Source organism: Poecilia reticulata, chromosome 14, assembly GCF_904066995.2.
Source record: "Poecilia reticulata chromosome 14, P_reticulata-male-v2, whole genome shotgun sequence".
Taxonomy (NCBI): domain Eukaryota; kingdom Metazoa; phylum Chordata; class Actinopteri; order Cyprinodontiformes; family Poeciliidae; genus Poecilia; species Poecilia reticulata.
In genome coordinates this window covers 657662-797500 of record NC_088843.1, presented here as the reverse complement: position 1 = coordinate 797500, position 139839 = coordinate 657662, and the positions used below count along the sequence as shown (strand labels likewise).

General features: G+C 42.0%; 9 protein-coding genes across 17 annotated transcripts in view; 8 read left to right on the top strand and 1 right to left on the bottom strand.

Annotated features, from left to right (window-relative positions):
• The window catches only part of jade2 (jade family PHD finger 2), a 141287-nt gene extending 124327 nt beyond the window's left edge, over positions 1-16960 (top strand). For both annotated transcript variants that reach the window (XM_008401940.3, XM_081615561.1), the window contains exons 11-14: positions 305-422; positions 7343-7474; positions 10923-11068; positions 12820-16960. In XM_008401940.3, the coding sequence (XP_008400162.1) occupies positions 305-422; positions 7343-7474; positions 10923-11068; positions 12820-13521 (1098 nt within the window). In that variant the 3' untranslated portion in view covers positions 13522-16960. The remainder of the gene's footprint in view (positions 1-304; positions 423-7342; positions 7475-10922; positions 11069-12819) is intronic.
• Positions 16961-28749: 11789 nt separating this feature from the next.
• On the bottom strand, positions 28750-42524 carry sar1b (secretion associated, Ras related GTPase 1B). The gene is made up of 7 exons (XM_008401941.3): positions 42333-42524; positions 39167-39242; positions 35601-35720; positions 35446-35511; positions 33410-33513; positions 32848-32979; positions 28750-30110 (listed from the first exon to the last, which is right to left on the bottom strand). The coding sequence occupies exons 2-7, from the start codon at positions 39222-39224 to the stop codon at positions 29994-29996; spliced, it is 597 nt and encodes a 198-aa protein (XP_008400163.1). The 5' UTR covers positions 39225-39242; positions 42333-42524; the 3' UTR covers positions 28750-29993.
• Positions 42525-45166: 2642 nt separating this feature from the next.
• sec24a (SEC24 homolog A, COPII coat complex component) lies at positions 45167-70001 on the top strand. 5 transcript variants are annotated; one of them, XM_081615557.1, is made up of 24 exons: positions 45167-45543; positions 49440-49937; positions 52908-53057; positions 53742-53819; positions 54846-54908; positions 56815-56966; positions 57908-58098; positions 58175-58277; positions 58874-58997; positions 59102-59211; positions 61439-61551; positions 61624-61742; positions 61826-61881; positions 62164-62370; positions 62752-62875; positions 62955-63113; positions 63719-63892; positions 63979-64089; positions 65073-65248; positions 65952-66089; positions 66163-66267; positions 66341-66433; positions 67797-67900; positions 68871-70001. In XM_081615557.1, the coding sequence occupies exons 1-24, from the start codon at positions 45483-45485 to the stop codon at positions 68983-68985; spliced, it is 3324 nt and encodes a 1107-aa protein (XP_081471683.1). In that variant the 5' UTR covers positions 45167-45482; the 3' UTR covers positions 68986-70001. The 5 variants fall into 5 exon arrangements, with proteins under 5 accessions (XP_081471683.1, XP_081471682.1, XP_081471685.1 ...); XM_081615556.1 differs by having other exon boundaries at positions 58871-58997; XM_081615559.1 differs by lacking the exon at positions 53742-53819 and having other exon boundaries at positions 45168-45543; positions 54849-54908; positions 58871-58997.
• A 1564-nt stretch (positions 70002-71565) lies between these two features.
• LOC145554775 (coxsackievirus and adenovirus receptor-like) lies at positions 71566-87545 on the top strand. 2 transcript variants are annotated; one of them, XM_081615125.1, is made up of 3 exons: positions 71566-71716; positions 72632-72991; positions 73125-74725. In XM_081615125.1, the coding sequence occupies exons 1-3, from the start codon at positions 71656-71658 to the stop codon at positions 73262-73264; spliced, it is 561 nt and encodes a 186-aa protein (XP_081471251.1). In that variant the 5' UTR covers positions 71566-71655; the 3' UTR covers positions 73265-74725. The 2 variants fall into 2 exon arrangements, 1 of the variants encoding a protein (XP_081471251.1); XR_014090766.1 differs by lacking the exon at positions 71566-71716 and adding an exon at positions 87064-87545 and having other exon boundaries at positions 72401-72991; positions 73125-73736.
• Positions 74885-79605, top strand: camlg (calcium modulating ligand). Its single transcript, XM_008401943.3, has 4 exons — positions 74885-75203; positions 76014-76462; positions 76770-76835; positions 77276-79605. The coding sequence occupies exons 1-4, from the start codon at positions 75062-75064 to the stop codon at positions 77465-77467; spliced, it is 849 nt and encodes a 282-aa protein (XP_008400165.1). The 5' UTR covers positions 74885-75061; the 3' UTR covers positions 77468-79605.
• On the top strand, positions 81293-97368 carry ddx46 (DEAD (Asp-Glu-Ala-Asp) box polypeptide 46). Of its 2 annotated transcripts, none has more exons than XM_008401945.3 (23): positions 81293-81447; positions 81627-81794; positions 82346-82468; positions 83232-83325; positions 83421-83589; positions 84820-85070; positions 85140-85250; positions 85765-85930; positions 86601-86721; positions 87518-87693; positions 87778-87899; positions 88899-88977; positions 89715-89797; positions 90969-91133; positions 92018-92180; positions 92273-92466; positions 93732-93869; positions 93951-94100; positions 94174-94401; positions 94932-95150; positions 95720-95864; positions 96988-97061; positions 97148-97368. In XM_008401945.3, exons 1-23 carry the CDS (start codon positions 81431-81433, stop codon positions 97193-97195), a joined length of 3204 nt encoding a protein of 1067 aa, XP_008400167.1. In that variant the 5' UTR covers positions 81293-81430; the 3' UTR covers positions 97196-97368. The 2 variants fall into 2 exon arrangements, with proteins under 2 accessions (XP_008400167.1, XP_008400166.1); XM_008401944.3 differs by having other exon boundaries at positions 83232-83337.
• Positions 97369-98487: 1119 nt separating this feature from the next.
• On the top strand, positions 98488-103870 carry c14h5orf24 (chromosome 14 C5orf24 homolog). The gene is made up of 2 exons (XM_008401947.3): positions 98488-98972; positions 101469-103870. The coding sequence occupies exon 2, from the start codon at positions 101474-101476 to the stop codon at positions 102125-102127; it is 654 nt and encodes a 217-aa protein (XP_008400169.1). The 5' UTR covers positions 98488-98972; positions 101469-101473; the 3' UTR covers positions 102128-103870.
• A 3123-nt stretch (positions 103871-106993) lies between these two features.
• Positions 106994-112102, top strand: txndc15 (thioredoxin domain containing 15). The gene is made up of 6 exons (XM_008401946.3): positions 106994-107206; positions 107839-108146; positions 108238-108381; positions 109054-109217; positions 110077-110207; positions 111383-112102. The coding sequence occupies exons 1-6, from the start codon at positions 107110-107112 to the stop codon at positions 111577-111579; spliced, it is 1041 nt and encodes a 346-aa protein (XP_008400168.1). The 5' UTR covers positions 106994-107109; the 3' UTR covers positions 111580-112102.
• Positions 112103-112661: 559 nt separating this feature from the next.
• Positions 112662-126485, top strand: LOC103459992 (pterin-4-alpha-carbinolamine dehydratase 2). 2 transcript variants are annotated; one of them, XM_008401948.3, is made up of 4 exons: positions 112662-112849; positions 114489-114620; positions 123589-123669; positions 126282-126485. In XM_008401948.3, exons 1-4 carry the CDS (start codon positions 112748-112750, stop codon positions 126375-126377), a joined length of 411 nt encoding a protein of 136 aa, XP_008400170.1. In that variant the 5' UTR covers positions 112662-112747; the 3' UTR covers positions 126378-126485. The 2 variants fall into 2 exon arrangements, with proteins under 2 accessions (XP_008400170.1, XP_081471252.1); XM_081615126.1 differs by lacking the exon at positions 112662-112849 and adding an exon at positions 113843-114008.
• Positions 126486-139839: the final 13354 nt, after the last annotated feature.

The window sequence follows — 139839 nt, the reverse complement described above, 5'->3', positions numbered from 1 at the left end:
GCATCAAGTCGACTTCTGGATAAAAATCACTGGATGTTTTGCTTTAAAATGAAAATAAAAACCTGATTAGTAAGAAACTTTGTGTCATTTATAGTTTAATTTGCTTGAATCTTGTCAGTGAAAATTCACCTGCAGCTGTTCAGTTTGTAATAAAAAAACAATAAAATTTCACACATGCAGTTATAAGCTGGTTGCTTTTGTTGAATACCAACTTATTGTTTTCACAACATTGTCTTAAAATGTGTTGTTATAGATGAGCTGTGGTGGTAGGAAAAGGGTGACTGTGCCTTTAAATGTGCTCCAGGTGCGTAACCTGTGCTACATGGTGACCCGGCGGGAGAAGATGAAGCTGACGCTCTGCGACCTGCAGGAGAAAATCTTCCACCTGCAGATCCAGCTGCTGGAGGAGGAAACGGCTGCAGGTAGGAGCCGGAGCAGCACCATCATCTACACGTGTCGCTTCCTCCTGATGATGAAGTGTTTGCACAACCGAGTGAAGGGAACAAAGTGCGGCCCGGGGCCGTTTGTGGCCCCTGGATGGATTCTGTGTGGCCTCCTTTTGTTTTTATGTTGGAAGGTTTTTAACTTTCTCTTGAACTAAAATACAACAGATTGTTTTCATCTCGTATAAACCACCAGCCGCTACATTTGGCTAAAAACAGCAAAGTTCGTCTTTTCATTACTGGGAATAAATTAAAAACACTTTATAGACTTAAAATACAGGGAAATAGCAGAGGCGAGCCGATCGATCGGCCACCGATCATAATCAGCCGTTTTCCGTTAAAAGTGTACGATTGGTGATCGATCAGCGTCGCTTGTTGCCAATCACATTTATCCCCCTTCTCAGCCTGCAGCTGCTGCGTTTCCTTCTCGCTGCGCAGCAACAAGCCCAGTAGTGAGGAACTTTAGTGAACCGAGACGTTTGCGAGTGGAGAACGACCTGAGGGTGAAGCGCGACACGACGCACCATCAGATCTAATATAACATTTAAAAACAAACGATTGATTTGGCTGCATCAGTGCAGCAGCTAAAGATCCGGATCCATCAGCAGGTGAAGCAGCTACTCACCGGATCAGCATCACGGTCGGAAAGCTAAACAATGATTCAAGTCTTGGAGCTGCGGAGTGAGACGCTGGTTCTGGTTCTGGTGTCGGTCCGTCGCTACTGGTGGTAACATGTCCCAGACGGAGGCGCTCACAGCGAGCAGCAGCTTGGAGCTGCAGCAGGAACTGAAACAGATTTTACACGTCTACATCAGGTCTATATCAGGTCTATATCAGGTCTACATGATGGGTGATCGGCCTCATGGGCAATCGGTATCGGCAGCAGAAACTCTGATCAGTGCGTCCCTAGAAAATAATGAACCTAAAAATGTGAAGTGACTGTAAACTTTCATTAAAACGTAAAATATTACATGTTTCATTTGCTGTTTGGCAGCTAAAGAGAAAAACTCTCCGTCATATTTTGAGTTTTAATTTTGGCCCCTGGATTCATTTTGGCACAAAGCAGGAAACGGATATTAAATACAGTCAATGTGTAAAAAATCTGATTGGGAGACTGAAGTTCACCGCCTGCAGTGATGCATCTATAGTCGACATCGATCGATTATAGATGCTGATGAAAGAAACGTGAGTCACGAGACTGAAAATGATAAGAAACGGAAAATAAAAGTAGTTTTGCTGCTTTGGGATCAAAATAATTAACGCTTTAAAACCCAATCGATCCCAGATATTAAAACAGATCCATCTATATTTGCCCGTCTGGCCCAGTGAGCAGCAGCTGGAAGTTTTAGACTTAATAATTACAATAATGACGTTTGAGTGCTTGTGGTGAGAGCAGGATGGATCCGATGAAACGCTCCGTCTCTGGACGGTGCAGAGAAACCCGCCGGCTTCTGAACGGGTCGCTGAAATTCACCGCAAAGCCGAGCAGCGACACGAAACACGTTCCATCTTATTTGCATTATTAGCTACTGCGCCTGCTGAATGACGGCTGTTGGGCGATGTGGAGCCTCTTCGGCTGGACGGGGTCGCGACCCGCCGCCGACATGGGCCGAAGCTCGTTGCCATGGTAACCCCACGAAACGGTGAACTTTCGTCCGCGGCGCTCTTCATCCTCCAGGAGGGCGGCGCACATCTACACGCTCAATTAAATCAAATGCAAACACTTTGTGTTGCTCAGTAGCTCACTCCCAGAGGCACACACACACACACACACACACACACACACACACACACACACACACACACACACACACACACACACACACACTTCCAGAGCTGCTGACTCAGCAGATTGCTGCCATCAGGTAGCAGGAGCTGCTGGCACTAAACAGCCGCATCTATTCACACTGCCACAGGAGTTAGATTAGAGCCAATAGCTGGTGTGTGTGTGTGTGTGTGTGTGTGTGTGTGTGTGTGTGTGTGTGCGTGTGTGTGTGCGTGTGTGTGCGTGCGTGTGTGTGTGTGTGTGTTGTGATAAAGAGCAGCAGAGTGAAGGATGAGCTTGTCTGCTAGAATGATTTGTCGTGTAACTCACCATCTTTCCCCTCCTGTTTTCTTCTCTCCATCCTCTAATTATTTTTCTCCTCCATCTGTTGCTGTGATTTTCTCTCATTTGCAGATTCCTCCTCGTATTTATTTTCCTACGTGTCGTTATTTTAAGACGGTTCTTTAGCTGGTTTGTTCTTTCACACCAACCGATAGATGCATCAGTAACAAACCAGAAATAAAACCGTAACTAATATTTTAGTAGAACAAATGTTTCCACCAATCGGAGCAGGATGGGAATCTGAAAGATGAGCAGGTTTGGTTGGATCTACGCCGATAAAAAATATACAAAACTTACATGTTTTACAGTAAATTATCAGTTCTGCCCAGTCTGAGCAGTTTTAGGGTCTCTGTCGCTTTAAATCCAAACAAGCTGCTGCTGGCCACGCCCCCAACGCAGCGTTTACACTCACATGTTAAAATGGCTGCAAACGGATGCACAATTAACCGTACATCTTTGAAAAGAATTAGTGGAGCCTCCTGCACAGCCAACCAACATGCAGCAAGTGGTTTCTGGATGATGAGTCAACAACTAAACTCTTGTCGTGTCCAGCAGCCATTGTACATCAGCAGCATGAAGCTGCTCGCTAACCATGACTAGCATTGGTTTTAGCTGTTAAGTTGTCAACATAACAACTTTTACATATCAGGCGAACATCTGAAATGTTCGCCTGATATGTAAAAGAAAAATAGACGCAGTGCTTTGATGCTAATGGTCAACTCTGCGACAGCTAGAGACGCTAAAGAAAAAATAGCAAGAGAGGAAAGTAGCTCAGCTATGCTAGCTTGACTATGACAATCTTAACTTGTAGATGTTCTGTGGAATTCTGTTTCGGTTCCGTTAAAAATAAAATAAAATAAAACACCAACTCTGACAGGCCATCAGTAGAGCAGGGCTTTAAAGTAGCTAATCTACCAGCGCTGTGTTAGATTAGCTAATAGCAGTGGTAGCTAATGCTTAATATTTTTATTATTCACTGCACTAGCCTAATAATCCTTACAGCTCCAGGTTTCATTTAGCTAGTGGTTCTATTTCAGCAGCGTTGGACACGCGTGAAACCTCCAGACGTAAACAACAAGATGCAACATGTTTATAAAATCAGTTTCCGAGTGGATCTCTTGTTTCCACATCTGCCTAAATCAGACCAGTTGACCTTTGACCTCCTGCGTGTCTCTCACGCTGCCCCGTCCATCATCCACACTCGGCCAGGCTGCCTCACGTCGGCTCTGAACGGTTAGCATGTCGCTAAAGGCTAACGGCTGGGCAGAGAAAAGTCCCTGCAGCTTACAAATACCAATCAATGAGCTGAATACTTCAGTGTTTCAAAGCTTTCAAATAGTTAAAAAAATTATTTACCTTTGTGTATGTGGAGAATCAAGATGCAAATAAGCAATTTAATTTCTTTTTTAAACAAGAAAAGAAACATTTTATTGCCTAAACTGCGATAACATTGTTTAGTGAACAGTTGTAGCTAAAAATCCTTCAAACATCAACATGTGAAAAACTTCACATCAATACAATGTGGAGCTGATCTGTTATGTAATTAACCAATTATTAACTGGACAGCAAAAGGTGCTGAATAGGAATTATTTCATTTCTTAACACAATTTGAACCAAAAAAGCTAAAAGTGTCATTTCAGAAGTTCTGGTCAAACAGATTTACAGACGATCATGAAAATGTTTACATCTTGTCCAGTTTGCCTGATTTTCTACTCTGTATTTGAGTCTCTACTCCAGCTGATTAATTACTAAATTAGTTGACGATTATTTCATAGATCGATTAATCACGATTAATCGTTTCGGAGCAGTTGCTCATTGAAGCACAGGATGTTTTCGACTCAGTGTGTTCCTGTTAAATCTGTGCAGACGCAGATGGAGGCGTTATTGTTATGCAGAAAGCGCTCCACATTTATATTCCAGCTCAGAGCCGCCGGTGACAAGCTGACAGCGGTTCGTATCGGCCTCTGATCCGCTTTCAGCAAGTGGGAAAGTACGAGTTTTAAAAATACGGCGAAGAGGAGGATGGCGAGGGCAAGGAAGGTAATGAGGAAGAAAAGAGACTGTGGAGGGAAAAGTAATGAAGTTCAGGCAGGAAGGAGGAAAACAACTTTCAGTGCACTAATGAGCTCAGGTAAGAAATGCGCCACAAAAAGAGAAAATTAATCACACACTTCAGAGAGACGAACCCCCCGGTGCCGTTTCCACCTCTAAACAAGAGAAGGAAGGACGATGCTGCAGAGGCGAGAGAAAGGAAAGAGAATCAGAAAAGCTTTTTTAATGGAGATGCGCTGGAGGCGTTTACTGCTGATGCTTGGATTTGTGCAGAGATTACAACCTGCAGGGAAACTTTCCACACGCTGCAGCGGCGCCTCCAGCTGCCCTTGAAAAGCCCAAAATGAGTTTTCCTCCTTTTCTAAAAGAACAAGATCAGATTAGGAAGAGCAGAGGAACATGTTGGAGATCGGGAGATTGGGCTCTTTTTAACAAAAACCTGCTTCCTGGCAGATTCCCAGGAGTTAAAACTCTGGGAGGTTTTCCAGATTATTTCATGTTTTTGCTGAACCAGGAGAGATTTGGTGGATGTGCCTGCAGCGATTCCCAATCATTTAGTAAAACTAAAACACAGAGAGTTCAGAGAGTCCCTGAAGCAGCAGCAGGATTTACACTCTCCAGTATTTAACAGTAACTTTCCTCCATCTTCACAGAAAAAACCCACAAACTTCAGTTTGATACGTTTTGCACATGAGTCGATGTTTATGGAGGTTTGGATGCTGAGACTCGTCTAAACCTCCACTGACAATAAAACCAGTTACATTTAAAAAGCTGCTGTGCTTAAAAACATTTTATATATCTATTATGAAATCCGTGGCATTGCAGCGTGTCGCTGTTTTTATCTGTAGTGACCGGGTCGAACGGCGGCGCCATCTTGTGATGTAATCAGGGTAAGTCAAACCCTGATTGAGTCAGAAGTGGAGGAAGCAAAAGGAAGCTGAGGAAAAAACTTGTGTACAGAAAGTGTTACATGGCATACAGTTTAAATATGTCCGTATAAAATCCGCTGCGTGCTCCGATTAGATTTCTGTCCGTTGGAAAATGTTTGACTTCTCTCAGGCGCTCAGGTTGATCCTGGAGGCAGAACCGGTGAACCGGCCGCCGCGGCCAGGAAGCGAGAGAATCATGGCGGCGGCGGCGGCGCTCTGTGGGCGAGGCTCAGCAGAGGGCGACGCTTCCACACCGTTTCCCTCCTGGCTGCAAACGTCCTCATGCGTTTCTGCTCAACGACTCCGATTCCTCTCTCAATAATACAAACGCTGTAGATTGCAAAAATATACATTTTATGATTGAAAGGAAACGATTCCGTCCCTTTTTTTTGCTAATTATTCATTTAATTTTCTGGAGCAAATGAACTTTACAGTTGGCTGCACAGAACCAACATGAAGAACTCGACACAGTGAGGAACCTGCAACAAGCGTTTCATCGGGTTTTACAGTCGGAGCCGCGATGAGGCAGAACATCGTTTATCAGCTTCAGCTGAAACTCTGGGTTTGCAGATAGAAGATTCAGTTAGAAATTTCTATTAATTTTGCTAAAATTCACAACTTATGTGCATGAATTTAACACCGTTTAATGTGTTAAACACGACTCTTCACTGTTTAACACATTAAGAAACGTTTTAACTGACTAAATAAAACTCAGCCTTCTCTAGGATGTTATTACATGGCACACAGGCCAGAAACAGGCCTGAAGTGTTGCAAATCCTTTCATCTCCATGGAAACCAATCCCCCAGTCCACTCCTCCAGACTAGCGGCAGCAGCAGTCAGCAGACACCTGCAGAGCTAATCATACGAGCTGCTCCTCACTGAAACGCTCCAATAACGGCATAATGGAGGAGCTGCTGTAAAAGAACAGGAGCTTCTTAAAGAGACGGCGCGTGTATTTGATATAAAGCATTTTTATGAAGTAAAGTTACTTGATTGTTCTGTGAAATGTCACATGGAAAACAGATAAAACTTCAACATTAACATTTTTAAATTGTATATATATAAATGAGGGATTAATTCTCCCTGCTTATTGTTTTTGTCCTAATTAAAGAGTTTAAATATTGTAATAAAGGGGTGTCCAAACTTTTGCATCGAGGCCCAAAACCCCCAAGCAGAAAGGAATCAGGGCCAAAGTTTTATTTTTATTCATGTAAAAATGCACAAATTCTTCACCTGCACATGTAATATTATATATTTATCTTAATATTTACAGATATTTAACTTTTCATTCAACATTTTTAAGCTATAAAATGTTTTTATTTAAATCCCAGCAATGAAAGTAAAACATTTTTTACATTTGCTGTATTTAGACAAATGTAATGGATGGTTGTGGCATGACTAATAAACAGTAATGATAATAATAATATCATTATTCATAATTAATAATGAAAACTCAAGAACAATCCGGTGTGTTTGTAACTTTTTAGGATATTTTCTGTGGCAAATTTAAATCTTCTTAAATGGAAAATGTTAAATGTTGGATGGATAAATTTGTGCCACAAATGAATAATAACTAAACTATTTTCATAATGTTGGTGCAGAATGAGTATTTTTGGGCCGACGGCTCAGATGCGTCGCTTCTCCCAGATGTAAATGCGGCTGACGAATCAAACCAGATTCTGATGAGTGTGCAGCTTCACTTCAACCTGGAATGAATGATTTGGTTCCCCAAGCTGCTACTTTAAATCTACCTTAAACTGAGCAGATCAGCTAAATCCCTAACCTGAGCCCGTCTTCTGTCTCCCTGCAGAGAAAACCCAGAAGGCAGAAAAGAGGAAGCAGAATGGAGTGAAGGATAAAAGGAAAGAGAGAAGGAAGCATGGCACCGGCAAGAAAAAGGAGAGGTGGAAGTCTGAGAACGGCTCCCTGCTTAAAGAGCTCGGTATGGGTGGTTTAGTTTTTACTAGTTTATTATTTCTGCTTGATTTAAATATTTCTACACATTTTAACGTGGAGCAAAAACTCACAGCCGAGTGAGATCATTCAAAGTTACTTTACAGATACTTTACAGATACTTTACAGTTACTTTACATATACTTTACAGTTACTTTACAGACACGTTAGTTACTTTACAGTTACTTTACAGATACTTTACAGAGACCCGGTGGGAAACACGAGTTAAGATGATGGTCAAACTGACGCAGAGAAAATTATTTGTCAAAATGAGCCGATTTTAGGTTGGATTCACATCAACCCGACTCCGGTCCGTTTTTCCATAAACTCCGGTTCATTTGGTTTGGTGTGAACGCTAACCGACCTCTGACCTTTGACCCTCGGTCTGGGTTCAGTTGAAGTGAACTCTGGTTGGTTTGAATGTGAACTCCCAGCGGACCGGAGACCGCTCCAAAAGCAGGAAGTGAACCACAGCGCAGGGCATTCTGGGTAAATCCAACCAAAGCTAACGTGCTAGCCTAGCGCTAGCAGCAGAAATGGCTCCTGGTCTTTAGCCTAAAGAGAAATCCTCCAGCCGCTAAAATCCTCCATCTTGTTTCCATCTGGTGAAGAAGGAAGTTGCTCTCAGTGTCTTCAGAGGTTTTTGTGTCGTTTCCTTCAGTGGTTCTTGGTGCAGCGCCCCCACAGGCCAGGAGGGGAACAGGTTGGTTGGACTCAGAGCAGCTGGAGGTGGAGCAGATGTTCTGGTTCCAGTAGAACCGGGTCGACTGGACTGAAGGAGGGAAACCATCTTTAATAACTATAAATACTATAAATTGAGATCTGCACTAAATGTTGAATCACAACTGCCTGAGGTTTCATGCATTCAGACTCTGCTTGCTGATAATATATTTTCATTGCCACACTTTATATAGATTCACCAAGATCTACACACTTCCTGTAATACAAGGCTACAAGCTTTAAAGTAGAGCATTATGTACATCAGATGAATGAGCCAACAGGTGTTAGTCGGGTCAGAGACGAGCTGATTGGCTGCCGTCAGTAAATCAGCAGGTATTTTAAATCGGCGCCACCTGAATGAGATGATTAATGATGGAGCTTCTGTAGGTTTTGTAGCTCAACTGTTGGAGTTGTTGACACTTTCCTCTGGAAACTTTACACGATGCTGAAGCACCTGAGAGAGAAACTGAAGGTCAAGGTGCACAATAGGAACCAAGGCTGGATTTAAAACAGGAAGTTTGTTGTCACTGCTGGTGGTGGAAAATGTCTGGATGGTTTTTCTCCTCCATGTTTGTGTTTACGTCAGTAACCTGTGATAACTAGCAGCCTGGTCTGGTTGTGCTTCATCAGTCGCCCCTGTCCGCCTGGCTCTGTTATGAAACCCCATCTTTCTGTTTGTTTTGCTTCTTGTTCTTCCACCTGACCGCAAAGGGGAGAAGAACTGCAACGTGACCCAGCATGCATGTTCGGATACGGTCACAGAAATTGCGTTTCCATGACAAATAAGTCTGTGTTTGTGTTTAGTTTGCTGCTGTTGTCCGACTCCGCCGTCAATTATCAGGGTTATATATATAGTGTGCTGCTCTGAGCGCCGTCTCTGTTTGTCTGCATGCCGTATGTGTTCACTGTCTCAGAGTGTGTGTGTGTGTGTGTGTGTGTGTGTGTGTGTGTGTGTGTGTGTGTGTGTGTGTGTGTGTGTGTGTGTGTGTGTGTGTGTGTGTGTGTGTGTGTGTGTGTGTGTGTGTGTGTGTGTGAAGCCATCTGTTCCCCGTCGGGTCTGGTCCTGCCTCTTCCTCTGTGTTTTCAGAGATGAAGATCCACCTTTACTCTCTTTCAAGTAGCATAGCTAGTAGTTATTAGCTCCAGGTAAACATCAATAAATCTAATTCTTGATTATACTGTAAAACAAAAACAATGTTAACGGAGTTTAAAGCTTTCAGCTTGTTTGCTTCCTCTAAATACATGTTTCTCATGTGATGTCACACTTCTGGTCTTAAAGGGCCAGCATTGTGTTTTCCAGGACGTTTTATTGCATAATCCAGTAACTGATATCTTCGTCAAATAGGACTTTAAAACACGTTTTACTCCCTGATTCCTGGTTGAAATTGGGCGTCTGTCTCTTTAAAAGCTCCTCTCTTCACGCTCTGACGTTTCACCAGAGCTGCTCTGAGCAGCAGCTGCTTGCTAATTGCTGCTGGCTAGTCTGGAGGAGCTGAGTGGGGGAGGAGCCCTGAAGGCGGGGCTAGGTCCACCCAGGTGTTTCACGGCTGAATGGTTGCCATGGAGATTAAAGGACCACTCAAACATGGGAAATAAATCAAAGCAACATTCCAGGGAAAAACATTCTAACATGATGCAAAGCTAAAAAAACAGAAGTCAGTTTTACTCTGGCTTCTTTAAATGTGATTTTCTGAAACCTGCAGATACTTTGAGAAGTGACGAAATGACATGAATATCTTATTTAGAGTGAAACGTGTCTCTGTGGTTTCCAACCGAGCCGTAACCGTAGCGACCTTCCACCGTGTCGGTGTTTCTGCTCCTCCTTCCTCCCTCTGATCGGCTCTGCTGCCGTTCGTCTCCTCACACCTCTTCCCCGTCTCGTTTTCTCCTTCGTCACCTATTCCCTCCCTCAGAGCTCTCCTGATTCCTGCAGAGGCATGCTGCGTCATGGAAACAGCCGCTGTGTGTGTGTGTGTGTGTGTGTGTGTGTGTGTGTGTGTGTGTGTGTGTGTGTGTGTGTGTGTGTGTGTGTGGGGTAGCTGGTGTTGAACGCACCCTAACAGCACCTCCTGCTGTCCTGTTGTCGGATTATTGCAGGCGGTTCAGGATTTGCAGGAGATTTTTCCTCTGAATCCTTCAGGTATTCTGGGAGCTGCAGGTTTACTGAACTATTAAAATAATAGAGCAACTAAAGCTGCTTTAATGCTTTTAATGATGCAGCGTCATTTATAAATCACTAGCATTCATCCACCCATCCATCCATTTTCCTGCACCCTTGTCCCTTAATGGGGTCGGGAGGGTTGCTGGTGCCCATCTCCAGCTAACGTCTCAGGCGAGAGGCGGGGTCACCTGGACAGGTCACCTGGACAGGTCACCAGTCTGTCGCAGGGCAACACAGAGACACACAGAGACACACAACCATGCACACACTCTCTCACACCTAGGGAGAATTTAGACAGACCAATTAACCTGACAGTCATGTTTCTGGACTGTGGGAGGAAACCGGAGTACCTGGAGAAAACCCACCATGCACAGGGAGAACATGGAGACTCCATGCAGAAAGACCGGGAATCGAACCCAGAACCTTCTGGCTGCAAGGCAGCAGCTCTACCCACTGCGCCACTGTGCAGCCTTAAATCACTAGCATTGATTTTTAATAAATTGTCAGCTCATAATCAGGTTTATTTCATTCTGCTGTGATGTTTTTCTCTCCTCAGGTCTGTCCAAGTCGTTCCCGTTAGAAAGCTCTCTGTTCGACAGCTGGCTGGCCAAGTCGGTCCAGATCACGGCCGACGACATGCTGAGCCAGTGGGCTCTGGGCGGCCAGCACGGCCACCAGCGCAGCAGCCTGCTGTCCGACCAGGTACGGCTGGGAAACGTCCCCACAAAGGTTGTTCTGTTGATCCGGGGGAGCAGGAGGGGCCCACAGATCACTTATAAAAACCATTTCAATTAAATGTCATTTCACTTACTGATTTATTCTGTAATGTTTACAGTCTGTTGAGTGTGAAATCATCAGTGATTAGTGATAATCCAGTGTCACTGTGTTTGCACTGTAAAACAGAATCCCGGGGAAGTTTCATGATTTAGACTGAAATGAAGCCACAAAGGGTCAGAAAACAGGACGAACAAAAATGGTTTGAATTGTCAAGTTTATGACTGAAGTCGATATATAATATAAACATATTCAATGTGGTGAGATTTGGGCCGTTCTGCACTGCAAAAACACAAAATCTTACCCAGTAATTTTGGTCTATTTTCCAGAGCAAAAATCTCAGTAAACTTGAAATAAAACAAAACTTACAGGTAAGATTCAAGCAATAAATGGGAGTTTGTCTTATTATTGATGCCAAGGTTCCAGTTTCACTGGTGGATTATTTCACTCAAGACGTTTTTCTCCTGTTATCAGTGGAATAATCTGCCGATTGAACTTTTTTATCAATATTCAGGAATTATTCACTTAAAACAAGATTATATTTGTTGCTTGAATATTATTTCTCAGTTGGTTTAGTCGTATTTCAAGTGTATTTGCTCGAGACTAAACAAAAACTACTTGGTGAGATTTTGTGTTTTTGCAGTGTTTGCTGGAAACTGTCAGACCTGGCAACCCAGCTGGCAACCAGAAGATCCTTCTGATAATCGATCAGTTTTTCTGGAGCTAAATGTGATGCAGCGATTCCCTCTGTTGGCCCAGTTAAAGTTCGTCTTCCTCTTCCTCCTCCCCCTCCTCCTCCTCCCTCCTCCTCTCCTTCCTCCTCTTCCTCCTCTCCTTCCTCCTCCTCCTCCTCCCCCTGCTCTTCCTCCTCCCCCTCCTCCTCCTCCTCCTCCTCCTCTTCCTCCTCCTCCTGGTCTTCCTCCTCCTCTTCCTCCTCCTCCTCCTGGTCATCCTCCCCCTCCCCCTCCTCCTCCTCCTGGTCTTCCTCTTCCTCCTCCTCCTCCCCCTCCTCCTCCTCTCCTTCCTCCTCCTCCTCCCCCTGCTCTTCCTCCTCCTCCTCTCCTTCCTCCTCCTCCTCCCCCTGCTCTTCCTCCTCCTCTCCTTCCTCCTCTCCTTCCTCCTCTTCCTCCTCTCCTTCCTCCTCCTCCTCCCCCTGCTCTTCCTCCTCCCCCTCCTCCTCCTCCTCTTCCTCCTCCTCCTGGTCTTCCTCCCCTCCTCCTCCTCCTCCTCCTCCTCCCGATGCTCTTCCTCCTCCTCCTCCCTCCTCCTCTCCTTCCTCCTCCTCCTCCCCCTGCTCTTCCTCCTCCTCTCCTTCCTCCTCTTCCTCCTCTCCTTCCTCCTCCTCCTCCCCCTGCTCTTCCTCCTCCCCCTCCTCCTCCTCCTCTTCCTCCTCCTCCTGGTCTTCCTCCCCCTCCTCCTCCTCCTCCTCCTCCTCCCGATGCTCTTCCTCCTCCTCCTCCCTCCTCCTCTCCTTCCTCCTCCTCCTCCCCCTGCTCTTCCTCCTCCTCTCCTTCCTCCTCTTCCTCCTCTCCTTCCTCTTCCTCCTCCCCCTGCTCTTCCTCCTCCTCCTCCTCCTCCTCTTCCTCCTCCTCCTGCTCTTCCTCCTCCCCCTCCTCCTCCTCCTCCTCCTCCTCTTCCTCCTCCTCCTCCTCCCCCTCCTCCTCTTCCTCCTCCTCCAGCTGATGCAGGGTGAGGAAAGCCTCCTGAACCTCATGATGGAGAACTCTATGCAGTCGGCGTGGAAAACGCCTCAGCTGGGCCGGAAACCCAGAGGAAGCACCAAGCCTCGTTCTCGAGGCCCGAGCGGCGCCGGCGCCCAGCGGGTGTTCGGGTCGGCCGCGTCCGGCAGCCCGTCCACAGCCAAGGGCTTCTGGGAAAAATCCAGCCACGCTGGCCGCCGAGGGGAGAAGTCCAGAGGCCCGTCCAAGGCGGGTCACCACCACCAGACCAGGAGCGGCGACCCGAACGGCGACCCGCCGCCGCAGCCGCCCATCTCCAAGATGGATTCCTGCCACATCTCGGAGGAGCGCGGCCGCTGGGACAGCGTCCGCATGGCGTCCGGTTTCATGGCGAGCGCTTCCCCTCCGCCGGCCTCCAGTCCGGGAGCCGCAGTGCCTGACGCCGGCGCCGTCCTGCGGGGGTCGCGGCCCCGCCCGGCCCGGCAGGGTAAAGCGAGGTCAAGGGTCGGGGAACTGGACTCCATGGACCTGCCGCTCACAGGGAAAGCCGCGTCGTTGCTGGACGCCGCCGCCGAGACTGATGGGTACTTCTCCGATGGAGAGAGCGATTTGGAAACGCGGTCCGGCGGACGAAAGCTTCGGCTGCCACAGCTGCATCCTGCCAACGACGACCTACTGAGGAGGAGCGTCCTGGCGTCCTAAACAAAGTAACGGCGGCTGAGCAGCCTTGTCAAACCAAACCCGTGGTGTGGAGCGGCGTCCAGCTCTGACTCCGCCTGGTTCTCTGAATGTAGCTGTATGCCGACCGTACAGGGAAGCTTCTCCACTGGACCGCCGTTCGATCCTCACACTATGGGAAGCTCAACATTCGTCTTTTGTATATTTCTAACTCATCTGGTTGTGGCCTGGTGTCTGAGGTCTGGTCAGACTTGGGAACAAACACTTGGGGGCATTACTCTTCTTCTGGTTCCAGGGTTTGCTTTAAGGTCCGAGCTGCATCCCACCAGTTCTCCTCAAAATATTCAGACCCTTTCATAGCAGAGCTGGCATGAATATGTGCAGAGGGCGGCACAGGACGGCATGTTCTCAGCCTTGAAAAGCACAATATCCGGTCAGTCGAGCCGCCGTGGAAGCACTGGAGAGGAAAACCGAAGCTCATTCAGGGCTGGGCTCGATTTCAGACGCTGAGTTTCTCGTTTTATCGCCTCTCATCCCTTCAAAGCAGAAATATCACAGACTGACCCCAAATATTACAGACTGACCCCAACCCGCCGCTGTGTCAGACACACACACACATTCACTCATCCTCGTATCAACCAGGGGTGTCCAAAGTGCGGCCTGGGGGCCATTTGTGGCCCCGACTGTGATTCAAGAACGGCATAAATGTGGCCATTTAATACTTTTTGTAATTTTTATCATCTTATGTTACAAGTTCGGCTTGTTTTGAATGAAAAACAGACTTTGGTACACTCATCCATTACATTTGGCTAAATAAAGCAAAAGTTATAAAAGAAAATGTTTTACTTTTGTTAAAGCAAAACATTTTATAGGTTTATAAAATGGAAAATAAGTTCAAAAAGTTAAATAACTTTTACGTTTGCCCTAGTATCCACATAAAAATAATTCACATTGATACATTTAGCATTTTTAATTGTGGGGGGAAACTTATATTTTGGCCCCTGAATATTTTCTGCTTGGGGATTTTGGCCCCTCGGTGCAGAAAGTTTGGACACCCCTGGAATTAATCCAATCTTTCTCCATTGCTGTCAAATTCTTCCTAAATCAATTCTGCCCCCTAAATCTTGACAAAAATATCATCAGAGAAACGTTGTGCCTTGCGTCACTTCCTGTGGCCCCACAAAACAATCAGTGAGTGAATCAATCAGCCTCTCAGTCCAAATTTGTAACAATCAAAGCGAAACAAAATCCCGACAGATTGGTTGCCATGTAGCCGCTGGGTGTCTTCACCACAATGATTGAATAGTGCCTGAAAGAGAAAACGTGCAGCGTTTGCCATTTTTCTAACTAATGCGTCTGCAGCAAAGCAGAGCCACAGAGCTGCCTACGGTTACGAGCCGCCCCTGAACGCATCGCGGCCACAGAGCTGCCTACGGTTACGAGCCGCCCCTGAACGCATCGCGGCCACAGAGCTGCCTACGGTTACGAGCCGCCCCTGAACGCATCGCGGCCGCAGAGCTGCCTACGGTTACGAGCCGCCCCTGAACGCATCGCGGCCGCAGAGCTGCCTACGGTTACGAGCCGCCCCTGAACGCATCGCGGCCGCAGAGCTGCCTACGGTTACGAGCCGCCCCTGAACGCATCGCGGCCGCAGAGCTGCCTACGGTTACGAGCCGCCCCTGAACGCATCGCGGCCGCAGAGAGCCTTTCAAAACAAGAGCTTGGCCAAGTTGCACCAGGTTCCAGCTTTCAGGAGTCCTGCATCACGTCTGCTGCTCATGTTTGATCTGCTGGGATTAAAACAGCTTTTCTCCGTCAGGTTTCAGTCCGTTGGGTTTATAACTCCAAAGCCACCAAAGAAAATGTACATTTTATTGTGAATGAGAGTTTATTTGACCTTTATTTGATCAGTGGAATCACAGATCATTTCTGCAGCGCCGTGACGAGCAGCTCAAGCTGCTGATTTCTGTTCAGTCTTCCTGGTGGAAGCAGTTATTTCAGTTCTCTGTGTTTATCTGAGACAAAGTTTATAGTAACTATAAAACACAGAAAATACTCAAGAAGCTTAAAACACAGACCTCACCCAAACTTTGAGAGTCTAGAAATATATTTAAAACTAGTTTAAAAAACTAAAACAATCAAACTTTGTAGCATAGTGGAAACCAAAACCAATTGGGAAGAGATAAAATCCAATAGCCCTGCCGCCTCCAGTAACACCTAAAGCTGCAGATTATAACAGTTTAAACATTAAATATACTTTAATATTTACAGCAGAAACCTTTAATATCTACATTCATCCTTATTTCCGTTCGGCAGCCAATCAGAACCGAGGAAGTCGAGAGGTGAACGTCAGCCAATAGCGTCACAACAATTATTTTTTATGCTTTATTAAAACTATTTCACAAACATTTCAATGATTCAGAAGATAAATTACAGAGGATCCCAAACTTTTCAGGGAGTTTTCTGCAAATAATTTTCAGAAACTTCACCGATGTGTAGAGAATAAAACAGTGTAAGCTTCCTAAGCTGCTATTGGCTGGTGTTTACGAAGCAGCCAATCAGGAACGCTGTTCATGCTCATTGGTGCTGAAGGTCTTGGCTTCCACTGCGCGTATATTTGGTGGTTGAACCATTAAAATCTTCATTACTAGAGGAAATGTCCAGGATTTTAGCTAATTGTTCTGGTTCCAGTCGATTCCGACTCATTTAAGTCGTCGTAGATGAAAAACATCAGAATAAATCGGTCAGTTCAGGTCATTATGTGCATCTATGCAGTTTGCCGTGTTGTTTTTTGGTCCTTCAGCGGATTGTGACACCAGCGCGGCGTTCTGATCAAACCGGACTTGACCAAGCTCCTGCAGCCAACGGCTCGACTGCATGACCCGTAAACCGCCACAGATCCAGCACCGGCACTCCTGAGCTCCCAAACCCGGCTGCTGCGCCTCGTTTTACTGCAGATTCTCACATCTGACCCCACAGTCGGATTTTATACTCAAGAAGCAGTTTGTGGTATTCTCAGGGGTTAAAGACAAACTTTTAAAAATAATTAATACAAGATAAAAAACAAAAAAGACATGTAAAATTATATATAACACACACATATATCTATGAGGTGTGTTTAGGCAGTTTGTTTGGCAGTTTGATTTCCAACACCACTACTGCTGAGCAAGTGTCCTCTGTCAGCGTGAGCTTCAGGTCAGCGGCTCTGATTTCACAGGTCATCATCAGGATGAACACAAACCAATCAGATCGATTGATTAGAGCGAGCTGCCTGACACTCAGCCTTCAACCTCTGTCCATCCTGCTCTGGTTTGGCTCACTTTACTTTCTGCAGACTCTGACTGGTGTTTAGGAACGACCATGCCAAAGAGCAGGCCTGTGTATCAAGGCAGCATATTTACATCTGTCCACACACACACGCCCTCACACACACACACACACACACACTCACTCACACACACACTCCGTCTCTGGACTGCAACGTGAGTTTGATGAGGTGTTGGGAGGTTTTGGTCCGTAACACAGATTCCAACACCAAGCTGGTCTAACAGGGTTTCAAAGCAGCAGATGAATAGTTTTCTATGGTTCTGACCTCCTCAGAGCGACGCAGCGTTTATGACGAGCGATGGCACCGTGTCCGTTTCGCTCTTCAGGGGATTCACACGGCTGTGCTCTATTCTGACCACGTGTCTTTACTCAGAGTTTCTGAATTCGTGCCGCGGCCTGGAGGAAGTCGGGCTTCTGCTACGTCAGGAGTGACGATGCTCATTGCAGCGTCGCCCAGACGTGTTGATGTATTCAGAGCAGCCTGATGTCGTAGACGGGGGTTTTAGACGAGGCCTGCACGGCCTCCACATGTAGTAGCAGACGCTGAGGCTGCACAGCACAAACACAAGAAATCAGCAGGTATTTTAACCCTTTGCTGTGCAGCCTCAGCAACCAAACCTGGTTTATTGTTCTGTATTTACAGTGTGGCTTCAACGCCCTCTCCTTCCGCTTCATAGATGCTGTAGACTTTCACTAGCGTTCAGCGTCAGCGTGTGGTATGCTGGTGCGGCCGCTGGCCCACAACTCACAACAGAAACACGTTTCCTGCATCTCTTGGTTCTGTGAAATTTTGATCCATTAGAAGAAGAATCGGTAAAGCAAACGAGTATTTGGGATAAATCCGTATGATGATGTGCCTGTCACTTTAAATCTGAGTCGATTTATCACTTAAATCCAAAAGCCGACTCAATATTATGCTGTTGTATTTTAGACTCTGCAATTTCAATATTTGACACGTTTATGTAGCAACGATTTGTGAAGTGAGTAAAAACATCAGGCGTGCCAAATAAATACTGCAATATGGACGAGAGCCGCAACTGATGATTATTTTAATAATTAATTTTTCAATTAGGCACATTGTACAGATTAAATGCTAATGCAATATTAGAAACGCATTAAAAGAAGCAATTCAATTCCTTTTTGTTAAAGAAGTAAAGCTGTTGGCTTCTCTACACAAACGGCTTCGCTTTAGTGAATCTGAACCCAGTGAAGCTAAAACCTTCACAGTCTTAAATGCTAAAAGTTTATATTTTACACAGTTTTGTCTTAATTACATCTCTGACTGTTAACTGGAGTATAGAGACTCAAAAATAAAAGAAATTTACTGAGGGAACCAGTAATGATGACCAAATGAGTTAATTATTATCCCAATTCATCAGATTCGTCTCTTCAGCCCTTATTTTTCACCCTCTAATGCTGATAAAAATACAAAGTGCTGTCTGTAAACCGCGTGACGGCAGGTCAGGACAAAACATGGACTCTGGGGGACGATGGGCGGAAGGTCGGCGCCTGTTGCTGCAGGTTGTGGAAACTTTTCCTGCCGTTTGGTTTCTGCTGCAAACCTGGAGAAGAGACGCCGTCTGTCCACCGGTTGGTTTCTAACAAACCAAACCCGGACAGGTAACTCCTCCATGTGGCCACACCTGCATACCGCCGGACGCTTACGCAATATTCAGTTACAATAATGTATTATACTGTTCAACTAATAGCTACGTTTTCATATTCAGTGTTTTTAAAAAGCCTTTGCAGACGGTTTTTTTTTTTGGTTGGTAATGCTTAGTTGTATCAAACTAGAAAGCTTGATTATCTGCTTCCACTGGTTTTACTGGCGTTTTGTTTTCCTTCCCAGTTAAAGTTAAAAGTTTGAAATGAACCCAGAGCAGCTGTGCAGGTCAGAGCTTCGTCCTGAAACAGCAGCTGTGCAGGTCAGACCTTCGTCCTGAAACAGCTGCCAACGTGATGGAAAATGGTTTTTATTATAGATGCAACTCAATACTCTCATCTTCTTTAACTGCCTTTTCTTAAATGTGATGCATTTAAAGGTTGGGCAGCTTCACACATTTCTGTTATGAACTGAAGGAAGATTTATTCGCAAAGCACGAAAAGTGGAAAATTACTCAATAAAATTAAAATGGACCAGATTTTATGCTATTGGTGATATTTAACCTTTATTTCAGCAGGAACTGTTTCATTTTCCTACTGAAATTAAAGCTTCAGTGTTGATTTTTCTCCCTTTAGAAGGAGAAAAAAAGTAAATACCACAAAGTTGACATTTATTGTTTGGAAATAATTTAACCATTAAGCTCAGCAGCTGCCTTATTTTACATAAATATTACTTAATGGAGAATTAATTTGTAGTAAAGCTGCACCAAAAAAAAAACAATAGAGGTTGTTTTTAAATCCCACAGAAAAGTGAATTACCAAGAATATCTCCGTTTATGAATCAAAGTATATACAGCTAACATTTTTATTTTATTTAAATCTGATTTATTGATCTTCATTCAGCAGAAATGACTCTGAGCCTAAAGGACCAACTGCTGGGCCTCTGACTCCACCGCTGAGTTTTATTTAAAGTGTCGGTTTTTTCCACCATCTTTAAACTATTTCCTGTCCATTGCAGCTGTTTTACTCTAAAGCTCTGATCTGCACAGCCAGAGCACCTTACTGCATCATTTCCCTCCCCGTCACCAGCAAACCAGCCCAAACTCCCAGCCCTCCATCCTGGTTTGTTCACTTTCCTTTAGAAACATATTTTACTCACAAAAAGCCAGAATAAATGTGAACATCAGTAGCTTTAAGGACAAATGCTGACAGTGGCAGGCGGGTTTAAGGAGGTGAAACGTTGGCGCTCCGCTCTGCGTCGTTCTCACTCAGACATGGAGGAACTGAAGCCAGAGAAACAGAACAAGCTGTTCTGTTTCTGCAGCCTTTCCACGGTCAGGTTAGCACACGGCTAACAAACAACAACACGCACTTCTTAAGCTTTCTCTGCTCTCACTGATGATGCTCCTCGTTTGCAAAGTGCAGCAATCAAATCGAGCCAAGGCATCAGGAAACAAGCATTTCATGACTCGCTGATCACCAGAGGGATGTCAAGCTCACTTTTATTTCTGGCCGTAGTGAGATTATAAATGTCCAGTTCTGGTGAAATGCATAATTTAACAAACCTCTAAATTATGAGTAAACGGCCACCTCTGCGCTCGACGCGTGCTCCTTCAACACCGAGCATCATTTTACATCGGTGTCATTCGGTGGTTCACATGAAAACTACGGAAGATGATTATGGCCACTGGGAAAAAATTATTTGGGTGAACTCATACCCATTTGGTAAACTCTGTTTGAGCATGTTGGGTTTCCGTACAACAGACGGAGAGTTTAATGCACCCAGTGCTTAATACTGAATGTAGGGAGGCGAACATGAGCAGAGCCTTCAGGTGTAAATGCATTTCATATAAAAAACAGTGTTTGTAATGCCAGTAAGCTCCTTCATTGATATTTCATCCTTCAGGGTTGTTTTAATCTATGTCCTTAACATCTGGAGCAGTTTATTCTCCCAGTTTTAGGCTGAAAACTTCAATCTTTTCTGCTCCCATCACTAAAGTACAAAGTCGATGCATTAAGTGCGACTCATGACGATCATTTTATTTACTGTACCAACATTAAAACTGAAATTGACCATGGAGCTCAGGGGAGAGTCCATTTTGTCTCCTGGCGTTTTGCATGAAAGGCAAAACCTGGACCGGACTTCCGACGCGTTGCTGCCCGTATCTTTACTTCCAGAGCTCAGCCTGATTTCATCTCCTGGCAGTGCAGAACAGACTCTGACTCGTTAATCACAGAAACACTCGCTCTCCTCTCCTTGACCTATAAATTAACTTTTCTCCCTCAGGTTTAAAACTTGACAGTTTTGCTGAATTTTTGCCTTGTAAAATTCTTTATTTTCTAATGAAGCGTTCATGGGGTTGTTGGTACAAACTCCAGTTGCTGAAGTCAGATTTGATCTGAAAAGCTGGCGGTTTGAATCCCAGGCGTTCAGTGAAGCAGGATCGTGGCCTTCTCGCCTCCTGCTGTCGTATTTGTCCTCATGAAGGTGTTCATGTTTTCCTCTGGCGTCCATTCCTCCTCCACTCCGCTTCGGTTCTTCGATACAATAATATGAATGTTGCAGGAGTTAATCCTTCTGTATTCTTTGTTTCAAAGAATGTTGTGCCATTTGTGAATAGCAGAGAGAACTATTGAACATATATGAGAAAGAAGAGCTATTTTAAATTATTTTTTGGCTTTTTTTGCTATATTTATTTTGTTGTATTAGAATCTTATTTGTAGGAGGGAAACAAAAAAAATCTAAAACTGTATTTTTCATTAGTGCAAAAAAACCTATTTTCTTCCTTTTTGTACAATTTCAATGTTTTAAGCGAGACTTTAAAAAGCAATATGATGATGATGATGATGATGATGACGATGATGATGATGATGACGATGATGATGACGATGATGATGATGATGACGATGATGATGACGATGTTTCCTGTAACTGCATGCTGTTTGTGTTGCCTTAATAATGGCTGCATCCACCATGTCCAACCCTTCTGCTGTCCTTTCCTCACAAATCAACCTCCAAAAGGACTTCTGGTCCCATCTGATCCGGTCCCATGTGATCCGGTCCCATCTGATCTGGTCCGGTCCCATCTGGTCCGGTCCCATCTGATCTGGTCCGGTCCCATCTGATCCGGTCCAGTCTCATCTGGTCCGGTCCCATTTGGTCCGGTCCCATCTGGTCCGGTCCCATCTGGTCCAGTCCCATCTGATCCGGTCCCATCTGACCCAGTCCCATCTGATCCGGTCCCATCTGATCCAGTCCGGTCCCATCTGATCCGGTCCGGTCCCATCTGACCCGGTCCAGTCCAGTGCAGTCAATAAAGCAGTGCTTTCTGTGTACGTAAACCTCTCTGCCTCTTTTCCTCACACACTCGTTCAACATCGATTATGTTCTTTATCGTCTTTATCATCTTTTCTCTGCAGCTCTGGTAAAAACTAATGCACCAAATTTTATGTTCTGATTTTATTTGTATTGATTTTTGGGGCAGGAAAGTTTCGCACCATTCAGTTCTCATGAAGTTAAACGTGTCCAGATTAACAAACTGTAAATACTGAAGTCTGCTGACTAGAGACGCAGAAACCATTTAAATCTGAACTGATTGTTGGATGTAAAGTAGAAATGATTTTAAATATTATGCTTTTCCACAGTTCAGCTCTTTAGTTATTTTCTCCTGAGACAATCAGGCTGAAGTTACTGTCAGCTTATGATCCTGAGTCTGCAGGTGAAAAGTTCAATCACGACTGAAGTGGCATCGAACCAAAAACAGGAAAATCTCCATTTAAAGTGTCTAAAATGAAAATGTGCAAAACTAACAGACATTAAACAGGAACGACAAACTTCCTTTGTCCTTCAATGAAAAACTTCTGCTGCTGAAACAAGGAATCCAGTGAAGTTTCATCCCCCAGCAGGTCGACCATCATTTACCTCATTAATCTGCAGCTGCGATGAAAGTCCAACAGTTTGTCTGTCTGGGTGAAACGGGCTGAAAGTTACTGAGCAGCACTGCAGTATTTTACTTCACTCATAAAACTTTCACTTCAAACGTTGTTTACCAGATTCAGTTTTCTGGATTTTTATTTTCCATCCAATAATTCATGAAACAGCAACAATGAAGTTGACTTGATCCTCTGCAGGATCTTTTTCTGGATCTACTGCATTTCAAACTCTAGTAGATTTTCTTACATCTGAATCATTTATTTTGTTTCAGATTAAACTCTGGATCTCATCCTGTTTGGTTTTGGGTAAAAGTCACTGAACATGTTTTCCTGCTCACTATAAAACCAGACTGGTGCAACAAAATCTGACTTTAACTTATTTAACTAAAATTCATCAAAAGTTGATGCAGCATTTTTTTATTTTTTTTAGTATTTTTACCCCAAAAACATTTGGATGCCTTTTAATCAGGCAAATGTCCAAAATCCTTTTTCATTTTGGGGGATGCAGTGATTTACACTCATCCTTACAAAATGTCTGAATACTTTTATTGTTGCATGATAGGTTTATTGTTGAACAGGTAAAATTCAAATTGTTCCGACTTGAAAGTTTTGGTGCATTTAACAAAAAGTTATGACACCATTTTTTCCCCAAACCATCAGATCATAGGAATCCAGTTCCTAAAATCCAGTTCCGTCATTCAGCAAATGTAAAAAATGTCTGAGGGAAACTCAGTGGCGCAACTACACATTATTCAGGTGGATGCGAAAACATAGATCGCCCCCCCCTCTTCCCCCCTCCGAGGTAAGGAGCGAACCCCCCCCCCCCACCCCCTCCTCCTCCTCCGAGGCGAGGGTACGTGAAGGGTAAAACTCGCTACATTTACCTCGTTATGTGCGCGATGTGAAGGAGCGTAAGGCGCTGAAGTGTCCGGGAAAACCTCATCGGCGCGCCGCCCCCTCCAGACGGGGTTTTGGCGCCCCCTCCAGACGGGGTTTTTGGCGCCCCCTCCAGACGGGGTTTTTGGCGCCCCCCTCTGGTGCTGCGCCCCTATGCGCTGCATGCCCTGCACACCCACTTTTTGCGCCACTGGGGAAACTTCCCAAGCAGAACTTTTAATTCTAGAGGCGTTTTGACTGAATACAACAGGCTGGAAGCAGCCAGGAGTTAAAATGAGAAGCAAAGTAATTTAGGACGTTCAGGGCAAGTAGATGAATATTAAATACCGACTGAAGGCGATCTGATCTGCAGCACCATGAAATCCAGCTGCCAACACTTCATGCAAGCAGCTCACTGCTCTTCATCGATCCCTCAACAAACTGTCGACTAATGAGCTTCCAGCACGGAGCCGCTCAATGGCGCCTTTTCCGAATGTGTCGCATCGGGGAGGAAACCGTTGGCCAACTCCTGTCTTCTCGATCAGGACGGCAAGAACTGGCAGACCGGACTGACCAACGTGAGCCAACAGCAGCCTGAAGTCACACGAGAGGAAAAACTGAGGAGGAGGAGCTGAAGCTCCACCTTCAGCTTCTAGAGACGGATCCAGTAGAACCGTTAATCCACCGGATTAATCCCTTAATCCACGGCGAGGACGTGACTGTCAACAGGAGGAAGATTAATTACTACCTGTGCAATCAATAAATATATTGATTTCATTGTTCCATTTAATTAAAAATAGTTTATACTGAGTAGTATTACTGTGTTTAATGGATAAAAACAGATTTCTGACTCAGATTTAAGCCAAAATTGTCTATTTTCTTAGAAATTGGACTTAAAATTAGATTTTCCATCAATTCTGAGGTTAAAATCAAAATTGTAAGGAACAAAAATGCATTTCTAAAGTGTAAAGCAGTATAGCATACATTATATAAACCTTTTGTTTTCAGTGTATTTGCATAATTTATTGACAATCCCTGTAGTAAAATTAAACAAAAACGATGCAGGTTTCAATTTAAACAAAAACTTAAAAGCCCTCAAGTTTACAGTGATTAAAGAGACGAAGGTTAACCAGAGGAATGAAGGCAGTGATGCGCAGCGCGGATCTGATTTCCGTCTGCAGGAGAACCTGATTCAGGCCAAATCCTCCTCATCCTCATCACAGACCAAATATTTCCTGTTCTGCTCATGAAGCTGCTGTTCTGCTTCAGAGGAGCGTTTGTTCTCCAAGCTGCAGCTGATCGGGTTTCATCTTTCTGAAAGCACAAAGTTATCTGAGCAATTAAGAATTCAGACAAAACCTAAATACAGAAAAGCCCCTTTGATGCCAGTTCAGGGTTTTTATATATAAAAAATCTAATCTGCACCATCGGCGTAACATTTATCTGCTTTATTATTATAAACGACGAGTATGAATGAAAATACTGTAACTAGTTACATCTATTTACTTGGGTAACTTTTGAAAATATGTACTTTTAGCAGCATGTTTACTATGCTGTACTTTTTACTTGAGTACTTTTATTTTGAAGTATTTTTACTCGTTAAATTTCTGGATTTTCTTCACTGAATGAAAACAAACATGTTTTAACCAGAAACTCGGACACAAACCTGCAGTTTCTGTTAGTTTAACTGATTTGAAACCATTTTATTTTGGCTTGATTTTCTTATTGACATTGTTAAAAATGTCCACTTAACTTTTGGGTCCATCTGATGTCATTTTTAAATCTTAAATGATTGATCATTTGATCAGTTACTTGCGTTGACTTTTTACTGTTGAAGTAATTCTACTCTTCAGTATTTTTCTTTGTTTTCAGGTTTTGGGGGCGAAATTAAATCTGATGCTGTAACTGTGCGGATTTCCACTGAGCTGCTTTATCCAGCAGAGGGCGCTCAAGGGCTCGTTTCATGTAGGCCAGATCTCTAAAATATAAAAGTGCAAAGTTGAGCACATTTATGGATGTTATGATGCGTTTGAACTTTAACCTTTTAGTTTGTAGGACTGGAGAGACATTCAAGAGTCAACTACTCTTGAAACGATGCATTTAGTAGCTTAAGGTAATAACTATCCACTCAAAGCTATTCACAAGTTTATCGTTTTTAAAAAAAACTAAACCCAAGAAGGAAAAAATATAAGATATTACATAAAATGTAGCACTTCCTGCTCAGGGGAGGTTTTACCTGAATTATCAGGAAGGATTTTATCCATTTTGAGTCACCATTAATTTTATTATAATAAAAAAATAACCATAAAATATAAATAGTCCAGACCAAATGAGCATCAGCCTTATTTGAGGATTTACGTCATCTCCATCAAACATGATAAACGTTTTGTGTGTTTTGAGCACCACCTAGTGGCAGCGTTGAGCACTGCTCATGCCAACAGCATTACACAACACCCCGTTATGTAATCAGTTGAAACCAGCTCGTTTCAGCGCTCAGGTTAGAAATAAAACACATGCAACATCAAAAATTAACCAGGATACAATTCTTTCTTCTAAACGTGATTATTAAAGTAGCGATATTTTAACATGTTTTCATCGATTTCAGAGTTTTAAATCCAAGTTTTCCAATAGAGCAACAGAAATACCAGTCCAATCAGATCATCTTTTTCCTTCATTAGTGATTTAATATTTGGAGAATTCAAATCACAAAGCGAAAGAGGATGAGTCCCGACACATGGCGCTGCTGAACCGGCCTTCAGGGCCCGCTGCGTGTTTGGGTTTCAAAATGTTCACTTATAACAAGTCGGAGGAGCACAAGCAGAAACAACAGCAACAGGAAGCTGAAGCGACGCCGCAGTCGCTGCAAAACCCTCAGCCTGTTCAAAGCGCTATGAAGCTGGCGAATAAAAAAATCACCATTTAAAATAAACCAAGATCAGCCTGGTGGGGGGCAAATAAAGCCTGGCCCACCAGGCTGGTGAAACACTGGAGAAAACCTGACTTCTGTTCTAAGCAGGAACAGTTTCTGTACTTCTACATTTCTCTGGGCTGCTCTTGGTCCGTTTCCCTGCCGGACCGGGTCAACCAGAGGCATCTCTGGGACACCCAAACCCCTCCACCACGATGAGGAGGCAGCCCCCGGAGGGGAAATGAACCAGGAACAGGTTAACTGATCTGGGAGAGGCCTGCAGGTGGCGCTAGAGGAAGACCTGACGGTAGCAACTGGTGGAAAACGGCTCAGATTCATTTTAATAAGAATTTAAATGTTTTATTACATTTGGGGTCAAACGGGACAATGAGCAATAAAACAATGCAAAGATACTTTGATCAAAGGGAAATTAAATGCATAACTAGTCTATATGGAAGATCATATTGGAATGAACTTAACTTTGTTTCTCTCTCCAGCAGCTCCACCTGATCCGGCTTCTGATTGGCTGGTTCCTTCCTGGAGGAGGAGGGCACCAGCTGGCATGATGCTGCCATCACCTGACCGGTCTCCCTCTCCTGCTGTCAACTCTTCACTCCATGACTGTAGAAGGTTCTCCTGACCAGCTGACCTGTCGTCTCTCTGCTCCAGTCGGTTGTTTCAGATGGCTGCTGGTTCTGGTTCTGCTGGAGGTTTCTTCCTGTTACAGGAGAGTTCTTCCTCTCCACTGTGGCTATATGCATGCTCCGCATGAGGGATTGATGTAAAGACGACACAAGCGAGTGGCTGTGGCCCCCTGCTGGTCAGGAGGACTGAAGTCTGCTGGGTCAGGTGATGGCAGCATCATGCCAGCTGGTGCCCTCCTCCTCCAGGAAGGAACCAGCCAATCAGAAGCCGGATCAGGTGGAGCTCCAATGGAGAAAACAGCAAATAATGTCGAACAGAGAGTGATCAGCCTGATTGTAAATCCCTTTAATATCCATAATCGATTTGCTGCATGGGGGCTGCACAGTGGTGCAGTTGGTAGAGCTGTTGCCTTGCAGCAAGAAGGTTCTGGGTTCGATTCCCGGTCTTTCTGCATGGAGTCTCCATGTTCTCCCTGTGCATGGTGGGTTTTCTCCAGGTACTCCGGTTTCCTCCCACAGTCCAAAAACATGACTGTCAGGTTAATTGGTCTCTCCAAATTGCCCCTAGGTGTGAGTGTGTGTGTGTGTGCATGGTTGTGTGTCTCTGTGTTGCCCTGCGACAGACTGGCGACCTGTCCAGGTGACCCCGCCTCTCGCCCGGAACGTTAGCTGGAGATGGGCACCAGCACCTCCCGACCCCACTGAGGGACAAGGGTGCAAGAAAATGGATGGATGGATTTGCTGCATGTTCTAGATGAGCTTCTGTCCAGAACAGCTGATCCAAATGACTGCATGAACATCAGGTGCTGCAGAAACCAGTTCATCACCCAGAGATACAATCCAGGTGTTTCAGAAGGGAAACACCTGAAACATGCAGGACAGGGAGGAGAAACTCTGTTTTAGTAAGAACATTTATCTCTAATGCCGTTTTAGATTAGTTTATATAACTTAAACTGTTACTCCAGTTCACATTTACTTATGAAGTAATTGTGTAAATGTGTCACTGACTTATTAAAACTCTCCTCTCTATTCATCCTGTCAGAACAACGAGGTCCAGTCAGACGTTTTCAGTTTGATTTGTTGTTTTCTAAGAAAGCAACAAGACATGAAGTGACAACAGTCCAGCCAAATCATCTTTATTCTTCATTTTACATTTAGAGAATTCAAATCACAGGTTTTGTGTCTGGATAGTAAATTTATTCATTTCTAACGATGGACAAGCTTAGACCAAATTCTGCAAGCTGTTGCTTTATAGGACAGAGGCTCACATTTCGTCACCCGACTGGCAGGAATGTTCATCTTTACTTTTATATTTTTTCTATGGTGGAATGAAGATGCAAGGAATTTAAAATATATTTTAAAACAGAAACAAGATGCAAAGTTTGAACTTATTGCTACTTTTCCAAACAGGCTGAAATGTGGAATGGACACAGATACAGACGTTTAATGTTCATTCACTTCTTTACAGACCTCACTGGTCCCACAGAGGCGTCAGCTTTTGAATTTGAGCTAAAAAAGAAATTAATTTTTTTTTATTCCCACTAACATTTATTCTGTTTTTGTCTTTTTGGTCATTATTAAATATTTCATAAAACAAAATTGAACAAACTTTAGTTATTTGTGAGTCACGTTTCCAAAACCTTGCTCATGCCACAGCCTGTTTAATAGATCTGAGCCCAGACTTTGACTAGGCCATTCCAGAACCCTCCTGATTTCAGACATAAATTATATGCATCAGGTTCTGTTAAATATTAAAAGTTGTGGAAAAAAGCACAACTTGCATCCTTTATTACACATTTTAATCATTGTTGCCAGATTGTTTCCATTAATTTTGGAAATATTTTGGATTTTCTTTAGTAAACACAGGATAAAAATAATATTTTCCTCCACATTTGTGTTGACAATTCATGTAAATATTTACATTTTGCTCCTGAAAAGCACAAATAAAATTAGATTGATTGATCCGATTATTCATTGCAAACATTTATTACATTTTTTAATGATGCAAACAACAGCAGGTCCCATTCATGTTGGAACATCTCATTACTTATTCATGAGGGACGAAAGAGACACACAGGGACAGATTAAAGTATATTATGCACATTTCCATTGTTTCCTTAAAAAAACATGACAATCATCTCTAGTTGGTAATTTTGGCATCGTCGTCCCTCGTACAGAGTTAATAATAGCTCTTAAAAATAATCAAAAGAACAAGGCATGCATAATAGTTCCTGTTAATGTTTCAAAGGATCCCACTCAGAAATAGAAAATCCATGTACGATGTTTGTGTACATTTCATGTGTTTATATTTAACATGGTCCCTTTGCTGGAGGTGTTCTGGGCTACCTGTCTACCTGTCTGTCTACCTGTCTGTCTGTCTACCTGTCTGTCTACCTGTCTCATCCTGCCAAACGTCTCACTTGCTTCTAATATTGCCTAATTTCAACCAGCGTCTCTTTAATCCTCCCTCGTCTCTTTATGGCGTGTTACGGATTCCTTTAAACATCCATCGTTGCGTCAGCTGAACATTGTGATATCTACATAATTTTATCAAAGAGTTATTATAGCCAGTATCATATTCTATTTTAAAACGAAAACCAGAGCGAAGTCGGCTCCGTTTTAAAAAGGGAGGCGGCTCAGAGGCTGGACAGAGAGAGAGATGTGGATCTAACGTGTGATGCACTAAACGCTCCATTCAGACACACGGGGAAACAGCCAAATGTGTGATGCTGAGGGCCATTTTTAGATTTACTCCAACCATGTCAAAGAAAACACTGATTAAATACAACGTGGAATGAATTTACCTGTTAGAAAAGTGTCCTGCTGTGTGGCCGTCTGAGTTTGGGGGAAGGAAGAAGTTTATTCAGCAACAGAATCAAACAGATTTAAACTTCAGAGTGTCGGAAGAGGAGGACAGCAAACGACAGACATGGTGTAGAAAAGATTCAACCATTTCAACGTGACGCCCTGCCTCGAGGACAACATGACATAAAAATAAAGATGATGATGAAAGTGAGTGTGAACCAAATGTTCGACCAATAAAAGTCTATTGGGGTCGAGTCGTACTGGTTTCTCTGGAGGCGAAGGCAGACTTGATTAACCGAACGGGGCTGAGAGGATGATGATGATGATGATGGCGGCGGAGGCGTCTGGAACGGCTGGTTTTGGCGCCCCCTAGCGACGGTGTAGTGGGAGGCGGGGCCGGTTTAGTCGATGTACTGGGACAGCCAGCGGAAGCCCTCGCCGTAGCCCTGCCTCTTCAGCACGCTGCACATGAAGACCTCCAGCGGTCTCGTGTTCAGCTCCTTCATGGGAACGTTGCCCTGGAGACCAGACAGGTCCAAACATTCAGGTTCTATCCGACTGATCGGCGCCGAGCAGGAGCCGACGGAGAGGTAGGAGTCGATCACTAATCTATTCTGACAAATCCACTGACCACCTGAGCCGTTTTTATACATTAGAAATAACCACTTTAATAAAATACTCGTTTATTTAGTTTTAATAAAGGTGCACAGATTTATCAGAGCCGATTTCCTTCACTTCAGATCGGCTGATAATCGATGTGAAGCCGATGTTTTCCACCTCAGCAAAGGTCAGAGGTCAGAGGGCAGAGGTCAGACCGTCCCACCGGCAGACCGTCCCACCGGCAGACCGTCCCACCGGGAGACCGTCCCACCGGCAGACCGTCCCACCGGCAGACCGTCCCACCGACAGACTGTCCCACCGGGAGACTGTCTCACCGGCAGACCGTCCCACCGGGAGACCGTCCCACCGACAGACCGTCCCACCGGCAGACCGTCCCACCGGGAGACCGTCCCACCGGCAGACCGTCCCACCGGCAGACCGTCCCACCGGGAGACCGTCCCACCGGCAGACCGTCCCACCGGCAGACCGTCCCACCGGAAGACCGTCCCACCGACAGACTGTCTCACCGGCAGACCGTCCCACCGGGAGACCGTCCCACCGGGAGACCGTCCCACCGACAGACTGTCCCACCGGGAGACTGTCTCACCGGCAGACCGTCCCACCGGGAGACCGTCCCACCGACAGACCGTCCCACCGGGAGACCGTCCCACCGGCAGACCGTCCCACCGGCAGACCGTCCCACCGGGAGACTGTCTCACCGGCAGACCGTCCCACCGGGAGACCGTCCCACCGACAGACTGTCCCACCGGGAGACTGTCTCACCGGCAGACCGTCCCACCGGGAGACCGTCCCACCGACAGACTGTCTCACCGGCAGACCGTCCCACCGGCAGACTGTCCCACCGGGAGACTGTCTCACCGGCAGACCGTCCCACCGGGAGACCGTCCCACCGACAGACCGTCTCACCGGCAGACCGTCCCACCGGCAGACTGTCCCACCGGGAGACTGTCTCACCGGGAGACCGTCCCACCGGCAGACCGTCCCACCGGGAGACCGTCCCACCGACAGACTGTCCCACCGGGAGACCGTCCCACCGACAGACTGTCCCACCGGGAGACTGTCTCACCGGCAGACCGTCCCACCGGGAGACCGTCCCACCGGCAGACCGTCCCACCGGCAGACCGTCCCACCGGGAGACCGTCCCACCGACAGACTGTCCCACCGGGAGACTGTCTCACCGGCAGACCGTCCCACCGGGAGACCGTCCCACCGACAGACCGTCCCACCGGCAGACCGTCCCACCGGCAGACCGTCCCACCGGCAGACCGTCCCACCGGCAGACCGTCCCACCGACAGACCGTCCCACCGGGAGACCGTCCCACCGACAGACCGTCCCACCGGGAGACCGTCCCACCGGCAGACCGTCCCACCGGCAGACCGTCCCACCGGCAGACCGTCCCACCGGCAGACTGTCCCACCGGGAGACTGTCTCACCGGCAGACCGTCCCACCGGGAGACCGTCCCACCGGCAGACCGTCCCACCGGCAGACCGTCCCACCGGGAGACCGTCCCACCGGCAGACCGTCCCACCGGGAGACCGTCCCACCGACAGACTGTCCCACCGGGAGACCGTCTCACCGGCAGACCGTCCCACCGGGAGACCGTCCCACCGACAGACCGTCTCACCGGCAGACCGTCCCACCGGCAGACTGTCCCACCGGGAGACTGTCTCACCGGCAGACCGTCCCACCGGGAGACCGTCCCACCGACAGACTGTCTCACCGGCAGACCGTCCCACCGGCAGACTGTCCCACCGGGAGACTGTCTCACCGGCAGACCGTCCCACCGGCAGACCGTCCCACCGGCAGACCGTCCCACCGGGAGACTGTCTCACCGGCAGACCGTCCCACCGGGAGACCGTCCCACCGACAGACTGTCCCACCGGCAGACCGTCCCACCGGGAGACCGTCCCACCGGCAGACTGTCCCACCGGGAGACTGTCTCACCGGCAGACCGTCCCACCGGCAGACTGTCCCACCGGGAGACCGTCTCACCGGCAGACCGTCCCACCGGCAGACCGTCCCACCGGGAGACCGTCTCACCGGCAGACCGTCCCACCGGGAGACCGTCTCACCGGCAGACCGTCCCACCGGCAGACCGTCCCACCGGGAGACCGTCTCACCGGCAGACCGGCCCACTGTAATTTATTAAAATACTGTTTTATTTTCCCTTTTCTCTGTATTGTAAACTGAACACAAACTGATCTTTGCAGTTTCAGAGTTAATTTGTCCTCATAAACATTAAACATTTTAAACCTGAACTGTCAGTTTTCTTATTTCTCTGCTAAAAAGCTGCAGACGTCTGTTAATAAATTATTTTATTTTGGACAGAAGTTGTTTATGTTTCATATGAATATATCTGTAAACAGCTGATTGGCTGTTATTTCCTGATAATCAGCTGGATTAGAGGCTGAACAACAAATGGAGTCACATGGAAAATTTAAATGTCATGTGGATTTTTCTATTCTCATATTTCCATATTTGAAAAACCTGAATCCAAATTCTGTTTTCAAAAACATAACAAAATGAGGGATGATGATGATGATCCTCTTTTATTCCCGTCAGTCTGTGAGTTATCTCAGCTTTTTATTTGTTTCTCCAACCATGAGCCAGACGTTTCGCTCCGTTTCCTCACCTTGCCTGTCGTCTGTCCGTATAATCCAAAACATTCGCGCAGCTTCTCCTCGCTCACGGCTTCAGGCCTGTCGATTTTGTTGCCCAGGATTAAGATAGGCACATTTCCGATGGTCTCGTCTGTCATCAACGCCTAGAAAGGTGGATAAAAAAAGAGCTTTAATTATAGATCATCACTGAAACGGTGAATGTGAGATTAAATCCCAATCCCAGCAAAAAGCATCCTGATCTGTAGAAATCCAACAATGTTTTTATTTTTGTAAATATGTTGTTAAAGTATTTTATACTCATATTATCTAAATTCTGTCCCAGCTGTTAACAAAATAATTCAAAGAAAAACCACAGAAAGCTCCTAGGTTTGATGATGAATAAACCTCCTCGCCTGGCAAAGAGCTCAGAAACGGCAGAAAGCTGAAAGTTTTCATCCCAGATTAACTTTCTATCTGTGCTGGAGAAAGACTTTGAGTCACATGTGCGGAAATTGTCCCAAGCCGAAACCTGAAATATATGATTTCAGGTTTCTGTCACAAACTCTTCCTTCACTAGAAGCAGCCGACACTCACATCAAGTTCTGCTTTAGATTCACTCATTCTCTGAAGGTCTGCACAATCCACGATGAAGACGATCCCGTTAATGGCAGGGAGGTAGGTTTTCCACACTCTCCGGGCTGCAGAGGCAAAAAACAACCAACTCGTCAGGTAAACTGAAGGTGAAAATAAAGAAAATCTCCATCTTTTTATAGAGCTGCTGCATGTTATAGTTTACAAAATGGAAATTCTGATCATGGGCTCAACGCCGGAGGGTAAAAGGACGATTCTTTTCTACCCATAGCAGCGCAGCAGCAACGGGAAAATAACGCAGAATAACTGCTGAAGAATATCTCACAGCCACTGTTGTTCTTGCTACACAGACGCGTTGTCATAGCAACAGACAAGCCCACCGCTACATGAGGGTTCAACACTAAAAAACTCTCAAACTTTTTCACACACACAGAGCAGAACATTCAGTCGGTTACAGTTTTATGTTTTCAGGCTCGATGTTTGTTTAGTGAGTATTAATAATGAACGCTGCGGTAGATTAGCTACCGCTGCTATTAGCTGAGCTAACACAGTGGTGGTAGATTAGCTACCGCTGCCATTAGCTGAGCTAACACAGTGGTGGTAGATTAGCTACCGCTGCCATTAGCTGAGCTAACACAGTGGTGGTAGATTAGCTACCGCTGCCATTAGCTGAGCTAACACAGTGGTGGTAGATTAGCTACCGCTGCTATTAGCTGAGCTAAAACAGTGGTGGTAGATTAGCTACCGCTGCTATTAGCTGAGCTAAAACAGTGGTGGTAGATTAGCTACCGCTGCTATTAGCTGAGCTAAAACAGTGGTGGTAGATTAGCTACCGCTGCTTTTAGCTCAGCTAAAACAGTGGTGGTAGATTAGCTACCGCTGCCATTAGCTCAGCTAAAACAGTGGTGGTAGATTAGCTACCGCTGCTATTAGCTGAGCTAACACAGTGGTGGTAGATTAGCTACCGCTGCCATTAGCTGAGCTAACACAGTGGTGGTAGATTAGCTACCGCTGCCATTAGCTGAGCTAACACAGTGGTGGTAGATTAGCTACCGCTGCCATTAGCTGAGCTAACACAGTGGTGGTAGATTAGCTACCGCTGCCATTAGCTGAGCTAACACAGTGGTGGTAGATTAGCTACCGCTGCCATTAGCTGAGCTAACACAGTGGTGGTAGATTAGCTACCGCTGCTATTAGCTGAGCTAAAACAGTGGTGGTAGATTAGCTACCGCTGCTATTAGCTGAGCTAAAACAGTGGTGGTAGATTAGCTACCGCTGCTATTAGCTGAGCTAAAACAGTGGTGGTAGATTAGCTACCGCTGCTTTTAGCTCAGCTAAAACAGTGGTGGTAGATTAGCTACCGCTGCCATTAGCTCAGCTAAAACAGTGGTGGTAGATTAGCTACCGCTGCTATTAGCTGAGCTAAAACAGTGGTGGTAGATTAGCTACCGCTGCTATTAGCTGAGCTAACACGGTGGTGGTAGATTAGCTACCGCTGCTATTAGCTGAGCTAAAACAGTGGTGGCAGATTAGCTACCTCTGCGATTAGCTCAGCTAAAACAGTGGTGGTAGATTAGCTACCGTTGCTATTAGCTGAGCTAACACAGCAGTGGAAGATTAGCTAATTTAAACACCTGGTCCACTGATTTTAACTGAACCAAAAAACAGAATTCTGCAGCACATCTACATGTTAATTCTGTTATAGTCAAGCTAGCATAACTACCTAACTAACTAAGCTACTTCCATCTGATTCACTATTTTCCCTGATTGAAACAGTTTCCTGACCTTGTTATCTAGTTGCCGTTAGTAGCAAAGCACTCCGTCCATTTTTCTTTTATATATCTGACATACATGTAAGATTTAGCGCGTTATGCTGACAATTTGACAGCTAAAACCCATGCTAGTCATCGTTAGCGAGCAGATTTTCGCCCTGCAGCAGGAAGCTGCACACGGGATCTTGTGCATATGAAGTCATGCTGCAACAGGTCTGTGTGTGTATATATATATATATATATTAATTAAAAAAATGAATTACACACCTTGTGCGTGGCCTCCAAGGTCAAAGGTGGTGAATGTCATGCCAGCAATCGTCAGCTCCTCTGATGCTGGGTAAAGAAACCAAAATCCCAGATTTACAAACTGCTGCATTATGTTTCTAAATGATTAAATGTGCTAGATTATGGAAACAACTCACTTGGGTGTAAAGTTGGCACATGCTGTCCCAGTCTGTCATCTTTGAGCATGTGCAGTAGCGTCGTTTTGCCAGCATTGTCCAGGCCAAGAAATACTAACTTGCCCGATTTCTTGTACAGTCCTAAAATTAGAAACAAACTTAGATTTCCAAGGCGTCACAAATCTTAATACTAATCCAGATTCTAAGATGCTTTTTACATCTTGAAATCTCAAAGGGCTACAAAGGCCCAAAAAGAAAACAAGCAATTACAATGGATCAAAATACATGAATAAAAGTAGTTAAAATAAGCATCTAAGAAAATGAACAGGACATTTTGGTAATTTAGATTAAATATTTCTGCTGCATGCTACAAAAAAGGACAAAGTTTCTGTTCTTTGTTGCTTTTGTCTGAATTGTTTAAAGAACTAAAAGCAAACTCAACAACATCAGATCAAGTTCTTTATTATCTGTTATGTAACTATGGAAACAAATACGCTACAAATAAAACAGAAGCTGAATAAAAGCCATTTTAAAAGCCAGCAGGTCCAGCAGCAGGCCTGCTGTCTGACTGCTGAATGAGCTGATATTCTCAGAACGAGAACCTGGAAAAGGGCAAAGTGAAGCTTTCTGCTGTCCTGCACCACAAAGAAACATGCCAACGAGTTTGTTGCTTCACATGAAGTTTATGAAACTCTGCTCTGCTCCTGGACTTGATGTGAGAAAAGCAACATTCCTCCAAACTGGGCTGAATGAACGGATGAAAGGCGCAGACTGAAGCCAGTCCTCACTCAGCTGAGTCAGCACAGCAAAACGCGGAGGGTTTATAAGATCTGTGGCTGAGTCAGCGCCGCTGAACGTCATGGTTCCTCACAGCGCTGTGAGCAACCTGTCAAACTGGGAGAACTGGAACAGTCGCTGCGTGTCGCTCTGACTGAAACTGGAGCAGCGCACTGGGGAGCAGACCTACTGGTACACTGAGGAGACCTGGCGCTAGCGCCAATCTAGAGTCTAGTCCAAACCTAAAGCAGATGGGGGCGGGACCTGTGTTGCAAAGTCATATTTCCTTTGTTTGCTTCAAGAGATTAAGATTAGGAAGAGGATTAGGGCCACTGGAGAAATATAATCTGACTTTGGTCTCAGAATTTATCAAGATTAAAGTCAGAAGTTCAAAGAGGAAGTCAGAACTCGAAAGAAAAAAAACTAAAAAGGTCTGAATTCAGAGGAAAGAAACAATCAGAATTCAAAAGAAAAGTCAGAAATTTGAGCCCCAAATAAAAAAAAACTCAGAATTTGGAGGGAAAACATCAGAATTCTGAGATAAAATATATAAATCATATGTTTTGTCGTTTTCCAGTGGCTCTAATCCAGCGGTTCTTAACCTTTTCTGAGGTACCGAACCCCCAGTTGCATATGCGCATCATTCACCGAACCCTTCTTCTTATTCCAGCCGTATACCAGACTATAGAATCTGGTAAAAACTGTGAGCTTTGCTGAAGTAATTAAAGACACAAGTTCAAATCCCTGCTGAGTGGAGCTCCTTCAATCATGGCTCCTCCACAGCTCTGATTGGCTAAGCAATGTAACGTGATCCTCTGATTGGCTCAGCAATGTAATGTGATCCTCTGATTGGCTCAGCAATGTAACGTGATCCTCTGATTGGCTCAGCAATGTAATGTGATCCTCTGATTGGCTCAGCAATGTAACGTGATCCTCTGATTGGCTCAGCAATGTAACGTGACCCTCTGATTGGCTCAGCAATGTAACGTGACCCTCTGATTGGCTCAGCAATGTAACGTGATCCTCTGATTGGCTCAGCAATGTAACGTGACCCTCTGATTGGCTCAGCAATGTAACGTGATCCTCTGATTGGCTAAGCAATGTAACGTGATCCTCTGATTGGCTCAGCAATGTAACGTGATCCTCTGATTGGCTAAGCAATGTAACGTGACCCTCTGATTGGCTCAGCAATGTAACGTGATCCTCTGATTGGCTCAGCAATGTAACGTGACCCTCTGATTGGCTCAGCAATGTAATGTGATCCTCTGATTGGCTCAGCAATGTAACGTGATCCTCTGATTGGCTCAGCAATGTAACGTGACCCTCTGATTGGCTCAGCAATGTAACGTGACCCTCTGATTGGCTCAGCAATGTAACGTGATCCTCTGATTGGCTCAGCAATGTAACGTGACCCTCTGATTGGCTCAGCAATGTAACGTGATCCTCTGATTGGCTAAGCAATGTAACGTGACCCTCTGATTGGCTCAGCAATGTAACGTGATCCTCTGATTGGCTAAGCAATGTAACGTGATCCTCTGATTGGCTAAGCAATGTAACGTGATCCTCTGATTGGCTAAGCAATGTAACCTGATCCTCTGATTGGCTCAGCAATGTAACTTGATCCTCTGATTGGCTCAGCAATGTAACGTGATCCTCTGATTGGCTCAGCAATGTAACCTGATCCTCTGATTGGCTCAGCAATGTAACTTGATCCTCTGATTGGCTCAGCAATGTAACGTGATCCTCTGATTGGCTCAGCAATGTAACTTGATCCTCTGATTGGCTCAGCAATGTAACGTGATCCTCTGATTGGCTCAGCAATGTAACCTGATCCTCTGATTGGCTAAGCAATGTAACCTGATCCTCTGATTGGCTCAGCAATGTAACTTGATCCTCTGATTGGCTCAGCAATGTAACGTGATCCTCTGATTGGCTAAGCAATGTAACCTGATCCTCTGATTGGCTCAGCAATGTAACGTGATCCTCTGATTGGCTCAGCAATGTAACGTGATCCTCTGATTGGCTAAGCAATGTAACGTGATCCTCTGATTGGCTAAGCAATGTAACGTGATCCTCTGATTGGCTAAGCAATGTAACGTGATCCTCTGATTGGCTCAGCAATGTAACGTGATCCTCTGATTGGCTAAGCAATGTAACGTGATCCTCTGATTGGCTAAGCAATGTAACGTGATCCTCTGATTGGCTCAGCAATGTAACGTGATCCTCTGATTGGCTAAGCAATGTAACGTGATCCTCTGCAGCAAGTGATGGCAAAGCGGGGCGTCATCACGACTTTACACACGTGTGTCTTTACCGCCTGCAGAGGCTCCGCCGAACCCCTGGGGTTCGATCGAACTTCCTGGTTGACATTCTCTGTTCGACGTCAAAACATGGAAAAATCTCAGGACTCCCAGGAACAAACAGGCCACTGAATATTTAAACATCAAACTGAATCAGATCAGTTGTCATTTCTGAAGCTGATTTAGTTACAGAAGCAAAACTTGCAATAATGTTGGTAGTTTTTAAGCCGAAGAAATGAGTTGTTGTAAATATTTAACCAAACATTATTTTTTTCTGCCAGGGGGAAAAAAATGATATAAATTCAGCATTTTCTGAAAAGGTTTTGACAAACAAACATCTTTCATTTCTAATTCTCTTTAGCTGCATTAAATGTACATTAGCATATTAATTATTAGCATAGCATCTCTGACTGCAGGCTGTTTGCAGAATTGGTCTCAGCAGCGACTCTGAAGTGGAAACAAGCAGCAGCTTCACCATGTTCTGTAATTAAAGATGTGATAAAATCTCACCTAAAAACTGTAGTACGCTATTGAAACCGCTATAAATCCAATCGAACAGGAATGACATATCCGGAGCTGTTGAACTCTGCAAGACAAAACGAAAGAAAGGAGGAGAAGAAGAAGAAGACATTAATGGAGAAACAAGTATAAGGAAACAAAATGTTTCGTCTGTGGGAATCTAGTGGCTTCGGTTAAAACCGAACGCTAAATAAATACAGGAACGTTTCAGCACTTCAGCTGTTCTGGTGACAAAAGATGCAAACAGAGAAAATGTAGATTTTACAATTAAAATTAAACTGATGGAAAAGCAAAGACAGACATAAGTAAACCTTTAATTTAATAACATTTAATTATAATAATTGTATTTTTTGGAGACAAATCACAAGAAAGAAAGTTTTTTTTCTTTAATAAAAATGTATTGCAGAACAACGAAGCGTTTCTTCACCTCGTGATGAACTTTAGTTAGAACCAGAGCAACAATGTGGAAAACCTGCAAACTAAAGTTTATACATCACTACAAGTGTAAAGTCAAGAGCTCATTATGATTCATTTATAGTTTATTATCAGCTTATCCTACTTTTACAACCATGTAGCTCATTTTGTCTGTGGTTAAATACCAGAGGAGGCAGAAACTCGAGTAAAAGCAGAAATACTTCAACGTAATTTTACCCAAGTCTAAGCAAAAAGCAGCCAATCAGGAAATTACTCAAGACTAAAAAGAGTATTTGGTAAAAAGTTCATTCAAGGACTGAGTAACTGATCAAATTATCAACCATTTAATATTTAAAAATTCAGGGTTTCCCCAGAAAACCTGCTGGCGGCGGGAAACGTAAAAATACTACATGTTACAGAAAACGATACTTAAACCCACAACGTGTCTTAAAAGCAACAAATCAAACAATACAGTTAAAATGAAAATCAAGTATTTGCACTTTGTTTAATCCAAATTAAGCCAGGGGCCCCATCGGGCCCCATCGGGCCCCCAGGGGCCAGAAATGATGATGATATTTTAACACAGATACATAAATGCAACATTTATTTACTGAGACGATCGATGCTGCTGGATTTGATTCAATGGTTTCAGCAGATTGTTTAACATTTTAATTTAATTTTAAGGAGCTGGCAAGTTGTAAAAGTTCAAAGAACAATATTTATAGTTTGTAAAGCCTGGCGGGCTGCCAGGCTTAGAAAGCTCTGGAGGAAACCCTGAAATGACGACATCAGACGGACCAAAACATTCAGTTACGTGGAAATTTTGGTATTTTAAGGATCAAATTTACAATAAAACATACAAGAAAAAAAAATAAAATGTTTGTAAATCAGTTTGATTCAATGAAAAACTTGTGAAACTTTAAGAGAAGCTGCAGGTTTGAGTCTGTCTGGTGGATTTTTGGTTAAAACAAGTTGGTTTTTCATTCAGTGGGAAGAAAATGCAAATATTTTACTCAAGTAAGAGAAGAGATACTTCATAATAAACTTACTCAAGTAAAAGTAGTAAAAAAAGTCTTAAAAATACATTTTTAAAACATCAAGTAAATCCCATAAGTCAGAATGAGTTATAAAATTAAAAGTTTCCTCGTTAAGGATTGCTCACTGCCATCATCATCATCATCCTCAGTGGCCGATCCTGAAGCATACAGTGAGCCAGCGCTGACCTCCGGCCTTCATTACGCAACGTTCAAACAACTCCAGGGTTAAAGTATAAGGTAGATAAAGGTCAAGATCAGACAAATACAAAAAAAAAAACCAGTAAATGACAGAGCAGCTGATGTCAGACATGGTCTGATGCGCCAGAGAGGGAAACCAACTGAAGCTGAGACATTTCTTAAAGAACCAAACCTGAATGAAAGTCTGGAGTTTAGAGCATCGGACTGAAGAATGTAAATTTAATCTGCTACACAGACGTTTTATCTACATGCTGCTTACGTTTCTACCCGAGAGCCACCGCCCTGAGGCTCCCCCTATTCTGCTACCATCTTCTGTGAACTTTCATAAAGTCAAACTGTTCACCAATATAAACAACAATCTGATAAATGAGATTAATATTCTGGAGTTGCACCTCATTAATTCCCCATTTCAGTCAGTAAATTAAAATAAATGAAATGGGAAATCCATACTGGAAAGATAATGGGTTCAAGTCGTCTGACCTTTTGACCCCGGTCATTACAGCTGAGGTTACACATGCCATTTCTTTATGGAAAGGATAAAGATACAACAGTTTTCATTGCAGCCTAAATGTTATTACAGCAAACCAAACAAATGTCAAAAACCTTGATTAGGTTCAGAAAAACAGGAGTTAGGATGCAACTCCTGTGACGTCACTATCACCAGTGAATACAAATACATTTTCACAGTTTAGGTTTCCAAATTAAACAGCTTTTAACGGACTCGGTGTTTGTTTACCATTATAACAAACCATGGAGGCCAGAGTAATGTCAACAATGTTCTCTTATTACAAATATTTCACGATGCCATCCTACCAAAACGAATAAAACTTTTAAAAGTGTGTTTGTATTGCAGCGTCTGTCGCTCCTACATGTAATGGGCATGCAGTAAAGTTATATTTCTGCCCCAACTTTACACAGCAATGTTACCGTTAGCTGGGTCTGTTTAAACACATGCAACAGTCTCTCCTAACAAAACAATAAGAACCACCAGCCACTCTGGGATGGTGTGAAACCTACTTTGGGCTGCCGCACTTCTAAAGGTTTCATAACATTACAATGAGAACAAGCGACATTTTAGGTTACGTCAGATGAGACCTATGTCTTATGAAAAAAAAGCACTTGATTAATTTCAAATGATGGATAACAAATATTTTAGATCAACATCGGTTAACGACCTGAGAACAAGCTACGTGTCATATTCAGCAGGCGACGTCGCTTCGAGTCGCTACTAGCGGCGCTAGCTAATTAGCAGTTAGCTACACAAATAGTTATCTGATCGCCTAAACGCAGCGGGATTTGGAGTAACAATTGTGTTTCTCAATATAATATTACTAAATACTGTTGTTACGCCAAGAATAATACATGTGTAGTTAATATCAAGTTTAAAAAAGCTCAGTCGAAGCAAAGAAAAAGAATGCTAATGTAGCATCGTTAGCTACCGGGGAAACAAGCTAAAAAGCCGACCGCTCACCTCCGTTTTGGTTGTGAAATATGATCAAAACACTTACCGGTTGTTTAGATGTAGAATTATTTAAAGAGTGCCTACGCTCTAACAGTCATGTAAATTAATCTGTCGGTCAAGGGGAACGGGGAGAGCGGCTGCCAGGTCTTCCTCAGCCCTTTCGTATTTTGTTACTGAGCCACGACACTGCAATGGCTGTCCTGCTACTCCCCAGCCGCTTCCTGCTGGTGTCTCACCGACAGCCTTCCGGCAGGAGAGCTGAAGTAAACCAACACCCGAACGTTCCGTTATTCTCAATTCCACAAATTTACACCTAATGCAACAATTCAGTTTAGTTTAGTTTATAATAGAAAGCAGTACAGTATTATTAAATAAAAAGTTAAGCTTGTATTTAAACAAGAAGTTTAAATACAAGCTTAAAAAGCTTAATAAATATCTATGGTGGCAAACATCTGTACAATTTTAATGATTTTATAGTCACTACATTGAAATAAAGAAAACAAAGAAAGGAACAAGAAAATATATATTTTTTAAATAAACTAATTAGAATAATTAAAATAAATATAAAATAAAGGAAATAAAAGAAAACAAACAAATAAAAAATCTAAATAATAACAACTAAATAAAACAACTTGAATTAATAAGATAAATAAATAAAAACAAATACAAGAAATATTTTTATTTAAACAGATTTTAAAAATACAGGTTTGGAAAATAAAAATACCTTAGTCTGCTATTCATATGAAGTGAGGACTAAATCAAAATTTTGGTGAAACAGTGAGAAGTGTGCAGAAAAACAAACCAAATATTTCTGAGAATGAAGTGGATAAAAAATGAGAACTTATTAATTGGAAGCAATATTTCTGTTTTAATAATTAACATTATCACTTCTGGAGATTACCACAAAAGAGGAACAGTCTAACATCACAGGTGAGAAAATATCTTTAGTGTAGAAATGGCTTATAATTGTTTTAATTTCTTTAGAATAATAACAAAATTATGAAAATACAGCTTCTTGCTCTAATTCTTTCGTCTCATATTTTACTTTTGCTGTCAAAAAGGGAAAAATAATTGAGTGGTATTTTAATAGATTAATACAATATCATATGTGTTACTGAACAAAGCAAGAAACTAAAACAATAGAAAATAATTTTTAAGTTGTTGAATTGTCTTTTACCAAGTCTTATTTTTTAAAGTTACCAATGCGAAATGAATACATATTGTTGTAGTGATACTTTGATTAGGGAAATTCAAAATAGGTTCAATAATTTTGACGTTTGCTGCTGACTGAAATGGATTTAATTAAGTTTCTTTATTCTTCTCCAAACTCAATAATAACAAAACAAAGACTTGATGTTCCCACAACCCCTTGAGAAATATTTGCATTGAGGTGGCCCTCCACTTGATTTTAATAAAAATATCTGTTGTTTCAGTTTGATAATCCTGGTTATGTTTTTCACTGTTTCCCTGGTTTTCCGCCCATTACAAACTTTGCCTCTTCAAGAATCACTCGTGCAACAGGAGGAATTTCTCATTTTCCCTTTATTTGTCCAGCAAATAAGGCAGATCCAACACATTGTTTGCCACATTGTTAGCAGGACAGAACATGCACAGACAGCAATGCCTTTCTCTTTTGTTGTGGTGTTTTTACTCTGTTGTATTTAATTTCTCGTCTGACCTGTTTTTGTTGTTCTTCAAATGTATTTTTTAATAGATATTATGCAGTCAATGCAACCTTTTGCACTGTATCTACATGTCTGTTGAAAAGTCTTTAATTTACTTTATTTAATAATAGTTTATAATTAATTGAAAAATAACAATTATATTATGATATTATTTTATTTGTTACATTTGGTTAATTGCTATTGTTATTTTGTAAAGATAATTTTTTGCTCTTAAACGTGTATGAAATGCATCACTTCTTGAAAAAAACTTTAAATAAAGGTTCCATAAACATTCTCTTTTCAAAAACAGTGTTTTCAGTCAGAGGCCTCTTCAGATGCACTGCAACACAGACAGCTACAGGAGAGCTTTCCTGCCCACAGTCATCGACTTACATCCATCCATCCATTGTCTGTACACCGTTGTCCCTTGTCGGATCGGGAGGGGTGCTGGTGCCTCTCTAGCCAACATTTCGGGCGAGGGGGGTCACCTGGGTCACCAGTCTGTCACAGGGCAACACAGAGACAGACAGGACAAACAACCATCCACACACACACAAGGAGAATTTAGCGAGACCAATTAACCTAACAGCCACTGTGGGATTAAGCCGGAGTACCTGGAGAGAACCTCCCTGCAAACTCAAAGACCCCGGGCCGGGAGTCGAACCCAGGACCTTCTTGCTGCAGGGCAACAGTCACTGCACAGCCCCATCAAGTTACAATAACATTTAATATAACTTTGGAAGTAATAAAGTATGTTTTAATTGAATTTAAATTACATTAAATATGAAAATATTGTATATTCTACAGGTTGCCATTTGTAGGTTGGATTATAATTTATTGTTTTCCACTGTATATATGTACTATGAGATCAAAGCCAGCTCCAAAACAGTGCAAACATTGTAAGAAATATATACAGCATAAACATAAATATGGTGATATTTACAGTATTGAATCAGTTAAATGTATGTATTCAGGCATACACATATGACCACCATATAGTTGGTGCATGTGAGAGTTCAGAGTGTTTTTGGGAATAAACTGTTTTTGAGTCTTTATATATGAGGGTTATGAAGCTGGTCTGAGATTTTGGATGGGAAAATGTTTTGATATATTAAAATCTCAGTCCGTTTTGTTTCTGGTACTCTGAAAAAATCCTGTGCACAGGAGGAAATGCCACGTGTACATACTGCGCATGCCCAACCATTTTTTACGTTGATCCTGTGCTGGGTGATCCCAACTTCCGGTGAAAGGGGAGAAGATTTACTCTGAGCAGGCCCGTCGTTGACCAACCTGTGGGTTGTCGAACCGGGTCTTGGGGTACTAATCATGGTTTAGTGATAGTGAACGACCGCCCAATCAACACCTTTAAAGTAAACAGAAGATTTCCGCCTCGGACTTTGCTCTTTGCTGTGAGCTTTCACCGTCAGAGCCACAGGTTTGAGCGTTTACCCCGCGACGGTCAGAGCTAGCCAGCTAGCTTTCAAAGCAGCCACCCGAGAACCTCTAAATTAGATTCTGGTGTCTGTTTCGACATGTCAACCGCCGGGTTCAACTCCCAGAACGGGACTGGGACGGGACAGACGTACACGAACGGTGAGTGACTTTTTAACGTGTGTGAAGGCGGTTCGTTTCGATGTAGCATGTGAGCTAACGCTGTTAGCTGGAGTCAGGAGAGGTTACCCGTTAGCTGGCTTTACTTGGAGAGGTAGTAGCGTAAGCATGGTCTGTCAGGTTAACCCATGGTTAATCTCGATCCGTTGTCTAATTTAAGACGACAGGAATAGTTTCTGAAGCGTGAACTGAAGTAACAATTGGTTTTATTATTTAGATTACAGCATTATGAAGGTAGTGCAGAGGTTTCAGACTCGATGCGTGTCAAATGACCAGTTAATTTTAAACCTCATTAAACTTAATGTGTTGAGGAAAGGAAGTCATTATTCAGTGAAATGTTGTATGTTTAAAAACATTAAGATTCATTTTCAGGACGCTCAGAAAGTGACTGGTTTTGACTGTAGATGAGCTCACCAGCCAGACTGAAGCTATCCAGAAACACCCAGCTCGTCTTGTCCTCTTTTCTCCAGGGAGTTTTCATCAGAGTAATTTGTCAGACTGCCATGCTCCCCTCTACGTTTATTGGCTGGGTCTTTGTTGTGCAATAACGGAATATAGAGCCAAACAGAAGCAACTTGTGTTCTGCCTTTCTCTGTACATGTGGCACTTTGGGGATGATCCACATGGTTTCTTCCAGCCTGAGACATCATCTGCTGTGCGGATTAGTTTCACATTTTAATCCCTTTGAAATCAGAAAAAATCAACCTAGACACACTTGGTTATTGCTGATGTAAGCATTCTGCAGCTTTTATTATTGATGCATGTAAGTAACTTCTCCTTTACTGCTCACTTTATGCATCTCCAGTTTATCGTTCTCATTAAATTCTCATTAATCTTTATATATCGCTTTGAGTTTGACACCTGCCGTCTGTTACAGGCGTCTTAAAGATGTACAGGATGAGATCCTGTCGGTATCATCAGCCGCTGTATGCTGGTTTCACAACATCACAGGCTTTATTCAAAACGTTTCAATCAAAATTTGCATTGCAATTAAATAGAAAAGCTAGATTTATTCCCACAGCCACTGAGTATTACAGCACTTTAACAGTTTGATGCACAAAAATACAGGACAAAATAAAAGTTAGCAGTGGTTTGAGTGATGAGTAATTTTCAGTCATGATACATAAGTATTTATTGAAATGAGCTCCTTTAGCCATTTGTAGCTTTAAACCAGCATAACCTCAAGAGTAAATCCTGGCACTTAATGTTTTCACCACTGGAAAACTTTCCAGACGGTTTGATAGCCAGCTGATCAGCAGTGCGCAGCGACAAGTGGTCATTTTAAACTCCATACAGTCTGAGTGAAATCTACCTTCTTCTTTTTTTGCTGGACAATAAAGAAGTTGCAATGTGTTGTTGTTTTCCATTAATATAACGGTAATGGCATATTAACGCTCATTCTCAAATATCAATAAACTTTAAATTATAACGAACGTTTAACTCTGGAACTGAAGGACATTTTAAATATCCAAAATAAATAAACAAAACAAATAAAATGGATAATTAAAAAGGACCAGACTTTATAATCCAGTTTTTAGTAGAAAGAAAACAATAAATCATGCAAATTGAAATTATTGAGATCATTTTAATTTCTCAGGTGATTAGTTATTGATATTGCAACAGGCCTAAATGCACCTGGTGTATTTATTCCATTTCTCTCCGGTCAGATTTTACGTAATTTTAAAACAGAACTTTGTCAATCAGGACAGAAAAAGAGAGAAATGTATTGTTGGGGAATCCTTCTGTTAAATCAGAAATTAATCAAAGTTTCTTCCTGTGACTCATTTTTCCAGATTTTATTTCCAACACTTTTTATTCGTGACATAATTGAGCGTCTGCTGCCGAAAGAACTGTGACGATAAGAACGAGAAACTTGAGGTGATTCCTGACTGTGATTAGTTTTCATAATATTTATTATATTTAAATATTATTTTAAAACCCGTACTGCCTATCAGTGACGGTCTTGCAGTCAAGCTTTTCAGTAATATCTTCTCTACAGTTTACCTTTGTAAATCCATACTGCGGTTTGATTTGTGTACATTTCTGGAGGCATTGTTCTGATGATCTGATCTGATTGCCAATATCGGAGTCCTGGATGAGAAAAACGTTTTAACCTGAAGATTTGGTTCATAAATGTCCTGCAAAGATGCAGAGAAATAAGAAACTGAATATTGTCCTTTTTTGTGTAATTGCTCTTTACTTTTCTCTTGCATGTGTTGAGAGAGACTTGGAGAACGGTATCGAACTCCTTTTCAGTTACGTTATAAATTATTACTGTAATAATTTTTAATGTTTGTCATCTCGTTGAAAATGCTTTAGATCAGTGTTTTTCAACCTTTTTTGAGTCAAGGTACGTTATTTTAATTGAAAAAATCTCGAGGCACACCACCAACCAAAAATGTAAACAAAGATACTCTGTAGACGCCTGTATTACATATATAGTCATTCTTATCAAAGTCTTTTGAATAGGGGGGTTGAGGGGAGATGGAAGCTGCTCTCGGTTTTCCATTAGGACCCAGCAGAGGGCGGCGTCCTAATAAATCTGCTGTAAGGACGCAGCACTCCGTCTCCAAAGCCAAACCATGGTTTCGTTCACACCGAGCTTAAATGCAGCGGCTCCATTTCCCTCCTGTAGTGCCAGATCGACAGCCTTCAACTTAAAAGCTGCATGATATGAGTTTGAAAACATTTATCCGTCGTGCCTGCTGCTAGCATGTGGTTGTTCTAAATGAAAATTAGCACGTTCTTCTTTTGATTTACAATTTTGACTTCTAAAGATTCACTTCCTGCTAGAGAGCCCCCTGGTGGTTGAAGAAAAATCCACAGAAAAGCCACAGCGGGCTACAATCCGCATGGTTCAAAGCTTAGGAAAAAAGTAGCAGCTTATAGTCCGGAAAATACGGTACCGTAGTGAAATTGAATAATTTCCACGGCACACCTGACGATCACTCACGGCACACTAGTGTGCCGCGGAACAGTGGTTGAAAAACACAGCTTTAGATAATCCATCTGATGAGGTTTTACATCCTGTGTTTATGAAACTGAGGGGAAAATGTCCAATAATGCTGATTCAGTAAAATAGTTTGATTGGCTGTAAAGCATCACCGTGGCTGGTTTCAGATCCTGCTCAATTAAATCCCAGTAAGGAGATTGGAGCTTTGGCTGCAGCTCAGCGGTCAGTTGATGCATTTTTGAGCGATTCTTGTATTGAATTTAACCTCTTTGGAAGTGTTTGGAGTTGATGTGACCGGACTGCAGCATCTAAAACACAACTTTACTCTGAGAGCTGAAACTTTAAGACGACAGTAAAGTACGAGACCAAACGTAGAGGGGCCGATATTTTCTTCCTCAGCAAAGGTCTAAAAATCGTCTGCTGCAGATGACAGCAGCCGGTCCAGGTCAGGTCCAAACCACTTAACAGATGTTGCCAACTCGGCATCTTTATTGCTATATTTAGTAGGAATTCACTGATTGCAGTTTTCTGTTCTATCCCGTTACCGATTTTTATTTTATTTATTTTTTTAAAACTGACCAGCTAATTTCGATTTTGGCTGATATAATTTTTTTCTGTCTGAAATGTTGCTAAATGTAGCAAGGAAGTTGCTGAGTTGATATTTATTAACTGCAAACATTTGGACCTGAGCTGAGCCGGTCCGTCAGTCAAACCTCTCACTGCAGAGCAGAAAAGATCAGCCGATCTCCGAAAAGTATGGAAATCAGCGCCGATATTTTGTTGCACAACTGATATTGAACAACATTGCAGACAAAGAATTGGTATCAGCCAAACTGTGATTCAGCCGGTCAGGCTCGTTGAAGATCGGTAAACTGCAGTTGGTGCCTTCCTAACAGTCTTTATTTATTTCTCTCCTGATCTGCAGGTCCGTCACAGAATCCCGTTGCTCTGCAGCAGCCGCCGGGGGTCGGCTACGGCGTGAACCACCAGCCGGCCTACAACCCCATGCAGGCCAAAGTGTTGGGCCCCCCAGGCCCCACCGTGTACCCGTCTGGGCCGTACCAGCCGGTTCCGCCCGGCCCGCAGCTCGGCTCCTACCCTCCGGCGCCAGCCCAGCCTCTGCTGCCCCGACCGCAGATCGGCATTCTCCCGTCCCACACCCCCCCTCAGTCCGCCAGCCCCGGCCCAGGGCCCCGGTCGGCTCAGGCCACGCCCCCAGCTCAGGCCACGCCCCCTCCTCCTGCTGTCACCTCCACCAGCTACTACACCGGCCCGCCAGCGTGGCAGTACTCTGCTCCCCGGGGCCCCGCGCCCAATCATGTGAATCCAGCTGCTGCTGCGCCGCCCCTCATATCCCACAGCTCCGCCCAGCCGCCGGGTCCAGGAGCCCCGCCCACCTCCATACACGGATACACTCAGCCAGGTAGGAGCATGCTGGGTTCCTACCACTGGGTCCCTACCGCTGGGTTCCTACCGCTGGGTCCCTACCGCTGGGTTCCTACCACTGGGTCCCTACCGCTGGGTTCCTACTGCTGGGTTCCTTCCGCTGGGTTCCTACCGCTGGGTTCCTACCGCTGGGTCCCTACCGCTGGGTTCCTACCGCTGGGTCCCTACCGCTGGGTTCCTACTGCTGGGTTCCTACTGCTGGGTCCCTACCACTGGGTTCCTAACGCTGAGTTCCGACCACTGGGTTCCTTCCGCTGGGTTCCTACCACTGGGTTCCTACTGCCCAGGTTCCTTCGGCTGGGTCCCTACCGCTGGGTTCCTACCACTGGGTCCCTACCGCTGGGTTCCTACTGCTGGGTTCCTTCCGCTGGGTCCCTACCACTGGGTTCCTAACGCTGAGTTCCGACCACTGGGTTCCTTCCGCTGGGTTCCTACCACTGGGTCCCTACCACTGGGTTCCTACTGCTGGGTTCCTACCGCTGGGTCCCTACCACTGGGTTCCTAACGCTGAGTTCCGACCACTGGGTTCCTTCCGCTGGGTTCCTACCGCTGGGTCCCTACCGCTGGGTTCCTAACGCTGAGTTCCGACCGCTGGGTTCCTTCCGCTGGGTTCCTTCCGCTGGGTCCCTACCACTGGGTCCCTACCGCTGGGTTCCTTCCGCTGGGTTCCTACCGCTGGGTTCCTTCCGCTGGGTCCCTACCACTGGGTCCCTACCACTGGGTTCCTAACGCTGGGTTCCTACCGCTGGGTTCCTACCGCTGGGTTCCGACCGCTGGGTTCCTTCCGCTGGGTTCCGACCGCTGGGTTCCTAACGCTGAGTTCCTACCGCTGGGTCCCTACCGCTGGGTTCCTAACGCTGGGTTCCTAACGCTGGGTTCCGACCGCTGGGTTCCTACCACCAACTATTCTCCTTGCAGTTTAATTCCAGGCATATTTGCTCTGGGCTGGTGAAACAAAGTCCAGCTGACACAGTTTAGCCTGAAGTGATGAATTTTCCTCTCCGGTTTCTATAAAACCAAACCAGTTAGCTTAAACTGCTAATTCAGGCTCCATCACTGCCAGTTCCTGCCAACACAAAGTCCAACACAAAGTTCTGTAATATCTGCACTAGAGGAGATTGGGCTGATTTGTTAGACACTTTTATATTTGTGACCAGAAGTGATGAAGCTACAGATGGACACAAACCAGCTGCTTAAATGTTGTACGGCTGAAATGATTAAAAGTGTTGATCATGATTAATCGATTATTGAAAGAATCAACTAATTTAGTAATTGATTAATCAGACCCAAAAAGGCCATTTGCTGAATTAACAAGACACTTAGAGCTGTAATTAATTAAACTGTATGGCATAATAATAATAATAATCAACGATCAATAAACCTTAATTTATAATGAACATTTAAAAGTGGATCTGGAAGACTCTTTAAATATCCAAAATAAATTAAACAATAAATTATGAAGTCTTTGTAAATAAAATTATTCTTAAAAAAAGATTAGTTGAGACCAAAACACCAAAGTGAAAACGTTCATCATCCAGTTTTTAACAGAAAGAGGGGAAAAAGCAATAAGTCCTGTTCATGGAAATCTGTTTTATAATTAACTGACTTATTGCGACAGGCTTATTAAAGCGAATAGTTTTATCTTCCCCTGCTTCTCAGTGTTTTATAATAATGTTTAGTTTTCAGCGCTGATCGACTCACAACCTGAGAACAAAAACTGTAATTGCTCTGATCGTCTGACATGAGCTGCAGATACTCGTATCTGCAACCTGATACGTTGGAGCTGGACGTTGACCTCTGCTCCAACACCGAACATGTTGGCCCTCCCATCTCTCACACACACACACACACACACACACACACACACACACACACACGTTCAGTCTATCTCTGGACAAAGTCCAGATCAAACTGATCAGAATTAAAATCACATATTTTTAAAAAAGGCATGTTTTATTTTCAGCTTCTGCTTCACATATTTGTGATGAAAATAGGAAACAAAAGCCACAAACGAAGTCTGCTGAGTGTGTTGTGATTATTAGCTGCTGAAGCCCATGAATCCACCGGAGGATGCAGAAAGCTGTTCCATCATCTGAGAAGTTATTGGTTCTTGTGTTAATAATCCGTCAGTATTTAGTTTTTTAGTTCGATGTCACCAAACCGTCACTCTGGGCCAGCATTAGATTATAAAGTTAGTAAAATTATTCTGGCGTCTTGGTGTTTACACAAGTTGATTTATGACGTAAGCTTATTGAAAATTGAAACTTCTTTTATACTCCAATAATAAGAATAATAATGAGTTATGTATTTTGTTTAATCTTTAACATTTTCGACAAACCGTCGTTTTGAAAGATGCTGAAGACATTTAACACAAAGTACCAGGTAGTTTGTGGTGTAAACATTATTTATTATTATTATTTTACAAAAGTCCTAACTGGCAGTTTTGCCTGTTTTTCCCTTTCTGAGTCTGATGATTAATATATTTTATTTATCATTTTGAATGTTTTTTATTTAAAAAAAGAGATTAGTTGAGACCAATTATTTATTTAAAATGTTTTGCAGTTCCGGAGTTAAATATTTTTAGAAATTAAAGTTAATTGATCCCAGAGACACTGTGCTTGAATTATTCTGGTATAATTCGCCTAAAATAGATTCAAAACAACAATGTTATTGTTTAAAGCAATAATATTTCAAAATTTATCATGACGGGTTGCATATTAAAGTTATAAACTCTTACTTTGATTTATAAACTTCAACAAACATAAAATAAAAATCTAAACTATAGTATTTTTTACTCATGTTTTAATAAGCTTGTGGGTGACAGTAACTTTTTCCCCTCTAAATAAATAAATAAGTTATCTTATTTTAAAAAATGTAATAGTTTATTTTCTCTATGGGGAAAATGTCAGATGATCAGAAACGGTTATTAATGTCTAATTCTTTCCAGGCACCGCCCCTCCACCAATGATCCCCCTGCCTCCCCACACATACCAGCCCAACAGGCCCGCCTACGGTCCTCCACCAACCATGAAGCCCACAGCGCCCCCTGCTGGGCCCCCAGGCACCACCGGCACACCTCCGCCTCCCAAAGCTGATGGTGGGTTTAGATCTGCTCCGTTCCAGTCCCACTGGTTGCTCATAAAGTTTTTACTTGTTAAAAATTCTATGTTTACTTGAGTAACTTTTTGGAAGAAAAAAATATCGCACTGTACTTTTTATTTTACCTAAATTTTATTTTGAAGTATTTCTGCTCGCTCTTGAGTGAAATTTCAGGATTTTCTTCCCACAAACATGTTTTAACCAGACTCAGACCTGCAGTTTCTGTTAGTCGGACATAAATCCAGAACTCAAAAACTGAAATGCTCTTCCTCCAGGCTGACGCAGTTTAAGGTTTTTGGCGAGAAAAGTCTCAGGATTTCAGTCTGTTTGAGGTCACAGCTGTGACTAGAAAGTTCTGATTTAAATGGCACACTTTGAAAGTATAATTTTCTTTTTGCATCACAAATATGTACAGACTTGAGTTGGTCTGTCTTCAAAGTTCACATGTGTCGTGACGAAACGTAAAAAGTGTGTGAATAGGTCCGGAGCCGTGTCCGTTGGGTAATATGGGTTGTGTTGGGAGCAGAGTAGACAGCAGCGCTCATGTTGATCACATCTGGATCCGGTGTTTGGTTTCGTGAAGCAGGTCCAGTTTGTCTCTGATTATAAATCGACGGCTCCTTCTGTCCTGACCTTGTCCGTCCCTCTTTCTGTTCCCCCTCCTCATCCTTATCGAGGCCAGCTCAGTGCTGGGGGGCTGCCAGCAGCGCCCGGCCCCCCGCTGAGCCCGACACCCAGGAAGGAGATGTTGAATGTCCAGGTGTGGCCAGGTCATGAGTGTTGCTGTGTTTGCTGTTCTGTGCTGTTTGGATCCTCCAGTCGTCTTCCATCCTGTCTTCTGGTGGTCAAACTTCAGCCGATTCACTTTGTTTTATTACCAGAATGTCTTTAAATGAGCCCCAAAGTTTCTGTCACCTTTAGTTCCCATAGTTGTTGTCTTTATTGTTTATTTGTTTAGGGCTGCAACGGTTATTTTAGTCATCGATTATTCTGTATTTTAAAAATTGGCTCATTTTGCAGATTTCTTATACAGTATAAGAAATGCAAATATAACAATTAAATTCCTTTTTTAAATCAGAAAATAAACATTTCATTGCCTGAAATTAGGCCTGTCCCGGACGGTAACATTTCCCTGAAGTTATGATAAATGATGATATTGTTGTTTTGAAACCATTTTCAAGTAACATAATTGTAATTATGTTGTCGATCTTTGAGAGCAGATTCTCAAAGATCGATGAACTTTAAATTCTAGTGAGCATTTAACACTGAAACATTTTAAATATCCAACATAAATAAATAAAACACAAACGACAAATAAACTGCACTTAAAAATGTTTAGTTGAGGCCAAAACACCAGACTGGAAACTTTTAACATCCAGTTTTTATTAGAAAAAGAAAAGTGATAAATCATGCAGATGGAAATTATTGAGCTTGTTTTAATTTGTCATATGATTAATTGATTGATTATTGCTTATTGTGACAGGCCTTTTAAAATGCAATCACAGAATCTGAACCAGATCAAACTAAAAATGCTGATGTTTTTATCTTTAATTCAAAATATACATGTTTTTGTACGGTTTTGGATTTATTATTGCTCTGAATGATTTTTTCTTTCTTTCTTTTTTAGTCTGCGTTCTCCAGTTAATGATTAATCGATTAATAAATTAGTTGCTGATTATTTCACTAATCGATTAATCGTTGCAGCCTGAGTCCATCTGCAGCTTTTATCGCCTCTGAAACATTCAGGTGTCTAACAGGTGAAAACCCGTCTGCCGTTTTGTTCCAGGAGACGTGGCAGGAAACGGCCCACAGGCACCAAACAGCTACAACCACGTTGACAACAGAATGGGTACGGCTTCCTCTGCCTGCGACACAAACCACATTCGCCACATTACAGCAGGAAACGTTCAGACATTTTGCTGTTTCTTTCATCTAACCTTTATTACCGTCGATTAAAGGATAACTTGGCTAACTTGGTTTTAGATCTTCTGTGAAGCCAACCAGCTTTTCTACAAAATAATTTACAGTTTTATGAAATGACCAGAGTCTTTTTTTCTTAAACTGCTTTCCCAGTGATAATAGACAGATCAATGTGAGGCATAAGTGTTTTTTCCTCTGCTACTCAGGATTAGACCTGTAAAAATAAAAATTTTTCATAAATCGTCCCAGAGATTATTGCGATATATAATGGTAATGGCATAATAATGCAAGAGCACATTCTCAAACATCAAACTTTAAATTCTCATCTGGATTTCCTCCAAAAACCAGCTGAGCCCGTTGGAAGATACAATGTTTAGCCTGGTGGGGCGCAAATGAAGCCTGGTGGCCCGCCAGGCTGATGAAAGCTTACCACTGGAAGACTCTGTAAATATGCAAAATAAACAAAACAGAAACGGCAAATAAAATGAATTATAAGTAGAGATGTGCCGATCAGGTTTTTTCCTGCCGATACCGATTCCCATGAGGGCCGATCACCGATACCGATCACATAATTATTATTTTTTATCATAAACACTACCGGTTACATTATGTGGAAAAAGGAACCATGAATTCACCTTAATTTAGACAAAAACTTGTTTTTAATAACTTTTTCCAAGAAGAAAACTAAACAAAACAGGCATTGTGCAAATTGTCCTGCTATCAGTAAAACTATCTTTAACAGACTGATAACATATGGAGGCTCTGAAGAGGCTAAATTATGCAAAGAGCCAAAATAAAACCTCAACATTGCCAAAAAGATTAAAGTATAAAACTTAACATTCAAAGGCAAAAACAGGATCCATTACAATAAACAATCCAGAGTTACTGAATGAAAACTTCCTGTTAGCATGGCGGCTAGCTGATTACTGCTAGTTCTGAGTGGCTGTTTCTGACTGAGCGGAGTAATTATGCAGAACAGGGAGGAGATCGATTATTTTTTAGAGATTATCTGTCTCATGTTAGGACAGCGAAAGTTTTAATACGTATGTAAAATGTATTTTTTAGGTTAGATGCTGCAGCTTTAAGCTGAGGTTCGGTGTGAGAGTCACTACCAGGTGGAGCAGAAGCGGCGCTCCGTCTGTGAAATATTACTACCTGTAGCGTAGCAGCGGTTCAACAGCGAGAGCAGAACCAGCGTCTTACATCGCAGCTCAAGACTTAAATCATTTAGCGGGTTATTTGTTTAGCTTTCTGACCGTCATGCTAATCCGGGTGAGTGTTTGTAGCTGTGCTGCTTTACCTGCTATCTGATCCTCCATGTGTCTTTTTTACTGCAGTGAGCCTCGATGTAGCCAAACTCCGTCAAGAATGGCATTGTTTTTATGTCTATTAGCTTAGTTGTGTTGATGCATTTTGACCTGCTTCAATTTTCCGCCGCAACAACCAGATGTCCCCATTCACTCAGTGCGTTATAGTTATAGTTCCACATCGCTTAGGATTTGTTGCTGCGCGTTTTGCGCAGTGTGAAGGAAAGAGGAGACCAGCTGCACAGGCAGGCTGAGAAATGAGATGCAGGTGATCGGCAACAAGAGCCAATGATCGCCGATCATATTCACAGAAATCGGCCAATTATGATCGGTGGCCGATCGATCGGCACACCTCTAATTATGAGGATAAATAAAATTATCCTTAAACAGTTTTAGTTGCAGCCAAAACAACAGACTGAAGAGAAAAGCCATAAATCAAATGGAGATAAATTTATTTATGCGGTTAGTTGATTTATTGTGACGGGTGACTGATCCTCCTGGTCTAAATGTTTTTGTTGTTTACCTCAGCTGGTGCAGCTCCGCCCGGCCGGCATTTGGGCCACTACCCGTCCCTGCCCCCCGGGTACCAGAACACCTCGGCGCCGCCTCCCTCCTCCCTTCACCCGGCGCTCCAAGCCGCCACGCAGCCGTACACTCAGGGCCCTCAGCCGTACCAACAGGTGAGTTCAGGTCATTTTCACGCAGATCGGCTCTGAAAAGCTAAAAGTGCTGCTGAAGATGGAGCAACTTCAAAAATCCTTTTTATCGTTTCTGTGAAATTTCAAAATGCTACGTAAATCTGGGACAATTTGACAAATTTCAACATGTTGTTGACATCATTATGACTAGATGTCTGAAATAGGGAAGTCACCTAATTAAAGAGATATCTAATTTATTTGGAAATTTCTTTAAAGGAATATTCACTAATCAAAATCCAGATATTGCTTCAGTTAATCATTATTTTCTTTCAAGATGTCGGCAATTTAATTTGCACTGGTTGAACCTACATATATCTACGGAGGAGGATTAGGGCCATTTGGGGAAAAATTATTCTGTTTTCATCTCAGAATTTACATATTTTACCCTCAAAATTCAGATTTTTCTTATTATTTTTCTTCTCAGAATTTTGACTTTTGGTGTCGGAGTAAAGTCTGACCTGTGAAGTTTATTTTTCAGTGACCCAGTTCCTCTTCCGTATTCCTCCTCTCTAAAATACATGTATAACCTCCAAATGAGAAATAAGTTAAGATATCTAATCGGAACAGAAAGCAAGAAGTCGTAAAAATGCTTCATGATGAGTCATAATTTATTTAAGATGATCAGTAATTAATCGTAGATATTTTTAATTAAAGTCTTCATGCAACTGAATGGTAAATCTGACTTAATTTATAACAGAATATAATCAGAAATATCAAATATGTATTTTGTCTAGTCAAAATATTGCATATTTTAATTAATATTTTTGGTCAAAGTATTTTCTGATGTTGTCTGGAATGTAAGTGAGGTTGATTTTTGTGTTAAAACTGCTTCCATACTGAGGAATGTTTCTGGAAACCCAATAATATGAATATAAACTGTTTAGTTTTCAGTTTTAGTTTATAGTTTCACCGTCTCCCCGCAGCCTGGCGGTCCCGGCCCCGGTCCGGCCCAGCTGAGCCCGTCGATGGCGGCCATGAGCCTCCAGTCCAGCACGCCGGAGGCTCTGAGAGTGGTCAACCTGCTGCAGGAGAGGAACCTGCTGCCGCCAGCGCCGGTCCCCGCCCCGACGCCCTGCCTCACCCAGGACCTGCAGAAGCTCAACTGCAGCCCAGAGTGAGACGAGACGGACCGCATGCAGCGCCTGCTGCGTTTGCACCTTTGGCTCTGATCGTCCTGTTTGTTCCTCCAGGGTTTTCCGTTGCACGCTGACCAGCATCCCTCAGACCCAGTCTGTGCTGAATAAAGCCAAGCTGCCGCTGGGCCTGCTGCTGCACCCCTTTAAAGACCTCTCGGTAATCCCTGGTCACTTCTGATGCCCACATGCTCAGTCTGGACTCGTCTCTGATGAAACTGGTTTCACTTCTGGCCATGTTTGTTTGCGACGGACAGTTTGGAAGAAAAAGAGGCAGAGCCTTGTTGCAAACTTCAACTTGTTGGCATTTGAAGTGGGGACAATATTCTAACCAGCCTGAACTTAAATATCCTAGGACAAAAATAACTTTTTAGCAAGATAAATGATCTGGTTTTGGGTCAATAATTCCTTAATATTCATGGAAAAATGCACAGTCACAAAACTACTGAAGCATTTTGATTTTAGTTTTACTTTATCAGGTACCTTAAAATAATTAAATGGTGTTTTTTCATATTTTCAGACATTTTGTGAAATAAATTGGATGATTTTTTTTATAAGATGAAGCATGATGAGGTAAAGAAAGCTACAGCTTTAAATATTGATTGGTGAGATATTAACACCACTTATTGAGCTTTTAATGATCAACCATGAGTTTGGGTTGAATAATCTGAAAACAAACTGATGTTTTCACAACTTGGGACAAAACCGAACACAAAGCGACTCATTTGGTTTCTTCTGTTCATATGAATGCAGCAGCTTCCTGTGGTGACGTCCAGCACCATAGTGCGGTGTCGGTCCTGCAGAACCTACATCAACCCGTTTGTTTCTTTTCTGGACCAGAGGAGATGGAAATGCAACTTGTGCTATCGAGTAAATGATGGTAAGGAAATGTCCAGAGTCGCGCTGCTTTTATCTGAGCATTATTCTCAGAAAGGTTCATTTGAATGTGAGACCTTTAATGGATTTCATGTTTTTGTGTTTTAGTCCCAGAAGAGTTTATGTATAACCCGGTCAGCAGGTCGTACGGCGAACCGCACAAAAGACCAGAAGTCCAGAATGCCACTATCGAGTTCATCGCTCCTTCAGAATACATGGCGAGTTAAAATCCCTTTTTATTACTGCATTAGTGATTTCAATAAGCCTGTTTTTACTGAGCGTTTTGCCTCCATGACGGCGACGGTGGCGGCTCAACTTGAGATAAAACGGTTTCAGACAAAACAAAACGAGCACAAAAAGAAAGGAAATGAGATGAATGCAGCTGAGAAAATGTTCAGACATAAAAATTAAAAAATGTAGATAAAAACTCAATAATCAGATTTAAAAAATCCCAAAAGTAAAATCACAAAAAGAAAAATTTAATAAACTAGATGCTAATTCCAATATAAAATAAATTAGATATTTTTATAAAATAAAATAAAACTCAGTTCTGTGGTAGAAATAAAAATCTTTATAAATGCTAAAAAAAAGATCAGAAATATTGAAAAGAGGAATAATAAATAAAATGCATATAAATGACATTTTTTTAATGCATCAATAAAAAATGGAAGTAAAATAATGAAATTATTCTAAAATCTTAACGATTGAGATCCAGAAAAATAGACATAAAATATCAGAAATAAATAAAATCCTGAGTTGGAGATGAAAAATAAAATCAGATGTTAAAATTCTCATAATTGTTTAAAGTAAAATCATAAATATAAGAAAATAATGGAACTAAATGCTGAGGTAGAGATAAAAATATAATTATCCTTAAGTGTTGAAACTAATCATAAATACTTAAAGTGGAAAAATAATCTAAAGCTAAAAAAGCTTTTTAATATAAACCCGGTGGTCGGGGCGGTCCACCGTGTTTTTGTATTAAAAGATGTTAAGTTGACAGGAAATGTAAAAGGGAAAAGATCTCCAGTGAAATGCTATTTAAACCCACAACTCGTCTAAAAACAACACATTTTCACTTCTGTTTAACCCAAATGAAGTCAGCGGCTCCATCAGGGGCCCCATAAACACTAATATTTTAAAACGGATTGTTATGGAAATTTCATTATCAAGGAATGAGAATCTGCTTCAATAAGAGAGATTAATCTTTGTCTTTAAGTTTCTTTATTCGAAGGCAAAAGCGTTCGAAGACCCGTCTCACTGAGCGCAGTCAGTAGAAGAGCCCTGAGCAACACACATCACATCGTTATATAGTCACAGCAAGACAAAGACCCTCCCAAAGTCTGATGTTATCTCTACTGCCAGATGGACCAGAGACACCCTGACCCCTCCTCATGAACTATCCCTCACCTCTTGGAGGAGATGATTTTATGGCAGGACAGTTGATAAGGATTTCAGGAGGAACTTCTAACACTTCTTTGTCAGTTCATGGGTTCAGCTCAACTACATCCCACACATCAGTCCTTTAAGACAATCATTAGATCAAGCATTTTACCCAAGACGTCTTCAGGTCTCTTCTGCTTTCACGGCTGCGGATACATCTAAACATTGTCTGCAAACTTATTTAATGGACAAACACATCTTGCAGAAATACAAAAACAAAGCAGATATTATCAGTAAATAAATGGTAAAAAGTGTCATCAGTACCTTCAAGAATGAATTAAGACTGAAAAGAAATTTTCCATTACAAGATGCATACAGCCTGTGTCCAGTTTGAGTGAAAGGAGGCGCGCGATTCGCGCTGAGGTAAAGCAGCGGCAGCGCGCGATTCAAAGCGCAGAGGCGGCAGCTGTGTGATTGGTCCGCACGCTGTCGGGTTTAAATGCATAAACTATAAACCTAACTATTATAAACCTATCCTTTAGGAATAAATCTGCTATGCTAGTGAAATGCTAAGAGGAAAAGACACGCTGGCAGCCTGGCTTTAAAAAAATAAAAAATGTTTCTTTCTAGAAACGTAAACAAGCAACGCTTAGCCTGGCGGCGGGGCTAGTGAAGCATGGCGGGCCGCCAGGCTTATAAACACTGGGGGAAACCCTGAAGGGAATATAATGAAGTGAAAACTCGGCTGTAGAAATAAAAAGTATGAAAAGCAAATTTTAATATTTTATTGAGTTCAATAAACGTCAATGGAAAAGTATCAAATCTGTAACTGACGCACACACACACACACACACACATATATATATATATATATATATATATATATATATATATATATGTGTGTGTGTGTGGTTTTTTTTGTCGATGGCATTTAAAAAAGAAAATTAAACAAAGATAGACAAAGATGTGTATTTTATTCAAGCTGTTAAGGAATCTCAGTTTGCTTGCAGCTGTAATTTGTTGCAGCTTGCTGTCAGTAACTCTCCCTGCCTGCCTCTGCAGCTGCGGCCGCCGCAGCCGGCCGTCTACCTGTTCGTCCTGGACGTGTCCCACAACGCCGTGGAGACGGGTTACCTGAGCGTCTTCTGCCAGTCGCTGCTGGACAACATCAGCGCGTACGTACCGAGCAGAAGAAAGTCTTTGATTCAAAGGGCAAACCGGAGTAAAGCTTTGCTTCTGCGCCTCAGGCTTCCTGGAGACTCGCGGACCAAGGTGGGCTTCATCACCTTCGACAGCACCATCCACTTCTACAACCTGCAGGAGGGCCTTTCCCAGCCGCAGATGCTCATCGTCTCCGACATCGAAGGTGAGCCGCGTCCGGAGCGCCACGGCTGGACGGACGGCTTCTGCATTTCTGCTCTTATTGAAACTATAACGTTTGATCCACAGATATCTTTCTACCAACACCAGACAGCCTTCTAGTAAACCTTAACGAATGCAAGGAGGTAAGCGTTTTGTTTCATCGGTCAGCCGTGTTTTGACTGGGCAGAAAAATAAAACCTCATATTGTTTTATTACCTGGTTTATTTCTTGCTTTCGTTAAGAAATGATGGAAAATATTTTCAAAAGTGGCTTTTATTTCCATCCTCGACAGAATATGAGGTCATTTTTAGTTACAGAAATAAAGAGGCAATTTCAACAGAGTAGAAAGTAATTTTAGTGAGAAAAATGTTGATATTTCTCTGGTCCTAGTGTTTTACTTTACCATGTGGCTGTTTCTGCTCCAGCTTGTGCAGGATCTGCTGAAGAGTCTGCCAAACCTATTTGAGAAGACGATGGAGACGCAGTCGGCTCTGGGCTCGGCTCTTCAGGCCGCCTTCAAGCTGCTGTCTCCCACCGGAGGGCGGATGTCCGTCTTCCAGACGCAGCTGCCCAACCTGGGCGTGGGGGCGCTGCAGTCCAGAGAGGACCCCAACCAGAGAGCGTCTGCCAAGGTACAGGCTGGGGGGGGAACTCTGTAGATCCTAGATGTGTTGATCCCTGCATGTTGTTGTTTATGTCTGGACGTTTCACACATGCGCCCAACGCTGGAGGGTGAAAAGTCGATTCTTCTGTCCCTTTTTATCTCTGCCCACATCAGGTGTTCATTTAAGAGCTAACACGTTGGCAAGCAGCTTTTTGCCCTTCAGCAGGAAGCTGGGGGCAGATCTGGCATGATGTCACGTTGCTACAATTGAATAAATAAATTAGCTTAATGGAAACACAACAGGTTTTTGTGGTTTTTCAGCCATATTGAATTTAGTGCCTTTTCTAAAACTGAGAAACTTGTAAAAATAGCTGACTGGCTGGTATTTTTGTTCTGGTTTTCCTGCCAGGACGTCCAGCATTTATCCCCAGCAACAGATTTCTACAAGAAGCTGGCCCTGGACTGCTCCGGCCAGCAGGTGGCAGTGGACCTGTTTCTGCTCAGCGCTCAGTACTGTGACCTGGCGACGCTTGGTGAGGAAAACCACAAGCACACTGAAGCTGCAGCGTTAACCCTGAGTTTAAACGTTTCCTGCTGCTGCCCGTTTCTCAGGATGCATATCCAGATACTCGGCAGGGAGCGTTTATTACTACCCCTCCTACCACCATCAGCACAACCCGGCTCAGGTGGAGCGCTTCCAGAGGGACCTGAAGAGATACTTAACGCGAAAAATCGGCTTTGAGGCCGTCATGAGAATACGATGCACCAAAGGTCAGGAAATCTCCCAGCTTTTTATTTCATTCTGCACTTTAAAATCCCTAATTTAGCAGCTTAACGGCTGAAACAATTAATTAAAGCAATGGAGATTATTGAAATCGTCAGCCAATTAATCAATCAGATGCCCCCAAACAGAACAACACACTCAGATAGTTTAATTAACTTAAAACTGTTTAAAAATTTAATACATTTTGCATTTCAGATTTTAAAAAAACTGTAAATATGTCTTCAAATTATTTAGACTTTATTAATCCAGAAAATAATCAACAGATAGTTGGCGGTATTATTTTTTTAGCTGCAGATGCATCTTCTGCTAATTTTTATTATTCAGAAAAGTAGTTGAATTATTTGCTAATTTGCATATTTTGTTCCATCTTTAATATTGTGTAAAAATATGCTTGTATGATAAATGTAAAATCTGCACAATCTGCAGTTATTTATACGATTAATCGATTACTAATCATTAGCTGCAGCCCAGTAATTTCCTGCAGTGTAATTTGGGTTGTTTTGAACATTTTAAAGTGTAGTTTTTCTGTTTTTCTTCTAATTCTTGTAAAGAGCTGAACAAATAAAGCTTGTTGTTGTTCTTCTCCCTGCAGGATTGTCCATCCACACGTTCCACGGAAACTTCTTTGTGCGTTCCACGGATCTGCTGTCCCTCCCCAACGTCAACCCGGACGCCGGCTTCGCCGTCCAGATGTCCATTGAGGAAAACCTGGACGACATGCAGGTCGTCTCCTTCCAGGCTGCTCTGCTTTACACCTCCAGCAAAGGTTGGAGAACAAGCTCTTATTTTGAAAGTCAAACTCCCAATTTTTTTTCTCCTGTTTTTGTGAAACAAAATGTCTTCCCTTCACAGGAGAGAGGAGGATTCGGGTTCACACCATGTGCCTCCCGGTGGTCAGTTCTCTGTCGGATGTGTTTGCTGGAGCGGACGTTCAGGCCATCACTGGGCTGCTGGCCTGCATGGGTACGCACTCCTCCAAGCTGCGCAGACGCTGAATTCACGATGTTATTCCTCTCCTCTGAATCCGCCACAGATATCGACTCCCTTCACGCAACAAACTGTTTATTTTTCTACCTTAACTAAACATAAAGCAGTACGTTAAGGCAGTGTTTGGCCGCCAGGGGGCGCCAGAGAGCCTCCAAGCTGGATGAAGTACATTTTTAAATCTCAACATTTATATTAAAAAAATAAATGTTTTTGTTTTTCCATCATTATTATAAATACAAGTTAAAATAATTTATCGAAGATGCAGACAGAAGACAGAAAAAACTCTTATTGTCTCAGAAAAGAAATTTAGGATGTAAAATGTTTTGATCCTGAAGCTGGAAACGGAAAAGTTTCAGACAAGAAGAAGAAAGAAAGACCCGTCCAGCTGTGGAGGAAAATATTTAAATCAAATTTGATGCCATTAATATAAAAATATAACTGCATGGTTGTTTTTTTTATCAAGAGAGGATGTGGTGGAAATTATATCTAAAATATTCAACATCAGATCAATAACATTTATAATATTTACCTGATAAAATATTTCCACTGGAAATCAAAAGGTATGAAGCAACATTTATGCCTAATTGCTATAATAATTATTGAATAGTAAATAAAGTGAATAAAAATGTAAACCTTTGTGTCTTTCCATGCTGAGCAGCCTGAAGTTGGCTGAGTGGCATCTTGGTGCTGCTGCACTGAGACACAAACGTGGTTCTCTGTTTGTCTGACCATGGAGAATAAACTTAGTCCCGTTTATTTATAGCGTCACAATTACTCACCAGATCAAACCGGATGAGATTATTTAGAGAAGAAATAAAATAATTTAATTAAAATCCGGAGGACGGCAGAGTACAGTCCCGCTCTCTCCAAGCTGAAAACTCCATGGGAAAGTTTCTTCCAGAAAATATTTCATGGAAACCCCCGTCTGCGTTTCCTGACGTCTGTGTCTCCGTTTCCAGCGGTGGACCGCTCTGTGACGTCCAGCCTGAGCGACGCCAGAGACGCCATGACCAACGCCGCCATCGACTCGCTGTCCTCGTACCGGCAGTCTGCGCTGACCATCCAGCAGCCCGGCCTGCTGGCTCCGGCCTGCCTGCGCCTCTTCCCGCTCTACATCCTGGCTCTGCTCAAACAGGTACCACTTCCCCCGCAGCTCTGCAGTGTTGGCACCACCTTTCAGAACCTCCAACATCAGAAGAAGGGATTTTTATTTACGTCTGGCCAGAGATGAAGAGTCGATTCGCTCCTTATCTCCTTTGCTGAAACACGTTAGATTGTGGAACCGAGTTCCTCTGTAGCTTCGCCTGAGCAGCTCTTCAGCTGAACGTTTCGTTTGGATTCATCCGCCTGCACGTTTCTGTGTTCACACAAGTTTACATATCCGTGTAATCTGCTTCACTTCAAGCAGCCTCAGCACGTAAAACGCATAAAAACTCCCAGTGCGATAAATTACGTCAGTAAAAAGTGACGAAGGCAATTAAAGAGGAAATTTAAGCACACCAATGTTACATACCAGATTGATTAAACCACCTGTCTTGACCTAAAAGCCTTTCTGCTGTCAGGCATTCAGCTTCTATGCTCCACGAATCTGGAACAAACCTCCAGAAAACTGTCAAGCAACCGAAACACTGACTTCCTCTACATCCAGGGTACAAACCGGCTCCTGTGGATTTAAAACATAATCAGCATTTATGGTTTTAATGCTGCTCTTCTAAATGTAACGCTTGTTCATTTGTTGACTGTTTTCTCTAGAACTTTGTAGTTTTGTGTTTTTAAAGCAGCTTAAACCTCCTGAAATCAGAGCAGGTTGATCTGTAATATTAATCTGTTCCCTGCAGAAAGCCTTCAGAACCGGAACCAGCACCCGGCTGGATGAGCGAGTGTTCGCCATGTACCAGCTGAAGTACCAGCCGCTGGCGTTCGCCATGCTGATGATCCACCCGGCTCTGTACCGCCTGGACGACCTGAGCGACGAGGTGCGGCTCAGGAAGCCCAACATCTTTAACTCGCCGCGTGTTTTTATGTTCACCTGGTTTCCGTCGTCCGCAGGGAGCGCTGAACATCAGCGAGCGGACGATCCCCCAGCCCAGAGTCCTGCAGCTGTCGGTGGAGAAGCTCAGCCGGGAGGGAGCGTTCCTCATGGACGCCGGGCTGGTGCGTTCACAGGGACGGAGAAACGTTCCTGTTGAACCGGGTCAAAGCCGTAACGCCTGTGTCTTTGATCCAGGTCATGTATCTTTGGATCGGACGAAACTGCCACCAGAACTTCCTCTCTCAAGTCCTGGGAGTTTCCAGCTACGCTGCCGTTCCGGAGAAGCTGGTAGAAAAAACAGCATTAATGATAATGCAGCTACTTTTAATTAGGGCAGCAGCAGGTTTACTGCACTGCAAAAACACAAATATTACCATGTAAATTTAGTTTAGTTTGTAGAGAAAATATCTGAGATACATTTGAAATAAGACAAAACTAACTTACCAGCAACTATTCAGCAAGATATGTTAGTTTAAGTCAGTGGTGTCAAACTCATTTTTATTTTGGGCCAATCAAAAATCTGAATGTTCTTAAAGGGCCGGTTGCACCAGAATCTATTGATAAAACCAATAAAACTGTTAAAATATCAATAAATAGCTGTTCCTCTGGGATTTGTGATTATTTTAGTGTTTATTTTTGCAATCAAAATGACAGATTTTGTGGTGAATATTAAGAAATATTTGTAATCATTATTTTTTTTACAATATTTACGCTAATGTATGATGTCAAATGTGACTATCACTCGTCGTATCGGTTACGGATTCAACGTTTTTGACCAATTTTGAGAAAATTAGCAGTAAAATCAGGAAAAAATTTGGAAATTTGTTGATTTTGTGTGATTTTTGCAGATTTGTGAAAAACTGGAAGGATTTATTGATGTAATTTGGAGTCCAGAGGGCCACATAAAAAGCTGCGGCGGGCCAGATTTGGCCCCCGGGCCTTGAGTTTGACACCTGTGGTTTAAGTCAATAAATCCTGATATGAAAAGCTTTAGTTCCACTGCCAGATTATTTTAGTCGTAACACATTTTGCATGTTATAAGTGGAATAATCTGCCGGTGGAACTGAAGCTTTTCATATCAGGATTTAGGATTCATTGACTTGAATAAAGCTAATATTTCTTGCTGAATCGTCGCTGTTAGTTTTTGCTCTACAAACTAAACGATAAATATCTGGTGAAGTTTTCCAGCTGTTGGAAAAAGAAACTATTGTAAAATAATTTCTCGTCTCGATGAATCAAAGCTCTCCTCCTCCCCACCAATCCTTCCCTCCTCTGTCTCCTTGCTTTCTGTCCTTCCTTCATTCTTCCCTTCATCTTTCCTTCTGTTTTTCTGGATCTACCGTCACTTTTCTTCATTCACATCTCGTCATTTCACCTTTCTCTGCTTTTCATTTCCTCTTTCCTTCCTTGTGTCCTCCTTTGTTTCCTTTCCTCCTTCCACCCGTTCATCCATGTTTCCCTCCTTTTTCATCTTTAGTTTCTGGAACACTGAGGCCTGCCTGGTGTGCAAATGTTCACTAAACATCAGCAGGTCTCTGCTGATTTAACACCAAGTTAAACTGTTCCTGTTTCAGCCGAGTGGCTGGTCTGCTGCTGTAACTCGGTTTGATCTTTTGCGTTATTTTGAAAGGTTTGTTGCTCTCCTCTGCAGTCTCTCCTTCCAGAGCTGGACACTGCAGAGTCCCAGAGAACCAGAGCGTTCGTCAGCTGGCTCAGGGATCAGCGGCCGTTCTTCCCCTCCCTCCACATCATCAGGTGGGTTTAAGATGATTCAAAACAAACTCTCTGTTTTTATTAATAAAGTCTCTGTTGTTCAAACTCTACAGTTATTGGGGGAAACTTTGACTGGGCCGTCCCAGTCAGACATTTTAGGCATGAATTTGAAAACATTTTAGTTTGTTTTTTAAGTCTTTACCCAGGGTGAAATTAAAAATACAACTTCAGTCAGTTTTAAAAATAAGAACTGGCTTTTAAATGTGTATGAGTTTCACACAGAATTATGCAAAACTAGACTCTGCATTGTCACTGACGTTTGGCTCGACTGGTTCAGAGAACAAACCTGCAGCCGTAACTGAACAAAAGCTGCAGAAAGATTTATAATCTGGCAAAAAATGAATCTGATGGAAAAGGAGCCAGTAAACGGCCAAAACGTCTCTGATCTTTAATCCAAGATGGCCGACTTCCTGTTTGGCTCATGTGCAAGAGGCTTTTCTGCAGGTCTTATATTTCCACGGCTGTAAAAACAATCACTCTTCTGCATTAAATTAAATTATATACGGAGTATGTTGAATGCCAGAAAACATTTTTACACATTTTTTTGTGTTTTAATCATTTACTTTGAGAGGAAGTAACACAATTTGTTTAGTTTAAATGGCTCAATGACTGTCTGGTCTTCTTACATGTTTTTCACTAAATAGTTTTAATTTTTTGTTAAATTAGTGTTTTGGTGTCGGACGTTTCGAAACATAAAATTGTTATATTTTAGTTTACCAAGTTTAGTAGAAAGTGGAATACTATCAAAATATTTGAATAAGAATAATAAATGATATCATGTAACAGTGAACTTGTTTTGTCTCCAAAGAGTGGCGTTTGAGTTTTATTGTGGAAAAGTTTAAGAAGGAATAGACGTTTCTTGTTTTTAAAATGAAAGCTTGATAATAACACTTTAAATGTTTTGTTGGATGAAAGCAGCTCTGAGCAGGAATGTTGTTAATTTTCTGCTCAGGGACGAGAGTCAGCTGAAGCCTCACTTCCTGCAGAACATGATCGAAGACCGGACGGAGTCGGCTCTGTCCTACTACGAGTTCCTGCTCCACCTGCAGCAGCAAATCTCCAAATAATCAGCAGCGGCGGCGCGGCGGAGAAAGGACGTTCACCGTGTGTGTGTGTGTGTGTGTGTGTGTGTGTGTGTGTGTGTGTGTGTGTGTGTGTGTGGGGCAGTAAGGGGCAGCGCTCTACACACCCTCCAGCTGCGATCCGCCATCACCTCTAGAAAAACCTGAGCAGGAACGTCGGATCAGAATCTGTCGGTCGGACGGAGGAACTGGATTCTGTCGTTTCTCCGGCCGGCTGAGTCGGCGTTGGAGGCAGCAGCTGGACGTCCATGTTGATCATAATGGCGTTTATGGGATGAATCAGTGTTTCTTTTCCTCATAGAACAATGCTGTCAAGCCGAGGTGTCGGTCAGATGCAGAACAGGCGGTCTCTAGTGTTTCTGCTCAAAAAGCACATTTTGTCTTCACTAACAAATCAAACTCGTCTTCATGTGAGAGCATCTGCTTAGTGGGCTGAGCGTCGGCCATCTTAATGTTCCTGAAGGAGAGTGTGTGTTTCTTTTTCCGTTTTTAGTCATTATAATTGTTGAACAAAGCATAGACTCTAAAGCTGGAGGCGGACAGACGGACGGACGCGGCGGGCTCTGCTGCCTGGAATGTGCCGACTCGGCGGCGGGGAAAAGGTCCGGTCGGTCAGATCTGTCCTCCAGAAACTCGTCCGCCATCTTTTCTCTCTGGACTTTTCAGAACACCTCTACGACTTCGCTGTTCTGTTTTTCTTTATTTTCTGACTCCTGTTTAATTTATGAGACTCCCAATCTGATTAAATTCTATAATTGCCTTGTATGGGAACTCACTTTTTATTATTAAACCTCTGTTTAAATACTGACTCTATATATAAAATATTTTAATATAATAGGATATGGGAAATCTTTAACACAGGCCTGACGAAGCCATTCTGATCTTTTAATCCTGCTTATTGATACTTGTATATTGAACATTATGTAAAGGAGAAGAAATGCTGATGATTTTAGTATAAATAAGTTGAAATGCTAAGAAAATAAACAGTTTGGGACTTTTTACATGTAGTTTGTGTTTTAGTTGGTCAATTATGTTTATTTTGGAGTTACAAGTTTCAGGCTCATTGAAATGGAGTTTATATGCCATCTTAGATTATCTTGAGTTATAAAAAATACAATATAAATGGCTTTGAATTTAAAGATGTTCATGTCAGATTAAACCAGAGTTTCAGATCACTGATGTGGGTTTGGGTTCCTGCAGAACCTGAATGAATGCTTCCTGAGTAACTACGCTCCAATGATTCAATATGGTGAGTAATAACAGGACATTAGGTTTTCTGGTGAGCAGTAAATGCAGATTCATGAATTTATTCTCCATTTCCTGGGAATTATGAAGCTTCTAGAGACGAGAATAATCACTCAGTAATTCATACATTTTCTGTTTGGTTTTTCGTTTATTTTGACTTTTATGTTTTAATTATAGTCTTTGGCTAAATTACCCAATGACTGTGGGTGAACTTGCCTTTTGTGTTCAACACCCGCTAAGTGGATATTGTAACGCTGCTAATGGATCATCAAGCAGGTGAGAGACTGATGGAAGGTCAGTCTGTCCAAAAACGGTCATTCACTGCGGTAAATGTAGCCACCTTTTATTTTAAAAGGAAAATTGTAGCTCAACTTGGTTGTGAGCCACGAATATTACAGCAAACATCTAAAACGGGAAGCGTTATGGCCTCTTGCATCACAAAAAGTTCCAGAAAACAAAAATGCCAGAGTAGTTAGAGGTTTTCCACTCACTCAAAAATAAAAAGCACTCGAGGAGACTTTTCCTGTTTCAAAGGAGTTTATTTTACTTACAAAAATAACAAAAAATAATCTCCGCGTTGACTTCAAATAAATCATTAATTTGCGGTACAAAAACCATTTCACTCCTTCACCCAACAGTCAGATCAGCCCCAGCAGCTGATTCTGCATGTTAATCACTGCCGGAGGCTGACTGACCAGGAGGGTCTAAGCAAAACAAATAAATATATCTACCATTCATATGGCTTTAAATCTGTGGAAATTAATTCAGCAAAAAATAAATGCATCTAATTCTTATTAGGCTCCGACAGGAAGTCTTTGCTCCAGCGTTGCAACTTGAACAGGAAGTCTTGTGTACCGGCTCCTGAGTTTGTGTCTCCTCCAGCGTGAGTTTGTGTGCGACTTGAACGCAACGTTGCGTTCAAGGTGTCCTCGGGAAGTAGGGAATTCTGATTTCCCAGTCAGAAAACTTAAATTCCGACTGTAGTTACATTTTGTGAGACCGTCTTCAGGTGTCGTTATGGCCGTTCCTCCTCACATCGACAGCAGTAAGATGTTGGCGGTGGAAACTTTAATTATACAAGACGTGCTTACTTCTGCATACTTCTGACGTTAGGTTTGTACAAACATGCGAGAGCGTCTAAAATCAATATTACTTGTTGCTCCTTCAACTATTTACTGAACGGATTAAAAGTAGTGCTTGGACGTGGAAATTAATGCTGAAATAGTGTTTGTAAGAAGTGCTGTACACTCAGGTCTGATGTCAAACCGAGCTCTGATTTACGATTTCCCATGAACGCAGCATCAGATGTCAGGAACTTGACGTCAGGAACTTCGGGCAAACTTTTCTCTCGGCTTACCTTTAAGTAACCACAGAGCAGACAAGACACCACTTGAATGCTTTTTCAGAAAAATGGATGTTACAGCTGAAACTTTGTTTATTTCATTTTTCTTCCTATCGGGGTTTATTTTAGGTAAGAGTTATGCTTTTATTTGTGTTTAGTCTTTTATTAGTTTTGTGTAGATTTCTCCTTTGCAATGTAACTTTTAATAGAGAGAAAATTAATTTCCCCCCAGCAGCATTTCCAGGTCTAGTGGGCCGGTGGGGAATTTTTACCTTTTAATGTATTGTTTTTATTTTATTTTTTATTTTTACCTTGTTTAAAGATTGTAATTTTCTAAAGGTATTTGTAATCTGGCCTCAGAACGCATATTATAACTGAATGAACAATTATCACCAAGAGAGGCATTATTACGAACAGGGGCGCAACTTCATACTTCAGGTGGATGCGAACATATTTCGTGAAAAGTAAAACTCGCTACATTTTCCCAGCCCCACGGGCTGAGCACCACGGGCTGAGGTGCTCAGCCCGTGGTCTGGGCTGAGCACCTCTGCCCAGACCACGCCCCCCCTGGTGCAGCGCTGCATGCCCCCCCCTTGCGCTACTGATTGCGAACCACGCATGACAATAAAACTCTGCCGAGTCGAGTTCCTCCCCCAATCGGCAGGTTGTTGGTTCGATCTCCGCTCCCTCTCGTCTGTAGGGGAATTACAGTTTCCTTCTTCTGTCAGACTGACTGCCTCCTCACCGCAGATGGGTCAACAAGTAAATGCAGCCCGTTCAGCTTCAAAATGCCAAAAGTCTGTCATGTGTTGGTGGTTCTAGAGACAGAGATTAATGTTACTTTCGTGTCTCGAAGGTCGTTGGTCACAACGGAGTTAAGTTTAAAAAACTACCGGGAAAAGTGGGTCAGCAATCTTAAAAACTCAATGCCCGCAGCATCAATGACTAACCAAGCTTTCTTTGGGTGGAAGTACTGCCACCTTGTGTTGGGTTGCAGTGGTGCAAGTTCCTCTTTAACTTCTCTGCTGTTTTTCCTCCCTGCAGCTCAGGAGAACATCAGAGCTGAAACTGGGCAGGATGTGATTCTGCCGTGCCAAACTCCTGACAACAATCCTGTCATAGTCATCGAGTGGCGGAGAAATGATTCGATATCAGAATACGTTCTACGGTTCAGAGACGATCAGCTGGATCCAGAGAACCAGCAGCCGACTTTCAGGAACCGAGTGGATCTGCTGTTCAGGCCGATAAAAGACAGAAACGCGTCTCTGGTCCTGAACAACGTGACGACTGACGATAAGGGAACCTACGAATGTGGAGTTATTCAGAGAGACCCAAACCAGAGAAAGAGAGCAGGTCTAACATCTGGACCAGTCAGCATCGTCAACCTGGACGTTGTTCCTCCTGGTGAGTCCGTCAGCTGGTTTGTCTTCATGTGACAGCAAAGATAAAGTCTGGCTGCAGGCTGCAGAGAAATGTTTTTGTTGTTGTTCTTCATCCGTCTCCAGTCTAACAGCTGATCCATGTTTCTGACCTGCAGGCCAAAAAGACGACCAAGAAGAAAACCAGGTCAGCCATCGAGGACGTGGTGCTCTGATCGGCGTGGCGGTGCTTTTAGCTGCTGCAGCTGCAGCTGCTGTCAGCTGGATTAAATTCGTGCTGTCCCACGAAGGAGCGTAGAAACATACGCCCCTCCCTGCCCCCCGTCCTACAGACGCCGATACGTTTAGGGTAAAACTCGCTACATTTACCCCGTTATGTACGTGAGGTGAAGGAGCGTAAGGCGCGCTGAAGTGTACAGGAAAACATAATCGGTGCGCCGATTCAAAACATCTACAATAATGATAATAACATTAATAATAGGCTGCACAGTGGTGCAGTGGGTAGAGCTGTTGCCTTGCAGCAAGAAGGTTCTGGGTTCGATTCCCGGTCTTTCTGCATGGAGTCTCCATGTTCTCCCTGTGCATGGTGGGTTTTCTCCAGGTACTCCGGTTTCCTCCCACAGTCCAGAAACATGACTGTCAGGTTAATTGGTCTCTCTAAATTGCCCCTAGGTGTGAGTGAGTGTGTGTGTGCATGGTTGTGTGTCTCTGTGTTGCCCTGCGACAGACTGGTGACCTGTCCAGGTGACCCGTCCAGGTGACCTGTCCAGGTGACCCCGCCTCTCGCCCGGAACGTTAGCTGGAGAGGCACCAGCACCTCCTGACCCACTGAGGGACAAGGTGTTAGAAAATGGATGGATGGACATTAATAATAAAATAATAGTCAGTGCAAGTAGCCTACAAATTCTTTGGTGGGGGGCGGTGATGGACCTGAATAAAGGCTGGGGGGCGCTGGCCCACAAAAGGTTGAGAAACACTGATGTAAAACATATTCATAACTCTGTGGGACAATGGAGATAGTAACTCAAATCTCAATGGGATTCATTTGATAATTTATAGATTTTGTGTTTCTTTGCAACTCTGTTAAAATGTACCTGTAAATATTTATGATTTTTTTATTACAGGTATACTGCAGATAATGTAATTAAATACATTATCTTCAGGACTTGGATTGTTTTTTGTTTTACAACCGCTAATATTTTTTTATTTTATATTATTTTATTTTGCAGCTTAAAGCTGCTAATTTAAACAAAGCTTTATATATTCACTGAAGCGCTCATCTGCTTCTACATAGGATCTTTGTGCAGACAGCTGAGGCTGTATTGTAATGTTTTTGTTTCATGATTTATTGATTTAATGTGTATCATGAACAGAAAGTTATCCTGCTTCATAAACGAAGCACAATACTGTAAAAGGAACTGCAGTTTTCTTTTTGCTTGGTTTGTCCAACAATAGCGCTGAGAAATCTGATCAGTGTGAAGAGCATTTCATCTTCAGGGTCGGAGGCGGAAATAAAATGTTATAAAAAATGTTGAAATGTTATCAAATGAGTTTTTTTTGTGGCTATTTGTCTCCATAATTTAAAAAAAAAAACATGGAGTGAAGTAAAGAAATTGTGACACTTGAATCAGATTTTGGTCACAATTAAACAAGAACAAGAAAAACAGTAAAATCATGACATAACCTGGGAAAATAAAAGTGTTTTCAGTTGGTTTAAAAAACTTACACAGAGTCAGCAAAACTAAACTGACTCATATTAATCCTCTTCTTTTTCTATTTTTTCTGGGTTTTTATCAGCTAAAAGTTTTAATCGTTTCACTTTTTGAATTTAACTCCAACTTTTCTTTGATATTCTAACTCAGTGAAAAGCACTTGGTTGTTCCTGTGAGGCAGCGTTCAGGGGAAAACAACATCCTGCGTCATTCCCGTTGTCTGCTCTTGATGACGTCACCAATGTGCGCCCCGTTCCTTCATTCCGTCGTGTTTTCCGTGAGGCATTAGTCTGTTAGAAGCTTTTGTTCCACCTGCAGCGCGCTGCTAACCCGCTGCTCGTGTTTTCTGTGGTCACACCGGGAAGCGTCAGCCGAACCTGGGCATGGAGGCCGCGGAGGAGAAGACGGGCTCCATGTCTGCGGCTCAGCTCCGGGCGGAGAAACGGAGAAGGAAGCTGCTGCTCAACTCGGAGGACAGAATGAACAGAATCGTTGGATTCGCTAAAAACGAGCCGGATCACAGCGGTAGGCAGTCACAGAAAACCTGGAGGCTGCAGGCTGATTATTTAGGTTTATCATTTTTAAAACGTTTTAGACGCCGGAAAAAACGAAATAAAACATCATATCTGAACTGTCCGCACCTGAATTCATAGAAAGAAGGAAAACGTTTTTAAAAACTAAACAGATCTGCAAGTGAAAAGCCAGTAGAAACCCTAACAGGGCCGGATTGAGGAGGATTAGGGCCCCTGGGCTAGAGATGGTTTTGGTGCCCTATCTAAAACAAAAGAAACATTTTACTCATGCTCTTTACAGTAATGGGTAGAAAATTATACATCAGCAGGTGGCAGTAGCTCCAAGTTAGTGCAGCACATTTCAATCATAAATAAGCATTTTAAGGCCTAAAGGTCAATAACATCTGTCCTTTAGTTTGATCATCTGCAGCTAAAACATCCTTCTAACATCAACATGAGAACAACTCAGGCCTTCCTGCTGGATTGCCATCAGCACAGTTAGATATGATCTGGAGATTATTTTTATTAATAATTGAAAAGCAAAAGGTGCTGAACAGATTTTAAAAAAACAATTTGAACCTGAGGAAACTAAAACTATCCTAGTTGAGTTCTGGACAGAACATGTTCTATCTTGCTGACCTTTTTTACAGCCTTTATACTCCAGTTAATGATTAGTGGATGATTACTTGAATAATCAATTCATCACATTTAATCCCATTAACTGTTTCAGCCTTAATTATTTTTCATCTTGTAAAATGTTGAGGTTTTTTGCCATTAAAGGTGAAAAAAGTCAGATTGTCTCCGAACGTTTTGCTCTCTGCAGCAGCCGCCCTGCGTCCCGCCGAACCGCGGTTCCACCTGGATCTGGACCGGTCAGAGCCGTGGTCCTCGCCTTCGCCCAGGCCGTCTCCCTTCCTGTCGGAGGCGCCGGGCGCCCGCTCCCACACCGCCACGCCGGAGAGGCGGGGCTCCCCGCTGCCGGACTTCGGCCAGCCTCGCAGGGCGTCTCTGGAGGGCGACGTCGGAGGACTCCGCCACAGAGCGAAGGCGGAGCGGCCGTCAGACGAGGCCGGCGGCTCGCCGCGCCGGGGCCTCCATCAGTACTTGTCTCGCTTCGATGACGCCATGAAGCTTCGGAGCCAGCTGGCCAATGAGAAGCCGGAGCAGGACGGCGGTTCTGACGTAGAGGAGTTCGATCCGTTTCGGGTCTTCCGGCTCGTCGGCAGCTTCCTCCTCGCAGTTTTCGTCAGAGTTTTCGTCTGCAAGTATCTGGTGGGTCAACCTGCTGTTAACATGAAGCTACAGGATCCAACTTATGTTTTTATCAAATCACAGGATTTTTAATACGATGGAGGATTAGGGCCATTCTAATAAAAAGATAAAACATTAAAGCACAAGAAGAAAATCATAATATTACAGGAATAAAGTTATAATATTACAGGAATATTGTCGTAGTAATATGAGAATAAAGTCATAATATTGTCATAATTTCACTGTTTGCATTTTCTAGTGCTGCGTTGTATATTGAAGATGCACAGAAAAGCTGATTTCAAATCTTCTCCTTTTTTCTCTCTTCCAGTCAATATTTGCTCCATTTCTGACCCTTGAACTTGCCTACATGGGATTGTCAAAATACTTTCCAAAGGTAAAGTTACTCTTCTATATTCTCTTTTAACTAAATGTAAATAATAAATAATTCAACCTCATGGCAGGTTAGGTAGTTTTCTCAGCACTCCACTGTGGAATATCATAAATTAAACAATTTCCAAATTTTTATGACAAATTTAAGTAAAACTTAATATTTTCTATGAGAAAATGAGGAAAATGAAAGATCTGTTGTCATCTGGTTGCAAAAATGCTTTATTGAATTCAATTTTGTTTATTCAAAACCAATCCAATTTATTTCAAATTAATCTGAAAATACACATCAAATCAAAATTACACCAACATTTGAATCATTCAGACAGATTTAAACCTTTTTAGTCAGTTTTAGCGTTCAGTCCTCTAACTTTAGTTTCCTTCGAATGACTAAACATTTTTTCCAGTTTGTTGATCACCTGCAGGATATTTTTTCTGCTCCTTCAGGTGGAGAAGAAAACCAAAACCACGGTTCTGACGGCCGCCCTGCTGCTGTCCGGCATCCCGGCCGAAGTCATCAGCCGCTCCATGGACACCTACCGCAGGATGGGCGACGTCTTCTCCGACCTCTGCGTTTACTTCTTCACCTTCATCATCTCCCACGAGATCCTGACGCTCTTTGGCTCAGAGACGCCCTGACAGAACAAAACCACACATCCTCCTCCTTCTTCTTCTTCCCCCTCCTCAGACCGATGAGGCTTACTCGTTTGCGCCCCCTGGTGTTTACATTCTGCTGCCTTATGTTGAGGGCTGCACCCCCTGGATGGGCTCTTCAGCTCTAATCAGAGTCCAGTGTTTAAACCTGCATGTTGATTTTACTGTTTACAGAAACTCTGGAAGAGGTTTCATGGTTTGCATACCAGGTCCATGCTCTGCAGAACACTGTAAAAAATAGAATCTTTCCAAGTATTTTTCATCTAGTTTCCAGTACAAATATTTGAACAACTTGAATTTATTCAAAACTAAGTTTTCAGAAGCTGGTTTTGAGTAAATAATTCCTTAATTTCGATAAAAACGTTCCAGTTACACTGGCAGATTATTTAACTTAAAACTAAATTTTCCGTTAAGAGCATTTTGATATAATATGGAGCTCTAAATGATCGCCATCATGAGTTACTAGAACCAAGGAGATGCTGCACTGCAAAAACACTAAATCTTACCAAGTAGTTTTAGAGCAAATGTCTCAGTGTCCTTGAAATAAGACAAAACTAGCAATAAACTGCAGCTTGTTTTATATTAATAATTCCTAAATATTGATTTTTAAAAAAGGTATTATTTCCACTGGCAAATAATTTCACTTATGACATAAAAAAATTTCTTGTTATAAGAGAAACAATCTGCCAGTGGAACTAGAACTGGGTTGCTAGGTAACGGGCTGGGCTCAGCTGGGGTTGCTAGGTAACGGAGTTCTCTTTATGAAACAATCTGCCAGTGGAACTAGTACTGGGTTGCTAGGTAACGGGCTGGGCTCAGCTGGGGTTGCTAGGTAACAGAGTTCTCTTTATGAAACAATCTGCCAGTGGAACTAGTACTGGGTTGCTAGGTAACGGGCTGGGCTCAGCTGGGGTTGCTAGGTAACGGAGTTCTCTTTATGAAACAATCTGCCAGTGGAACTAGTACTGGGTTGCTAGGTAACGGGCTGGGCTCAGCTGGGGTTGCTAGGTAACGGAGTTCTCTTTATGAAACAATCTGCCAGTGGAACTAGAACTGGGTTGCTAGGTAACGGGCTGGGCTCAGCTGGGGTTGCTAGGTAACGGAGTTCTCTTTATGAAACAATCTGCCAGTGGAACTAGAACTTTTCATCGATATTTAGGAATTAACAACTTAAACTCTTATATCTGCTGAAATGTTGCTTGTAAACTAGCTTTGTCTCATTTTAAACCTGATATGATATTTGCACCAGAAACTAGAGAAAAATTTTGTGTTTTTACAGTGACAGAGTTTAATCAGCTCATTAATCCCAATAAAGGATTAAAATCACAAATAACAGACTGAGTGATATGGACAGGAAATATTCTACTGTTACATTAAAGGGGAAATATGACAATTTTATTAATTAATAATCTCCATAATTTGTTGATGCTCATGATACTCATTAGAAATTAGAGGGGCGGCCATTTTGTTTGGATATGGGGAGAAATGTGTCATTATTTGAATCCGTTAGTCGAGGAATAAATAAGCTGAAATACTTTAAACTGTCTTCATGTTTAGCGTAACGTTAGTATAGAATGTGGACGAAATGAAGGAGTTTAGAACTGATTCTGATCTTCAGGTATTGTTTACTACAGGATTAAAACCAGATGAAGTTTCTGTTTGGGTCGTTTTTGCTCCATCCTTCAGTTTAAAGCCATTTGAAAGCGGTCGGCTCGTTGCTGCGTCTGTTCAATCGGTGGTGAATGTAAAATATGTGTCAGCATTGTGAAGAAGGTTTTCTGTTTTTCCTCTGAGTCTGATGAAGCCTTTAGCTGCAGGACATATAAAAACATAGTGTTGCATTGTGTGTTTGTGAGCATAAAGTTCCATGTTTGTGTGAACCAGTGGCTTTTGTGAGCTTCCTTCAAGCCTTTTGTACAGTATTTTCTCCGCCACTATTTAATCCTAAATTAATTTATTAATGCTGTTTTTCATGTAAATGAATTGGTGTGATTCATTCTACAGCTTATCTGCTCTGTTTCATAGTTTTTGATAAATTTTGTTGTTGTTTGGCTGAGGTTGTATAAAAGCGATGTTTCAAACTGAACAGCTCATACCAAATAAACGGCCCCTTGTCTGACTTATTCTGTACTTTTCTGTTGTCTAATTTGGAGGATAAACTCTGAGATTAACGAGGCTCTAGCAACACTTTCTAAATTTATTCATCTTACAGTTTAACCTGAAGATTTACAGGATTTTCTCTTAACTGCTGCTTGAGTTTTCACTTCAAGTAAAATAATTGATCAGATTAAAAGAACATTTTGAAAATAACCTTTAAGCAGGACTTGACATTAATTTCTACATTGGTGTTTGTATTGGTCTCATGTGATAGTCTAGTCTTAGATATCATGTTTTCAATAAAGGCTTGAAAACAGTTTGAGTGTAATTCACTTTGTTACTCAAGTAAATTAGCTGTTCGACAATATTATATTGAGGTACATCTAAAATATGTGAATATTGTGAAAAAGTTCATTTTCTTTTCGGTGAAATATTTTAAGCCACTTTCTTGTAATTTTTATGATTATGCCTTTCAGATAATGAAAACCAAATATCTGTCAGAAAATTAGAATATTTCAATAAAGTTCAATATTGGAAACTGATGATGTCATTTGTTTATAACTGCCTTTAATTCATAATAATTAACCACTTTTCATCACTTCTGCAGTGTAATGTTTCCTCATATTTTCCTCATAAAACACTTTGAACTGCCTTATTGCTGTAATATGCAGTACAAATAAACTTGCCTTGTGTTACATTTAGGCTACAAATGTTGAATCCTCGTGTAAATACAGAAAAATGTGGGGTTTTCATTATTTGTAAATTATAATTAAAATGAAAAGAAACAAAGGCCACACACACACACACACACACACACACACACACACACACACACACACACACACACACACACACACACACACACACATATATGTTTTACAGTTCCACTTCCTAAATGACAATTTGTGTGTGTTTGTGTGTCATCCTATTTGCATATTAACTACATTGGTATAAAAACAAAAGAGCAGAAAGCAAATATTACAGACATTGTAAGTTAAAAACATCCAGTGATCTGTGAGATATTCATGTGTTTACAACATTTTTTTTGTTCTCTTGAAAATGGTGGACAAATATTGTTCAATGTTCTCAGCCAAAACTGTAAAAAAGGGTGAAGATGATGAAAATGTACATTTGTGATATGAAATTTGCCAAATATAATAATTAGATTAATTGCCAGTCTTCTGCCTGCATTAGTATTCATATCATCCATCCATCCATCCATCCATCCATCCATCCATCCATCCATCCATCCATCCATCCATTTCTTTACACCCTTGTCCCTCAGTGGGTCAGGAGGTGCTGGTGCCTCTCCAGCTAACGGTCCGGGCCAGAGGTGGGGTCACCTGGGCAGGTCACCAGTCTGTAGTATTCATATCATGAAAACCATAAATAATGTGCTCATACTTGAGAGAAAATGTAGTGTCAATGTTACAATTTATAAAGTTGTTGCATTCTTTCTAAAATCTTCTTGTTATATGACAAATCCAGAAGAAATGACTAATTGTTCCTCAATGCTTTTTGAAAAACTTACAGTTGTGTCCATAATTTTAACATATTTGATACTGTATTGATTAGCTGAATAAAATCTGTGTAACAGTTTAAAGAGGACATCTCTTATTTTGGTATTTATCAAAGTTTCTGATTTAACCTTTTCCCTCAGTAAATCGGGCAGATCTGTGACGTTTTTTCAACCTCCGAACACGTGAGGGCGCTCTCTCTATTTTTACCACATGCTTGTCACAGTTTTCATACGTTTCTGCGACACAAACAAACCATCGTCGGCATTTCGAGACGCATTAGTTCCCTTAAATCAATTTGACCTTCATTTAGTGCAACTCGAGTTAAGTCGGAATGGGACGTGAGTCCAGGTGAGTCCAAGTTTTTTGCTTAATTAACGTTTTAATTGTTTCATTGGCAGTTTTATGCGATATGCTAACATTAGCATGCTAGCTAAGACGGATGTCGTTGCACGTTCTCTAGTCGATCAAACTCTTGCTGCTTAGTTATGATTTTTCTTTCTTTTGCCACGATGTTCCTCCGCCAACAGACACTACAGGAAGCGCTCAGCGTCCCGCGGCCGGTCGGGCAGCCGGTCGAAGAGTCGCTCCCCGGACAACAAGCGCTCAAAGAAAGACGACCGAGACCGAAGCAGGAGGGATCGGTCCAGGAGCAGAGACCGCAGGAGGTCCCGGTCCAGAGACAGGAAAAGAGCCCGGTACGTTCCGGTGTCACCGGCCGGGAAAACGCCAACAAAAATAAACTTTAAAATTCATGTTTGTCACAAAACGTGATGTTTATGCGACTTTCAGCTTCTGTATGCAGCTGCAGAAATCTTAGACCTGTTTTATTCCAGGTTATATTTGTTTTATTTCTGTATATTTAGTAATTCGTTACAGTTTAACTGAATATACTTCTGAGTACTTTCTTCATTTTTCAAAGAATTTACTACAGTTTAATTTTAAAACAGTGTAGTTTATCAAAGTGTTTGCTATATTTGAATACAATATAATTAATAGATTTTCTTTAATTATTAAAGTTTAGGAAATAAAGAGTAGATGTGCAGACCAAACCTTTTCCTCCTGACCTCTGCAAAAAGTGAGGAGCAGAAAATCAACGACTTGTTGAATTAACTAATCACCTTTGATAGAAAGAAAATCAGATAAAATTAACAGAAGTTTAGATCAGCAGCTTTTGTGTTATAATTGAAGGTATATTTTTATTCCTTGTCTGATTTCTCTCACTCCGGTGATTGTGTCTGGTGTGCAGTCGGTCCCGCAGCAGAGACCGGAGGAGGTCCAGAAGCCGGGAGAGGAAGAGGTCACGCAGTCGGAGTCGAACTCGCAGGTCCCGAACCGGCAGCCCGGCAAAGAGCAAGAAGTCAGACGAAAAGTGAGTTTTTAATTTTCTGGGACAGAAAACCTCACAGCGTTTCATCCCCTCAGGTCCAGGCTGGTGGAAACGTTTCGTCCCAGCTGGTTTCCAGTCCTAGCAATTACTGAGAAGCAGAAAATCAATCAAAACTCAATAATTTTCATTCTGATGAAGATTAATTTTGTCTAGAGAAACATCATAATCCATGTTATTTATGATTTCTGTTGTGTGTAGTTTTTATTTCCGTTTCATTTATCGGTTTTCATTATTATGTTTCATTTTAGATGTTTAAAATATTTTCCTGTTCAGTATAAAAAGTTCTTTACAAAAGAGGTTTGAAAGGGTGAACTTGCATTTATGTGCCATTATCATTATGTTACATAAAAACAGCTCCAAACACCAATATTATCGTTTATCGTCCAGCAAAATATCAGTTATATTTATTTCACCTGAAATATTTTGGTACATAATAAGATAAATCAGAGATGCTTAAATCTGACTAGTTATGATTCTAATCCTCATTCTGGGTGGAAAACGTTAACAAAGTTAGAGATTAAGGAACTTCCGTAAAGTCATGCTGTGAATTTTCCACATTTAAATTTAGTAGATTACTTTCATATCAGATTATTTTAAATATTCACTTGTACAAAGAGACTTAAAGTGGATCAATAAAGGAGAGACAGAAAGTAGATGTGCCTTAAAAATGATGAGTTTTAAAGAAATGTATTGCATTTATTAAACTCCAATGAAATGTTGCTTTGGTTTGGTTTTGTCTTCTCAGAGCCAAGAGCAAAGAGAAGGAAAAGGAGAGCGTCGAGCCAGTTTCAGAGAAGAAGAAGGTGAAAGAGGAGAAGGAAGATGAGAAGGTGGAGGACGTAAGTTCAAAAGTGTGTCTCCCAGATTTCATTTACCTCAGATGTTCTTTCCCCTCATGGTGGCAGGAAAACCTGATCATTTCTTGTCTTTGCAGCAAGATTTTGACCAAAACAAACTGGAGGAAGAAATGAGGAAGAGGAAGGAGCGTGTGGAGAAATGGAGAGAGGAGCAGAGGAAGAAGGCGATTGAAAACATTGGAGAGATAAAGAAAGAACTGGAGGAAATGAAACAGGGCAAGAAATGGAGCCTGGAGGACGACGACGGTAAGGATAAAAAACCAGGGAATTTACACAAACGTGGGAATATTTTACGTCTCTTTTATGTTTTTAGTTGCTACTAAAAATAAAACCAATTTACTGAGCAGTATTTAAAAATACTCTATCAGATGATGAAACTTTGTATTTCACAAACATTTTTTGCCTTCAAGATAAATTTTGTTTTAAAATGTTCACTGTCATGCCACACTTTTCAGATTTGAATTTGTGAATCAACATTGAAGTCAACGTCTCGTTTCTTCCAAATACATGCATGTCTTTGCAGGACTGAGTCCATCCCTGAAATAATTTGGTCATTGATTAGCTGGAGAATGAAAAAACGGCCATTTGCAGAAAAAACCAACATATTCGGAGGAATAATTGATCCAAAACCAAACAATAAATATATAGATTTGCATTTAAGATAAAACTACAAAACTCCTAAAGTGGAACAGTTTGAGCTTCACTCAGTTCAAATTCTGCAAAAAAAACAAAAAAAAATCCTATTAATCTCCTTTTCATATCCAATCGTTAATCAATCAAAAAGTTTTTCACATGAATCTTTTTTTAACTGCAGATTCATCCTTCACTATAAATGATCAAACTTTCACTAAAGGAAGGTTATGTTAAACTTTATGCATCAAAATGTTTTATTATTTACAGTATTTGAGTGAATTTGTTTAATTTCACTGATGAAATTTTATTCATGTTGATTAATAAAAAAACAAGTAGTTAAATAAAAAAATCAGCAGAATATGGAATTTTTTAATCAGATTATCTTCAAAATAATCAATTTCTAAAATAATTGTCAGTTGCAGCATTTGTGTGTCTCCAGAGGAGGAAAGTTCCCAAAAATGATCCTCAAGTAAGAGTAGAAATACTTCGACACGGTTTTACTCAACGAAAAGGAAAAAGTGAACTGATCAAATTATCAATCATTTAATATTTAAAAATTACACCATCAGTCGGACCAGAAGATGACGATAAATGGATATTTTGGTGTTTAAAGAACAAAAATGACAATAATTGATATAAGTAACAAAAAATAACAAAATGTTTCCAAATCAGTTTCAACAAAAACTCAGAAACTTTAACAGAAGCTGCAGGTTTGATTCTGGAGGGTTTTTGATTAAAACATGTTTGTTTTTCGTTCAGTAGGAAGAAAATCCAGGAGTTTAACTTGAGAGCGTAGTAAAAATACTGTAAAAGTATAAAAACAGGTTGTTTTTTTAATATCAGATGACGATGAGGAGGGTCCTGCTCTGATGGAGGTGGATGAAGATGAAGAGGAGGTGGAGGCGGAAGGAAAGGGGGATGGAAAAGAGAAGGATGCAGAGGAAGTGAAGAAGGAGGAGGACGAGGCTGAGAAGGAGGCGCCGATGGAGCCGCAGGTGGAGGAGGACGAGGTGGATCCTCTGGACGCCTACATGGAGGAGGTCAAGCAGGAAGTGAAGAAGTTCAACATCGGAGCCATGAAGGGGAACGATAAGGTGAGCGCTTCACTTTGAAGGAAGCTAAAAGTTGATTTCCATGAGATATTGATTTGTTTTAATCAACAGAAAGGAGCAACGACGGTAACCAAAGTGGTGACGGTGGTGAAGACCAGGAAACAACCCATGACGCACAAGAAGAAGGGCGAGCTGATGGAGAACGACCAGGACGCCATGGAGGTGCGGCGGAGACCCGCTTACTGACGCCGTTTGATCAATTAGTCTGAAGATTTCACTTTTGGAAAAATCTGGATTTTTTTCTCATCACTCTATTTCTGTATCAGGAATAGAGTTGTAGTAATGTGACAATATTGCAAGAATAAAGTGTTTAAAAATTATTGACATTGATAAAATGATCAATATCAGGACTTTGAGCAACAACTGAGAAATAACCAACCTGAGGTGATCATCTTAGGTTTTAACTTTATTTAAGAGCAACTTTTTTCTCATGTTTTTCTGCTAATATTATAATTACATTTTCATAATGAGACAAACATTTTCACAGCCTAATCCTCCGTCATGCAGCTCACAGAAGAGATGACTGAAATAAAATCCACTTCTTGAAAATATTCTGTCATTTTTTAGAAAATTAAGCAAAAGAAAAAAAAATCTCTTCAAACTGTATTTGTTGTGAAAACCAGTTGGATTTAATTTCTGATCTGCTGGTGCCTGACATGCTGCCTTCCTCTGACAGTACTCATCGGAGGAAGAGGAGGTGGACCTGCAGACGGCGCTGACGGGTTTTCAGACCAAGCAGAGGAAAGTTCTGGAGCCGGTCGACCACACCAAGATCCAGTATGAGTCGTACCGCAAGAACTTCTACGTGGAAGTTCCTGAGCTGGCCAAGATGAGCACAGAGGGTCGGTCCACACGCCTGACAGTCACTGTTGGTGATTCCACTGGAAAAACTGTGTTTGTTTGAAGGGGAACTTTTACTCCAAATTCACATTTTGCACATTTTTGTTCTTCAGTTTGGATTTCTGCTGCTTCTGAAATCAGAACAAGCTCTAAAAAAAACATCCAGCTGTTTTTGTCCTATTTTTTTTTTTTTTTGGTGTCTGGAAAATGAGCCCTTTCAGAAACAAATCAGCTGGCACTGCGTGTTGCCTAGCAACCGTAGGGGAGTTCCGTCTGTTACCTAGCAACCGAAGCAGAGCTTCAGCCCGTTTGGTCAGCTGGTTTTCCCGCTGTATGGGCTGTACAATGGCTGCTGGAAAAGACAAGAGTTTAGCTGTGCAGGAGGCTCCACTAATGCTTTTCAAACATGTACAGTTGTATAATTGCCCATCTGTTGCTGCCATTTTGTTGAGTTGGGGGCGTGGCCAGCAGCAGCTGGTTTGGATTTAAAGTGACGGAGACCCTTAATCAGCTCAGACTGAAATCTGATTATCTAACAAAGATCGAATGTAAAAATTGTAGTGAACATGTTTTGAATGGACCACAGAGCGATCTTTGGATGTTCAAAGTGATATTTCTACCAGGTAAGCGACCGGTTGACCTCTTCAAATGAATCATGTTTCCTGTTTCCAGAAGTGAACGCGTACAGGCTGGAGCTGGAAGGCATCACCGTCAAAGGCAAAGGTTGTCCCAAACCCATCAGGACCTGGGTGCAGTGCGGCGTGTCGATGAAGATCCTCAACTCCCTGAAGAAGTGAGATTCTCACTTTTATTTATTTTACTGCTTTTTTACCTAAAAATACAGAAATTAAAATGAGGGAAGTTAAAATAAAGTTAGATTTTTACAGTGGCGCAGTGGGTAGAGCTGTTGCCTTGCAGCAAGAAGGTTCTGGGTTCGATTCCCGGTCTTTCTGCATGGAGTCTCCATGTTCTCCCTGTGCATGGTGGGTTTTCTCCAGGTACTCCGGTTTCTTCCCACAGTCCAAAAACATGACTGTCAGGTTAATTGGCCTCTAAATTGCCCCTAGGTGTGAGTGTGTGTGTGCATGGTTGTGTGTCTCTGTGTTGCCCTGCGACAGACTGGCGACCTGTCCAGGTGACCTGTCCAGGTGACCCCGCCTCTCACCCGGTACACTAGCTGGAGAGGCAGCAGCACCTCCTGACCCCACTGAGGGACAAGGTGTTAGAAAATGGATGGATGGATGAATCTACAAAACTATGAGCCCCATCCTGTTGATCCTGTCTGAAATGATTAAACCATACAGAACCTTAATCATGTTTTTATGTTTATGTACACAAAATAACAGAAAATAGTTCATAAATATGAATTTTAAATGGTCCACAAGAGGATTTTATTTCCTAATTTGGTGACTTCTGAAGGTAAATACTTATTTAGGGGTGATCTAAACGTCCTGATTGGTTTATTTCTTATTGCGACAGGCCTGGTGACGACGCAGAGCGACTCATTTTCAGGGGCATGAATTCTTTTCCGGCTCCTGTGTTCAGAGACATTAAAGCTGATTCATGTTTTGTTTTATCGATGAAACCAGACAAGCGTACGAGAAGCCGACGCCGATCCAGGCCCAGGCCATCCCCGCCATCATGTCCGGCAGAGACCTGATCGGCATCGCCAAGACCGGCAGCGGGAAGACCATCGCCTTCCTGCTGCCCATGTTCCGCCACATCATGGACCAGCGCCCCCTGGAGGAGGGAGAGGGGCCCATCTGTAAGGCCCCATGTCAGAAATGAATGCTTTATTGGCGTATGAAGCAGCCTGGAAACTGATGGACGCCCTTTGTTTCCGTCGCAGCTGTGATCATGACTCCCACCAGAGAGCTGGCTCTGCAGATCACCAAGGAGTGTAAGAAGTTCTCCAAACCGCTGGGGCTGCGAGTGGTGTGTGTTTACGGAGGGACGGGAATCAGCGAACAGGTACAGGAACCACCAGGCAGAGCCGCCTCACTCTGTCCGGCCCAGAGAGCTTTAAATAGGCCGCTTTAGAAGATATCCATCACATCACCAGGAAACAAAAGCAGAAGGACACGGAGGAAGAAACATGGAGTAATTTACTGATTTACCCTGAAATTATTCAGCCAGGATTTTTTTATACTAATTAAAAACTTTAAATATTCAAATACTGATTACAAATAAACAGAGTTGGGCAGTAACTAGTTACATTTACTTGACTAACGTTTTAGAAAAACTGCTTTCGGAGTATTTTTACTACGCTGTACTTGAGTAATTTTATCAAAGTATTTTTTACTCTTGAGTCAAATTTCTGGATTTTCTTCCCACTGAATGAAAACCAAACATGTTTTAACCAGACAGACTCAAACCTGCAGCTTCTGTTAAAGTTTCATCAGTTTTTATTCAAACAAACTGATTTGCAAACATTTTGTTATATTTTCTCTCTTACATAAATTATTATTATTATTTTGGTTCTGAAAACACCAAACTTTTCACTTGGCTTTATATTTTGGTTTGTCTGATGATTTAAATATTAAATGACTGATAATTTCAGTACTTGAGTAACTTTTTAACCAAATACATTGTTTAGTCTTATTTGAGTAATTTTGTGGACTTTTTACTCTTATTTGAGTTAAAATATGTTAAAGTATTTCTACTCTTAGCTGAGTAATATTTCTGGTAACTCTGCCTATTTATATAGGTAAAATAATCTCTTTTAATGAAAGTTTGGGATCTTTAAAAAGCATTTAAAGAGCTTAAATCTACCTCACTTTACAAAAACTAAATGCATTTAAATTGTATTTTGTCTGAAATGTTTTATTTTAGTACTTTTAGACGCTCTACGCAGACTGAATTTACCGATATTGAAAATCAAATTTAATCTGATATTTACTGATTTCATCTGGAGCTGGATGCTGATTCCATTTCTGTGGAGATTTTCCTGAGTTTGGTTGCTGGTTCCAGATTGCGGAGCTGAAGCGCGGAGCAGAGATCATCGTTTGCACTCCAGGGAGGATGATCGACATGCTGGGCGCCAACAGCGGTGAGTTCAGCCGAATTCATCCTCCTCAGGAGGACGTTGATGTGATTTAGGTTTTGGTCTCAGTTTTTATCCTCACCAGTTCCTTTTTACTAAACTGTTGACATTATCTGACCGTTTTGGGATCAGTCATTTCTACAAGACAGTGATGAGTTTCCTGAAGATCAGGGCGAGCACAGGTAGGTGGGATCCAGGTTGGGTCGTTCATGATGCCTCCTATCAGGGACTTGGATTAGACCGTTCATGTAATTATTACCATAAATTAACTTATTCCTGTTTTGATGGTCCAGCAGCATGTTAATCGAACTCTCTGGGAATAAATGTTAGCATGCTAAATGCCACATGTTGTTAGTATTTTTGAATGGTAACACCAGGGTTTGTGTCTGGCTTCCACACATGCGAGGTAATCTGTAATTTGTTTCCCTTGTAGGTGATGGGCTCCATCTCTTGTTTTGTATCTTGAGGCAGTTTTCTGACTTTTTCAGGTCCCTCATTTCCCTGAGATGGTACGCAAGACCAGAGACAAGCAGAGACAGGACTGTGAAATGCAGCCATAGGAGGAAAAATATATGTTTTGCCATTTGAATACATTAAGTAACTTTAAGTAGCCTCATCCTGAAAGCGGCTGTTTGCTAGGTTAGCTGGATGTTTCTAGAAAAAGGCAGGCTGCTTTTTTTGTGGAGCTGAATTCTCCTGATGGCTGATTGTTCTTCGATTTGCTCCTCTTCCTGGGCGTGTAGGCCGGGTCACCAACCTGCGGAGGGTCACGTACGTGGTACTGGACGAAGCAGACAGGATGTTTGACATGGGCTTTGAGCCACAGGTCGGTGTTTCTACCCCAACGCTGCCGACGTCTCTGAACGCCTTTAAATCGCAGCTTCCCCTAGACGAAAACAGCCAAACGGTTTATAGTAGAACTATTAAAAGCACATCGTTTGATTTGTCCCCAATGAAATAACAGTTAGCGCACGGCGCTAGCATAAGCAGATGCTACTGCTAGCAAAGCAACGGCCAGGACGTCACATCAACATAAACAGAGTTTAGATGTTACCTTCAGGTTTGCTGTGTCTGACCTTTCATTCATTGAGGATTTTTTTTTGGTTTTATTATAAAATCAGTTTTTTACTGATTTACTTTTCCACTGTATTTTTTTGCAAACACTTTTTTACTTCTGGGGAGAGAAAAACGAGGTCATGAAGTCCTGAGTCGTTTATCCAAGTCCTACAGAAAGGATTCTGTCATTTTTAGATCTCATTTCTCTGCTGTTCAATATGTCCAACTTCAACTAAATCTTATAGAAAGGGTCAAGGTTTGCCACAAGTTCTCTCTTGGATTTTGTTCTGGACTTTGACTAGGCCAGAGATGTCCAAACATGTTGAAAGTTCTCAATGGCCACAAAAATTTATCAAACTTTTCTTGTCTGTTCTTTGAGTCTGTGTTGCTGTATTTAGTTATTAGTTTTATAAATCGATAAAATGCAGATTTTGGTGCGTCCAGATCTGATTTAGATTAACAGTTGGACGAAGCAACAAGAAAAAAAAGAGATTTTTTACTGTTATCTGTAAAAAATCTCCACAGCTCCTTGGACTAGGCCGTTCTGACTCATGAATATTTGCTATAAACCTGGTTCTACTGTCTCCACAGCATGATGCTGCCACCACCGTGTCTCACAGTGGGGACAGTTTAATCTTATTACGTTTACTTCTGGGTTTTCTTTAGAGTTCTAAGAGTTGAACGTCTCAGATTAAATGGGAAAATGTTTCATTTCTTTATAATTTTTTAATATGTCCTCCTTTCTGTTATTCTGTTACCTAAAGCTTAAACAAAATGTTTGCAATGACAAAATGCAAAAAAGTTTAAGGTTTGCAAGCACTGGCAATTGTGCTGCATTATTTAGATTTTCACAAGGCAATGAGACAAAATCTAATTGATCGTTCACGTTGTTAATTGATCGTTCGCGTTGTTAATTGATCGTTCGCGTTGTGGTCGTGCAGGTGATGCGTATCGTGGACAACGTGCGTCCCGACCGACAGACGGTCATGTTCTCCGCCACCTTCCCCAGAGCCATGGAGGCGCTGGCCCGCAGGATCCTGGCCAAGCCCATCGAGGTGCAGGTCGGAGGTCGCAGCGTGGTCTGCTCAGATGTGGAGCAGCACGTGGTAAATAGTCCTAATCTGAATTATTCTCCGAGATTACACGTCCCTTCGATCTACACTGCAAAAACATAAAACCTTACAAAGTATTTTGTCTGGTTTCTAATGCGAATATTTTACTACACTTCAAATAAGACAAAACTAACTTACAAGTAAGTAAGAGTAGAACAACTTCAGCATGTTTCTACTCAGGTAAAAGTAAAAAGTAGTTTTTGGTAAGAAGTTTTAGTAACTGATCAGATAATCAATAATTTAATGTTTAAAATTGCATCATCAAACGGACCAAAATATAAAGACAAAGTGGAAATTTTGGTATTTGAAGAGCCGAAATGACAATAAATCATGTAAGTAACAAAAAAATAATAAAGTCAGGCAAAAATAAAACAAATCAGTTTCTGTCAATAAAAAACTTTAACAGAAGCTGCAGGTTTGAGTCTGTCTGGTTAAAACATGTTTGATTTTCATTCAGTGGGAAGAAAATCCAGAAATTTGACTCGAGTAAGAGTAAAAATACTTTATAATAAAATGACTAAAGTACAGTGTAGTAAAAGTACATTTTTACAAAAGGTTTCTGAAGTAAATGTAATTGGATAAATGCGACTAGTTACTACCAAACTTTCAGAGTTTTAAGTCAATAATTCCTCAACATTTATTGAGAAAGTTCTAGCTGCACTGACAGGTTGTCTTTTAGAAAAACACATTTTTCCTGATAAGTGAAATAACATCAGGAATAAAAGAAGCTCATGTGTCTTGCTGAAAGTTACCTCTAAGTTCTTATCATTTCTGGTGGACTGTGATGTAGAAACTAAAACTACTTGGTGAGATTTAATGTTTCTGCAGTGGAACCACTCCAGCTTCCAGTTTGATATATTTTTCCTTTTCTCTGTCAGCTGGTGATTGATGAGGAGAAGAAGTTCCTGAAGCTGCTGGAGATCTTGGGTCACTACCAGGAGAAAGGCTCCGTCATCATCTTTGTGGACAAACAGGAGCATGCGGACGGCCTGCTGAAGGACCTGATGAAAGCCTCCTACCCCTGCCTGTCTTTACATGGAGGTAAACTTAGATCAGCATGATGTGCACCGGATTTCGGTTGAATCTTTTGCCGGTGATCTTTGAGAGTTTCCGTGTCGTCGTTTTCCTCCGAGGCATCGACCAGTACGACCGAGACAGCATAATCAACGACTTTAAGACGGGAGTGTGTCGCCTGATGGTGGCCACCTCGGTGGCGGCCAGAGGCCTGGACGTCAAGCAGCTCATCCTGGTGGTCAACTACTGCTGCCCCAACCACTACGAGGACTACGTCCACCGGGCGGGGCGCACCGGCAGGGCGGGCAACAAGGTCCGACACCTTTACTGCTCAAACGCTGCTGCAATAAGGCTGCTGACAAACCGGAGAACTCTGAGGACTCTGTCCATGTCGACGAATGGTTTACCAGATTAAAATTAATGGGAAGCAACTAGTTACCTTTACTCAATGACATTTACTTCAGTAACCTGTTGAAAAATGTACTTTTTGGAGTATCTTTACTACCCGAGTAATTTTATTATGAAGTATTTTTACTCTTACTTGAGTAAAATTCCTGGATTTTCTTCCCACTTAATGAAAATCAAACATGTTTTAACCAGAAGCTCCCCAGAATCAGACTCACACCTGCAGCTTCTGTTAGAGTTTCTAAAGTTTTTTATTGAAAGAAACTGATTTGGAAACATTTTATTTTGTTGCTTATGTGAATTATTGTCATTTTGGATCTTAAATTACCAAAATTTCCACTTAACTTTATATTTTGGCAAGTCTGATGTAATTTTTAAATCATTGATAATTTGATCAGTTACTCAGTACTTCAGCAGACTTTTTAACCAAATACATTTTTTTTTACTCTTATTTGAGTAATTTCTTGGATGGCTACTTTTAATTTTTCTTGAGTAGAAATATCTTGAAGGAGTGCTACTCTAAGCTGGGTATAATTTTTGGGAACTCTACCCTCCTGTGGTGCTAATCGATTAGCTAATAACAGTTGGATCTTATTTTGGTGTTGTAGTTTGGCCGCCATCCAGCAGAGGGCGCCGCTGGTTGTCCTTTAGCGGAGCAGCCGTGGATCTAGAAACAAAGATGGCCGGCCATAGTATACCAGAACGAGAGAGAGTAACGGCCCAGATGTGGGATGGAAAATGAACTTTATGCGGTTTTGTTTTTAAATATAAACACTTGACAAAATCTCTAAGTTTCACCTCATGAAGCTGATCTGCATGGCGGAGAGCTACGTCTGCATGTTATGAAAAATATTCACTTTATGTTGTGTAAAGACGGTCGGTCCTCTTGATGCAAGAGAAAACTCTGGTTTTTAAGAAAAATGGCCTCTTATTAATTATCAGTCGATTGATGAGCTCAGTTAACAGTAGATTAACTCATGAGTCGATATTTAGTATCCCGACGCCCAGCTAAATGCTAACTGCCGTAGCATCAGTGTGTGGTTGTGAGGTGATATAAACTGTAGGGGAGCTTTGTAGGTGTGATCAGAGGAAGAATCTTCTTTTAATGGATTGTTCCTTCTTAATTGCTTCTTCTTGCATTTCTAGAATTAACAGATGATCTGTTTCTGGTAGGGTTACGCCTACACCTTCATCACAGAGGACCAGGCTCGCTACGCTGGCGACATCCTAAAGGCCTTGGAGCTGTCAGGGTCCGCCGTTCCTCCAGAACTGGAGCAGCTGTGGGCTTCCTTCAAGGACCAGCAGAAGGCGGTGAGATAAATTTATTAAAAAATAATACATTCTGATTAAATCGTCTCTGAGCTTTAAATATTCCTGATTCCTCCCATGCAGGAGGGTAAGGTGATTAAGAGCAGCAGTGGCTTCTCAGGGAAAGGCTTTAAGTTTGATGAGACGGAGCATGCTCTGGCCAACGAGAGGAAGAAGCTGCAGAAAGCTGCGCTGGGACTGCAGGACTCTGACGATGAGGACGGCGCCTTGGATGTGAGGAACGATCCTGTTGAAACGCTTTAAAGGATCTATAATCCTGCAACGTTCCAACCTCTCCTTCCCTCAGATCGAGGAGCAAATAGAAAGCATGTTCAACTCTAAGAAGCGAGTGAAGGACCTGTCGGCTCCCGGCGCGTCCACCGGTCCCGCCGGCGGCGTCACGGCTGCAGCGGCGGCCCCCGGGGGCCCGGCGGGCCTCATGCCCGGGTCCGCTGGAAACAACCAGAAGCTGGAGATGGCCAAAAGGCTGGCGCTCAAGATCAACGCCCAGAAGAACCTGGGAGCCGAGGCTCAGGTGGGTCAGACCGACGGAGGCGATTCTACCTGAGATCCAGGCAGGAAGCACAGAAACCTCAAGATTCTCAAAACATCATTTTGATGTTTCAAGGTTTGGAAAGTGGTTTAGATTCAAACTGCAGAGTTTGGTAAGAAAGTCCAACCTAATGTTTGATTTGGAAATCGATATTTACAGCTGAAACCAGATATTTTCATACATTTATAAAAAGTCTCTCACACATTTCGTTTATCGCTGTATGAAGTTAAGTCAGAATAAACATTTTTTGTTTTAGGTCAGTTAGAATTACAAAAATCATTTCTATTTGACAAAAGCCAGAAACTTTGCAAAAACATTTTAGAGTTTTTTTGTAATTTTCTTTGTATTTTGTGTTTAAGTATTTAATTAAAAATAAAAAGTACAGTGTAGAAGAAATACTGCAAAAAGTAAAACATTTTAAAAAGTTACTTGAGTAAATGCAGCTGAGTTAATGTAACTAATGTAACTAGTTGCTGTCTAACTGGTTCTGTGTTTTCTTGCTCTACCTGCAGGACGTGATGCAGCAGGCCACCAACGCCATCCTGCGCGGCGACCCCATCATGACCCCGTCGGTGTCGGCCAAGACGATCGCGGAGCAGCTGGCGGAGAAGATCAACGCCAAGCTGAACTACACGCCGGTGGAGAAGCTGGAGGAGGAGCGGCAGGCGGCCGAACAGGCCGAAACCGTCAAGAGATACGAGGAGGAGCTGGAGATCAACGACTTCCCTCAGGTCGGCCGTTTCTAACCTCAGTTAATCAGCTGATCGATCGGCTTGGTTCAGTTCCTTCAAATGAATATTATTTTACTTCACAGTAAAGGTTATTCCTTCCCTCTAAATAGAATATGAAAAAAACTTAGAACAGGTTAAAGGATGAATTATTTGTATAAAGAACAAACAAAATCCTGCATATGCAGCATGTTAAAGATTTTAAATTTAATAACAAATCAATTAATCGCATAATAAATTAAAACAAGTTAAATAATTATCATTTGGATGAGTTATCGTTTTTCTATTTCTACCAGAAACCGGATGATAAATGTCTTCAGTCTGGTGTTTTGGTCTCAAACAAAACAACAAATAAAATGAATTATGAAATCTCTAAACAAAATTATCCTTAAAAAAAGTTTAGTTTTTGGATATTTAAAAATGTTTACTGGATCAATTTTGATATTTAAACAAATGATTGTTCTTAACTGGGCAGAAACAAAGTAAAAATGTTCATTAGCTTTGTTTTTCTGACGAGCCGCCGTCTCAGTTTTACAGAAAGTTAAATGTGTGGTGATGTTTGTGTTGCGCAGACGGCCCGGTGGAAGGTGACGTCTAAAGAGGCGTTGCAGAGGATTGGAGAATACTCTGAGGCGGCCATCACCATCAGGGGAACGTATTTCCCTCCAGGCAAAGAGCCGAAGGAGGGAGAGCGAAAGATTTATCTGGCTATTGAGAGTGAGAACATTTACTGCTTCCTGCTTAGATACTCAACACAGAATAAATCATCTGCTGTTCTGTTGTTTTATCTGTGGATGGTAAACAGACAAAACCACACACAGACGCTGTGTACGCACACACAGACACACACAGACACACACAGACGCACACAGACACACACAGACACACACAGACGCTGTGTACGCACACACAGACACACACAGACGCACACAGACGCACACATTTCCCAAAATTATTATATAAAGTTTGCTGATCTGCTTTTTATTGTTCTTATTTACACGCATGTTCAGTTTCTGACTTACAAAAGGGGAAAAATACAAAAAACTGAAGCTGATTAATTGTTTTGATATCAATATCTGTATCGGTCCCAATATTATAAAAAATCTAGCTCAGGTATGGATTCTGTGGCTGATCCAGAATCTATTCAGTCAGATTCTGTACATTATCATTTATTTTACTTTATAATTAGGATTTCTAGCTGCACTTTCTGAACCATTTGGTTTGTTGCAGTTTATTTTTTACAGATTACTTTAGTCAGTTTCTTTTTTGTTTATTTCCCATTGGCTGTTATTCTGACTTCACTGACTGAACAAATTAAAGTTGTTTTTCCATGTTTGACCAGATGGTGAAACTATTTAAGTTCTCAAATAAATGTGTAATTCAGTTCATTTATATGTTTTTAAGGAAAAAGAAACGTTTGAAGTCACTCAGCTGTTTTTCTGTATCGGATCGGAATCGGCCGATACTAAACCTCAGATATCGGTATCGGAAGTGAAAAAGTGAATCGGTGCATCCTGAGTTTGTTGTTTAGTGAACTATATCACTTAAAGTTCACTTTAATTAAAGTCTTTAAGAACTTTTAAGTTATTTTTCTCTCTGTGTCTAAAATGTTGGGGGAAAAAAAACTTTATTTTGCACAATATTTGATAACTAAAAGTTTTACATTTGGAAACAAATGCATGAATGTTTTAAAGGGATAAACTTGAGTGCGCTAATTCTTATTTGCTTGACTTTTCTCTCGAGTTTCAGGCCTTTCGGACTTTCTAAGTCCTTAATTCTCAGAGAAGCTTTGATTTTGAGGTTTTTCCTTGTAGCAAAGCGTTTCTGTTCTGTCTTTCAGGTGCGAGTGAACTGGCTGTGCAGAAAGCCAAAACGGAGATTACACGGCTAATAAAGGAAGAGCTCATCAGATTAGTATGTGTCGTTACAGATCAACTGTGTTTGGTTGAATATACATTTAAATTCTTTAAAATGTGTAATTCTCTCCTTTTTTCCTTTAGCAAAATTCCTACCAGCCAACAAGCAAAGGCCGCTACAAGGTGCTGTAGAGGAAGCGGCGAGGATAATCCGATCCATCTCTGCAGTTTCATCAAAGTGGATGATGAATATTTTAATCTGTGTTTTAATGTTTCATTGAATTAGTTTGTATTTCCCCGACTGTCCAGCCGTTTTTCTTATGCTCTTGTTCCACATTTAACATTAAAGCAACACGTTTCTCCAATGATCTGGTTAAAGTATGTTTTTATTTTGAATGGAAAACGAATTTAAGTCAAATTTGTTTACAAATATTATGTTGATGCGAAAATTATTTCTAGTTTTCTGGTTGCTGAAGAAATAAACGCAATGTGCTCAGATAGTTAATTATTCAGCAGCTTTTGGTCTTTATATTATTTATCAGCGGTGGGATCCAGATGTGTCTGCGGCGACCGAGCCGACTTGTTCTGCCGGTTCGTTTTAGTGAACAGCTTCCTTTTAATCCTTTATCTGTATTTAATGTTGGAGTCATAATCAGATTTTACCCTCTCTCTGATTGGTTGCCATGCAACTAACTAACCAATGGAACTAAATCGCTCATCTTGCTCCGCCCACTCACTTTCACAGTTGAGAAAAATTCATGACATAAAATATGTATTTAAATAATTCAGGATGCTTTGAACATGTAGTGAATACAGGCTTTAAAAATGCATTTATTCATGACACAATTTAATATACATTTATGAATGTATGCGTATCAAATTTCATTTAAATCACGTCTACAAATATATTCTTAACTTGGTGTAAGTAATGATTTGTGGCAGTTTTGGTCTTTAAAGTTGAAAAATAAATAATTCTGCACATCTGGATCTAATTATTTTTTTACTATTAATAGCTCAAATTAGCAGAAATAAATGTTTGAAATATATTGACCCGTTTAATAATCAGCAGTGCTGCAAAAATGATCTTAAATGTTAGATATCAAACCTATTTTAATATCAAACATGAACTCAGTTCTCAAATGATTCCCAGTAAGATTACAAATGGCTAATTTAATATCTTGTAGCCTACTTCATGTTGTCAGACAGGTTCTATTGATTTATTCATTCAGGCATGCAGTAATAAACAACAACCAGTTGAATGTAATCATGGTGATTGTATACTTTCACAACTGAAGTCATTTCGAAACTGCTTTTTTAATGTACTCTTTGTCTGATATTAAAACTTGTGTGATCAGAAACATGTAAGAGTGGAGTACATTTACGATGTTATCCACATTTATTGAACTGTTGGAGGAAATTCCAAACTGTTTGGAAGCTGAATCACTTTGGTGTGATGAGCCAAATGATGCGGATCTCCTAAAAAGGAGCGGAATGCCCACCGTCACAGCGAGCGACGTTTAGAAAGCATTAGCTCTCAGCTACTGATGTTTTCTCGACAGCATTGTTAAAAATGAAGCAAATCTTTCCCTTTTCGTTCACCTGCGGCCGTTAATCGCTCCCGTTTTTCGCGTCAAAGCGTCTCATGAAGCGGAAAGACTCGAAAACCTCAGCCGCTGTTGGGCTGCGGTGCGCATGCTCAGACTGCGCTCTCCATTCTTATTAATTTTTAATGGAAAATGGCTGCGTTTCTGATCCAAACCGCCGGAGCTGAGGAATAAAGGAACCGTTTCTTCGGCCTCGCTGCCGCTCGCGTCGAACCGGTTCTGTGTGTTTGACTTCACGCTGAGCCGAACCGAACCGAGCCGTGAGGCGGAAAAATAACAGGGGAGAAAATGGACCGACTCCCGCTTTGAGGGATGAAAGATCATTTTTCTCCTTAACCCTTCTGCTTGATCTACGAACAATCGAGGTACAGTAACCCCGAGAGTTTTAAGGTTTTCTTACTTAAAATATTGTCACTTTTTTCGTGATGCTGCCATGTTTTCTGCTGGACCGCTATCCGGGCCAGAACCAGGCTGGAGGCAGCCGGAGTCACCGAGCGGTTTTTGTGTCTGGACGCAAAGATGCGGAATCCATGTGCGCGTATTTATTTGTGAATGGAAAACAGTAAAGATGGTGTGTTTGATAGTAAACTCTACATCACTCTAACGTCATTATTGATGTGATTTAATCCCATCAGAGAATAAATGAAGATTTTTAGAGAGTAAAATGTTAATTAACTTTGTTTGTTGATTAATTTGCGCTCTTTTGGTTTGCTCGGAGGGAAATCTGCACTTTTCTCGAGGTTCTGATGTTGGAGGGAAATTAGGTCACTGTTTTATTTAACAAAGATTTTAGGAGGACAACCATATATACACACACATATATATTCCCTTTTCCTTTCACCAAGAAATGTATAAATTTAAGGCATTACCTTAAATGTATGCAAACAAAATGCATAAATGCAAACAAAAATGTACTCATTTCATTTCTTGCATTTCTTGACGAAACTCGTCTAAGGAGAAGGAAGAACAAAATATATATACTTCTGTTTTTATTTTTAATTATGTCAGTTTTGGTCTTCCATAGACCCTTCCCCCATTTAAAGCAAATGTAAATTTGAACGTAAATTTAAATTATGTTAAATTCAGTTAAAAGATGCTTTCTTCATCCAAAATTCAAATTATATTTCAGATCATTCAAAAACCCTATAACATTGTTGTGGATGGTGATGCTGTAGCAGTCAGTGTTGCAGTGAATCTGAAGAATCCTCTGACTGAAGACTTGCTTTATGTCAGTGTCAGACCAATAAACCTTCACACTGAAATTGGAAGATATGTTAATTATCCAAAATGAAACACAACCAAAACCATAAAGAAAGTTTTTTATGTCTCCAAATATATTAATAATCAGGATGGAAACTAATGATCTCATTTTAATTGAACATGTAATGATTTAGTACTAAAAAGTTGAGTTTGTTGGTTTTAGAGTGTAGCGGCTGCTGCCATAACTTTTCAGATTTGCATTTGCAAGAATTTCTACCTTGTTTTGATTTGATAACTTTATTATTTGTGGTTTATTTTGCCACTAAAACGTAGATATTTTACCGTCTCAGAACTTAAACCATCATTTAGTTGGTTGACTAACATGGAAAATAGAAAATTAATTTGAGGAAGTTTTTTCATTTGTCTTTTCTGCCAGAAAGTGAGATTATGTATTTTACGTTAATTTATAATCCCTAATTTCAGATCCTGAAAAAACTGAAAGTTTGTTGCAGTTTATTTTAACGAATCGTTAAAGTCGGTTTGTTTCTTTGTTTTCTCAGGCTCTGAACAGGTCAAAGTTGTTTTTACAGTTTGACCAAGTTGCTGAAGCTGCTGGTGGATTTAGGTTATTAAATAAATTTGTAATTCAGATCATTTGTGTCTGTGTTTCCAAAAGGAAACATTTTAAGCCAATCTGTATCGATATCGATATCGGCCGGGACTAAACCTCAGATATCGTATCGAAAGGTAAAAAATCAGTGAGAGGGATGCGTGTGGTCTGGTTGGTCCACATTAGATGATATAATCCTGTCTAATCTAATCCTGTTTTAGATTATCTAACAGAAGAATTGCAGATTTATTTCAGTTTACTGAATAATTTTACTGAATTGATTAATTATTCTGATTGTTTCAGTCGTTGAGGAATAAAATGGAAGCAGTTTTATTAAAGTTCACATAGAAAGTGTGAAAAAAAACAAGATAAACAATAAAAATATTATACTGTGAAAATACTGTGCAGTTATTAGAAATATTAGACTCACAACCCAAAGGATCAGTCGGATTACTTTATAAAAATGTTTACAGGTGTATTGAACATAAAATCTATTACTAATATTGTATATCAGTGCAGAAAATCAGATGTTTCATAACAGCTGGAATGTTTTTTAAATAATAACATCATATCATCGGCATATAGACAAAGATTTTCTACGTAGCGGATTTTGCTGGATGATAAATTTTCCCAGAAGTTTTTGCCATAAGAGATAAAATTGTTTTGAGACAATTTTCCAGTAAATAATGTTGTTGGCATAATAAGAACAGATGATCAAAGATCAATAAACATTAAATTCTAATGAACATTTAACACTGGAGCTGGAAGACATGTTAAATATCCAAAACAAACAAAACTATAGAAACAAAAATTAATTATGAAAACTCTGGAAGCAAAATTGTCCTTCAGAAAAAGTTAAAACCAAAAAACCAGACTGAAAACTTAGCCAGTTTTTTTTTAGAAAAACAATAAATAATTCAAATGGAAACTGATTTTGCTTTAGCTCATCATGTTTAACAGTCACTCAGTCCGTCTCAAACACTGCATGACACGGAGCCGTGAGCTCCTCGGCGTTTCCTCGCCAGTAACGACCCGTTACTTTGACCCCCAGCAAAGATGATGCGCCAGGTGACCACCAGCGACTTCTGCATGAGCAGCAGGCCGTCCTGCCTGGCGGAGGACGCTCACCACCCCGCCGCTCATTTCGACCTCTGCGCCTCGCAGCCCAGCAAGTTCTACCCGCCTCCGCCGCCGGCCTCCCTGCAGATGACGCTGGCGCCGATGGCCTTACCGGCCCAGAGCCACAAGCCGCTGGGCTGCCACAGACAGGACCTTCTGGGTGCTGACCCGCGCGCACCTGGGAAAATACCTGGCCTGAAGGGCTCGGAGCAAACGCCCGGCGAGGCGAAGAAAAAGACCAAAGGCGGCGGGAAGTCGGGCCGGCGCGGCCGGCCGCTGGGCACCACCAAGCTGGCCGGGTACAGAACCAGCACCGGGCGGCCCCTCGGCACCACCAGGGCCGCGGGGTTCAAGACGAGCCCGGGGAGGCCGCTCGGCACCACGCGGGCCGCGGGGTACAAGGTCAGCCCCGGGCGGCCCCCCGGCAGCATCAAGGGCCTGTCCCGCCTCAACAAACTGGCTTACAGCAGCAGCTGCAGCGCGGCGGCGTTCCCCTACCCTCTACCGCACAAAGACGTCCTCTGTGAACCTTCCTGCAAAGACAAGGCGGCCGCCGAGGACCGGCTCTGCACCGTCTCCACCTCGCCCTGACCTGGCCGGGAACACCGCTGCTTCCTGTCGGGGCTGGCTGCCATTTTGATTTGTGACACTTTTTAGAAAAAATTCTTGTTGTCTTGCTGTCATTTGTGTGCCTGCCGCCTGATAAACCACGTTTGTTTCTGATGCTAATGCTAATGCTAATCTCCGACAGGCTCATGGGAACAGCAGGAGGCCGAGGCCTGTCAGAGCAGCAGCTCCACTTTATATGTAGCATTTTAAAATCATTCAAAATGGAAAATTTATTTCTCCATTAGCTGCGCTTCAATTACAAATGTGTGCAAAACTTTGTCAAAAACACAATTTCATGATGACGGTGTTTCCATTAAACAGGAAACATAATTAAATAAAATCACACTTGAATAAGTTTTTTCTCTCATTAAGTCATTAAAACCATCATCCTCCAGCCACTTCCTGTCTTCTTCCTCTTCTTTGTGGTTTCTGGCAGTAGTAACATCCTGTAACATCTCGTTTCCTCTCAGGTGTCTTCAGGCTTGTTGCTCATGTTTATGTTCTCTTCCAGACATTGATAAATATGTTAGTAAGCCGTTGGCATGGAAAATAAAAACACATCATTTTTACCACTTGATAAACTTTATGCTCACAAACAACAGCGTCTCTCTCCCAGCCACGTTTCTGCCTGGATGATCTCAGTTTTTTTGTTGCTAAAGTTTTCACTTGATGCTTAAATCCTTGTTTTTAAACCCCTCTGTTTGTTCAGCATTTTCCCTGTAAGCTAATGTGAACGGAGTCTAAGCAGAACAGAAGCAATGCTGGGATTTGTGTCTCTGCACCCAGAAAATGAGTCTGTAAATCGTTTGGACTCTTATAAACTCGGCTTATTTGGACTCTACCGACCGAAACTCAAAATGTCTTTTTGTTATTTGCATGTTTTTGTCTGACGGCTCCTTCGGCCTGCAGGCTGAGACAAATACGACTGTTATCTGTCTTTGTAATGTTTGCTTTTGTTATGAATACGAAACAAAAAAGTGTCATTTTCTCTTTCAGTGTTTCTCACAGGAATGTTGCAAAGATTTAGATAATTGTTAATCCTGCACAATTCAATTTGTCCTTTTAAACTTAATGAGTTTATTTCTGTTTTCTTGGTGAAATTCTGCATTTTTAAACATTTCTCAGTGTTTTTCCCAGACGATGGATCGTTCCACTTGTTTCATTACTGACACATTTTGTAGGTTTTTTTAAGGCAATACTTTTCTACACATTATCCGCGTGTAATTATATGTATGATGAACATTACCTCATTAGTAATAACTGTAGATAAACAAGATGCTTTTTGAGTAAATATGAATCCGTGTTTCGTTTCTGACTAATTGTTCCAACAAAGTATCAGCGAGTAGAAACTTAACTATCACACTATTATTATATTATATATAAAGATTCTTTCTGTCTGGGACTTATTAATTATGTATTGGCATTTTAATTTTTACAAGATAAACTCTGTTTTGTCAGTGTGACATGAGCTCCAGCTTTAAATGTATTTGTCTTATTTATTTTTGTGTGTTTCTAGTTTCATCATAAGCCTTTAAGCTCCTGAAATCAAACTGTATGGAAAACTAATGTTTTTATGAAGCCCCATCCAGAAATATGGCCTAGTCCAAGTTCAGTTCAACTTCTCTTCTTGGAAACCATTTAAAATTTACTGTATGCGTTCTATGCTTTTTACTTTTCTGGTCTTTTAACTTGTGTGCATTTTATTAAATGTTTTTATTACCTGCAGTGTGAACAAATGTTCTGAAAAATCAGAAAAAGACTTTTTAACTCTTCTTTACCAAAGAACGCAGCATCTCAAAAGGTTCGATTCAACATTAAAATGTAAATAACAAACAATCCAATATCATAAACAAACATGGGTGAAGTAAAACTTGTTGCATTAGATGCTAAAATGAATGCATTCATATCAGCTGCTTTATGTCTGATTTTTCTATTAATCTGTTTGTATCACGTTTTATCTGTTTGGTTTAAATCATTTTTTATTCAAAGTGCGTGTCCGGATGCTAGTTTTAGTCTTTATTGTTAAACTTATCAGCTGTCTTTATATTTACATTTTGTCCTCATGTCTTAATTTCCTGAAGTCCTTCAGAAACGTGAAACTGAAAGATTTGTCCTGATTTTCTGACGATGTTTAGAAATTTAACTTACCCAAATCAGGAAACGGTTCACCGCCACAGCTAGCTAAGGAAGCTAGCATGAGTTTGGTTTGAGTGGCATTATTAAAAATAAATATAATTACAAAATAATAATGTACACTTTCTATCTAGATTTTAGGCATTTTAAGTCTCTAAAGTTTTGTATGTGTATAATAAACAGATTTGTTTCCTTTTTGACACCAAACACTAAAAACCCAATTTCCTGATTTAAATCAGATTTTTTTTCTTTCAAACTGCTTCAAAGGTATAAACTAAAATATTCTGACTGTGTTATTGTTAGATTTAATGTTTTCATTTTACAGTGAAGCTTCTGCTGGGTCAGCATAAAGTCCTGCTGCTCCGTCACACGTCTGACCCGTTTCCACAAAACAAATGCAAAATAAAAAAGGCATTTCTTTTTACCAGATAAAATAGTTAATTAGAAGGTTTTTTTTACACTGACACATTCGTTCAATTGAGAAACAATCGTTAACGGCAATTGAACTGAAAATAATTTATGTTGAAAAAATAAAACACTAAAGATTTCTCTGCTTTGTATTTCTGTGTATCATCACAGTTTAAATTTTCTGAAGATCTCAGATTTGTGTTTTATTTTTAACACTTTAATATTTTACCTCCATAAAAAAAATAATTCCACTTTCTTAGTTTAATTTTTAACTAAATTGTTAAATGAGAGTTTTAGTCTTTACTTTTGTCATAAATATTGACGGTTTTTATATTAACTTTGTCTTTACGAGATTTTGTTAAAATCAGGCCAATGAGTCCATCCATACTGTAAAACTTACATATTTAATATTCTGGAATATTTTAAAGATCTGATGCTTTGTTTTTCCAAACAATATTATTATTTTAAATAATTTATAGCTCCACATCCTGCTGGTTAGCAGGAGGAGCTAGCATTAGCATGATTTCATTAGCGCTAACAATTAAATGTACATTTTCTGTCTTTACTGCGGCAGAAGATTTTTATTAATGTAGAATTATCATTAATAACTCTCCATTAATAAGAGTTATCATTATTTGTGTTGTCTTTGTGACAATCTGATCATTAATCTGTTGTGAAATTCTAACAATAAAAACTAACATTTATTTAGCTTAAAACTATGGAATAAATAATCCCAAGAACCGGTTCCAAGTTTCTATAAAAACTGCTGGTAAAAATGAGACTAGAGTGAAAATTTGATTCATATATTGTATCTTAATTACCTTCTGGGATTTAGATATTAAACTGAAGCTATTTTTTGTTAAAAAGACAGATGCTGGTATGAATTTAGAAAAGCTTTTCCTCATTGTGTCAGTTAATATTAGGCCTGAGATCCACCGATGGTTTGAAAGCAGGAGAAAGAATACCTAAACAATTCTTGATTATTATTATTTTAAGCGAGACATTGCAAACCAAGCATCCCAGTTATCAATAGTTTAATCTGTGTTACGGTTTGTGTCTCTCCGCCTGCAGCTTTATCTCACGTTTGTGTTTTGGAGAAAATGTGAAGCCCAGTTATTCCTGTGTTTGGCAAAGCTTGTAAAGCTTTGTCCAGATTCTCATACTCTTCCTGCATGATTGTTGTGAAATGTTGAAACGCTGTGTAATAAATAAAAAACAACTCTTGAGTCATTTTTTCTTTGTTTTTATGATTGTTTTGCTTTTCTGACTGTAGTGTTTGTTGTTCAGTGTCTGGAAATCTTTTTTTTTCACAGTTTATGTCAATATAAACTCCTGTAGTAATATTTAAGTACCATGTACATGATGTGATATGATGGATTAACGTTAATGTCACTTCATTAATTATTAAGGTAAAAAATAAAATAAAAACATCTAAAATAGTTTAGACAGTTTTATCCAACATTTACCTGATTTTAAGTTTTTTTTTTTGTATATTTAAAAAAGTTTACAAAAAAACATTTTGTACAAAAAAGCAAGTATTCCTTCATCATAAATTCAGTGGGAGTGGATGATTACCCTCAGTGGATTTATAAAGTTATACTTTGTTCTTGGAAGGTAATTTGTTATAAATCTGTTGCATAAAAACTTCCCGCTTCCCTTTTACCTGAGTTTAAGTTTTATTGTACATTTAAACCTTTTCATTCCTTCACAAAGAACATCTAAAAGAAAAAAGCTTCCACTATTCCACTGGAGACATTGTTAAAGATTTTTCTTTAAAGCCTTTATGAAATTTAGCCTTAAAAACAATGGATTTGATCATTTTATTTGGAGGCCTAATAGAAAACAATGAAATTATTCTGGAAGTAATTTGAAATCAATGAAAGAAGAAAAAGCTCCATTAAATAATCTGGATGCACATGTTAGTTTTTGTTCCCCCATGAGCCCTAAAATATACTTTAGTTTGAATAAAAACATAAAAAAAATCTTTATTTGCTGATATCACAATATGTAATATCAGCAAATAAAACAACAAAATAATAATACAGAGGAATAAGGAGACGTTACATAAATAATGTAGAAATAATAACCGTAAGAATGATAATTATTGACAATAATCCAGAAAGTTAAGTTAAAATATTAAAAAAAATGTAAAAAAAATTATTTGTAAATGACAACAATAAGATAAAATGTGTATCAACCTTAAATCTATACAGAAATATTGTTTAGAATTTCTTATTATTCGTTCTTTACGTAATCAAACGTTGCATTATCACCCCGGAAGTTATCATTTGCGGTGTATCTTTTATATAGTTCCGCCACAGTGCGAAATATTTGTTCCTAGGAAACAAATGCTGCCCTCACATCTCATCATAATGGCCTCATCATCACTTCTCTGACCGCCTGGTCGTCTTAAAAACTAAAATATGTCGCGGAAGTATCGCAAACCTTTTATAACGTTTGTTTTGTTATTTATTTTTCATAGTCCCGCCATGTTGAGTCTATCGGCGGAGACAGCAGAAGGTAGGACTCTAACTGTCAATGTTGCGAAAATTAACCGACGATTATGCTAATAAATATAACATTTATGTTAAGATTGTATATAGAAGCACTAATCAAAGTTTTCTGTGTTGTTTATATTTTGTTTAAGTCAATTTATCGTCTTGTAACGTGACGCCATTTTTCATTAATATCTTAAGCTAGCTAATTTAAACATGTAAATGCGATGATATTTTTTCCCACTTAATAAAATAGGTATTTATTTTCCACAGATATAAAGATCTGTATTATATCTTCCTTATAGATTATAAATACAGTTTTACGTTGTATTTTTGACTCTTCCGTCAAGTAAGTTTTGGAATAAACAAGTTGGATAAAATATTTAAAAATTAACTCGTATTTAATAGAAATCTGAAATGCACACTTGGTCAAGACTAAATAAAATAAAAACTAACAGAAGATAATGTATAGTGAAAAATGTTAATATTAGTGGAGTATCATTGTTGGCAAACAGTATTTATTTTTTAAGTTGCGTACTGCAGCTTTAAGGCTGTGATGGTTTTGTAAGGGAACCGTCTCTCTGTGATTTGTGTTTGAACTTTCCTGACTGAACCAAATTAGCAATGCTGAGTGAAATATCTTCTGTTTTTCTTCAGGAACTGATGAGTCTCCTCAGGTTGTTCTGTCAGAGGAGGCGGAGAATAAACCCAGCTTTGTTGAGTCGGAGGAGTTGGACTCTTTGCCCAGAAGGCAGTTTAAGACGGCTGAAATCGCAGACGCGGTGATGGGGACTGAAACCCCGATCGACCCGTCTGACATCGAATCCCTGATTCCCAGGAACGTGAAGGACTTCCAGTCGGGCTTCTCTCCCCCCTGCGACGGGAACGGCGATCAGTGCGTCTCGCCTGCGCAGGCCGAAGACCTGGAGCTGCTGGAGGAACCGGAAGCAGAATCAATGCAGCAGGTTCTTCAGCTGGAGCTCAGAAACAAACACAAGCTGCTGGGAAATGACATCATATCACACAGAACCTTTACTTTTATTGTTTCACCTCCAGGTCACGCTGGAGATGGTCCCTGCAGAACCTGCAGCTGAAGAAGCGAACACCACAGAGACAGCAAAGACGTTTAAAGTGAACTGTGACAAGAGGAACGTCACAGGCCTGGAGAGCTTCACCGTTCAGGTCCTCAACTCCTCACAGGTACTTCTTCATCTGTCCAAATGCTAAAACACAAAACATCACTTTGGTCTGGTCTCAGGTGAAAATGTCTATTTGAAATAAGACAAAACGAACTTTTCAGCAAGAGTCAGTTATTTTTTAATATTGATGAAAAAGTTCTAGTTTCCCTGGCTGATGATTTTCCTTAGAACTTGGGAAACATGTTGTTATAAATGAAATCATCTGCCTATGTAACAAAAACGTTTTATTTCATCTTGCTGAAAGTTAGTTGTAAGTTACTTTTATCTAATTTAAATGTACTAAGATATTTGCAGGAGAAACTAAACAAAAATACTTTGCAAAATGTGTGTTTTTTGCTGTCATTTTCAATTGTTGGTTTAATTTCTTAAATGAAAAAGTCCATCCAAGCCAACCTGGAACGTTTTAAAAATGTGATCCCCTCACTGGTCAGTCATGAATCGACTCGTTTTCAGTGGCTGCTCTCAGGTCTGAAAACTGTTTCTAGTAATTAATCCAGGATAAATGGCTCCTGATGAGAAACCAACAGTCAGATGATCTTTACTGGGTGTTGTTGTGTAAACACCTCATATATTTTACAGAAACTGATCTGCTTGTTTTCTGTGCAGCCAGTAAAACTTCAGAGGTTTTTACTGTAACTGAGCAGCAAAGTGAGGATTTGCTCCTTTCCTCCAGGACCTGATGGATTTTCTCAACGCCAACAGCACCGAGTGCTCTGTGGTCCTGTTCTTCACAGCCTGGTGTCAGTTCTCAGCCAAACTGGCGCCGCACTTCAACGCCCTGCCCCGCGTTTTTCCCAGCATGCATTTCCTGGCGCTGGATGCCTCGCAGCACAGCAGGTGGATGAAACCTCTTAGGGTGTGAATACGCCTCATTTCCTGCTGCGTCTCCGTTAAAAACAGGTTTTATTTTAGTTTTATTTACTCTGTGGCTTAGTTTGCTTATGATTGTCGAGTTCAGATTAAATGAACAGAGTTTGAGCCAAACTGCAAACCAGACATTTTCTTCACCACAGATGTAATAAAGAGCAACTTGTTCAGCAGAAACCAGTTTGTCTTTCATAGATTTGAGCTGAAAACATTTATTTTTAGGAGCGTTTTTACTACGCTGTACTTTTTACTTTTACTGAAGTAAAACTTCTGCATTTTCTTCCCACTGAATGAAAAACAAACATGTTTTAACCAAAAACTCACCAGACTCACACCTGCAGTTTTTATTAGTTTCATATTTTGTTTATTGAAAGAAACTGATTTGGAAAACTTTTGTTTTGCCTAATTTTGTTCATTTTTGTTCCTTATATGAATTATTGTCATTTTGGTTCTTAAAATACCAAAATTTCCACTTTTTTGTCCATCTGATGACGTAATTTTTAAATCTTAAATGATTGATAATTTGATCAGTTATTCGTTACTTCAGTAACTTTTTACCAAATACTTTTTTACTCTTACTTGAGTAGAAACATGTTGAATTATAAATTATTTTGTACTACAACACAGTAACTTGACTTCCAAACACTAATCAGTCAGCGGACGTCATTAATTAATCGATTGGAATAACTTTTTATCTAATGAAGCTTAAATTGACAGTCGATTATTTGCAAAGTTTCTCTCTCAGTGCTGAAATTGGTAGATTAGTAATAATTAAATAAGGAACCATAAGTTGTGTTTGTAGTTTCCATCTCTTGTGTTTGGCTGCCAGTCTGTCCACCAGGTTTGGGACGGTGGCCGTTCCCAACATCCTGCTGTTCCAGGGGGCCAAACCTATGGCTCGCTTCAACCACACGGACCGAACGCTGGAGATGCTCAGCTCCTTCATCACCAACCAGACAGGTAGAGGCAGCAGGGGGCGACCGGTGCGTGTGTGAGTGTGTGTGTGTGTGTGTGTGTGAGTGTGTGTGTGTGTGAATGAGTGTGTGTGTGTGCGTGTGTGTGTGTGCATGCGTGTGTGTGTGCAGGTGTGTGTGCGCGTGTGTGTGTGTGTGCGCGTGTGTGTGTGTGTGTGCGGGTGTGTGTGTGTGTGTGTGAGGGGGTGAGTGAGTGTGTGAATGAATGTGTGTTTGTGTGTGTGTGTGAGTGAGTGTGTGTGTGTGAATGAATGTGTGTGTGTGTGTGCGCGTGTGTGTGTGCAGGTGTGTGTGTGCGTGTGTGTGTGTGTGTGTGTGTGCGCGTGTGTGTGCGGGTGTGTGTGTGTGTGTGTGAGGGGGTGAGTGAGTGTGTGAATGAATGTGAGTGTGTGAATGAGTGTGTGTGTGTGTGTGTGTGTGTGTGTGTGTGTGTGTGTGTGTGTGTGATCTGGATGTGGGTTCAGCTCTCAGTAGATCATCTGCCTCTTGATCGGTTCTGATTGGCAATAAATTAACGTTTTCTCCTGTTAATTAAAAGCGTCTGAAATAATATTTAAGTGATCACTTTATTTCTGATCCATGAATTTTTCTGCTCAGTCGTTAATTTTTCATACAATTGATGATTGAATTGTTTTTTACCTTGTGGGTTTATTGTTTATAAGTCTGTGCAGGACTTTTAGCTGCTTCAGAAATAAAATTTATTGAGTGATGAATAAATCAACAAACATGTTTTTGCACTTTTTTAGTTTGATATAAAAAAAGATAAAAGTTAGAAACATGTGCTTTGATGTTTAAATCTTGTAATTTCTCCTTTTCCTGTTAAATTCAAACCTACTTGGAATTTCAAAGAACTTTCTGCTCATTTTTCTTCTGTGAATAAAACATATAACTCAAATTCAGATCTAAAAAACTGGAAATCTGTATCACAGGATCTCTACTTTTAAAATGAGGTTTATTCTGCAATATTTTACATAAAAATTTCTGACAGAAGCAATTATGTAAATATCTAATGAATTTTATTGCTTAAGGTGTCTAAGCAAATGTTGTGAAGTTTAAATCATTGATTATAGTCTATAATCGTCAGCTGGTGTTTCTGAGGACTTTTCAGACGTGTAAAGAAATAAAATGTAGATAAACTAAAGCAGAACGTTTTGGTTCCAGGGTTTGAAGCGGGCCCCAACAGAGACGTGACAGAGGGAGACCGGAAGGGGCCCCTGCCCAGCGTCCCGGTGAGAGGCATCGACTGGCTGCTCGTCTTCTCCATCCTCTTCATCACGGCCTTCATCGTCTACGCCATCCTGCGGGCGGACAGCCTGCGCTGGCTCATACCGGGACAGGAGCACGAACACCAGGACTGAAAACACAATAATCACACTGCAAAGTTTTTCATTCAAAAATGTTTTAGATTCAAATAAAATATGCGAAATGTTGTGGTTTATGGTTTAAAAAATGGTCAAATTTCATAGCTTTTTGAGTTGGTTTCCCCTCAGTAAGCAGTAATCTTAGAGTTCAAAGGTCAAATCACATAAAGCAAATGTGACTCATGTTAGTCACACCTCAATTTCTGTACAAACAAAAAATAAAGTAGAAATATTTTACATGATTGCCTTCCTTTGTATTCAAGAAAGAAACTCCATTTTATAAGAATAATTTCATAACAAGTCAGGATTTAAGCAACAAAACAGACCAGAAATTAACTTTAATATGATTTTATTGTTTTCTGATCTGGATAAATTATGAAAATACAACTAGACTGATATTTTTAACCTCCCTTACATCCTTCTAATTTCCTGGCAGTTTTGTTGCTAAAATGGATCAGCTGTCTGAAAGTATGTCTTATTTTCTACGCCTAGAAAATAAAAAACTTTATTGATCCCCTAATTGCTTATTGCTTAATTTTTGAGAAGCTCCTCCAGGGGAGGGCAGCTCCAGGCCTGCAGGGCCTCCTGCATGTTTTAGATGCGTCTCACTTCAACACACCTGAGTCAAATAATGAGGTCGTTAGCAGAACCTGACTGCACTGAGGAGGAGATTCAGCTGTTGGATCCAGGTGTGCTGGACCAGGGAGACATTAAGAGCTGCAGGACCTCCAGGACCGCCCACCAATGGGCTGCTCCCATCCAAAATGTTATTAGTAAATATAAACATTCCATTAGTAATACAACACGAGTGTGAAATAAGTAATTTAAATATGAATAAATTAGTTGACTTAAGTGTAAATAAATAAAATTATTTGGTGAACATTAGTTGTGCCCCCTGTGAGAATAAATGTTCTGAAATTAAAGGTCAGATGTAAAAGTAAAAAAAGTCAATGAAATGTTTCTATTGCTATACACAAATGATTTTAATAACTACGGGTATACATTTACTTTTTTTTTTTTTTTACTAGTTTTGTGTAGGCTGACTCCTTTCGGGTGATTTTGATCAGGCAGTGACGTGAACAGCTACGTTGAACGTGAGTCAGGACCTCGGAGGACGCACGTTTGCGTAGAACAGGTTGTAAAGGGTAAATAAAGTGAAACAGACATGTTTGCGTTAGCGTCCATCCTGAGGACGAGCAGCTTTCGGTCCTGCAGCCGGTTGAGCTGCCTAAGGAAACCTCCGCTCCACAGAAACTGCTCTAAAATGGTGAGAGCAACAGCCGCGGTTTTCTGTTAGCATTCATGTTAATTAGCGTCTTTAAAAGACGAGCAGGACGCCAGAGTTGTTGTCTCGACGGTGTTTCTTCATGGGGGAAAGTTTGTAGAGTCGCATTTAGTTTGTGTCATGACGAAAAATCACACCTCCTTTTAATTACTCTAAATTTATTTTGTTACTTTCTGTCATGTTAGTGCTATGTTAACATTTATTTTAAATCTCTCCGGGCTTCTGTTAATTTTATAATATCGCGCAAGAGTTTGGGAATAAGGAACTAAATGCACAATTTAAGAAACTTGGAGCGCGCTGAAAAACACATTTACAATGTTAGGAGTTTATCACGATAAAATGCAGAGAAACATGCATGACAAAGTAAAGGCACCGTGACTGAAATAGGTCAGATTTTGTTAGGAAATGTGACCTGCAGCATTGACAGGTGCATATTTACAGGGAAGCACCGCCACCTGCTGGAGACTAAACAAACTGCACTCAGGTGTCCACAAAATAAAACACGAATGGATTCAAACAGGATTACAACACATTTAAACTAATAACTGACGCTTTAAAAACTAACCCATCGTTTAGGTTGGTGTTGCAACATATCTAATAACATCTCATGATGCAGCAGCTTCCAATTTAACGAAGGCGACTCACTGTTGATCATAAATCTGTACACTTGCCTTAATTTAAAGAATTACATTGTCTTCTGTATCTAAAGATGCTCGTATACTGCAGAAAAACTGCTATAGCTTTCTCTTATAATGAAGAAATCAGATTATTGTAATCTAATAATCTGATTAACATTAGGCTGCACAGTGGTGCAGTGGGTAGAGCTGTTGCCTTGCAGCAAGAAGGTTCTGGGTTCGATTCCCGGTCTTTCTGCATGGAGTCTCCATGTTCTCCCTGTGCATGGTGGGTTTTCTCCAGGTACTCCGGTTTCCTCCCACAGTCCAAAAACATGACTGTCAGGTTAATTGGTCTCTCCAGATTGTCCCTAGGTGTGAGTGTGTGTGTGTGGTTGTGTGTCTCTGTGGCGACCTGACTAGCGACCTGTCCAGGTGACCCCGCCTCTCGCCCAGAACGTGAGCTGGAGAGGCAGCAGCTCCTCCTGACCCACTGAGGGACCAGGTGTTAGAAAATGGATGGTTTGGTGAGCAAATTATAAAATTTGCACCAGTACATCAGCTAGATCCTAATTGTTTTATTATGATCCTAATATCCATATTGGTTTAAATATATGCTACTGATACAAAAAATTTAAAAAGTAAATATTATTTAGACAAGTAATTTTAAATGAGTTCTGTAAATTTACCCTTTTATTGCAGTCATTTTAACCAAAACAGCATAAATGTTATGTTTTATTTACAGAATAACTTAATAGTAGGTAAAGCTCTAGGAGTCTCAAATAATATTGCAGATATTATTTGTGCAAACATTTTCTCATCACAAAAGCCTAAACATTATATTTTAACATGGAAACAAATGTGTAAAAGTAACTGTTTCTGTTTGGAAACGCAGTGTGAACTGCAGAGGAAATGAGCAGCTGTTGTCCTCTTCATCATCTTCCAGTAAAACTGAACTGTGGTAGAAATGTTTGATTCTAATAACTTGAGCGGCTTGTTGTGTCCAGTCGTCAGACTCCCATTGGCTGAGCCCGGCAGACCGGGATCAGCTGGTGATGGAGCTCCGGGCGACGGGCTGGATGGAGGTGGAGGACCGCGACGCCATCTTCAAGGAGCTGCACTTTAAAACTTTTAATCAGGTCTGTGGCTTTATGCTTGTTTTCATATTGCCTCGTCTGAGGAATGTTTTTTTTTTTATGTTTATTGGGTATTTTGAAAATTTATACAGAAAGGAAAGAACAATAAGAGGACAAAACTTAAACAGCACTGATGCAGAGAGCAACAAAAACCATAAATTACAGCAGTTATTTGAGAAAAGTAACCAATTTATACATAAACTTAAACATGTACATCGTTCAGGTTCACATTACTGGTCTTTAATTTAGAGATTTTGAAGTATTGGAGCAGACATCCCCATCTTTTTTAAAAGCACAGAGTTTCCCATTCAGAGATTCAGCATCTCAATCTTTCTAATGCAACAACTTCAGAAATGAAGTTTCTCCATCGCTGGATCAAAGGATCGTCACAACCATCATCCACTTTCTGGCCAACGTCATAGGAACTGCACAGGTGGCTGGATATGATGAACCCAAGGAGACGCAGCACTAAACTAAAGAGAAGCGTTTGTGCTGCAGCGGAGCTGATGCCTCGACATGCTGCTGCAATTTTACACTCCCAGAAACGGTGAATTATAATCCCTTCACATTTGGGACAATTTGGAGAGTTTCCTGGTGTGTACTTGCTATATATATATATATATATATATATATATATAAAGAAATTCCCTTCTCACCCTCCGTGGGTGGTCTGTTTCATCCTCTGAGCTCAGGTCCTCTACCAGAGGCCTGGAGCTTGAGGGTTCTGCGCAGTATCTTGGCTGTGCCTAGAACTGCACATTTCTGGACTAAGATGTCTGATGTTGTTCCTGGGATCTGTTTTAGCCACTGCTCCAGTTTGGGGGTGACTGTCTGCCCCGAGGGCCCCGATGACCACAGGCACCACTGTGGTCTTCACCTTCCAGGTCTTTTCCAGTTCCTCCCTGAGGCCCTGGTATTTCTCCAATTTCTCCTTTTTCCTGATGTTGTAATCACTTGGTATTGCTACATCCACCACAACGGCTTTCCTCTGTTGTTTATCCACCACCACAATGTCCGGTTGGTTCTCCATCACCATCCGGTTGGTGTGTATATATATATATATATATATATCAATCAATAAAATTTAATTTGTATAGCACATTTCAGCAGCAAGGCATTTCAAAGTGCTTTACATAATTAAAATAAAAACGACATGTGACATTGAATGAAGAGTGAGAGATTTTTAAAGGAAAAAAAGGATAAAAACATTAAACCTGCACCCCTTTTATGACTTCAGTTAAATGCCGTTTAACAAGGACTCCAACCTCTAGGCTTTTCAGACTTTAGTTGAAACTAAATAATGCAACTGGGACTCCATATATATATATGTATATATATATATATATATATATATATATATATATATATATATATATATATATGTATATATATATATATATATACACTGCTCAAAAAAATAAAGGGAACACTTAAACAACACAATATAACTCCAAGTAAATCAAACTTCTTTGAAATCAAACTGTCCACTTAGGAAGCAACACTGATTGACCCTGGTCGGGTCAATCAGTGGGTTCATATATATATATATATATATATATATATATATGGAGATATGTATACATTGTGTGAAATATTATATTGCATGTCTTTATATCAGTTACAATCTGAAATGTCTTCCCATGCTTCTGAATCCGTTGTGCTTTTCAGAGTTATTTATGTTCCAGGTTGATCTCAGCTTGTCCAGATTATCTCCCCTTAGGGCTTGTAATTCCTGACGAATGTTTTTATTTGAGTTTTTTAGTAAAATGTTGAGTCAGAGGGCTGCAAACTCAAAAATCTGACATTTTCCTGCTCAGTTAATGCACCATCACAGCAACTCTCACCGAGTACAGATGCCGACTATATCAACTGTGAGGGATTGTTTTTAATAAAATTTATCCCATTTGGTAGGAACAATGCATTCATGTGCCAAAATTAGCCAACATGCTTTTTTCTTCTGTTGTCTCTTAATAATCCTAAATTTGTCCTGCGAAACAAATAAAGGCTATAAAATAACTTAAGTTTTGTCAATAAATACAATCAAAACAAGGAACTATAACAGTTATCATAAGAAGAGTAAACATTAAAATTATACTTATTAAAGGTTAAAAAGTAAAGGAAAAAAGTGGTTGTTGGATTTTTATTGCCTTGTTGCTGAAAAGGTGCTTTATAAATAAAATTACCTTTACCTTCTGCATATCGTTGTCATTTTGCTCGTTTGCCGTTTTTTAAATATATTTTTTGCACTTTTGGTCGTCCATACATGAATTTGCGCATTCATGAGAGCCGCGGAGAGATTTCTGTCAGCAGAAAACATGAAGGCTGAACATTAAGCAGCAAAGTTTGATCCGTTTCCACCTTCTGTCTACGTCAGGACTGAAACGATTAGTCAAACTAATCAGGATTAATCAGTAATTCAAGCAATCATCAATCAATTTAGTAATCGATTAATTATTAATGGAGTATACAGACTAAGAAAAAGACAATTTGCTGAAAGAACAACACGCTCAGAGCCGATATGTCAAAACTACAAAAAATACACATTTTGCATTTAAGATGAAAAATGTTTTCTGTAATTTGTACTTGAGGAGTTTTGGGTTGAACAGATTTACAAACGACTTTCTAACTTTAAATGTGAAAACTTTTATACTGTCTTTATCTCCTCTGAGTGTTTTGTTCTTTCAACAAATGGTCTTTTTAAAAATCTGTATACTCCAGTTAATTACTAAATTAGTCAGATTATTTCAGTGATTAATCGTTTCAGCCCTACTTTTACCAATAAAACATTTATATTTGAAGTCCTGCTGTTTGCTTCTTGCAGTGAAATAAGCAGAAAGTCTGACATAACTTTCTTTTTAATCAGCCTCCCGTTTAAAACCGTTTTTTCTCCATCTCAGGGCCACTTAGTGGACTTCCTCTAATCCGCCGTTAGCTGCTTCAGCCACTAACGCCGCCTGCTTTTACACTTCCTGCCGTTTGAAGTCGGCGGCCGTCCTCCCCCTCCGGATCCTCTTACCCGACACGTCAGGCCGCATTAGGCGGAGACTCGCCAGGCGGCCAGTTGGCAGCAATTGGGGTTTTGATCAGAATGATTTCTTTCACAAACAATGAAATTAGTTAAAATGTCTCATCTGGTTTGCAAACCACTAACAAGCCGTCAGCCTGCAGTGGATGTCCCTCTGCTCTCCCCATCGCTGCCTCTTCTCGTCTCTTGTTTCCTTCTGGAAGATGAGCTCATGTTGTTCCAGTTTTGGCTGTTTTGTCTTGTGGGCCGTGTTTCAGTCCGGGGTGTTTTCACTCTCATGGCTGCACTTAGAGGGCTTTTAAAATGACGAGGAGCGACATGCTGGCTGATTTCCATTCGCCACTTATCTAAAGACATCGAGTCCACGAAATCAGATCCCCCAGGAGTTTATAATGGAAATAACTAACCCCCTTTTCTGCTTTGAAGCGCCTCCTTATGTGATCACCAGGGGGCGCCAGAGCTGCAGTTAAAAAAGCTAAAACGACATTGTGCTCGTTTTTTACTCAGATTATTGCAAATGGAAAGTGTGATGATGTTTGTTGGTGGCAGCGATTTTGAGAAGGGATTTTTCTTTTGTATTTTTCTTGCATCAAATTCCTGTTTAACCAGATTTGGGTGGTGAGGAGAATCCCTGCAACCACATGTGATTCTGCTCAGAAACATGCATGTTTTTCTGTTTTTGTTGTTTTAAGTTGCAGCCGCTGATGCTGTTTACACACAGAGTTTAAAGATGGGCCATCTGCTCTACGTTTCTGTGAATAAAGCAGAAACAGTCATGTGAAACGGCGGAGGTGAGCTGTGCATGCTCAACTGTTGTGTTACGTTAGCTGAGGTTGACAACAACGACATTCCTTTATTTTCTCACAAACTCGCTGCTGCAGCAGTGGGACAGGAGCTGCTGAAGCTGCTGCTGAAGCTGCTGCTGCTGCTGAAGCCTCGATCTTCATCCTCCATCTTCATCCTCCAAATCTCCCTGAAGCCTCCGTCTCTGTTCTGCGGCTCTTGAATCCGTTTTAAACGTTTGCTGATGCTCCTGTTTGTGAATCTGATTCATATTATTACTGAAACCTCAGATTACAGACAATAAATCAGTTTTAATTCCACAATGAGAAATTAAGTTAATCTGACGGTCATCATGGTTTGAGTCGATGTGATTGTAGCTCAACTATAAAATAAATTTGGTTTTTTCAGCTTTTGTACGTGAAACTTAATTTTTCTACATATTTTTCAGCTTATTTAATGTAACTTAGTTTTAGTTACTTTTTTGTTTTATTCTTTTAGTTTTTCTCATTATTTTGGGTTTAAATTATTTCTTAGAGGGGTTAAGGTTTTAACTCTGAGTCGGCTTTGAGATGCAAAATGCACTTTATGTGGTTCCGTTTAAAAATATAAACTCCTGACGTTTCACAATGTTTTATTTATCAAATTATTTAAAAAATGATCCTTTATGTTATGGAAAGACTGTCGGCCCTTTTCATTAAAGAGAAAACTGTCAGGTTTTTAAGTTTTCTTATAAAGGCAGAGCGCCTTCAGTCAGAGGCTTCCTCAAACTGACCGTAACACAGACTGCTACAGGAGATCTATCCTGCCAACAACCAGGATTAATATGAGCTACATTTGATTTCTCTTTGGCATCAATAAAGTACCTTTGAATTTTAATTTGAATGGAAGGTTTTTATTTTTCAAAAGCTGAAAATTTTTTACTTTTCAAACTGAAAAAGTTTTTTCTACAAAATTTCTGAGATTAAAAATTCTAAATTTCCAAGTTTTTTTTTTTTTTCATGCAAATTTTCCACTTTTGGAGCTCAGAAATTTCCATGTTTTTTTTCTAGAAAATCTCTGAAATGAACTCTAACGAATGTTGGTGGGAATTAGCTCCTTTCCTCTGTCTGGGTGTCGTTGGCGCTCCGCCGTCGAGGTCCTGCTCAGCCAGCTGGCTGAAAGGTTATTTTGGAGTGAAACATAAGAGGAGTGGTCCTCATCCTCATCATGGGCGCAGCGTTCTCCCGTTTCGCTGCCGCAGAGCGAAGGTGATGTGTGTAATGCGGCGGCGTAGGGCCGAGTGCCCGGTGTGAATGTGATGCCGGGGCTCGATGGAGGAGCCGCAGTCTGCAGCCACTTAGCCTGGCGAGGCGTCGCTAAGCCTCTGCAGCGCGCCGGGCGGCTGAAAGCCCATCTGCAAATAACAGACATGTGTTTGAAACCGAGTCCGCGGCCGCAGCCAGAGCGGGAACGCCGCCTCGCTCCGACGTCAAATTATTTCATCCAGTGTTGTATGACAATCATGCTGTAATGGCTCCAAAATGGCTCCTCCTGCAGGCGGCGGCTGGTTCTGATTATTGGGATGGAGACTCTGCGTAACCTCACGTCAAATTATCTGAGTCTGACAGCTGCAGCTGCTGGAGACGGCGAGGGACGGCCGCCTCGCCGGCTGACCTGCCGCCTGCCACCAGAGTGGCCCAAACAATGCAAACGGCCTAAACAAAGCACCTCAAGAGGGAGAGCCCTTGACCTCTGTTGACTTGCTGGCTGGGAGTGGAGAGGCGGTTTTTATGTTCGTTTGGGCCCAAGTGGAGGATGTTGAGACGCTTACTGGCCCTGAGGGACCCGTCAGAACTAACGCTCCATTTTCACAGCATTTCTGCTGCTTCAAAACTCATTTTAATCTTTTTCTGTCTGTAGGGAGAGATTAGATGATTTTCCTCTCATGAGCTTTAAAATATTTTTCTGTTTGCAGAAAATTCACTTCCTGTAGTTTGTGCCTCAGCAGGCCTGCAAATGTTTATTATAGAAATAATTCACATCTAATTTAGTAATCAATTAATAGACTAAAAAAACACAGTCGGAGCCATAACTAGGACAAAACTGGACAACATATTTAGTCATTTGCATTTCAGATAAAAAGAATCTTGTTTGTAAAGATGTTCAGCATAAAACTCCTCAAATCTTTCAGTTTTAGTTTCACAACACAAAGCAGTCAAGTGGAATAAAAGTAGATTCTCCATATTTTCATTTAATTCCCTGAAGCTCTGCAGAACCAAGTTTATCTGGGATGTTTCAGTTTTTCACATCTGAAACTTTTCATCCATTCTTTGATCAGAATAAAGACTTGAACTGACTTTCAGTTCAGAGAACCCACCATGTTTCCCTCCTTCAGTCGGTCGACCCGGTTCTACTGGACCCAGAACATCTGCTCCACCTCCAGCTGCTCTGAGTCAAACCAACCTGTTCCCCTCCTGGCCTGTGGGGGCGCTGCACCAAGAACCACTGAAGGAAACGACACAAAAACCTCTGAAGACACTGAGAGCAACTTCCTTCTTCACCAGATGGAAACAAGATGGAGGATTTTAGCGGTTGGAGGATTTCTCTTTAGGCTAAAGACCAGGAGCCATTTCTGCTGCTAGCGCTAGGCTAACATGTTAGCTTTGGTTGGATTTACCCAGAATGCCCTGCGCTGTAGTCCACTTCCTACTGTTGGAGCGGTCTCTGGTCCACTTGGTGTTCACATTCAAACCGAACCCAGACCGAGGTTTGGAGGACCAGAGGTCAGAGGTCGATTGGCGTTCACACCACCAAACCAGCCGGACTCGGCTGAATTAAGTTGAAACTTTAAGAGCTTTTCAAGTTTTTAGAAACATTTTACTGTTGGACCTTTTCTGTTTCCCTGCCTGGTAAAAGACGTTTTACTCCAAAAAAACCTTGTGAGCCTGAAATAATCGTGAGAACGGCAGTAACCTGTTTGTTTTATTGAACTGGTTCAGTTGGAGTCGGTCCGTTCCGGAGAGTCGTGAGTCAAATGTCAGAGTCCAGAAGAGCTGCTGGTGTTGTGAAGTGGGCCGGCCGGCCGGCGGCAGGAGCCTGACGTGTTGCCCAACCGTTTCCTGTCTCTCGTCTCCCAGCAGCAGATCGGCCCACAGACGGCAGACAAGTTTGGACAACACCTGACTCGGCCTGATCCGCCGCCTCCACTAGAGCCAATGAGCGCTGAGGAAAAGCAGAACGCCTCGCTCTGCAGATTGGAGCCTCTGGGGGTCAAGTTGCAGGAATATGTCAATTACTTAAATTGATCAGGAGACGGTTTCCTTGATAACCAATTTGATCGAGCTGCCGATCGTGTTACACGCGCAGCGGCACAAGGGAACCAAACAGGGCGTCTCAGAAATTGGTCCGCCACGCTAAAGACTAAACCCAATTTCCTTTGTGAAGATAATTCTGTTTGGTCCTGTCAGGTGGCGGATGGGGCCGCGGCCGCCCGTAAACAATGGCATTTCAGTTGATTTAATTAGGCACAGAGGAAGCATTTAGGGGCTTAATTGAGATTGCAGTGGGAAATTACTCTGAAATGAGGCCTACCTGCGTTTCTTCCCCCTCTCTCTCTGGTCGGGGCGAGCAAGACCAGGGATTTCTCTCTCCTCTTTGTGGATAATTAGGATTTCGGTAATGACTCCCTGGATGACCTGTGATTGGAGCGAGCCGCATGCCGAGGCCTGAGGACGGCCGCCGCCGCCGCCGCGCTGCTCTGAGCTCTGATTGGTCACAAACGTGTAGAAATAAAGTTTCAGGATGTTTCTGTTCTGACAGGAAATGCATTAATTAGTTTGAACAAAACTCATTTTATGGTTTCTTATCACAATGCAGAGCAGAAACAAATGATTCATTTAAACACTTCTAATAAAATATTAGAAATATATTTAAAAATGCAAATAAACATTTTAAAATGAGAAAATAAACATTTTTATTGCCAACAATAAAATGCTAAATGCAGTTTTCCCTTAGTGACACATATTCAACATCAACACGGCGTAAATCTGATCGGTTTATCATTTTGGGGATTCGATTATTGATTAATGGATAGAAAAATAAAAAAATCTGGGATTTTGTTTTTTTATTATTTAAATACAAAATGTTTATTTCTTAGTTTCTGCTCATCAAATGGTCTTTTCTTTTTTCCCCAGTTATTGATTAATTGATTACTAAATTAGTTGACAGTTGTTTTAATGACTGATTAAATTTAATGTAATTTTAGGTTTGAGGATTTAAATCGGACATGTAGTTGACTTTATTTCTTTTTTAAGTGTTTTCAGCAGAATCGTTTATTTTCCAGGAAACGGGGACAGTGCGGTTCTTCCGGCCCTCAGATTCCTCCAGTTATCGATCGATTGATCAGAAACATTTTACCAATATGATGGTTGGATTTAACTAAATATCATTTTATTGACTCTTTAAATCTCAGATTATGATTATTGTTGGCTTGTTTGGGATTATTTGATATAATTTGAGCCTTTTTGTCCTGTAAAAAGTGACTGGTGTTGCATAACTGATCTACACTGAAAAAAATTAAAGTTTCCAAACTGGGATTCATATTTTTACTGTCAAAATTAAAAATTGATATTTTAATGAGCTGTATTTGTTTTATAGTAAGATTAAAATATTTCAACCTCTGTTTACCAATTATGACTTTTGAATATAAAAAATATGCAGAAAACATATTTAGGATAATTTTATTAATAAAAATGATTATATTCCTTATACTTATTGTTCATATTGGCCTAGTTCATACATTTAAATGTGCTTCAGTTTGTCTACATGTGAAAGTTAATTTTTGCAGGATGTTGTAGGGAGTTTTAAAAATCTTTTCTGTTTTTAAGCGTCACTCTGTTGTCCTTCCACTTAACTTTCTGTTAATGTGCTGCTGTGGTTAGATTGTCTTCCTGTTAAAAATCATTTTTATGTCATGTGATCATCTAGAAAGATGAATTTATATTTTTATTTTGTCTGAAATCCATAAACATCAAAATGAGCAAAAACATAAAACTGAAACTGATTTTTCATTAGAATTACTCCTACGCACTTTTCAGTCTTTTACTTTAGATGATAAACCAATAAAGTACATATTTTATAGTATTTATGAACACAAGTCATTGTGAAGCCTCTTTCTCCCTCCAGGCGTTTGGCTTCATGTCTCGAGTCGCTCTGCAGGCGGAGAAGATGAACCATCATCCTGAGTGGATCAACGTTTACAATAAGGTGAAATCAAACCCACAGATTCCGGGTCGATCACAGAATCGGATCCGTTTGATTCTCTGCAAATTACAGAAACTCTGAGATGAATCAACAGATTTTTGTTGAAGTCTCTCCATCCAAACTCCTAAAATATTCTAAAAGTCAGAAATAAAAACATAAAAAAACAAGTTTCACCTGCAATCCTTCAGTTTTTCTCCTGAAACGATTAATCGATTATTGGAACTTCCCTCTGATTTAGTCACCGATTGATCGTTGACCCCTTGAAAAAAAGGGAAACACAATTAAGACAACATTTTATAAACATTTATACATTTTGGCTTCAAGGTGGAAAAAAACTTTTTGGTATTTTTTTCACATGTTGATGTTTGATGTGTTTATTTTTAGCTGTTATTGAATTTTAGGAAATATTATTTCCTTTTTCAATTAAAAATTTATTTAGTTTTTTGAGTGTTTTAATATTTTTCTAAGGTATAGAAAAAAAGCTTAAATGAACAAAATGTCCAATTTTAATGAATCTGTTCCTGAGACGTCATCACTTAGTGACATTTACTTGAGAAATGTACTTTTAGGAGTATTTTTACTACACGGTACTTGAGTAATTTTGTTGTGAAGTATTTCTGCTCTTACTTTCTGGATTTTCTTTCCTCTGAATGAAAATCAAACATGTTTTAACCAGAAACGACTCAAACCTGCAGCTTCTGTTAAAGTTTAACAGCTGATTTGGAAACATTTTATTTTATGTTCCTTATATGAATTATTGTCATTTTGGTTCTTAAAATACCAAAATTTCCACTTAACTTTACATTTTGGTCCGTCTGCTGATGAAATTTTAAATCTTAAATGATAATTTGATCAGTTGCTCGGTAAACTTTCTACCCAAACCTCTTTGCTTTGAGTTTGTGTCATTTTGCGGCTCTTCCCGCCTCATCAGTGATTTTCCTCGGAGGTAGAGAAGGAAGTGCGTGACGCGGCCGGTCGGTGAAAATCTCTCGGCATTAGGCTGAAGCCGCTGAGTTACGGTGCGGTGCAGCGCAGCTCTTTAGGAGGAATGCTGCTCCTAATCCACTCTTTATTAAAGCGGCTGCTCCAGACACTGGGAGGCAAACCTGAGCAAAATGCTTGATCCATTCTGAATTCATACTGAACATAAATAATGTTCTGCTCGGTTTTCACGATTCGCTGAAGTGTGAAGAAAAATCCCGCGTAGGGTTCAGCTGATCAGGGGTGTACTTACTTTTCCACGGCTCCTCCAGACCTTCATGCAATCTCTAAAAACCTCAAAGCCCCCAGGATTTTCTGACGTATGTTTAAAATAACAAACCCAAATCTAGTAGCGTTTTTCTCAGCGGGTCCAAACGCTGTTTCAGTAATCTTGGTATGAAAATAAAGCTAAAACTTTGGAGGCTCGATCAGAAACGTAAATATCACTGCAGAGGAGATGAGGACGGAACAGAAAATGAGACTTTTTCAATGAAATATCATGAATAAAGATACAAACACTTTGGAAACCAAAGAGCCACATTACTTTGCAAAAAATAATGCAGCCAATATGAACTCAGATGTCGTTAGATGTTTAATTAAAAAGTAGCTAAACATTTTGCCTTTGGCATCATCTGTATAAACATCGATCTCATACCAACAGAGTATCCTGACTGTCAGCTGCTCTGACTGAACAATTAAAGTTGTTTTTTACATGTTTGACCAAAATGGTGAAGCTGATGTTGTATTTAAATTATCAAATAAATCTGTAGTTCAGTGCATTTATGTCTGCGTTAAATAAAGTTCTGTATCGGTTGGTTCTGAACCTCAGATGTCGGTATGGAAAGAGGGGAAAAAACTTTTTAAAATACCCACATTCGTTTTTTATTGAAATAGAATAAAATATTAAGAGATTGAGGTGTATTTTTTTGTAATCCAGTGTAAAAAAATAAAAAATAAAAGTTACAAAAAATTTAGGCGCATTTTAGTGAAATTAAGCCACCAAAATATCTATTTATTTTTGGCACTGCCTGAGCTCCGTATGGTGTCTTTTTGTTGAAGACTCCTGATCTCGGATGTCGGTCCTTTGGACAGAAACTCAAAACGCTTTTTATCAGCTTCTAGGAGAGAGTCACGTTTCCATGGAAACCAAATGTGTTTATGTTTAACCGAGAGGAGGTGCAACAATGAAGGAAGAAAAGTTCAGATCTGCCCCGGTTCTGTCCCGGTTCTGGGCTTAAGGAAGTGGGTTTCTGAGGGTCTTTGAAAGATTTTCTTTAAATGTTTTCGGCTATTTACTCTTTTTTTTTGGATCCATCAATGTTTTCAGAGGAATGTTTGTTTTAGCTGCTTCACTGCTAACATTTTATTTACAAAAAATGTCATGAAATGAAGAATAAAAGCAGAAACTTGATGGTTGAGTTTACTTAAAAATGACATTTCCTAAATAAATACGTCGTCACAGGGAGCCGCTCTGAACAAAAGGGTTTTATTCAGTTAGACGTTCTTTGAGCCAATAAACACGTTTTCTGGTGGATAAGTGTAAATACTGCAGGGCGTTCATGTTAAAGCAGCAGGAACAAAGTGACTTTTTCAACATGTTTGTAACTGAACCCGGTCTGCTTCTGTTTCCTCAGGTCCAAATTACTCTGACCACTCATGACTGCGGAGGGATTTCTAAACGGGACGTCAAAATGGCCAAATTTATTGACAAAATTGCACTTTCAATGTAATGCCAGACTGACGTGCCGTTTTTAGTAATTCAGAGTTTTTCCATCATTCTTTTGTTTTCTGCCAATAAAATGTGTGAAAATGGACCAAAATGAGGTTCTTCCTTCAGAGGTCTGGTTCTTTGGGTGGAAAGATTGTAGATTTGACTCCATTTTATCACCGACTGCTTGATTTTGGCAGCATTTCTCATTGCAGAAGGTAATAAAATAAATTTAAAATACTTTTTCTGCGTGGAACTTGGCAGGAAGCGACTCGTTCCCGATCCGTCCTCCTCCTCAGTCGTATTTTTTTGTTTTGGCTTCGCAGGTTGGAGCAAAGCGAAGGACCCCTTGAACTTTTCCCTCAGTTTTATGTATTTACTGGGATTTTTTGATAGCCCAACACAAAGTGGTGCATAAATGTGAAGTAGAAGAAAAATGACGTACAAACAAGAAATTTGGAAACTGCTCAGCATTTGCATTCAATCACTTTCGCTTCTATGAAACATCATTTAAAAATATTAATCTGCTGGTTGTTTGGGAAAAAATCTGACTTTAGGCAACAAAATGTGGGTCTTTTTAGGCTTAAATCTGCATAAAGCAGCTTTTCACTCATTCATCAACCTGGTTTCATCACATGCAGATGAAACTGGAACAACTTGGAGAAAAATATTTTCAAATCTTTATCGTGTTTTTTAACGAAGTTCATTTAAACATTTCAAACACAAATTTTCCAGATTTTTATATTTATGTTTTAATGTATCGTAGAAATTTACAGCTGATATTTTACTCATTTTTTTAAAACTTAAGTTGAAAAGAGAGTTTTTATTTGCCTCATCTTGGAGTTTAACTTCAGGATGGCAGGAAAATGTCCATGAAACGGATCCACGAGTTTGACTTTTTATTTATTATGAAGCTAAACGTTTTTATTTATGTCTTGGAAACAAAAAGATAAACTAACTGCAGCGTTTCACGTTTGGCGCAACATTTACTTTGTGGTTGTTTTCCTTAATCAGGCTCCTGTCCCTCCGGCCAAAACGTTTGCAGAGGCAGCAACAATTTATTTCCTGCTAGAAACACAAAAATAAAGAAATGGTTTTAGATGAGTTCATCAATCACAGATAATTAGTTTAAAAGCCAAATCCAGATTTGAATCTGAGAAAATTGGATTTATGATTACAGTACGAAATATTTAAACTTTCTGCTTTTGTTGATCTAAACACTGAAAGCAGATTTAATACTTTCCCAAACTTTCAAACTAAAAGTATTCAACCCTCCATCAGTTATGAGCCACAAAATGACTTTTCATCCTTTATTTTGGGAAGGTGAACAAGCAGCAAATCACCTGGTGCTGTTTACAGTAACGAGAGTCAAATATGAACGTTAGCATTAGCATTAGGCTAACAGACTGGCAATAAACAAGAATTCATAAACACTGAGTATTTAGCAGTAAAATAAACTTTAAACACTTACCTTTATGAACGCACAATACTGAAGCCTGATTAGATCCGTGTGTCGCATCTAAATACGTCCGGGTGGAAACCAGAGATCCACCCAGAGATCCCAGGAGATTGGAGTGAAGACCTGAGCATCATCTGCATCATTATCATAGCTGATCTTATTGGTGTCAGTAATCCGAGCTGCTGGGAGCATCTTGAAGAACATGGACTCCAGGACAGAACCCTGAGGAACCCCACATGTGATTTCTGTCTGGATGGTAACACAAAGAACTTCCTGTTCTTCAGGTTCTGTTAGGAATCAGACTTTCTGAATATTTACATAAATTCTGTAATTTGTATGATCACAAAATGTTCTGCATCAGAACGTTTCATCATCAGTTGATGATGAATCGTTTCATCAGTTGGTGTACATGACGGCTCGTCTGTGAACATTTTCATTTCTTTTTGTGAGCAGAAATCAGACAAATGTTGCTTTTGTTCTTCCCGAGCCGACGCTCCTTCATGGAAACGGAACCATCAGTGAGTTCAGGTGTTTTTAATGGCTTCCAGCTCAGTTTGCTCTCATGTAGCTCATCTGCATCGTTTCAACTGAACACATGTTCTTCTTGTACCCAATTCAAACAGAAGAGCCAAATGTTCACCGGTTGCCAGTTAAAATGCTGGTTTCCATAATGATGATGGGAAAGAAGAGATCAGAGTTCTGTTCAATCTGCCACATTTTCTCTCAGATCTACTATATCTATCATTAACTATATTACATCAGGTTTTCATCTACTTCATGTTGTCAGACATGTTCTATTAAAATTAAACTGTCTCAAAAAATTCACATTTAATGCATTATTTAATAAAGACGTTTTTACTTTAAACAGTGTTTGGATTGTTTGTGTTGAAAACCACATTTTTTATTTTCTCATTTAGTGAAAATCTGAGAGAAAAAACACTGACAGCAACACGTTGGTCACATTTTAGACACTTTTCTATTTCCATTTCAGTCTGTGATTTAAAACACTCCTCTGATTTTTGGCAATAGGTTCATTATGATTTTTGGTGTCTGGAAAACGAGCCGTTTCCAAAACTTCCAGAGTGTAGCAACCACAGCTGATCTGCAGCGTTTGGTCGGCTGGTTTTCCTCTGTACAATGGCTGCTGGAAAACACAAGAGTTTAATTGTTGACTTGCTGCAGTCTGGTTGGTTGTGCAGGATGCTCCACTAATGCTTTTCAAAGATGTACAGTTTTATAACTGTCCACCTGTTTGCAGCCATTTTGTTGTGTGTGAACGTTGAGTTGGGGGCGTGGCCAGCAGCAGCTTGACCGGATTTAAAGCGACAGAGACCCTAAAACAGCTCAGACCTAAGAATGTCAACATGTTTTGTTTAGGCCATAGATCTGTCCTAACCTGTCTAGAAGCTGAATGGATCACCTTTAAATCTGAAGCTGATTATTAAAGTCTTGCTGCGTTTTTTCATTGTTTAGCAACAGAAACATTTAATTTACAGTTTTATTTCTGTGTTTCACTTTTATTTTTTTTAATTTTAGAAAACTTTTTCACAATGAAAAGTTAAATATTTTGCACATGTAATTTGTAAATGTTCCGTGTATATAAGTTTAGGACAGTGAAGATGTTCCCATCTCTTCTCTCAGAATCTCTCCCGGTGAAGCAGCTCCGGATCTAAACAGACGTCAGGTCACTTTGAATTTGATGTTTTTTATTTGTATTCATGCTGAGCTGACAGTGAAACTTTAACATGTAACTTTTTACCAGAACAGAAAATTACAGTTTGGAAACATTTAAACATGATGAGTAGTTAATTTCATGGTACTGAAGAAAGCAGAGTTGCCAGAAGTCCGCGGCTCTGAGCCTCTGGGGGGGGGGGGGGGGGCTTTCTGCCGAGGCCGAGCCGGACCGGACCGGCCCAGATGAGGCTCCTTCACATAATTGGCCTCAGCTGATGGCCAGAAGCTGCGACCGGCCAAGTCAGCCCTCCATTAGTGAGCTCCCTGCTTTCTGCCCCCTTAATCCAGTTTGGGCTCCAGCTACTAATTCTGCACCGCCAGCAGTCCGGCTAACACACACACACACACACACACACACACACACACACACACACACACACACACACACACACACACACACACACACACACACACACACAGCAGAGCGACTGCAGGAGCAGAGGGGAGGAAACGACACGCTGTGATTTGTTTTGTCTTTAGGATGAGAAAAATAATTCTCCTCAGCATAAATGTCCAACCGGCCCGCGGAGGAACTGCAGGGAGTTATTTACACCAGAACCAGGAGCACTAGAGGCTCTGGGCTCCTGCCAAGCGGCCGCGGAGCCAGATGGCAGCCATATATCTGCAGCTTCAGGGTCCGGGCTCAGGCACCGCCGATCTGATGTGGTTCGGATGAAGACGGGAGGCTTTGTGACCCAACCTGGACTGAGGTCCGTTTGGAGCCTGCAGGGCAGCAGAGGCCGGTGAACAGGTGGAGCTCTGAGCTGCAGCCTGATCGATTCACAGCCTTTCAAAGGTTTTCATGTTTTCCTCTCATTACGGCCAAAAACATGAATCTATTAAACTGAGATTTTAATTGAGAACATGCAAAAAAAACAACATTTTACTTTTTAATTTATGATTAGAGATCTGCAAAGTGTGGTGTGTGCATTAGAATCCAGCCTTTAATTTGGACATATTATGCAAAATTCACATTTTGAACATTTTTATTTTTCCATTTTGGTCTCAACTGTTTCCAAAACCAGAACAAGAGATTAAAATAAAAACTCAGCAGGTTTTTGGCAATAACTTTATGATTTTTGGTGTCTGGAAAATGAGCCGTTTCAAAAACCTGCAGATTGTCGAGTCGCATTGAAGGGCACTGCGCTGTCGCCTAGCAACCACAACCAGCCTGCTGCCTAGCAACCCCACCTATTCTCCAGCGTTGGGTCAGCTGGTCTTCCTCTGTACAATGGCTGCTGGAAAAGACAAAAGTTTAGCTGTTGACTTGCTGTAGTCTGGTTGGTTGTGCAGAAGATGTTCGATTGTATAATTGTGGATCCGTTTGCGGCCATCTTCATGCGAGTGTAAACGTTGAGTTGGGGGCGTGGCCAGCAGCAGCTTGTCTGGATTTAAAGCGACAGAGACCCTAAAACATCTCAGACTGAAATCTGATTATCTGAGAATGATTTAGTGAAATGAATGTGATGAACATGTTAGAGTGATCCTGACCTGTTAAAGGAGGCTTAGACCTTATTGGCATGAAGAACAGCAGAGGTCAGGGTCAAAGTTCAAACCAGGGTTAGTTCAGAAAACAATCCCCGAGCTTTGAACATTTCACAGATCTCTGTTCCTCTGGTGCAAATGGAAAGACTGCAGCACAAATTCAAACCTTGTAGCTGAATGAAAGAAGAGCGTCAACTAGAGAAACGCCTGAGAGGCTGAAGGTGGACCTGCAGAAACCGCCGGATCAGTCGGACCTGCAGAAACCGCCAGATCAGTCGGACCTGCAGAAACCGCCAGATCAGTCGGACCTGCAGAAACCGCCAGATCAGTCGGACCTGCAGAAACCGCCGGATCAGTCGGACCTGCAGAAACCGCCGGATCAGTCGGACCTGCAGAAACCGCCGGATCAGTCGGAGCAGCAGCTGCTGGTTCTGGTGTGGAGCGTCCAGCTGGTCAGCTTATCTCAAGGCTGCTTCAGCTTCAACACGGTTGGAGCCGCTGATGGGACACATGAGTCACTGCTCAGGGTTTGGGTCGCTGTTGCCCGGCTGTCCCAACATGGCGGGTCGTGTTGGTCACATGACCCCACGTGTGAATCGCTATGGAGACGAGATGATGCTGCAGAGTTAGAAAGAGGAAATCTGAGATCAGATGCTCTGCTCAGCGTTTTTCATGCCTTTCCTTTTCAACGTCTTCAAGAGACTTAATGTTGTCCTTCAGACGCTCAGATCTGATCTCTGGAACACGGCTTCAGTAGAAACCAGACATCAGGCTGACCTCTGACCTCTGACCTGACCCTTCGGTTCCTCAGTGGTTCTTCTAGCAGCTGCAGAACATTTCAGGCCCAGAGGACAAAAGTCTGAGACCAGAGAGACGAACCAGAAGCTGCAGCTGGAGACCTGAGTAGAACCAGGAGGGTGGAGACACCAGCTGGTTCTACACCAGCTGGTTCTATACCAGCTGGTTCTATACCACCTGGTTCTACACCACCTGGTTGTACACCACCTGGTTCTACACCACCTAGATCTACACCACCTGGTTCTACACCAGCTGGTTCTACACCACCTAGATCTACACCACCTGGTTCTACACCAGCTGGTTCTATACCAGCTGGTTCTATACCACCTGGTTCTACACCACCTGGTTGTACACCACCTGGTTCTACACCACCTAGATCTACACCACCTGGTTCTACACCACCTGGTTCTACACCACCTGGTTCTACACCAGCTGGATCTACACCAGCTGGTTCTACACCAGCTGGTTCTACACCACCCAGACCTACACCACCTGGTTCTGCACCACCTGGTTCTACACCACCTGGTTCTACACCACCTGGTTCTACACCAGCTGGATCTACACCAGCTGGTTCTACACCAGCTGGTTCTACACCACCCAGACCTACACCACCTAGATCTACACCACCTGGTTCTACACCAGCTGGTTCTACACCACCTGGTTCTACACCACCTGGTTCTACACCAGCTGGATCTACACCAGCTGGTTCTACACCACCTGGTTCTACACCAGCTGGTTCTACACCACCCAGACCTACACCACCTAGACCTACACCACCTGGTTCTACACCAGCTGGTTCTACACCAGCTGGTTCTACACCAGCTGGTTCTACACCACCCAGACCTACACCACCTAGATCTACACCACCTGGTTCTACACCAGCTGGTTCTACACCACCTGGTTCTACACCACCTGGTTCTACACCAGCTGGATCTACACCAGCTGGTTCTACACCACCTGGTTCTACACCAGCTGGTTCTACACCACCCAGACCTACACCACCTAGACCTACACCACCTGGTTCTACACCAGCTGGTTCTACACCACCCAGACCTACACCACCTGGTTCTGCACCACCTGGTTCTACACCACCTGGTTCTACACCACCTGGTTCTACACCAGCTGGATCTACACCAGCTGGTTCTACACCAGCTGGTTCTACACCACCCAGACCTACACCACCTAGATCTACACCACCTGGTTCTACACCAGCTGGTTCTACACCACCTGGTTCTACACCACCTGGTTCTACACCACCTGGTTCTACACCAGCTGGTTCTACACCACCCAGACCTACACCACCTAGATCTACACCACCTGGTTCTACACCAGCTGGATCTACACCACCTGGTTCTACACCACCTGGACTACACCACCTGGTTCTACACCAGCTGGATCTACACCAGCTGGTTCTACACCACCTGGTTCTACACCAGCTGGTTCTACACCACCCAGACCTACACCACCTGGTTCTACACCAGCTGGTTCTACACCACCCAGACCTACACCACCTGGTTCTACACCACCTAGATCTACACCACCTGGTTCTACACCAGCTGGATCTACACCACCTGGTTCTACACCACCTGGTTCTACACCACCTGGTTCTACACCAGCTGATCTACACCAGCTGGTTCTACACCACCTGGTTCTACACCAGCTGGTTCTACACCACCCAGACCTACACCACCTGGTTCTACACCAGCTGGTTCTACACCACCCAGACCTACACCACCTGGTTCTACACCAGCTGGTTCTACACCACCTGGTTCTACACCAGCTGGTTCTACACCACCCAGACCTACACCACCTAGATCTACACCACCTGGTTCTACACCAGCTGGATCTACACCACCTGGTTCTACACCACCTGGTTCTACACCACCTGGTTCTACACCAGCTGGATCTACACCAGCTGGTTCTACACCACCTGGTTCTACACCAGCTGGTTCTACACCACCCAGACCTACACCACCTAGATCTACACCACCTGGTTCTACACCACCTAGATCTACACCACCTGGTTCTACACCAGCTGGATCTACACCACCTGGTTCTACACCACCTGGTTCTACACCACCTGGTTCTACACCACCTAGATCTACACCACCTGGTTCTACACCACCTGGTTCTACACCACCTGGTTCTACACCAGCTGGATCTATACCAGCTGGTTCTACACCACCTGGTTCTACACCACCTGGTTCTACACCAGCTGGATCTACACCAGCTGGTTCTACACCAGCTGGTTCTACACCACCCAGACCTACACCACCTGGTTCTGCACCACCTGGTTCTACACCACCTGGTTCTACACCACCTGGTTCTACACCAGCTGGATCTACACCAGCTGGTTCTACACCAGCTGGTTCTACACCACCCAGACCTACACCACCTAGATCTACACCACCTGGTTCTACACCAGCTGGTTCTACACCACCTGGTTCTACACCACCTGGTTCTACACCAGCTGGATCTACACCAGCTGGTTCTACACCAGCTGGTTCTACACCACCCAGACCTACACCACCTAGACCTACACCACCTGGTTCTACACCAGCTGGTTCTACACCAGCTGGTTCTACACCAGCTGGTTCTACACCACCCAGACCTACACCACCTAGATCTACACCACCTGGTTCTACACCAGCTGGTTCTACACCACCTGGTTCTACACCACCTGGTTCTACACCAGCTGGATCTACACCAGCTGGTTCTACACCACCTGGTTCTACACCAGCTGGTTCTACACCACCCAGACCTACACCACCTAGACCTACACCACCTGGTTCTACGCCAGCTGGTTCTACACCACCCAGACCTACACCACCTGGTTCTGCACCACCTGGTTCTACACCACCTGGTTCTACACCACCTGGTTCTACACCAGCTGGATCTACACCAGCTGGTTCTACACCAGCTGGTTCTACACCACCCAGACCTACACCACCTAGATCTACACCACCTGGTTCTACACCAGCTGGTTCTACACCACCTGGTTCTACACCACCTGGTTCTACACCACCTGGTTCTACACCAGCTGGTTCTACACCACCCAGACCTACACCACCTAGATCTACACCACCTGGTTCTACACCAGCTGGATCTACACCACCTGGTTCTACACCACCTGGACTACACCACCTGGTTCTACACCAGCTGGATCTACACCAGCTGGTTCTACACCACCTGGTTCTACACCAGCTGGTTCTACACCACCCAGACCTACACCACCTGGTTCTACACCAGCTGGTTCTACACCACCCAGACCTACACCACCTGGTTCTACACCACCTAGATCTACACCACCTGGTTCTACACCAGCTGGATCTACACCACCTGGTTCTACACCACCTGGTTCTACACCACCTGGTTCTACACCAGCTGGATCTACACCAGCTGGTTCTACACCACCTGGTTCTACACCAGCTGGTTCTACACCACCCAGACCTACACCACCTGGTTCTACACCAGCTGGTTCTACACCACCCAGACCTACACCACCTGGTTCTACACCAGCTGGTTCTACACCACCTGGTTCTACACCAGCTGGTTCTACACCACCCAGACCTACACCACCTAGATCTACACCACCTGGTTCTACACCAGCTGGATCTACACCACCTGGTTCTACACCACCTGGTTCTACACCACCTGGTTCTACACCAGCTGGATCTACACCAGCTGGTTCTACACCACCTGGTTCTACACCAGCTGGTTCTACACCACCCAGACCTACACCACCTAGATCTACACCACCTGGTTCTACACCACCTAGATCTACACCACCTGGTTCTACACCAGCTGGATCTACACCACCTGGTTCTACACCACCTGGTTCTACACCACCTGGTTCTACACCAGCTGGATCTACACCAGCTGGTTCTACACCACCTGGTTCTACACCAGCTGGTTCTACACCACCCAGACCTACACCACCTGGTTCTACACCAGCTGGTTCTACACCACCCAGACCTACACCACCTGGTTCTACACCACCTAGATCTACACCACCTGGTTCTACACCAGCTGGATCTACACCACCTGGTTCTACACCACCTGGTTCTACACCACCTGGTTCTACACCAGCTGGATCTACACCAGCTGGTTCTACACCACCTGGTTCTACACCAGCTGGTTCTACACCACCCAGACCTACACCACCTGGTTCTACACCAGCTGGTTCTACACCACCTGGTTCTACACCAGCTGGATCTACACCAGCTGGTTCTACACCACCTGGTTCTACACCAGCTGGTTCTACACCACCCAGACCTACACCACCTAGATCTACACCACCTGGTTCTACACCAGCTGGTTCTACACCACCTGGTTCTACACCACCTGGTTCTACACCAGCTGGATCTACACCAGCTGGTTCTACACCACCTGGTTCTACACCAGCTGGTTCTACACCACCCAGACCTACACCACCTAGACCTACACCACCTGGTTCTACACCAGCTGGTTCTACACCACCCAGACCTACACCACCTGGTTCTGCACCACCTGGTTCTACACCACCTGGTTCTACACCACCTGGTTCTACACCAGCTGGATCTACACCAGCTGGTTCTACACCAGCTGGTTCTACACCACCCAGACCTACACCACCTAGATCTACACCACCTGGTTCTACACCAGCTGGTTCTACACCACCTGGTTCTACACCACCTGGTTCTACACCACCTGGTTCTACACCAGCTGGTTCTACACCACCCAGACCTACACCACCTGGTTCTGCACCACCTGGTTCTACACCACCTGGTTCTACACCACCTGGTTCTACACCAGCTGGATCTACACCAGCTGGTTCTACACCAGCTGGTTCTACACCACCCAGACCTACACCACCTAGATCTACACCACCTGGTTCTACACCAGCTGGTTCTACACCACCTGGTTCTACACCACCTGGTTCTACACCACCTGGTTCTACACCAGCTGGTTCTACACCACCCAGACCTACACCACCTAGATCTACACCACCTGGTTCTACACCAGCTGGATCTACACCACCTGGTTCTACACCACCTGGACTACACCACCTGGTTCTACACCAGCTGGATCTACACCAGCTGGTTCTACACCACCTGGTTCTACACCAGCTGGTTCTACACCACCCAGACCTACACCACCTGGTTCTACACCAGCTGGTTCTACACCACCCAGACCTACACCACCTGGTTCTACACCACCTAGATCTACACCACCTGGTTCTACACCAGCTGGATCTACACCACCTGGTTCTACACCACCTGGTTCTACACCACCTGGTTCTACACCAGCTGGATCTACACCAGCTGGTTCTACACCACCTGGTTCTACACCAGCTGGTTCTACACCACCCAGACCTACACCACCTGGTTCTACACCAGCTGGTTCTACACCACCCAGACCTACACCACCTGGTTCTACACCAGCTGGTTCTACACCACCTGGTTCTACACCAGCTGGTTCTACACCACCCAGACCTACACCACCTAGATCTACACCACCTGGTTCTACACCAGCTGGTTCTACACCACCCAGACCTACACCACCTGGTTCTACACCAGCTGGTTCTACACCACCCAGACCTACACCACCTGGTTCTACACCACCTAGATCTACACCACCTGGTTCTACACCAGCTGGATCTACACCACCTGGTTCTACACCACCTGGTTCTACACCACCTGGTTCTACACCAGCTGGATCTACACCAGCTGGTTCTACACCACCTGGTTCTACACCAGCTGGTTCTACACCACCCAGACCTACACCACCTGGTTCTACACCAGCTGGTTCTACACCACCCAGACCTACACCACCTGGTTCTACACCAGCTGGTTCTACACCACCTGGTTCTACACCAGCTGGTTCTACACCACCCAGACCTACACCACCTAGATCTACACCACCTGGTTCTACACCAGCTGGATCTACACCACCTGGTTCTACACCACCTGGTTCTACACCACCTGGTTCTACACCAGCTGGATCTACACCAGCTGGTTCTACACCACCTGGTTCTACACCAGCTGGTTCTACACCACCCAGACCTACACCACCTGGTTCTACACCACCTAGATCTACACCACCTGGTTCTACACCACCTAGATCTACACCACCTGGTTCTACACCAGCTGGATCTACACCACCTGGTTCTACACCACCTGGTTCTACACCAGCTGGATCTACACCAGCTGGTTCTACACCACCTGGTTCTACACCAGCTGGTTCTACACCACCCAGACCTACACCACCTGGTTCTACACCAGCTGGTTCTACACCACCCAGACCTACACCACCTGGTTCTACACCACCTAGATCTACACCACCTGGTTCTACACCAGCTGGATCTACACCACCTGGTTCTACACCACCTGGTTCTACACCACCTGGTTCTACACCACCTGGTTCTACACCAGCTGGATCTACACCAGCTGGTTCTACACCACCTGGTTCTACACCAGCTGGTTCTACACCACCCAGACCTACACCACCTGGTTCTACACCAGCTGGTTCTACACCACCTGGTTCTACACCAGCTGGATCTACACCAGCTGGTTCTACACCACCTGGTTCTACACCAGCTGGTTCTACACCACCCAGACCTACACCACCTAGACCTACACCACCTGGTTCTACACCAGCTGGTTCTACACCAGCTGGTTCTACACCAGCTGGTTCTACACCACCCAGACCTACACCACCTAGATCTACACCACCTGGTTCTACACCAGCTGGTTCTACACCACCTGGTTCTACACCACCTGGTTCTACACCAGCTGGATCTACACCAGCTGGTTCTACACCACCTGGTTCTACACCAGCTGGTTCTACACCACCCAGACCTACACCACCTAGACCTACACCACCTGGTTCTACACCAGCTGGTTCTACACCACCCAGACCTACACCACCTGGTTCTGCACCACCTGGTTCTACACCACCTGGTTCTACACCACCTGGTTCTACACCAGCTGGATCTACACCAGCTGGTTCTACACCAGCTGGTTCTACACCACCCAGACCTACACCACCTAGATCTACACCACCTGGTTCTACACCAGCTGGTTCTACACCACCTGGTTCTACACCACCTGGTTCTACACCACCTGGTTCTACACCAGCTGGTTCTACACCACCCAGACCTACACCACCTAGATCTACACCACCTGGTTCTACACCAGCTGGATCTACACCACCTGGTTCTACACCACCTGGACTACACCACCTGGTTCTACACCAGCTGGATCTACACCAGCTGGTTCTACACCACCCAGACCTACACCACCTGGTTCTACACCACCTAGATCTACACCACCTGGTTCTACACCAGCTGGATCTACACCACCTGGTTCTACACCACCTGGTTCTACACCACCTGGTTCTACACCAGCTGGATCTACACCAGCTGGTTCTACACCACCTGGTTCTACACCAGCTGGTTCTACACCACCCAGACCTACACCACCTGGTTCTACACCAGCTGGTTCTACACCACCCAGACCTACACCACCTGGTTCTACACCAGCTGGTTCTACACCACCTGGTTCTACACCAGCTGGTTCTACACCACCCAGACCTACACCACCTAGATCTACACCACCTGGTTCTACACCAGCTGGATCTACACCACCTGGTTCTACACCACCTGGTTCTACACCAGCTGGATCTACACCAGCTGGTTCTACACCACCTGGTTCTACACCAGCTGGTTCTACACCACCCAGACCTACACCACCTGGTTCTACACCACCTAGATCTACACCACCTGGTTCTACACCACCTAGATCTACACCACCTGGTTCTACACCAGCTGGATCTACACCACCTGGTTCTACACCACCTGGTTCTACACCACCTGGTTCTACACCAGCTGGATCTACACCAGCTGGTTCTACACCACCTGGTTCTACACCAGCTGGTTCTACACCACCCAGACCTACACCACCTGGTTCTACACCAGCTGGTTCTACACCACCCAGACCTACACCACCTGGTTCTACACCACCTAGAT

Bases quoted from the DNA above. Each gene is read 5' to 3' on its own strand.
- camlg (XM_008401943.3), top strand. From the start codon at position 75,062: ATGGAGGCCGCGGAGGAGAAGACGGGCTCCATGTCTGCGGCTCAGCTC. The intron at 76,463-76,769 runs GTGGGTCAACCT...TCTCTCTTCCAG, and splicing joins TTTTCGTCTGCAAGTATCTG to TCAATATTTGCTCCATTTCT. The intron at 76,836-77,275 runs GTAAAGTTACTC...CTGCTCCTTCAG, and splicing joins TGTCAAAATACTTTCCAAAG to GTGGAGAAGAAAACCAAAAC.
- c14h5orf24 (XM_008401947.3), top strand. From the start codon at position 101,474: ATGATGCGCCAGGTGACCACCAGCGACTTCTGCATGAGCAGCAGGCCG.
- txndc15 (XM_008401946.3), top strand. From the start codon at position 107,110: ATGTCGCGGAAGTATCGCAAACCTTTTATAACGTTTGTTTTGTTATTT. The intron at 108,147-108,237 runs GTTCTTCAGCTG...TTTCACCTCCAG, and splicing joins AAGCAGAATCAATGCAGCAG to GTCACGCTGGAGATGGTCCC. The intron at 108,382-109,053 runs GTACTTCTTCAT...CCTTTCCTCCAG, and splicing joins AGGTCCTCAACTCCTCACAG to GACCTGATGGATTTTCTCAA.
- sec24a (XM_081615556.1), top strand. From the start codon at position 45,483: ATGTCAACCGCCGGGTTCAACTCCCAGAACGGGACTGGGACGGGACAG. The intron at 59,212-61,438 runs GCGAGTTAAAAT...CTGCCTCTGCAG, and splicing joins TCGCTCCTTCAGAATACATG to CTGCGGCCGCCGCAGCCGGC. The intron at 66,090-66,162 runs GTGCGGCTCAGG...CGTCGTCCGCAG, and splicing joins TGGACGACCTGAGCGACGAG to GGAGCGCTGAACATCAGCGA.
- LOC103459992 (XM_008401948.3), top strand. From the start codon at position 112,748: ATGTTTGCGTTAGCGTCCATCCTGAGGACGAGCAGCTTTCGGTCCTGC. The intron at 112,850-114,488 runs GTGAGAGCAACA...TGTTGTGTCCAG, and splicing joins ACAGAAACTGCTCTAAAATG to TCGTCAGACTCCCATTGGCT. The intron at 114,621-123,588 runs GTCTGTGGCTTT...TTCTCCCTCCAG, and splicing joins ACTTTAAAACTTTTAATCAG to GCGTTTGGCTTCATGTCTCG.
- ddx46 (XM_008401944.3), top strand. The intron at 82,469-83,231 runs GTGAGTTTTTAA...TTGTCTTCTCAG, and splicing joins AGCAAGAAGTCAGACGAAAA to AGCCAAGAGCAAAGAGAAGG. The intron at 92,467-93,731 runs GTCCGACACCTT...TGTTTCTGGTAG, and splicing joins CCGGCAGGGCGGGCAACAAG to GGTTACGCCTACACCTTCAT.
- sar1b (XM_008401941.3), bottom strand. From the start codon at position 39,224: ATGTCATTCCTGTTCGATTGGATTTATAGCGGTTTCAATAGCGTACTA. The intron at 35,512-35,600 runs GTGAGTTGTTTC...TTCTTTACCCAG, and splicing joins TGTGCCAACTTTACACCCAA to CATCAGAGGAGCTGACGATT. The intron at 32,980-33,409 runs GTGAGTGTCGGC...CCACCTTTCTAG, and splicing joins AATCTAAAGCAGAACTTGAT to GCGTTGATGACAGACGAGAC.
- LOC145554775 (XM_081615125.1), top strand. From the start codon at position 71,656: ATGGATGTTACAGCTGAAACTTTGTTTATTTCATTTTTCTTCCTATCG. The intron at 71,717-72,631 runs GTAAGAGTTATG...TCCTCCCTGCAG, and splicing joins CCTATCGGGGTTTATTTTAG to CTCAGGAGAACATCAGAGCT. The intron at 72,992-73,124 runs GTGAGTCCGTCA...TCTGACCTGCAG, and splicing joins CCTGGACGTTGTTCCTCCTG to GCCAAAAAGACGACCAAGAA.